At 42.1% G+C, this 144,179-nt stretch overlaps 4 protein-coding genes across 6 annotated transcripts; 2 read left to right on the forward strand and 2 right to left on the reverse strand.

Moving 5' to 3' along the window:
• Nucleotides 1-5,532: 5,532 nt before the first annotated feature.
• Nucleotides 5,533-10,651, reverse strand: si:dkeyp-97a10.2 (uncharacterized). 2 transcript variants are annotated; one of them, XM_054622012.1, is made up of 6 exons: nucleotides 10,302-10,651; nucleotides 9,732-9,788; nucleotides 8,822-9,187; nucleotides 7,188-7,427; nucleotides 6,212-6,308; nucleotides 5,533-5,935 (listed from the first exon to the last, which is right to left on the reverse strand). In XM_054622012.1, exons 2-6 carry the CDS (start codon nucleotides 9,781-9,783, stop codon nucleotides 5,875-5,877), a joined length of 816 nt encoding a protein of 271 aa, XP_054477987.1. In that variant the 5' UTR covers nucleotides 9,784-9,788; nucleotides 10,302-10,651; the 3' UTR covers nucleotides 5,533-5,874. The 2 variants fall into 2 exon arrangements, with proteins under 2 accessions (XP_054477987.1, XP_054477986.1); XM_054622011.1 differs by having other exon boundaries at nucleotides 9,732-9,791; nucleotides 10,302-10,650.
• A 1,451-nt stretch (nucleotides 10,652-12,102) lies between these two features.
• On the forward strand, nucleotides 12,103-23,701 carry si:dkeyp-97a10.3 (uncharacterized). Of its 2 annotated transcripts, XM_054621837.1 has the most exons (9): nucleotides 12,103-12,186; nucleotides 12,360-12,417; nucleotides 15,894-16,244; nucleotides 17,425-17,691; nucleotides 19,195-19,482; nucleotides 19,834-19,947; nucleotides 20,064-20,128; nucleotides 20,292-22,229; nucleotides 22,639-23,701. In XM_054621837.1, the coding sequence occupies exons 2-9, from the start codon at nucleotides 12,378-12,380 to the stop codon at nucleotides 22,666-22,668; spliced, it is 3,093 nt and encodes a 1,030-aa protein (XP_054477812.1). In that variant the 5' UTR covers nucleotides 12,103-12,186; nucleotides 12,360-12,377; the 3' UTR covers nucleotides 22,669-23,701. The 2 variants fall into 2 exon arrangements, with proteins under 2 accessions (XP_054477812.1, XP_054477813.1); XM_054621838.1 differs by lacking the exon at nucleotides 19,834-19,947.
• Nucleotides 23,702-40,771: 17,070 nt separating this feature from the next.
• LOC129109471 (free fatty acid receptor 2) lies at nucleotides 40,772-43,780 on the forward strand. Its single transcript, XM_054621542.1, has 2 exons — nucleotides 40,772-40,859; nucleotides 41,478-43,780. The coding sequence occupies exon 2, from the start codon at nucleotides 41,721-41,723 to the stop codon at nucleotides 42,723-42,725; it is 1,005 nt and encodes a 334-aa protein (XP_054477517.1). The 5' UTR covers nucleotides 40,772-40,859; nucleotides 41,478-41,720; the 3' UTR covers nucleotides 42,726-43,780.
• A 15,266-nt stretch (nucleotides 43,781-59,046) lies between these two features.
• On the reverse strand, nucleotides 59,047-79,025 carry iglon5 (IgLON family member 5). Its single transcript, XM_054621366.1, has 9 exons — nucleotides 78,997-79,025; nucleotides 78,569-78,756; nucleotides 74,750-74,828; nucleotides 71,825-72,057; nucleotides 70,047-70,166; nucleotides 63,114-63,245; nucleotides 62,755-62,875; nucleotides 61,533-61,684; nucleotides 59,047-59,150 (listed from the first exon to the last, which is right to left on the reverse strand). Exons 1-9 carry the CDS (start codon nucleotides 79,023-79,025, stop codon nucleotides 59,047-59,049), a joined length of 1,158 nt encoding a protein of 385 aa, XP_054477341.1.
• Nucleotides 79,026-144,179: the final 65,154 nt, after the last annotated feature.

Genomic DNA, 144,179 nt, shown 5'->3' on the forward strand with positions numbered 1-144,179 from the left:
CCTTGACCTGGTAGCTATAAGAGGAAGAATTTGGGGAAAAGGAGTGTGAGCTCCCTGCTCAAGGCTGTCGCTGTCTCAGTGGCTTGTGGTGCACACAAAATATCCGTTACATGGTGTTTAGTGTGAAAGGAGAAACATATGGGGGCTGGTGCTCTGTTACCGAACTTCTGACACGTTTAGCTGCGACAAAGACCACGTCCAGCTAAAGCGCAACTTGCACAGTTTTAAAATACAGCTGTGTGCTGAACCACAGTTAAAGTGCAGCGCCTTTTTATATTCCTCAACATGCTGCAGGAAGCCACGCGTCTGAGTGACAGGTTGTGGCTTCACAATCAAATCAGAACTTGGGTTTAAAATTCAGTGAAGAGGCTTTATCATGAGGGTGGCTCTGAGAGGACCCAGTAAACACTGCTTTTTTTTTGGAGAGCACAATCTTTCTCACTAAAAAATGAGAGAACATTTTGCATTTTCTACACAGCAAAATGAATCAATCATACAAAATAACCCATCACACAGAATTTTTAACAAGCAAAAATAAAAATTGACATAAAATATCAGCAACATCTCTTAAAGGAATAACTATCTCCAACCTAAATTTGTTTTGCAATTCATTCTTGTAGTATTGTGCATAGTACTGCTCTACATTCATCAATAAGAGGAACCTGAGTCTTCACTATAGAAGGATAAGGATAATCATTTACTGAATATGAGTTCTGTCTGTCATGTTGGTTTATACAACCTGGATTAACAAGACCCCCTGCAGTTTCACTTCTCACCAGGAGTGGGAGCACTTCACCAAGAGAAAGTCTGGTCTGCTAAGGAAGGAGTGAGGTGCTGTGTCCTCTGTAGGGGTTCACAGATACTGTGTGAAATAGGATGTAAAGGGTGTGTCTTTGTTATGGGAGGTGATGCCGGAGAGAAGTCACAATGAGTACAATTGGAGAAGGCACATGTTTGGACGTGGAGATGGAGGCTTAAGGAAAAGCTAAGGCTTGAGGACACGATTCCCAAACCTCACCGGATGTTGACGTCTTTATTTCAGCGTCCGTATCTTGTGTGTGTGACGTTTTTATTTTACCTCCACCGTTGCTGCTGTGAGGAGGGTGGGTGTTATAGAGGGGGGAAACAACTTGACTCTCAGGCTGCACACCCGTATCTCCTCCATCCCATAGATGACAAATGACTCGGTAGCGCGGAGAATTATCACAGATGTCGACCTGGAAAAGACACCCAGAAGGCCTTTGAAGCACAGGACTTTGTGTTTGCTGGGCACAGTCAGCAACAAATAGTGAATTACTGATGCCACAATCTTTGTGTATGTAAGCATAGTTTGTGATTCACTGTCTGCTGAGTTGATATTTGGCACTTTTTTTTAGAGGTTTCTGTAAAGTGAGGAAGTAACCTGGATTTTGATGCACCTTGAGCTTTGTGAAGTTTTTTAAAATTTGAGCCAAAATGACAATCACTTAGCATTTTTGGAAATGGGTTTATTGGCTTTCTTGCTGAGAGAAGATGAATACAGACTCTCATGTCAGTCAAGTTATAACAGATGGTAGTGCTAAAAAGATTTATGCTCAATGGGGAAGCTTTTTTTTGTCTTTTTATTTTTTGTAATTTAGTGGTTTACAGTTTTTACTGCTTTTTATACAATCTACTGCTTTTTCGACCTACAGAGAGTTAGGCTGCATTCCAATAAATCCACCCCCTCCTGCACTGACTGATGACTGATGACTGTCAAAATCCAATCATTTCATACTCTTCCATTAGGTTGAACCTTATTTCACTGTCGGAATTATTATTCAGTCATAGATCTGTGAAGTGAAGACTTTTAATGTTTTAATAATGGTGATATTTGAGGCTCATATTCAATGCTGGGTGCATGAATGAATGGATGGATGGATGGATTAAACCCTCTCCCTAATGAAAATTAAAAATTGGACTATTTTTCTCTTTTTGTCAGTCACATCTGGAAACTCTTGCGACTGATTAGCTTAGCTTACTTTAGCTTAGCTCAAAAGACTGCAAATCGGGGGAAACGGCTTGCCTGGCTCTCTTCGGAGATAACGCAATCTATCTCTATTACCAGCACCTCTAAAACACGCTAATTAACACAATGTAGCCTCTTTGTTTAGTCCCTAAAAAAAAAAAAAAGTGTTGAAAATATTAATGTAAAGTTCGAGGTTTTACAAGGGGTTATTCGCAGAGTGGCTGTTAACCCCTGTTTCCAGCCATAATGCTAAGCTAATCGTATCCTTGCGGTAGCTTCATATTTACTGTACAAATATGAGAGTGGTATTGATCTTCTTATCTGACTCTCAGAAAGAGGGCTAATCCCAAAATGTTGAGTTATTACTTAAAGAGCTAAGAAGCTCATAAAAATATGCTTACTTTCAGAAATTCCAAACTCTGAGTCTCCATAACAGCTGGTCACATTTTTCTCTAATCACACCAGACCACCCATTCTCCTTTTTGTTAGCCCTTCACTGCTCCCTATCTCTATAAACATGAATATGTATAGTTCTGGCAAGGAAATGCAGCTGCGATAAGAGTTGCATGGCTGGAATGCACAAAGACATCGAATAATCGGGGGTCAAAGGAGGGAAGACTGGTCGCTGATGTTTCTCATGGATGCGCCATGAATCAGTGCAGTGCTCTTTACAACCCCAGAGAACAATAAACCCCACAAACAGGAATCTGAATCTATGAATCAGCTATTGTGTGTGTGTGTGTGTGTGTGTGTGTGTGTGTGTGTGTGTGTGTGTGTGTGTGTGTGTGTGTGTGTGTGTGTGTGTGTGTGTGTGTGTGTGTGTGTGTGTGTGTGTGTGTGTGTGACTTGAGAGCAGAGATGGTGATAAGATATTATTGAGCTGTCAGGAATCAGCAGACAGTCTTTTCTATTTTATGGACTGTGTGAATTATGACGGACCATTCTAATGGTTAGTCCTTCCCAGCCATTTCTCGGTTATTGTCAGTCCTCAGAGTCCGTCAATGTCTCTATAATCGAGATTATTTACAGATCATTCTGAAGGAGATCTTATGTCAAATTAATAAAGCACCCACTCCAGTCTTTTTCTCAACCAAGACAGTTGGCTAATATCACTTTATTATTGCTGCGGCCCATCTCTTTGGTCCAGGCTGAACTATTAATTTATCTACCATTATAATTTGCACAGACATTCATGATGCCTAGAGGATGAATCTCCCTTGACATTTTTTAATAATCATAAGTGACAGTTTTGTATGACTCTTGTTTATGACCCAATATTAATGACATTCCTATCGGCCCCAGCTGTACTTGATAATTTTTTTAATAAAACTGCTGCCATACTAAACTTAGATGTTAATCAATGCCTGTTAGACTTCAGCATGTTAGTTTTGTTTTGTGAGCATGTTAGCATGGTGTTGCTAGTGTTTAGCACAAAGCACCACTGTGCCTAAGTGCAGCATCACAAAGCTGCTAGTAGACTAATGTTATGACACCGGTTTAGTGGAGTAAAATCTTGCATGATATTTTTGACCTTTTTCTCTGCAGACAGCGGGTCTAGGCAGCTATACTCCAATCTGGCATGGAGTAAAGATAATTCAGCTACTTTTTGGGAAATACTGACACAACTTTATTGAGAAAGAGTTGTAGTTAAGTTGTAGACTTGAAGTTTCTGTTAACAAAGCCCATGAAAAGACAAAAAACAACAATGAGTTCCCCTCGATACTTCATACACTCCCTGAGCCCCTAGCCAATTTTGTTGTTATTTTAAAATCTATAAACAAAAATGGTCATAAACATATTTAACAGTTTGTCAGCTAGTCTCAGTAACAGCTTTTGTGCTGTTCAGCAGCAGGGAAGTGTATGATGGACTGACTTAAAATAACAATGGCAATGTAGTGGGCCAGTGTTTTGTTTTGTAGCTTTTGGGCAACAATGGAGCTCTCTGTACATCCGGTTTCATAAGGAGGCTCCACGGCTTGCAGGTTCAGCTCCACATGATGGATGTGACTCTCCAGGACCTCCGTCTCTTCTGCAGTCTGGTGGGAGGCACAAGAACTCTAGAGGGAACGGTATACTAACAATACATTGGGAGCAGTGCTAATGGGCTCATGACGAGGGGATTTTTTGGCACAAATCTGGGAGAGGAAGCCACTGGAGAAGTGTTCTGCTCTTCTTTAATGCTTGTACTGTCAAAAGTGCTCTTTAGAGGTATATTCTGCACACAGTGTGTTTTTATATTTCTCACAGTTATACACCCATGCACATTTTGACACCATAATAATATAATATAGTTGTTTTAACATACTCTTATATATACTCTTTATTTGTTAACCATATTTTCTTTTTCTTTTTAAATGATGTCTTTATTATTGCACTGTGTTAGTTATTAACAGTTATGCACCAATTAATCACCTAGACAAATTCCTTGTATGTGCAATAAGCAGCTTCTGATTATGATATTTTCTGCAGTTGCAGCTTTACAGACCCACATGAAGCTGTGTTTCATGTATAAGTGCATTTAGAAGTTGCACATAAGCTTAAACTGCGTGTCTTCGGTAATGAGTGATCTGTATTCCACACCTATGACTCTGCAGTTTTCATTCCATTTTCATAATATTTCATCATTGTCTTTCTCACCTTGGGATATAGCCTCAGGGAGATATAAGTTGTATCTGCTATTCTTGCATACTGGCAAAATTGAAGACTTTCGTAGCTGAAAATAGAGCGTCTTCTCTTATGATATTTTTCAAATTACCATCATAGAAGACAGAAACGATCTTTGGTTAAAACTCTGAGGCACACCTAAACTTTCATGGCAGATGTTCAATTGCTTTTTTTCCGCCCACGCCCTGTATAACGTGTCCTGGACCTCTGGCTCCTCTGGTCCCGTTTCCTCCACATGGTCCAATACAGATCCACGCAGCGCAGCCATAACACTGCTGGAGGTTAGAGGGTTCATCTCTTCTCTGCACTGGGAAAGTTAACACTGCCAGTGTAGATGATAGTTTATTCAGAGTGTTATCTTTCACACACAACTTGCAGTTTCTGGATGCACCAAGAACACTTGAACAAAACATAATTGAACGGTCACCCCAGAAGACAAATCGACAGTGAGTCGGGAACATTTTGAGCTGATAGGAGCTGTATTTTAAGACTAAATAAGCAACGACTGATCAATGTCAATTATTTCAGTTTGATGCATTTTACAGATTCAACAAAAAAGTACTGGAAAGATTATCACCCAAAAAGCAAGAAATTATCATATTTCAGTTTTATATTCCCATTCTTTTGTATACCTACTCTTGCCTACATCCCATAATTTTCAGATTTTTAATCCCTATCATTGGAATTGTTATCAAATACTGTTTTTGCAGTTTCACAATTGCCAACGTCAACCTTTTGTTGAAAGAGTGTTTCATAGATGAGTGCTTCAAACAAATCCAACATCTAATAGTAGTTCAGACAAAAAGATCATAGGAACACCATTTTGTCTGTCTTTCAAAACCTTTTTTTTTTTTAAAAGATAGATTTAAACAACCAGAAAATCACTGACATTTGTCACATTCCTTAAAGGGATTTTATTATGAAGGCATCATTTGAAGGTAATTTTCATTACAATGTACATGTGATTAAAGATAACAAACCTGGTCACATTATTAAATACACAGTGTCAGGCTCAGCCGAGGAGGCAGTGTGAAGACATTGCTGGCACTTCAAGCTGAATATCCATTTTTAGATATGTTTCACTTGCCAGCAAGCAGTTCGCTTGTCACATTGTTCCAATGCAGTCTAAGGTCATACTGCTCACAGGACAGGAAGTTCCAACCTCACAATCCAGTTCATTTAGCTGTTTTCCTCTTTTGTATCCCGGGCCTTTTTTTTATATTTCAGATGGTGTCATCCAAATGTTCGTGCAGCCTCTCTCCCCTGTTTCTGTGCCTGTGTCGCCTGAAAAGAAACAAAGTGTCCAATTCGGATCAAACAGCAGTGACAAACCGAGCGCTGGCTCGAGTAAACAGGCAATGGTTGTGTCAGCAGACACAGTCTGGCCTGTCATGCTTTGTGCCTGTCACTTAGGATGCTATAGCTGTGTAGCATTTTGGTGTTTTTATTTTGTATCTTCAGTTAAAAAAAAGTATTTTTTAAAGCAGCGCCTACTGTTGTGTTATTTTCTCCAAGCGTATGGCCTGAAAATGAGATTTGTGTCTGTGTGCATTACTGTACCTCCACAGCAGAAACGCCAGAACTCCTCCAAACATCAGCAGGAGGACAGAACACAATACAGCGGCTGTTGTCCCTTTGCCCTCTGTCTCACAAGATGCTGTCAGCCAGGAAAAAGACAACCAATAAGGGGGAGGAAAAAAACCCATCATCTGACATGGCTGGCCCAAAAAGGCCAAAAAAAGGTCCTTTGCAACAAGCCTGTAAAGACACTAAACTGACTGGAACAGCAACAGCTAACAGGAGGTATCCTAAAATACCCCGACTGTCTTTGGATCATCACGCCTCTTAGCAGATACGAAGAATTGCATTTTCCGCTTGTTTAGCAACAGTGGTAGCAGCGGTAGCAGGAGAAGTGGCGGAAGTGATTTATTGATCGCACTGTGGAAAATCCTTTATCACTGAAACACTACCAGTGATACGATACACGGATCAAAGTGCAATGAGCAAGAGTTTCAGAGCTTCTTTGCTGATAGAGAATTAACCAAAACAGTTGTGGGCTGTAAAACCAAAAGAATGTGCTGAAAAATACTCTCGGGATTTGCCACTAAGTGAGCCCTTTCTTATTAAAGATAATTTAATTTGTTGATAATTTAATTTGTTGCCACTTCTCCTTTTTTTAAAATTTATTTATTTATCTTGTCTTTCTTACTATGTCTCTTGTGTGCACTTTACTCTATGCTGCTGTAAGCCTGCAAATTTCCCCGCTGCGGGACTAATAAAGGATTATCTTATCTTATCTTATCTTTATATACAAATATTGATCTGTGCAGCTTTATATGAGGCGTATGCTCATTTTCAGTTTGAAACATATTTTGAGTTCATAATAGAACATGTTTGGAAAAACTGTTTTCTTTTTCTTTTTCTAATTCTGTCTGTTTTAGCGCCTGACTCGTTAAGTCTAGACATTACATTTCTAAGAACAGCATAATTCCTTTGTTATAGAAGAACAAATACACACTATGGTCTCAACTCATACCTGCAGTGTATGTGGCAGAACTGTGGCCCATCTTGTTGCTGACCATGCAGGTGAAGTGGCCGCAGATGGGAGTCTTGGTCACAAACAATGTCGTTCCATCTCCGGAGACTCTCCCCACAGTCTTGGTGATGGCGACTCTCTCATGGAACCAGCTGAAGTGGGGCTCCGTCCCCCAGGCTTCGCCACAAACCAGCGTGGAGTGGGACACGTTGACACTGACCGAGACGTGGTGCACCGCCTCTGTGAAGACAGATGAGAGACGGCAGGGATTAGAATGAAAAGAGGTGATAGGAAGCGGAGGTAAAAACTCTCTCTAAAAAAGAATAATGGACACATGGCTGTCCAAGCGGGTCGCAGACAAAGAATCATTAGAGACGTTTAACGCTGTCGGGAGAAAACTGTCTCAGCTTCACGGACAATAATGAGATGGGAGAGTGCGGCATAATGTCTGAGAATGAGATGATGGAAAGCCCTGGAAGCTGAGCGAGCAGATGTGGAGAGGAGCTGATGAATTGATACTGTTAGAGCAGACAGATGAGAGTTAAGGCAATGGAAGGTTTGACAAAAAACTCTGAAGCTACGACGCCACCAGACTCGTCTAGAAGCACAGACACAAAAGGAAGACCCAGTGAGCAGAGCCTATAGGCAAATTTCATTTCAAGTGTTTCATTATTAAATGAGACATCCACAATCAGAAAGAAACCATGCCTGCTGGGGTGAAAAATAAACACATTCATTATACAGTTGGTAATTGTTTGAGTCAACACTAGAAAGGCCGGGACATCGTAAGCTGATGAGCATTTAAATTATTCCTGCTTTCATATCATTACTTATATAAAAGGCGACCTCTTACAACCCCAACATCCACTGATCCTTTCTGTCCATAGGACCTTTTTCTTGCCTATAGATTGTGGAGGCCGCAATTATTCATCCATCAGCTCATTTTTGCAATCGATCAATGGTTCAGCTAAGTCATAAAATATCAAAAAAGCCCATGTTTCTGCTTTCAATTACTTATTTTCTCTGAAAAACTGTCAAAAAAGCCAAAGGGATTCAACAGGGATTGTTGCCAAAAATGTCAAAAAAATAACTTTGAACCTCAATTTCTAATCCAATACAGAAAAAGAAAATGTATTATGATTGAATGCTACTAAATGGACCTTGAGGTGAGAAGGCTTTGTCGAAAAAAAGGCTGTTAAAATGAGAACACCTGCAAATCCTCTTATTGGAGAAGCCGTAACCTTCAAATGTTGGTCAGTTTCATTTGATGGATAAATCAAAGGGCAACATCACACACATTTGAGTTTGATCGCCACTTTCACCACTAAATAAAAATACATTCAAGGTGAGGTTATTATGGTATGTTGTCTAGACTCTAGAGGACAGAATTACTAGAGAGAGGAACTTATGTGAAGTCAACACTACAGAGTGGGGCCATGATCAAGTCTAATAAAGTGACTGCATGCATACTTCTCAAACTCAAGTTGCTCTTTAAAAATGGTATTTTATAATAAAATAAGTTTTTTCATTTTCGTCAATTGCCTGATTGATGAATCTAATAGTTTCAGCAATATCTCTGATGTTGACTCAGTACTTGGCCATGATTACACTCATAAGCTGAGTATCATACATACCATAGTTCCTGACGATGCAGTGTGCAGTTGTCTTGGCCCCTTTGTGATCCGTCACAGTCACAGCGTACACGCCGCCTTCCGCTCCGCTGTATCCATTAATCTGAAGTGTCGTCTCCTGCTGCTCCACGTTCACATGGACATTTGGCCTCGTACCAGCACACTCGGGGCCTCTGCCGGGGCAGGTGGCCAGCGTCACTCTATCGGGGGAGATTCCAGTTTCAGGCTCCCATTCCCAGGATACCGCGGAGACCTCTTCAAGGGGCCCATGCTCGATCCGAGCTTTCAAAACCAGACTGGAGTCTGGCACTACATGCACAGGCTCCTCATTGAGAATGCGCACCGACATACATTGGAGCCCACATGGCACTGAGGAGAGAGATTGAGACCATTTGTTATTGCATCGAAATGGAGCTTACATGCATCATACAGTTTGTTTCTATTCAGATGACCAGTGTGAGTCACAGTAGTTCATATTCATCAGTCCTGACCTTTTGGTTTACTGTTGGGGGAGAATATATAGCTTATAAAACAAACGATGACATAATACTTCATCTCTGTCCCCAGCATACACTTTATGAATATGTATGGCTGCTTTCTGTCAAACAATGTCAGGCGATGATTTATGGCGCATGACAGCCATGCCTAATGTGATATCCATCAAACCACATCAATATCTTAAAAATCTGTGTCAAGACTGCAGTGGACCTGTTAAGCCTCTGTGCATTCACTACAAGGAGTATTAATCACATGTCTTAACTTGATAGGTAAGGGATGAAAGACATGTAAATAATGCAGGTGTGGGCACTAATGTCAGGATGCAATGCTGAAAAATACTGTTTTCTTCCTGTAGTTTTGTGACAGTTTTTTAAACAGGAATCTTTCGGCCGGTGGTTCCAACAAAAAGCCTTACACAAGAGGAGCATCAGGGCAGCTCTCCAGCTCAGGAAATACTGTAGGTCCATAACACCTGCTGATGTAGACAGAGAACAGAGAGAGGAATTTGTCCATGACCTCAGCAACAGCATACCGTTTCCTCTTTAATTGTGCAGCAGGGTTGCCACCACAGCAAGAATAATAACATCACCTCCAGAGAAAATGTAAAATTAAAATGAGAGCAAAAAAAAAATAAAAAAGCAATTAAAGCAGCATGTCCCCCTGTTGGAAAATGTAATACAAATGTTAAGGGTATTCTTTTTCTCTTAATTTATTTGTGAGGCACCCGGAGAACAGCAGTATTGGCATTGCAGACAGAACTTGGAACCAAAATTGGGGACGGGACTACAGCCAAAACTGAAATGAACCCCCTCAAGCACAGCGTCTACAACTAAAACACAGAGAGAGAGAGCGAGAGAGGAAGCAGGGCTAGCAGAGCAGCAACACAACCCTAACCTGCATGCGTTAAATATACCCTGAAATTCCCTTTTGCTGTTTACCTCGAAGTCATCCACATCAAAAAGGCCCCAGAGTGGGATTCACCTACCTCTCCAAAAAAAATTGAGACAAACAACACAGTCGATTGCCAGAGCTCTTCCACTTCACTTTCTCAGAGGGTTAAGGTGCACTGCAATTCACTCGGCGAGTAGATTTATGGCACAAAATAAAACAATATCTTCAAAGCAGTTGCCATCGCATTGCGAGATATAATCTAGTTAAAGGTGTCAGTTTCTAGATCTACCGCTGTTGCTGCACACAACTTCAAAAACAGGAGTAAAGCTAAATGTTGCAGGACTGTCTTCTCCTCTCTGCTCGGCTGTTTCTCAGCCTGTCAGGTCCAGTCAGTGAGTCACGTAGGCGCCACCTTGTTTTCAAGCAGTTTCCTCCCCTCCCTGACTCCCCCCTCTTTCCTGTACAGTAAAGGCCTCTTTCTTCTTTGTGCCTCGTTGCTTTAAATAAGTCAACTTTCCATTGTAACAGCCCACCCACACCCACACCCTCCCCCACCTTCCTCATTCCAAACCTGCCCGGGTCCTCCTCTGACCTATGTCCAAACACATGCTCCCACAACAATACGACATGTTCGGTTCGGGTTTTCACACCACTGTGGGTTGAGCTGTTTGTAAACAGAGATAAATGCAATGGTATTCTTCTGAAGGGGAAACCAGTGACAATGTTGGAACTCATTATGAAATAGGCTTTGTACTGCAGGTTTCTTATCCAGCACGAACACTATTTGCCCCGCAGACACAACACATTGCCTTGGCTTTGGATGTAAAGAGGAAGTAATACATGAATTACCCTATTCTCTTTTTTTTTCTCTTTTAAATAATTGTCTCTCATGCAAAGGGGGGATTTCGATGATTTTATTCTTCTTCCACAGGGATTATTCAGAAGAAAAACCCTTTAAATACAACGGTTTAATAAATTAGATGCTGATTTAGTGGAGTCACATTCAAATTATGTTCATATTCTTTTATAAATCTGAATTTATACCTCAGCTTCTTGCATGAAAAACATCTGTCGAGCAAGATTATGTAATATGATTGAAAGCTCTAAAACAGCTTCTAAATAGACTTTGAGATGAGTTTGTTTCCTCAGCTACGAGCCTCTTTTACACAACGAGAGCAGTGAAACTTAATGACATCAGTTATTCAGGGGTGAGCTCTGCAGTTTCTCACTTCATGAAACGCATCCTGGGGCAATGATGTAACGAGTGATTTGAAACTGATTATAAATCCATTTGTATTTGTAGAGAGGTTATGAATAATCATGGGAATCACAGCTGTGGCTCCCACTGAGTTCTTTGTTGACAGGAGTGCTGTTAGCTGGGATTAACCAGTGGGTGGCACTAATACATCAGCTGAAAATATCAACACTTAGCCTATCACATTAGCCTCTTTTTCTTCAAACATGCTCCTGTTTCCATGTGAAAAATAAGTCTGGAAATGAACTTGAAATGAAGTAGTGCAACATCAACTCTAAAATTGCATATAGTGGAATATTTTCCTTTGACAGTACCAGTTTGGACACACCTTCCCATTCTATGGTTTTTCTTTATTTTTATTTTTTTCTACATTGTAGATTAATATTGAAGACATCCAAACTATGAAGGAACACATATGGAATTATGTGGTAAACAAACAAATGCTCAACAAACCAGAATATGTTTTATATTTTAGATTGCACAAAGTAGTTGAATGAGAAGGTGTGTCCAAACTTTTGACTGGTACTGTACCTCAGAATTGTACCTGAGCACTTCCCACCACCTGTTACTCTGCTGCAGCGCTCTCGCAGGCTGCTGGCCCTTTAAGAGGACAGGTGAGTCTGTTACAGGTAGTGGTTGAGAAACAGGAAGTTGACTCATAAGTTCTGGAGCACAAACCCACACGGAGTATCAATAAACATGAAGGCAGAGGGAAAATACTTTGGTAAGTTTCACACAGCTTACTCCTCTTATTGCTGTGTTGTTTTAGTCAGGTATAATGGAAATGTAATAACATATGGCACAGTTATTATCTGTACAGGCTGCAGAACTGCTTACATTGATCATAACATTTTTTTTTCTTGATTTTGCATCTGAAATACTCTCATCTCTCTGCAGACCGGCCTGACTGAAGACATGAGACAACCTTTGCTCCTTCTCAGTCTGTCGCTGGCAGGTAAAACAATTTCCACTGACAGCTTTTTTTTCTTCTTCTGCTCAGACAGTAACGTTGAAATGGTTCAAACAGGCTCACAGAAGTCTCCAAAGGGAAGAGGATCGGTTGTCTCTTCTGTGGGAAGTAAAAAAGAAAAATTTTGGAAAAAAAACCAGGCCAGGGAGGGGACGATGTGGTATTCCAAGCACGAGTATAAAACAATTTTCAAACACAAAGCTCGTCTTAAAACCAGCGCGGCTGCATTCCCGTCTGTGCACTGACTGCTGAGTGACGTGATGCCTTCAGGGCCTCCTCACAGGCTGCTAGATCTGAACTGTTGTGATGATTCAGAGTGACTGGGAGGTCACTGTTTCTAAATCTGTATGCCATTTAGTTATTTGTTGATAGGGATGGGCAGTACTGCAGCTTTTGGCTACAGACAGTATTGATACGTAGTTGTTGCTCATGCATGAACAATGGGACAAACGTCCAATGCCGATACTTGGTTTTTGGTTATGAAATAATGACTTTGCATGTGTTAAGATTGTTCAGTCCGGGTCAGACTGCTTTAAATGACATAAATCACAGAGTTAGCAAAATAACAAATGCATAAATTTGACAAGCTGTCTTGTTATTCGCCTAACATGCACAATTTAAGGAATAAAGCTGGTGATAATCTATTTCATTATTGTCAACAAATGAAAAGAGACCAAAACCAATAATGGTATAATCCTACTAACATGTAGTGTTTGTGTATCTACGGACTGATATGTCATTATCAATGTCCACACACTATACAAAACACATGTGAGCAACTAATTGTGAATTAATCCGTCATATGCTGTCATTCTGCTGTAAATAAAACAAGAGCACCAAATGTTACTCCGCAGATGAAACTAGTCCTCAACAGATGCACTATTTATTCCTGTTTGAGCAACATTTGTTTAAGCCACAGTGCCCAGCTGTTGGAAATTACCCCTGAAGAAATGTATTTGAGCAGTTTTTAGAGGTTTGCAACTTCAGTAAGAAAAAAGGGGGGTTGGTTCTACAAACAGAAGTATTTAGAAACACATTGATACATTGCTGGTTTTGGTCTTTTAATAGGATTTATTCACAATAACAAAAATAAGAGAATAATTCCCGCCGGCATTGTATGTCTGCAAAGAGCTTGCATAATGTGTACCAAATGAGTAAACTCCCTACTCTGGTATAAAACAGTGTTGGAAGCATAAAAATGATCAACTTTAGGTATTTGGGAGGCAAAATGAGAACAGAAAATTATTACAAGGAATGTAAATGATATTTTAATTGTTGATTAACTAAGGGTAGTTGTTCATGCATGAAAGATAATTAAAGTAGCGATCGGCAACATCAGCAAGTTAAATATTAATTGGGCTGTTTTCTATCTCAGTTCAAAATAAGGATTTAACCTACACCGTTCATAAAGGCATTTCTTTTCTTCTTCTATTCTAAACGCCTGAGCTAAACGTCTTTGGGATTTATTTTACGTTTTCAGGAGCAGCAGTAAGTTTGGAATAAATGTAGGACAAATTTAGAGTGAAAAGGTAGACTCGCCACCTTCCAGTTAATCTCAGTGGTTTATCATCAGTTCAACACAGTTGTCGTCATGACTCCTGGGCTCTCTGCCATTGTTCATTTAAGGTACATATCTGGAGCTAAATCACTTTAATAGTTACATATTAATGTTGACTCTTACATTCGTACTTACAACTTATTTGAATTGCTCTTGTGTCCTTGTAAAAAACAATCCAACAGCACATGAAGGCAACAACGCTGTCACTCATTGGAGTTTTGTCCTTTCTGACTCATGTATGTTTATTTTTCAGTCTCTATTGATAAAGCAACAAGGCTCTTGATATTTTTAATCGGGCACCAAAACATTTTTGGATGTATTTAAACAACACTGTGTGGGAACCTGAACGCAATCCATCTCGCTGTTGGCTCTTGTCGTTTTATACTCTGCTCCCCTGTGAAAACTGTAAGGAGCAGTCCAGCCAAACTGATCAGGACCATATTGATTTCATTCGCTATAATTTATTGGCCAGAGCTTTCTTGCCTGGTAGCTTTTATATGCCAGTAAAACGGCAATGAGAATTTAGCCTGAGTCTCCCAGCCGGAATTTGGAAAACCAACACAAACAAGGAGGACTGGCAGTCAAATACAAAAACACTGATTTTCCTCTCATCTTCACTCACAAACAGACTACAGATGGACAAACAGCATACAATAGTCGTATGCCTGTTAAATCAGTGGTTTCTTTACAACACTGTTTTTGAAAAATTGCCTATGCACCGCTGATTCTTGAGAAGAGAGACGGCAAATATGATTTCGACACGGCTTACGTTAAGTCTGCCCAACAAAAACACAAAATGGATGTTTACCTTGGGATCACTTACAATCCAAAAAACATGGTGTGAAATCTTCCAGGGAGAATAGAGTGTGTACCTTACTAATAGGTTTTTGCCCCATGAGCCCACTCCTTGTGTATCTATAGATTTTGCCCTCTGTAGTGGAGAAAGAAGCATCCACATCCTTTGCTTAAGTAAAAGTACCAATGCATCAATTTGAAAAAACTCTATTCCAAGTGAAAGCACTGCCTTGAAATTCCCAGTAAAAGTGCAGAAAAGTATCATTATCATTTTCTCAAAGTATAACGTAAAGTTTTGCAGAAAAATGGCTCCTCTAACAGAGTATTTTATTATTAAATTGCAAATACTGATGAGTCAGTGTGTTGGCTGCATTTCACTGTTGTAGCTGCTCAATGTGGAGCAAATGTTACAGTAACTACATTCCTCCAGAAGGTCACAAGATAAATCTCAGGGGTGGTAATCATGAATGTATTTGTTTTGATTTGATTAATGTTTTTCTTTTTCTGTATCTTTTCGATAATTTTACCTCTTTGGACCATGAACATTTATTTGAATGAAACAATTTTATAGGGGAAAATGTCTTTATGGTCTTTATGGAACTGCTAACAACTCTGAAGCTGTAAAAAGGGCCCCCAACTTGTCACTGCCTTTTTTTTGTGGAAAATGTTTGGAACCACTGGTGTGAACTTTAACAATACATTACATTTCAAAAGCTTTTCTTCGGGATAGCAACGTCTGTCCGTTCTGTTGGTTGGTTTGTCAGCCATATGTTTCCCTCAGGATGACTTGTAATCACTTTGGTGATCCTTTAACATTCTCTCTAGCGCCCCCATCTGGTAGAATCTATGTTTTGTCCAATACTTTGGTTTATGACCAAAATACCTGCAAAGTGAATGACCGTTCCGTCAGCCTCGGATGTACTTTGTGTTTACAGCTAATTCTCAAATGTTAGAATACAATGTCGTCCATCTTCTTACAGTCTATGGTATAAAATATGATGACATTTAAATACTCAAGTAAAGTACAAGAAGCTCAATATTGTACTTGAGTAAATGCACTTAGTAACATTCCACCACTGGTTCTCTCTACTTTTTATTTTCGGTTTAGTCCTCCTCTCTGCCAATGTGCTGGCTCAGAACCAGATAGCGTTCCAGTTCCAGACGAACCCGGTGCTCGTTCAAACTGGTGCCGAGATCAAGTTCACGGTGCTGACAGTGTCCCAGGTGTTTTCCATGACATGGCAGTACCAAGGAGGAGTCACTGTGGGTTCGTGGTCCGGAGTATCTTCGTCGATTAACCCTGGGACCCAGTTCGAGGGCAGGATCACCATCACTGCGACCCAGCTCCGAATCCTAGGCGCCCGGCTCCGAGATGCGGGGAACTTCACGGTGGAGGTGACCCCAACTGGTACAACAGGCCTGGTCCCCGGCTCCAGATCGGTACAGCTGAGGGTGTTTGGTAAGAGATAAAGAAGTGTGAGTGAAAATAAGAAAGAAGAAGAGGAGGAGGAGGAGGAGGAGGAGGAGGAGGGAAGGGACGTTGGGAGGGGTGGTGAAGTGTGCGGTAGAGGATGGTTTCGAGGGAAGCGATAATGTTAAGGAGGAACAGAAGGGAGTAAAAAGAGAAGAGGGAGGATTTGGGAGTAAGAGAATTAGTCTGGGAGGTATAATGAAATTAGTGACCCATAGAAGGCGAGGTAAAATTAATGAAAGAGGAGTAGGAGGGGATGAAGCCAGTGGCTCAGGGCTTTATGCTAATAAAACCCATTTGATATGCAGCTCTCATGCTCTTAGATGTTTGATATTGTAGCCATCTAAATATGTAGCGTCCCATTTGCACACAGTAGTAGTATTTGCATTCATTTGCATTCAGTACTGTAATAAAGCCTGAGCGGCAGAGGGTCTCTCTTTATTTTCAGCCATCAGCCCACACTGGAGGGATGACGATGTTACAGTCTTTCTCATTCCTCCTACCAGCAGCGCTAAGAGGGTGTCGGGGTGAACAAATTGTTAGAAGCACCAGTCCATTATAGCCGAAAAGGTCACATTCCCCAGACTCTCAGCAGCTAGTTCATGTCATGGCACATCCGCGTACTTGAGCACGCCTCCCAACCTCCTACTCGCTCAGAATAACGTACTCTGGAAATGAGTAAAATCCTAAAATATAAAAATGATTCTGCTGAGTCACAGATGGGCAGAAAGTGAGTGATTAGAGCTTTTTTTGGTAGCTGCTCGAGTGTTTTTGTTTGTTTGCTGTTGCCACTGCGGTTCTCTCTTAGTCACAGCCTTCTCCCGTCTGCACGCCCCCCTCTTCTCCCTCTCCAATTATTTAACTTAGGCTGCCCGCCAAGAGGCATCTCGGCTACCACTCACACCGTCTGCCCCCTTTATGCGCCATCTGTGCCTCTATCGGAATCCTGTCCCCTTCTCAGCTCTCACTTTCTTTAAATTACAACAAATTACCCTCAACAGAAACATAAAAGTGCCCTCTATTGTTCTGTCACTCCAACTTTTGAATCGAGCTCTCTCATATTCTCATGTCTCTATACAGTAATGGTGCCTTTGAAGAAATCTTAACGGTGTAATTAAGCTTTTGCAACTCTTTGGTAAAACATCTTTTTTTTTTACTCTCCCTGTAGATACAGTGGCTGGGGTGAGTCTGTTGGTTCCCTCGCTGGCGGTAGAGGGAAGAAATGTGAGTCTGAGGTGTACGTGGACTGCCGGGACAGATATCACGGTTCAGTGGGGCAAAGGAGGCGCAAACATCCCCGTCGACGCCAGGATCACCATCTCAGCCGGCTCTCTGGTCATCAACCCGGCCCGGCGGAGTGATGCCGGGGAGTACACGTGCACCGTCAGCAACCTTGTCAGCGCCCAAACTGCCACAAAGAGCCTCACTGTTTACTGTGAGTTTGCACCGATCAAGACAAGTGGCAGCTAATCTGCTGCAGCCACTGCAAACAACAGTAGCTTATCTACTCTATCTACATTGGACTGCTCGCACTGTCCTGGATTGCACTCGGATTGCATAGGACGTTCTCCCATAAGCTTGTTGTGCTGCTGCTAGCTTTGTCTTGATCACATCTTTAGCGTCTGATGTGACAGACTCAAAGTAATATCCCAAAGCACTCAATCACCCAAACAGCATACTTGAGTGGCTCCCAGCAACCGCTGTGTCTGAAAAGTAAAGCCAATAAGGAAGGGCCTTTAACTTTCATTCTTCATCCGATTGAGTCTATGAGAAAATGACCCTACTTCTCACTTGATTTATAACCTCAGTAAACATTGTTAATATGATTTTATGGTCTATATTACTAGTTTAAAATCTTCAATGATGCATGATGTTCATTATTGAAATGATGGTGCCATTTACAGTAAAATAGACAAAAGAAAGCAGGACAGGGTAACAAAATTATTTTCATCCTTTGATTTCTTAATTTCTCACTCTATGAATAGAACAATCAAGAAATAGTGAAAAAAAAAAGCCCCTCACACTTTCCCAGAAGCTGAGGCGGCATCTTAAAAGATGATTTACAATAATATGAAACACATCCTCACATTTGAGACGCAAAATGGTGCAAATATTTGGCCTTTTTAAAATAAATTACATGAAATATTAAGTGCTGATGATCTTATTCGGTGTCTTGCCGAGAATTGGACGAGATGATTGATACCACTCTCATATTTGTCAGTTTTACATGAAGCTGGAACCAGCAGCCAGTGAGGTTAGCTTAGCATTCAGACAAGAAGCAGGTGCAAACAGTTAGCATAGCTCTGTCCAAAGATAACTAAATTCGCCTGCCTGTTTGTCTTTATCTGAGCAAAATTTAGTTAAAACCTAAAAGTTAAAAACCTTTTGAGTTGCATAATGGCCAAATTGTCAAATTATTCCCTGTAGTAAAACTCTTTTCACTGCTTCGGATGGCTTGAAATTCAAGTGATCTTACAAAAACAGACTGCATTGTTTGTCATCGTCATCATTGTTGACTCACTAACACTAAACAGAGTTGAACAGCAGGCTGCAGTTTTCTACCTGGGGTGTGTCTCCTCACTCTCCAAGCCCGCCACTCAGGTTCTACAGTAAATAAGACTTTTTTGAGCCACATTTTTATTCAAGAGTTTGCAGCCATTGGGATTTCAGATTTAAACATCCTACAAGAAAGTGCACGGCTCCTTCATTAGCTCAGTAATACTTTGACCGGGTCCAGAAGGGGTCATCAAAATTACTTTACCCAGACGAGGTGACTTAAACCCATAATTGAATAACTGATGAACCCTTAAGCTGAATAAATCATCTGTGCATTAGAGTCAGATTTTTTGGGGGAACTTAGATTTTCTTGATTTTACTTTTGAACCAAATATTTCTTAATGCTGATAAAGATGTCCTCTGATCCACAACATTTAAACAGATGGCCCTGACATCCCAGTGCTGACCATGGATACCCCCAAAGAGTGTGTCGGTGGAGGGGACGTGTTGGTGGGACAGACTGTGCGTCTCACCTGCATGTCTGACTCTCTGCCACCTGCCCTCTTCGCATGGCAACGTGAAGGGCAGGTGGTCGCGTCGGGCCAGCCGGACAGCGGGGTGCTCAGCCTCCAGACTTTCTCTACGTCTGAGAGCGGCCTCTATGTCTGCACGGCCAGAAACGGCCTCACCGGTGGCACGTCGGAGCAGGGGATAGACTTGGCAGTCGTAGGTGAGTTATGGCGGGGCGCTGACCTCTCTGTGACTGATAATAATGACGGTTGGTTTTGGACTCTGTTCCTGTACCTGTCTTCACGACAGGAGAGGGACAGAAAGTATCCTGGGAGATTGATCTGGTGAGAGTGTGGTCAAAGTCATTCGGTGACTTTCACACATACGCTCTCCTCCGTTTATTTTCATTTCTTTGTCTCTCTCGCTGTTTTTCCTTCATCATCTTTTTTTTTTAGAATCTTCCCCTCCTCTCCTCAATTGTTTTTTTTCTTTTTGTCCTTTTCTCTGTCTGGGCTCCAGACTCATTATCTTTATTAATTCTCCCCCTTTGACACCATTCTTTCTGTTCCAGCCACATGTCTGAATGTAGGGGAAGTGGTGGGGATTGTGATTGGCTGTTTGCTGCTGATCTTAATCATCGTGCTCCTCATCGTGCTCATTGTCTTCCTCGCACGACGGAGGAGGGGTGAGTTTGTGTGCGACCATGGACATTTTGTTTGTCCACTATTTTATATATCATGCCGAATCATCCATGTTTTATTGCACCACAGTGATTTATTTTTGTTATTTATTTTATTACAGCACAACAAAGACAAAATGATACTGCGGTGCTTGTGCAGAAGACCAACCCAAATCCCGGGCCTATAGTAAGCCACAGTAAAGTTTACATATGATTCAGCCATTGATTTTGACTTTAGCACCATCACATTGACAAGATAAAGGGCTTTTCACAAATTAACCTTCTCATTCCATCTTTCTTGTGCTGTCTCTGCTCTCCCCTCCCGTCATTTTTCATCTGCTCCCATTAAGCCTCCAGATCCACAAACTAATGGTGCAAGAGATTCGGGCCAAGGTCCCCACCCCCCACTCTATCACCTGAACACACACACACATCAGCCTGACCGCTTATACACAGGCCCGCGTGAAAGCCGCGGCAACCCACAGACGCTGCCGCTGAACGGGCTGCACCACTCCGACACACACCAACACAATGGTGGTACCCGCACAAATGGACTCCTACACAATGCCTCTCAGAACGCCAATTCATACCCACACAATGGCATTGACAACCGGGCTTTCATACAAACTGATGCTCAAAATGCAAACACACTCCCGAACCCACAGCAGCAAAATCCCAACATTCTCATACAGACCGGTGCTGCCCAGGGCGGCGCCCAGCCGCAGGCGGTCCATGTCAGCCTTAACACGCTGCCACAAACTGCCCAGCAAAACAACAATGCACAAGTACCCACCATTCATGTTAATCTTACCTCATACCCAAACACTAGTCAACAGACCCAGGGAGACAACTCATTTCCACTTACCAATACAACAAATTATAACGCTTTACAAAACCAACAAAACTTGATGCATACAGGGCAATTAAATCCCAGAATGCAAAGTGGGCAGTCCTATCCTAGTGACCCCCAGCTGAATGGTCACGTAGAAGCAGGTCAGCCTGGACTAGTCCCGACTGGATACACACACTATAACGGTAATAACACTCCTCAGCGAAACGCCAACACGCAGACCTACCAGGAGCCAGAGTCTCATCGCCGATCCGATAGAAACTCTTGGGATCTCCTTAGAGTGACCCCGGCGTACACTCCTCAGCGAAACGCCAACACAGAGACCTACCAGGAGGAGCCAGAGCCTCGTCGCCGGTCCAGTAGAGACCCATTGGATCTCCTCAGAGGGACACCAGCGTATCCAACCGGCACACCTCCAAGAGGACACGCATCACCTGAGTACACCTCTGACTATACAGACTACACTATCCATCCTCCCATACGAGAGGTAAGGACGCCAAACAGATCCCAGCCTCGACCTCGGAGCCAAACCCCTTCCCGGGGCAGAACGCCACCCAGACAAGATGCACCGTCGGCGGACAGACGGACACGGAGCCGTTCGGCTGATCTTCATGGCCCAATCACTCGCAGTGTAACACAGCTCGAGGCTGAGCGCCACACACAGAGAAGTGGCCACACACAAAGGCAGGGCGCTCAGCGAGACATCAGAGGATCATCTGGTAGCCAGACTGCCCCCAGGCAGGAAGCCATGCACAACAATAACCCTCAGGCACTGCCTCTCATGAGCCAGCAGGCCTCTGTGGGCCGCTCTGCTCCGCCACAAGGGCCGACGACCCAACAGGGACCAACCTCACCGCGGGGTGCAGATTCAAGAGCTTTGGCTGATCCTAATCACCTTCCACAGGCACACATGGCCCAGCAACACAGAGCAGCGCCGATCCAAACACCACCACAAGGCTGGGGCCAACAGACACATCCTGTCACAAATGGTGCCAATCAGCCTCGCCAAGGAGGCACTGCTCCAGTCCCACACTCCTCTGCCCAGCATCATCCCAGTAACCTAACCCAGGCTGCACTTACAGTGCACACTGAGAGGAGTAAAACATTTCAGAATAGGAAACAACAAACCCAGGCTACTCTGCTTCACCCGGGAACACAGGCACGTCTTCCCGCTGCTGCTGCGGCGGCTCCCCACGCACCGATTCCTCCACCCGTTATCCCCCTTGCACAGTTCCAGGCGCTCCCCAAAAAGCAGCACAGATCCCCAGCTAGAGGTCCTCATCCCCCCAGACCTCCTGTTAACGTACCGTTGGCTCAACGACCCCAACAAGGGCAACAGCGGCCCGCCAACCATCATCACCATCCAGAAAACGGCGCACACAGGCATGCCCAGGCCCGCGGCCACAGACACCCCTCCCACTTCACCCACCCACAGCAGGTGAGTGAGACACAGCATGGTGTTTTGGAACTGCAGCCCAGAGTAGCCATATGTTTATTGATATTACAGATTTCCAGCACACGTTTTTTCCTCAGATGTGCACTTACGTCTGTCATATCATGTCATGCTTCATGTGTATCATTGTGCGTGAGTGCAGGCCAGTCTTCACCTGCAATGTTACCTCGACAGTTTGTGCTTTTGTCAGCAGTGTGAGCTTCTTGAGGGATGCTTGACAGCACTTGTAAATGGATGTAGCATTTTTGGTCTTTTTGGTGCCATAAAAATGTATTTAGTCTTGAGTGTTTGACACTGTGGCATTTTGTTTTAAAAAGTAGCATGGTGTTTCGGAGGTTCTGCCTCTTCTTCTGCATGACATGTTGGCAATGAAGGGCTTGTTGTGTCTTTCCAGCATCAGGCTCCCAGAGGGAGACCAAGATGATGACAGATGTCAGCAGACTACACTCTACGACTTTCTCGCATGCATCTACTGACACAAACAAACAGCTGACAGACGTGATCCAATATACCACCAAGCAAGAGTGACTGCACACGGTTCCGCTCTCAGAAACGCTGCCATACTCTGGTATCTCAGTCATAGTCATTTTTTAAAAAAAAATTTATGAAAGAAATCTCCTGTGGGGATGATAAAAATGTAACCTTTTGGAATAGAGTCTTGTCAAATTAAGCTTAATCTACATAATTAAATAAGCTATATGATGATACTGGAGGATGTTTAGATACAATTTTCTTCCCACATCAACAACCCTCCTCTCCAAACACACACTAAACCCTCATGTATTGTACTATTTTGACTTCCTAAGCCCTGGTCATGCATCAAACTTTGCCGACAGCCTGCGCAGAGTAGACAAGTTCAGTGATCCATAGCTCTTGACCGAGCTCGCCTCCTTTCATCCATTCATCATCAAAGCTAAACAACACTACCTTGACAAAAGGTAGTGTTGGTGCTGCCATGAATATGTGTGATTCATCTGTTAGTTACAGGCGGTAAATGAGAAGATTATTGGCCCCTGGGTGACGGTGACAATTATAGAGGATGAGATCGGCCATAGGGGTGGTCTTTAATGTACATGGAACTATTTATTTTGCGCCTTCTGTTTACAGATGCCTCCTGTGACACTTCTCAATTAAGCAGATTTGCCTCGGTGGCGCTCAGAAGGAATGCTCAGCTAACTATGAAGGGGATCCCATAAATGGATGGGCGCTTTATTAATTAAATGCTTTAAATGACTTGGGAAAATAATCACACCCGTGCATGAATGAGGTCAGCACAAAGAGTCGAGCTGCCACGCTTTCCGCTGAAAAAGCACATTGTAACCATTTGCTGTCTGCCCTGGGTCATGAGCAGCAGATTTTAATCAATGGGATGCTGTTATTACTTTAACAGATTATGTATTTATTGATTTATTATGTTTGTGCTTTATTTTAAATTTGTAATAATGTATTTTTTTAAGTTGCACCAATTGATGTCAATTCCATTATTATTGAATAAATGTCAATTTCATATGGAATTTCATGGATCAGACTGGTTAATTCTATATGTTTATTATGGTGAACAAATCCCGAATGAACTGATCCTACAAACAAGTGACGTATCTCATTCCTCCATTGTTGTCTAATAAAAAATAAAAACACATCGGTGAGCTACACATTTGCTCTGGGGGACATGGTCCATTATAACCATAAACATGAGCTCTGTAGTTTATTGGAGTCGATGGCCCATTCGCTATCCTGCTGTTGTAAATTCACCCTTGCACCAAATGTGTATTAATCCCCACTAGAAAATAGCACGATTTACTGCTGTGAGAGTCACATTTTACGAAAAGCTACAGCATCCAGCTGTTGAGGGAAATTACTTAGCCTTTTATGAAAACAAAATAGTGCTTTTTTTTTTTTCTTCAGACATGAATCTTAGCAATAAATTGTCAAAGAGCCACAAGCATGGAAGGGATGTCAAACGTATGCATAGTTGTTTTAAAAAAAAAAAGTTTTTGTGGAACTTGACAATGATGCCTCATTCTTCAACATCAAAAGATATAAACTGAACATCCAAGTTTGAAAACTGACATGAACAAATACACAGCACATCTGGCCGATCCAACCAAACATCTGGAGCGTGAGATAGCCTCTATTGCCTTGAAAGATTGTGCTGTTTTTTCAGAAAATGAATGCTTGTATATAGTTAATACAAATGTTGAATATCCATTTGAGATGCTGCAAGCACAGTATTCCATTATCTTTGCTCCTCAGGAAGAATTTGTACATTTATTGAGTTTAAGAATTGTTCCAAAATTGTATTTTCGAAACAATAATAAAGAAGTTTTATTAAGATGTGTGCTTTCGTATTACTTGGGTGAAGTCAACTGTTCAAATTCGGAACATTATTATATTTCCAGGATAGTGGAAGTCACTTATGTAGACTATTCACAGCACTATGCACAATCATTACTTTATTTCGCCTCTACTTTCAAAATGAGTGCATTCTCCCAAACATGAGGGTCTTTTGATTTTCAGTACAAAAAACCTCCTTCTGCATGTTGACGGTAAGTCAGACCAACAAATAAAACCCTATTTATTCTGGTACTCCTCTGAATCACAGAGCTGTTTGCAGTCTGGGCATATTTCTGCTCACTGTGTCTATAGTGCTAATTATGCATGGTGCCTGTGTACACCGAGCGCTGCTGTTGATTCTCCTCAGATGAATCTGTTCCTTCGGCTTGTTGTGGCGGTGCAGAGCGTGTGTTTGGATCACAGCTTCATCACTCTCCCAATCCCCTGCTCCCACTTGTACGTCACCTCTGATGAACAGTCCTGCTGCTCACTATTGGAAACACTTCACAGAAGTCTAGCACTGTAATGAGTGGAGATGGAGTGCATTTGAGTACCTGGTGCTAGAAAAGGTTGCGACATTGCCTGCACCGGCTCCAGGTGAAAGCTTGGATTTATGAAAAGTTTGGATCAGTTTTACAAATACTGTTCCTGCTGCCTTTGGAGTGAAGTGGGTTGTTTATGGTCTAAACAACTGGAATTACAAGACCCTGTGTCGTCTTGAAACACACTTCACAGTGAATCACAAACGCTGATGTGGCCTCCTTCCCTGGGCCAATTTGGATGCAAATCTACTGGTGTTGTTTTATTATACTGATTTGCCGTGATTTACTGTGACTGCCGCAAGTAATTGTAATTGTTTACGCATCCCTTTGGAAGCATAAATTAAAGGCAAACATTACTCAAGTGCACTGTGTGTAAATAGGGCATATTTTAAGTATTGATGAATGCTCGTTTTTGGTGTGTGTCAAAACTGCAGCAGCAGAGAGCTTACCTGCCTCAAGTGTGTGTGTTCATTTTACTCTGGAGACTATTTGCAGAGGAAAACTTAATACAACAAGATGGCCAATATAATCTGAATCCAATTTTAATTCAAATTCTGTTCGGCTCAGCAGGGACACATATTTTCTGTAGATTTGATTGCATTTTGTAGTTTAAAATAACAAAGGAGGTGCTATAAGGCCAAGGCAGAATTTTGTCGAATTACCTAGTGAATCCCCTCATGTGAACAAAAAGTCATGATGCTACTTTTCTTTTGTTCATAGCAGTGATGGTGATTACTCTCTAGCACCAGGGAAAATAAAGAGGTCAGGAACGATAGTCCTCAGATGTCAATGATTGAAGTGAACTAGGTTATTCTTTTGAAATCCACGTGCCCATCTCTGTCAAAGTGTCCTTGAACAAGACACTGAACGGCTGCCTCTGTGCACTGACCCCCCCTTTAGTGAAAAGCCACATGAGTCTCAAAGGAATATGAAATGAAACAAATATATGATTAAACGTTACACACAAAAAAACCTCAACATTTTCGAGCTTGACAGTATGACCCTGAGTTTATAGCTTCCGTCTGTGCCACAGCCAATCTATCCAGTCAAGATGTCCTTGAACAGGACAGTGAATCCCCAACAGTTCACTGACTGTAAATGGCTCTGGATGGGAGTGTAAAAAAAAATGTAAATCACATCCCCAAACTGCACCATGGCAGCCAGGGACTCCATGCATCGTCATCCCACAAGGGGGAGCCATGAGAGAGGACTTTTGAGGTTATCTGTTGATCATTTCCCACCCCCTCCCCCCCTCTCCTCAAGGCCTTCACCATCTGTGCAACTTTGATGCTGACTGCTGAAATTAAAATACAAGCCATAGGCAAAGTTATTCCTGTCTTTAGTCCGGCACAAGAGAAAAAGAAATACAGTCGTGTGCAACAACAAGGAAATCCTCAGTTGTCATTTGGCTTGTTATGCTTAAAGGTGAACTGTTGCCTTCAGGGATGCATATCAAACACGAGGAACTTCAAAGAGTTCTGTGTCTTATCGTAATCTTTTGTCGAGCGTATCATGTCGCTTTTCATATTGTCACCATACTCTCTCTTTGGAAAAAAGCTTATTTACTGATACTTCTAAGTAACACAAACTGAGGACTTTAAAGACTTTGTAATAGATCTTTGATATCCTCTGCGGCTTTGAAATACAAATCCATTTGTCCTAGATAGTATTGTAGTGTAGATACACATCCATATTTACAGATGTTTTCCCTTGTTATAATCCGATGTTAAAAGGAATGATAATGCGTGCTGAAAATATAACCAACCACAGAAAACACCCATGACACCAAACCACTAAACACAATGTAAACGGAAAACATAGGTTCACCTTTTAGACTGAAACCACAGGCGAAAAGCGGGAGGAAGATGCAAAGTGCACAAACGTTATCTGTTAGAAAGTTCTAAGAAACAGCACTTTCTTCGAACTGCAACGCAGATAGTTCTTCTCATAATTAAGCCATGTGTTGCAGCAAAAAAAAATCCAAAGTCAGCAAAAAGAAAAGAAGAAAGATGATCGTACAAAACAGAGCAGATGCACGAGTAACTATATGTGAGGCAAGAACATTTAAAGGAAAGCATCAACGTTACTTGCAGTTAGAGAAGGGATGATTTACAACATGGGGGTTTTGTGTCTCTCTGTGCAGTTAATATATTCCATTACTTAATGCATTTTGGTCCACTTTCTGTGTGAAGCTACATTCTTACATTGGAGAAATTAGTGTTGATCATAGCAGACCAAGTGAGACATGAGCAGCAAAACAAGTGTATTGATTTGAGCAAGAGTGTTTTCTATTTCTGACATTTCTTTTCATTTGTAAGAAGAAGAACGTGTTATTTCTTCTGTCAGAAGTGACATAGCTCTGTGTGCAATGCTAGCACAACACGCTCCAGCATATTGCAGAGCCTTGTTCAGATTCTGCATTACACCCAAACAATTGCTGCAGGCCATGTTACCAACCCAGACACCTACAAGTAGACAAGAAGTTCAAATACCCCAACAAACCAAAGTGAGGTGACAGAGATCAGTGCATGAATCCAGAAGGAAAACTTCAGCGAGTGGACAGAACGAACAACTCAGCTGAGTGTGTTTTGTGTCCACTGTAAATTGTGCAGATTAATACGAGAGATGAAGAGGATTTAGAAAAAGAGAGAAGTCAGCTTTATCTATCCATCCCACTCCTGTCATGCTGAGTAATTGTGCTGTATGTGGCAATAGGAGCAAAATCAAACAAGTATTTCTGCCATGCCTGCAGTGTAGACCATATACTTTTTTTTATCATAAGTCAGTGGAACTTTAAAAACCCTGCAGGATTGAAGCTAAACTCTGCTTTAAGCTTGACTTATGTTTGCACGACACTGGCTGGTTGGATTCCAGTTCCTGGACCTCCACTGGTTTATTACACTGGCCTACTTTCTTGAGACCGTAAAGCCGAGCACACACAATCAAAAATACTCACCACAAAGGTACTGCGTATGTGTGTATGTGTGTGTGTGTGTGTCTGTGTGTGTGTGTGTGTGTGTGTGTGTGTGTGTGTGTGTGTGTGTCTGTGTGTGTGTGTGTGTGTGTACTGAAGGCAGGTTTTTTACAGCCGAACCATTGTGTAACTGCACTAATGTCTGCACAGCTGCTCTGCAAGCTCACATGCTACAGAGTAGCCTCCCATAACTATAGAGTCCGCTTAGCAGTAATGATGTGCTCAAGTGCTCTTCCTGCCCTGTGGACTGTATGCACTTTCAGCCATCACTCATGCCAATACAAACACACCAGTAACCTTATTATGAGGTAATATCATTGGTCAGGCTCTTGTTGACATCCCTGCATCCTCAAGCATATATGTGAAAGTATGTTATTTGATTTGGATGTGTTGCCCTACTTATTTGGGTTCAGCAACTCAGCCTGACTACGTTTTAAAAATCTAAATATAGCTTTTTACACCCACAGGAAGAAATGAGAATGGATTTGAGTGACAGATTTGCCAACGGTAATTAATTTATCTGCGTTTTAGCGACTCATTTAACATTTCTGTTTTGCAGTATCTCGTCAACTCAAATTTATTTGCATTGGTCTCAGTCACAGATAATACTCTAAAAAGAACATTAGGGGTTTAAAACCGTGAAAGTACACATACACACACACACACACACACTCACATACACACACACATTTATATTACTGATAAAAATCCGCTAAATTCAAAATAACAAAACATAAAGGTAGCACTTTATTTCATCCCTCTTATTTGACATTTATAGGCAATACATCAAAGCTTAAGTATACCATCATGAATGAAAGGGTGTGTTGAATGTTTGTTCAGAATAATATGCTGTGCCACAGGAAATGTGATTACAGCTGTGTCATACTGCGTAGTCAATCATTCATTCACTGTCTATACACCATTACAGATGCTTCGAAGGAGAAGTTATAGTTCTCCATTAATAAACACTTAAATGTCCTTGTGACTGCTTACATCTACATTATAGTGTTTTAAACCATTTATATGGTGCTTATGAATACTACATAAAGATGTTATGTAGCAACAAAAATCAAATGGAAATATATATCCTTGGGAGGACCCAAAGCTGCCAGCTTTATTCTTCAGAACTGCTTGTTGGATGGTTGAACAGTATACTGAAACCCCTGATGATAATGATAATTAGGAAATGGAACAGAAACTAAACGGAAATGATGTGAATCAGTGAGCTGTCGTTTCAGGATTGTTGACGTTGCTTGTCGACATAAAGGTCATCATGAGGACATCTGATACACCACTGCTACTTGCCCCCAAAAATACAATAAGAAGATTCTGAGTTCAAGCCTTGATGGAAGGGGGAACCAGCTGATATGCAACTTTGCCAAAATGATCAGTTACTCATCGAAAAGCTGAAAAAGTTTTGTTTTGAGAATCTATTCTTTGCTTTAGTCCTACATAAAAACTACCATCCTTTGTTGTTTTTTTATTCAATTTGTAACAATATTAATTAGTTTATTTCCAGAATAAGTCATTTACTAACATCACTTTAGGCTCTGTTAAATTGTGATGGGCTTTTGTCATTATCTCTGGCATTAAAAAACAAATGATGAATCCTAAAAATAGAATTAATAATGAAAACAAACATTGGTTGCAGACCTGTGTGTCCCAACGTGTTCCTGCAAATTTTGTTTTTTCTTGACCTTATGTTACAAACTGTGGCCCAGAAAGCCTTGGAATATCTCTGCCCTTCAAAATGCCACTGTGGTGCCACGTGACCTCGTGTTCAGCAAAGCCTCTGGGGGAGTTAACGGTGACATTTACAAAATGTTTTGGCTTCACTTATATAGAATTGCTCACTATATATATTTTCGAACAGCTTTTGATAAGGAAAATATTTTCTTAGGGACGTTGAAGGTCTTTAGGAAATGACATTTTTGCTGACCTTAAAAAAGTGCTTCTATCAGCCTGACTAAACAGAAGCACTTCAAAGGAACACTGTAATGTACATTATTTTTTATTAATCTTTCCATTCTGCAGTGGTAAAGATTTAAAAGCTGATTTATAGAGCCCTAAACACCAGAATCTTTATGAGACACTATTCCTTATTAGATTCAATTATTAATGCTTTTTGCATTTTTAATCTCCATGCAGATACTTAAGTAGTCATCAGTACATTTATTAAAAGCTGCTATGATCAATACTTTGATATAAGAGGCTCTGAAAAAACATTTCACATCTGAATCAGCTTTGAGCAATGGGGTCCTACAAGGACACACCATTCTCTGTTAGTCAGAACAGTTTCTGTACAAAAACAACCAACAAAAGAATTTCTGCTTTTGTGATTTTGTCAGTGCTCTTCTCGCTGAGGTGGGTCGACCTCAGTTGGGGGCCTGATGTCAAATTATACGTGCACCAGTCAGAGTTTAGAAACATGTTGTTAGAGGTCAGTGAGGTCCAACGTGCAGTAACAGACACTGGTGAACTGTCTCAGGAGTTTTGTTTTCTAGCAAAACAAAATCCAGGACAGTCAACAGGTTTCTAACTAAATCACTTTTGACTGTTAAACTACAGTGTGAAAAAAACAACAAACAGAACTTAAGGTTAACTCCTAGAAATGTCTAGTACTTAGTAAATTGACTTGTACTTGTATTGAGCTTTTCTAGTCTTATGACCACTCAAAGCGCTTTTACACTACATGTCATTCACCCATTCATACACTGATGACAGGGGCTACTATGCAAGGTGCCTCCTGTCCATCAGGACTCTAACTAATCAACCAATCATACCCATTCACACACCGATGGTACAGCCTTCAGGAGCAACTTGGGGTTAAGAGTCTTTCCCAAGGACACATCCACATGGACTACTGGAGGCGGGGATCGAACCGCTGATCCTCTGATCCTCTGATCCTCTGATTGGAGGACGACCCTTCCTTAAATAAGCAGAACATATTTAAGGAAAGTATATAAAGTATATAGTTTATATATATATATATATATATATATATATATATATATATATATATAGAGAGAGAGAGAGAGAGATAATGAAAATGAATGCTTGCACAGCTCAATCAGAACATCAAGTTTAATATTGAAGCAAAGTACACAGTCTATACAACCATTTGGTTTGAAGCTATCATCAGTAAGACACACTTTAAACTACAGCACTTTTTCCCCCCTTTGACCTTTTGAATGTATTTTATGTCTAAATGTGCATCCCAATAAACAGATAATAAGAAAGGAATATGTAATGAAAGTAATTTCTTGTAAGAAGGGGAATCAGGATGAGCAGTTATTGGTATAAGAGACACGTATTTCTTTTAGAAGAGTGTTGCCGTGAAGTCCTTAGCTGCTGACTTCTAAATGCTCTCAAACGTTACCAAATGTTCCCCATGGGGTTCATTAAAATTTCATCACACCTCAATACGGCAGCACAGCGACTTCCCTCGTTTCTTTTTACGCTGCAAAGATGTTAAAGAGGTGTATTTTGTACGTCTATTGAGAAATTTCACACTCTAGTCAGAGGAGCAGAGACTTTCAAGTTTCATCGCCTTCGTCTCCGGTCCAATCGGGGCTTCCTTTTATCTCGCCAATCACCCACTGTTTGACAAAACCATTCATTCAACTCTCTTTTACTCCCATAATGAGATGCATTTTAAGAGCTATTCTTTTTGCTCTTTCAAGATATTATCATCTAAGCTTCTGGTCTGAGGATCAGCAGCTTCAGCTCAGTTCTGTATATTTATCGCTCTCTGCAGTTGTTCAATGAACTAAATTCTTTTTGGCTCTGAACTGACTACAAGCAAGACCTTGAATCATCAATGATTAATTCAGACAACTTTTGTGTGAAAGTCAGAGCTAAAATATTAGTAATCAAGGATGTTTGTATTGTAAATAAAAAGAGGACTCATAATGGAGGCTGCTTTTCAAATAAAGGCGACATAATAGATGGTCGGCGCAGAGAACAGCTCAACAAGCCCTGTAAACAATCAACAATATGTTTCCCGTTGTGCATATTCGTCATTTTCAGGCTCATAATGAAGGGCTTGATGACGATGGAGCATTATTGCTTAGGAACCTCAAACATTAATGCTTTCAAAGCCCGTCCATACATCCATCAGCCTCTATCAGCTTTGCTTTTTTACAACCTCTCTGTGACTTCCCAGCAACACCAGCTAACCCAATAAAGGCCCGTGACTTGGATTCATTGTACAGGTGTGTGACTTGGCCTTGTTCCCAGAAGGGGGAGAAGTTTGAAAAATCTTCAAGTTGATCATGAGCTTTGGCCTAAAAAAACAAATCTTGGTTTCCGTGTTTACAGGACTCACACAAAAGCCGGGGAATCACAACATGCTGTTGGTTGAAATAATAATTGCACATGTTGGCAGTGAGAGTAGACTTCACAGCACTTTGAAATGAGACTACACAATAGTCTTTCTTTTGATATTTCTCTTTAAAAGGAATTGATGTGATGATTATAAAACTGATTAGTTGTTATGGGCGAGGAGCCAGGGGCTGGAAATCCATTTTGCCTCCATGGCTTTTCACACTGTCATCTCTTTTTCTCTCAGATTTCCGTCCTAAAACATTTATTCCTTGGACTCAGGTCAGACTTGATAAGGCTGCCAGCCAAATGTACAAGATTATCTTTTCAACATAGCAAGCTTTATTTTATGAATGTGTCACTGGGAATAAAATGAGTCCAGCTACTGTATATTGGAAGCAAAGTCACTCTTCAAATAGCAATATGGTGGCTTAGCAGCCAGTGAACTCTTCTGTCGGGATGGGAGTATTATATTGTTCTTTTTTTTCTTTTTCTCTTCCACAAATATAAGGAAGCTTATAGGTTCATGCTCTGGGTATTAACAGAGGGATTAGCAAGGAGGCTCAAGTCCGTGAAGCACACAGCCACAATCTCTTCATTGTTGAGATATCTTCTTGAGGTAACACAATTAACTATTTATTTCAAATGCAGTGGCAGCCATGTGATGCATCTGACCTGTTGTGACTGAGCACGCAGTCCTGTGAGAGGCAACGGTTGATGATGTAGACCAAACAAATTTCCTGAAAAGAGGCAGCTGTAAGATCCTCTTTTTCAGAAATTTGACAAATCAGCTGTGTGAGGTGACAAGCCTTGCTGTTTCTACTGTGTCCAACTAAGTGGAAATGGTGCAACGTATGACAGTTGATTATCACCAACATACCGTAGCAGATACAGCCGATTAGACCTCAGATCAGAGGAAGCATCTGTAAGCCAACAAGTTAAATGTTCTGTAGAACCAGTGATGGAGAACCTAAATGTAATTGTACTCCCTCTTCTTGAGTATTACCATTGTATTCTGCTTTAAATTTCTTCTCCACAACAATTTAGCAGGACTTGAAACTTCTCAGATTAATATTCAACATATAAACATATGACAATCTTACAAATTACAGCGCACTGTTAAACTTCAACTCTCCAATTCTCTCAAAATGTTGTTGTTGTTGTTGTTGTTATTCCTTTCCCATTAATCATCTTTTGATCCCTCAGATTTATCTTGTGGCCAGTAAAATAGTGCTTATACATTGATGATCAGCATTACAACTCAATAATGTAATAAATAACAATATATCAGACACTCAAGAGTCAAAGCAAGTACTTTCGAAATTATTCTTTGAACAACAAACAGAGAGGCGCGGATAACAACAACCACAGAGGGAGAACAACTTCCTCGTTCTCTGCTGAGATCGCCATTACTTATATTCATGCTCTGTATCCTGTATATAGAACCACACCTCTCTGCGCTTCCTTTGGAGCAGTTACCCACCCAGTTACCCACCCAAAACCCTATAGAGACTGTGTCTGCCCCACGGCCACTTCAATTATTTAAAGTCAACAGAAGAGGAGTTATACAAAATAACTTAATAAAAGTTAAGGCAACCAATGCAACAGTGCATCAAAACAGGACAGTTAAATGTGGACTCTTAAATATTAGATCTCTGTCATCTAAGGGTGTACTTGTAAATGATTTAATATCAGATAATCACATTGATTTATTTTGTCTTACTGAAACCTGGCTGTGTCATGAAGAGGTCGTTAGCCTTAATGAATCAACTCCTCCAAGTTATATTAATACTCATATTCCTCGAGGCACAGGCCGAGGAGGTGGAGTAGCAGCTATCTTTGACTCAAGCCTATTAATAAACCCTAAACCTAAATTAAATTACAACTCATTTGAAAGCCTTGTTCTTAGTCTTTCAAACCCGAGCGGGAAAGCATTAAAGTCAATTTTATTTGTTATAGTGTACCGTGCACCAAGTGCGTATTCTGAATTCCTATCTGAATTCTCAGAGTTTTTTATCAAGTTTAGTCCTCAAAACAGATAAAGTTATTATTGTAGGGGATTTTAATATTCATGTGGATGTGTATAATGATAGCCTTAGTACTGCGTTTAGTTCATTATTAGATTCTATTGGCTTCTGTCAGTGTGTACATAAACCGACTCACTGTTTTAACCATACCCTCGACCTTGTTCTGGTATATGGTATTGAAATAGAAAATGTAATTGTCTCTCAACAGAACTCTCTTTTATCGGACCATTATCTAATAACCTTTGAATTTTTTCTACCAGAGTGTACGCCATTAGGCAAAAGTTTCTACACTAGATGTCTATCTGATAATGCTGTAGCTAAATTTAAAGAAGCGATTTCTTCAGGGTTTTATTCAGTACCATTGCTCAATATAACAGAGGACTCCTACGCTAACTTTAGTCCGTCTCAGATTGACCATCTTGTTGATAGTGCTGCATGCTCACTGCGAATGACACTAGACTCTATAGCTCCTCTAAAAAAGAAGCTAATAAAAGAAAGGAGGTTTGCTCCATGGTATAATCCTCAAACCCGCGATTTAAAGCAAATATCGCGAAAACTTGAAAGGATATGGCGTTCCACCAATGTGGATGAAGCGCGGTTAGTCTGGCGAGACAGTCTTAAAATATATAAGAAGGCACTCCGTAATGCTAGAGCAGCCTATTATTCAGCATTAATAGAGAAAAATAAGAACAACCCTAGGGTTCTCTTCAGCACTGTAGCCAGGCTGACAGAGAGTCACAGCTCTGTTGAGCCGTGTATTCCTATAAACCTCAGTAGTAGTGACTTCATGAACTTCTTTAATGATAAGATTCTAACTATTAGAGAAAAAAATTATAATCTACTGCCCTCAACCAGTACCGATCGATCCACAGCTGTAGAACCTGAAATATATTTAGATGGCTTTTCGCCCATCGACCTTCAACAATTGACTTTAACTATTTCTAAGTCTAAACCTTCCACCTGTCTCTTAGACCCGATTCCGACTAGGCTGCTTAAGGAAGTTTTACCTTTAATTAGCAATTCTTTATTAGAAATTATCAATCTGTCTTTACTAATGGGCCATGTACCACAGGCCTTCAAACTAGCTGTAATTAAACCTCTTCTTAAGAAACCTACTCTTGATCCAGAGGTGTTGGCTAACTATAGACCTATATCTAACCTTCCGTTCCTCTCTAAGATCCTTGAGAAAGCAGTAGCAACAATATAGTTTCTCTTGCTCTAGCATCCAGCACTACCGTTAAGAACCTTGGAGTTATCTTTGATCAGGATCTGTCTTTTAACTCTTATATAAAACAGATCTCAAGGACAGCCATTTTTAATTTACGTAACATTGCGAAAATCAGGCAAATCCTGTCTCAAAGCGATGCAGAAAAACTAGTTCATGCATTTGTTACCTCTAGACTAGATTACTGTAACTCCTTATTATCAGGCTGCTCTAATAGGTCTCTTAGATCTTTACAGTTGATCCAGAATGCTGCAGCACGTGTTCTAACAAAAACCCAAGAAAAGAGATCATATTACTCCAGTATTAGCTTCTCTGCACTGGCTCCCTGTTAAATCAAGAATAGAATTTAAAATTATTTTACTTACCTACAAAGCTCTAACTGGCCAGGCACCGTCTTATCTTAAGGAACTTATAGTTCCATATTACCCAACTACAAAGCTGCGCTCAATCAATGCAGGGTTACTTGTGGTTCCTAGAGTATATAAAAGTAGGATGGGAGCCAGAGCCTTCAGTTATCAGGCTCCTCTTCTGTGGAACCAGGTTCCAGTTTCAGTCCGGGGGCAGACACACTCACCACTTTTAAGAGCAGGCTTAAGACCTTCCTTTTTGATAGCGCTTATAGTTAGGGCTGGCTCAGGTTCGCCTTGGTCCAGCCCCTAGATATGCTGCTATATGCCTAGACAGCCGGGGGACTACCTAGGATACACTGAGCTCCTCTTCTCTCACTCCCTCTTTATGTATTAATCTCCTATTTATGCACATTACTGATTTTACTTCTTCCCCGGAGTTCTTGTGCTTTCTCGCCTGGCAGGTTCCCAGGAATCGGGGTTATATTTGGACTGTCATCGTGCCACCTGCTGAGGCCCTGCTGACACCCACTACTACTACCACTATCATTATTAGTCACATTACTATTATTATTGCCTGTACTATTACGCTTATTGACTTGCTTCTACCCTGGAGTCTTTGTGCTTTCTCGCTTCGCAGGCTTCTATAAATCGTGGCTGTACCTGGACCGTGGTCGTGCATCCTGCTACGGCCCTGCTGACACTGACTGCTACCACCATTATTATTATTAGTCACATTACTATTACTATTACCTGTACCATTAAGCATTTTAGCTTTACTTCCACCCTGAAGCCCTTTTTGCTTTCTCGCTCTGCAGGTTTCCATGAATCGTTGTGGTACCTGGACCGTAGTCGTGCGGTGGACACCCACTGCTACTTCGATTATTATTATTAATCACATTACTATCCCTATTTTCATAATTATAATTCTATTATAATAATTGCTGCTGTTATTATAAGTAGTCTTATTATATGAATCATTTATGTCATATACATTGAATGTGTTGTATCTCTGTTATGCTGCTCATTCTGTACACATGACATCTATTGCATTCTGTCCATCCTGGGAGAAGGATCCCTCCTCTGTCGTTCTCCCATAGGTTTCTTCCTTTTTTCTCCCTGTTAAAGGTTTTTTTTTTTTAAAGCCCTCTGAGGCAAATTTGTAATTTGTGATTCTGGGCTATACAAAATAAACTGAATTGAATTGAATTGAATTAAGTATACTTGACCATTGATATTTCTGTTCTGGGATTTTAAATACAGAGTTTTACTTGTAATGGAGCATTTTTACTCAGGCTGCATAATTTATTGTAACATAGCAACAGACTACGATAGTTAGTTGAAGGTATAAAACTGCACTTTAGAATCTAACTATCATTCTTTTTTTTTTTTTTTTTTGGTGACTTTTGTATTCAGGTCAATTAGTTCAATAAAAGAATGTCTGAAATAATTTAATAGTAGCAGTTGATGAAAAACTGTTAACTTTGGTGTTTTCGTCATATGCAGTTGCATTTGGTGTCGATTACCTCATCAGAAACCTTTTTTTTGGTTTGTTTAATTCCTTCCCCTTTCTCATAAGACATATATTTTTTTGTATGTTCTCCATTTACAGTAAATCAAGCAGGGGGAAAGCACACAACCATGTCCGCTTCATCTGCCGCTCAATCATCTCCTTCCTCTTCTTTCTCCTCTATCTCGCTTCAAAGCTCTTCAAAAAGCCTGTTGATGACATGCAGAGCATCTCTCGCTGCCCATGTTTGGGCTCTTTAACAACACAAGCACTCTGACACTTTGCTCATAACAGCCGTGTCAATTGAACTTCAAAGTGGCCTTTCCCAGTGAGCACAAAGCAGAGGGATGCAGAGAGTGATGGACTGTTTATTTTCTGGTTAATATCATGGTCCAGTATGGCGGCTCGCATTAAGGTCCAAACAGGTTTTTATTCTTCTATTTTTCAGTTAATAATTTCGACTGATGTTAATTAACACAAAAACAATTAGCTGTTTCAGCCACATTTTTATTCCTTAATGAAATATTCAGAGGCTCCACGGGACACTAAAACACCTCTTTAAAATACTCACTAATGCAATTCATCTATAGTTTCTCTCTATTTAACCTCTAGGAGACTAGAGAAGAGGAAAAAAAGTGGGGGCAATAAAGTACATCTATTATGGCAAAATAGAATAAAAAATAGGAGAAGAAAAAAATCTGTTATGGATTGCTCCGATGTGCAGAGATTGTTTCCGATATTTGGGACCTGATACCTTGGCACCTAATAAATCTTTCTCCTCCTGGAGTTTCACAATGTATGATTCTATTCCTGCTGCTTCAGTAACCACAGACTCCTGTTCTGCAGGCTTTTCTTTGTACCTCAACACTGTGCGTCTGAGCCGTGTCCTTGTTCTATTCTGTGCGCTCCTTCACAAATATCGCTCTGTTGCATCAGCTTTGTCTAACTTCATCTCCAGTTTCTCAACCTCTGAAAAGCACCTAAAGGTTGTGGTTCTTCTGCTGCCATTCACAAACTGTTCTCACAACAATCAACCTGTCCGACCTGTCGCTGCTGGGGAAAGTCCGTTATTTCCCCTTTACACACGCAAACATCCACACACCTGCAACACCTGCCTGGAACCTCCTTCTTTGTTTATTTTGTGCTTTCATAAACACACATAACAACTTGGGAAGAATGAATCAGCCATTTTTTTTGCCATAATGCTCGTCAGTGCTCCCTGTGGTGCCCTACTGCTGCTGTTGCTGCTATACTGCAAGTGCTATCTCTGCTAGACAGTATGCATCACTATTATCCAACAAGTCCTCCAAATGAAACCATAAAAGACATTGTCTGTCCATCCCCTCTATAGAACGACACATAAATCCCAATTTTGATTTAATTTACATTTGACTACCCTAGGCAAGCACAAAATAAGTAAAATGTCCCAGCAGTGTGGATTTAAAACTGCATTCAGACCTTCATGTTGGGAAATACAATATAAAATAAAATATAACAGTCATATTTTCATGTAACGTAAATCTGAATTTGGTCTAGGTTTGGAGCGTTGGGGGATTTCAGTATTTCTACGACCTCTGCTACACCTCCTGCTTATACTCTGATAATAAAAATGCTATGAATAATAAATGATAATAATTCTTGCAGTTATAGCCATTAGCTAAATGAGGAAATTTACTGTACGTGCTGACATTCAGCCCTATGTACAGTGTGTCATCTTCCTTTGGCCACATCTTCTTGTGAAAAAGGAGATTCTTTCAGAAAAAGTCAAATATGGGAAGTGAAACTGCAAAATGGGAACATGACTACAGATTTCCTTGTGTGTCTCTTGCCAGGAGGGTAAATAGTATCTTTGCTACTTGCCGAAGAAGGTTGTCCTGAAGTGATGAAATATCACCAAGCGCTACAGGAAAGTTTGAGTTCAAACAGCATCCTCCCCCCGCCTCCCCCCGCTGTCACTCTCTAAAAAACAGCTCTTACAGTGGAACACACCAGCTTGCATAATACAATGTGATCGTCCAAACAATGTATGTGTGGAATACAAATGTGATGATTTCAGACAGGAGCACATTGCCTCAAACTCAAATATTGTCTTACTTGATCGCTCATCTGGGGCTGCAGAGGCATGCAAGAAGTTGAAAGAAGGTCTCTGAATTAGATCAATAGCATGGGGCAGGAAGTGACTGACACGGTAAAGGGGACAAATACCGAATAAGGACTTGTGTCAGACAGGTAACAAAATATCAAAAACTCACACATGGGAATCAAGTGTTTAAAGACTTAGCTCAAGCGAAGGTGCCTCAGAGTGATTTACATACATTAGCCAACATCAAAAAGACTCTTTGTACACCTCATTATTACTTCAAAAGCTCGTTTCTCTCACGTTTATCTGTGTTTTCACCTGTTTCAACTATTAAATACAAAACTCGACCCTGCTGTGATATTAGGAGGTAAATATAAAAAGTCCACTGATCTCTTACAACACTGGGTGTTTTTTCTGCCGCATACAGCATGATCTCACAATGGGAAGTCTCATCGGTGTTCTCTAGATAAACCACAAGTCATTTTTTTTTACTTATTATTGTGTACAGTATATGGCTGATCAAACAACTGGCCTCTGTTTGAATAACCATATAGCTGGCACCTGCTGCCCTCACCACATGTTGTGAAGGGAGCGACAGCCCTGACAGCAGGTCATTGCTTTTGTGTCAAATGTCTTTTTCTTTCCTTCTTATAATAAAGACGCATCCATGGAAGCAGTGGGCACGGATAACTGAATATGATTTAATAACCTATGATCAGGCAGGCTGGCAGAGACTGTCTGCGCCACTCATATTGCAAAAAGGGGCAAGTTGTAACCACAGTAACCATGTTTGGCGAGCGTGGGAGATAAATTGCAGCAGTATCTCCCTAATAATAATTTCTATTATCTGCGCTGGTTGTTTAGATTATCATGCAAATAAGGGGACGTGCCGACAGCAGGTAGGAGCTGGAGGCTGGTGAATAGAGGAGATCAAATAAAACAGTTGAGCAATCACCACATGTGGGTGTGCCAAGAAACACGCAGTGGAATAAGGTAAGCAACCATTTCTTCTTTTTTCTTGACGTGGTTTATCTTCAAAAGGGCTAAAATAGGAAGCTTGGAGAGTTTTTTTGAGAAATGTGTGAACTGAAAAACCACCAACGCAGATGAGGAAGTTGCTTAAATAGGTGGCACTTCTTCAGTTTCTTCACATTTTTCTGTGAAGCTCTTAAAAAACTCCCCTCTGGTCTATAAAAGTTCAGTGTCTGCCTAACACTGTTCACTTCTATGTGATGCTGCTCATGGCATGAATGGTAAGAAACTAGCTTTTCTTAAAATTATTTTTAAATTATTTATTTTCTTTCAATCTTACAATTGTCCTTCAGTCTTTATTATGTATTTCCTTTTATAAAAAAAGATGCAGGAAATAGACACAGATGATGACAAAAGTGTGTTGCGATGCTCGGCCAGCTAAAGCGTTGAGCTCATTTCTCCTGTGTAGTTAAGTCATTATGTTTATGAGGGTCATAATTTTCTCAACATGTCTAGTAAATGTGCATATATTGAAAACAGGGGCTGGAAGTTAATGATAAAAGCATCATTGTACGGTATTTACGACACGGAGGAAGCAATAACACAGCATTATGGTTCGCATACAAACCCATGAGCCAGACCAAAACACTGGCTCCTCATTAAGAGATAATTGAGCTTCACAATAAACTCTGAAGTAGGGTTATAGGAGGAAATTAAGAGGGAATATAGAAAAAAAAAGAATTAGAGTTTATCTCTCTTCTTCCTGTGGTCTTTCAGCTTGTAGGCTAAAAATGTAATAGTGTAGCAGTGCACTCTTAAACCAAGTGTCAAATGGACGGTCGGTGGAAATACCCTGCTGTGTGGTTTTGTAATCTCCTTCCATTCTCTCTTATCTGCAGAGCTCAAAACCCTCGAGGAAACGATGAGCGTTGGTTTATCGGTTGGGACAGGAAAACCACGCTGTCTCGCCGGGTTTGTTCCAGGCCACTGACCCAATAAGAAGCCTTCGTCTCCTGCGGTTCTAACTGTTCGACAGATCAAACATTCCCGGTGCCGCAGTGTATTCATTCCCCTCCCCAAGAGTCAAGGACATAATGTGGCACGTCTCCATCCTTGGCTGACTGACTTACATCGAGGCCACCATGCAGGAGTGTCACACTGGACTATGTCTGTCTGTCTACATCATCACCTTTGTGCTGGGCTTCCCGGCCAATGTCCTCGCCTTCTACACCTTCTGCAAAAAAGTGAGGCAGAAACCCACGCCGATCGACATCCTGCTCCTCAACCTGACCATCTCCGACCTCCTCTTCCTCATCTTCCTGCCCTTCAAGATGCAGGAAGTGATGAACAACATGATGTGGAACATGCCCTACCCCCTCTGCCCGCTGTCCGCCTTCGTCTTCTACATGACCATTTACAACAGCACCTTCTTCCTCACTGCGGTCAGCGTTGAGCGCTACCTGGGCGTGGCGTTCCCCATCCAGCACACGCTGAAGAGGCGACCAGTGTACGCCGTCGCCGCCAGCATCTTCTTCTGGATTTTCACCTTCATCCACCTCAGCATTGTGTTCATCGTGCCCTTCATCGGCTCACACAACTCCCCGAATGCCACCTCAAGCCTCAATGTCTCTTCCATTGGTAACAAGAAGAAGGAAGTGTGTTATGAGAATTTCACACAGGCTCAGCTGAGGGTCCTGCTGCCTGTGCGCCTCGAGCTCTGCGTGGTACTATTCTGCATCCCCTTCCTGATTAGCAGTTTCTGCTACATCAACTTCATCAGGATTCTGTCCAAGCTGCAGCACATTGGCCGGCGCCGGCGCCTCCGGGCCATTGGCATGGCTTTGGGAACACTGTTGGTGTTCGCTTTATGTTTTGGCCCCTATAACGTCTCGCACATTGTCGGTTATATTACATGGAGAAGTCCCGACTGGCGAGACAAGGCTCTGCTGTGCAGCACCTTTAACGCTTGTCTAGACCCTCTTATTTTCTACTTCTCCTCCTCTGCTGTGAGAAAGACTGTGGGTAGTGTGATGGAAGGGGTTAAGACTCGATGCATGTCCTGTCACATGCTCCGGGCCTTGTGTGGGGGCACTAACAAGACTGCAAAAGATAAGGAACACAAACAAGAGGAGATCAATGCTATCTGAGTGGACTGAAAGAAAGCCGTGAGCAGCTGCCTGCACGAATTAGTTATTTCTTCATACCTGGAAGCATGAAATGAATGTCATGTTTATGTTTTTTTTACATGTGAGAAAAAGACTTACTGTTTACAGTATACTGTTAGACTTTCTGATGAACTTCCTATCAGAAAACAAGACAAATGAGGAAACCTGAATGACTGAGCAGGCCACAGCAGCTTTTATGCATTGTAATGAGCAAGCCACAGAGACAGGCCACTTTGAACAGTCATATTCAAATGAAAAATACTTCTTACATAACAGCAAGATTTGATGGGATCTCAAGGCAGACAGGTGTGGTGGAGTGCTGCATCAACAAAATGAATATCTAAGCAACAGCTACGGACGTCACCTCTAAGCAATAAGAGACAAAGCTTTCCTAACACCTTTGACCATGAACAGGATATGTCGTCTGTTTGTAGAAACATGCTCATTAGGTGTCGGCTGTACTGGGACAACTGAAGTGTTGAAAATGAAAGGGCTTTGTACGACCTTACAAACACGCATGCAGCTAATATGCAGTTTGCTTATATTTGTGTATTTTGTATTTTTCTCTTGCAGATTTGAGTTTATATTATTTTTAATCATATAAGGATTTTATAATATCGAAACTATATATGGCAATGAAGTAGCAAAAATGTTTGAATGTATGTTTGAATGCATAAAATATATGTCTGAAAGATGTATAACAGATTTTGTAATTACATGAGACAAAACACAGAAGTACTATTTTCATACACAAATCATATAAAAATATATTTTGCATAATGTAGCAGTCATATAATACATGTTTGAGCGTACACGAGCCGAAGAATAGAAAGTGACAACATCAAGACAAACCGCTATTTTCATAAACAAATCATGTAATAGTCATAAAATAATTTGTTTTTGAAAGAGTGACGAATGTGAACATTGCATGTAAATATCCATTGCATGACCTGAATGTAGATGTGATCGTATATAACATTTATACCTTTTTAAAAAAACATTTATATGATGACATTCATAAAAATAAAATAAGAAAATAAGCAATAATTGTGAGCAATATTAAGTTTATTGAGCATATTATTATTTTGTTTTTGTTTTGACATAATTCATCTGGTTATACTGTGGATACATCATCTTGCTTTAAATGTAAAGGCCATTATTACTGGCAGTTTGTGGTGCTATTGGTAACGTGGGCAGTCCTAAATTAGAAAATGAACTTCCCCCGACAAATGATTCAAGATCTCACCCCACACACCGCACACGTTAACAATGCTATCACACAAGCGAGCGCTGGCATCGGCTGTAATCCATTTTTTACGAGGATTAGGCCTGCGCGGAGGTTGAGCTGATTGCTGTATCTGTTTGACAGGTGGATCATGCATGAGGCATTCATTCTGACACACAGACCCCGAGTGAATGACTAAGATGTGTGAACTACCAGCCAGTGGCACGATTAAGCAGATCCAAAAACACGCTAGTCAGCATGCCGCGGCGATAAGGAGTCACGGAGAAAAAAACTGCTTTGATGTGCAGAAAGAAATCAGCACGGCATCAATGTTTACAGGATATAGAGCCCACCAGAATATACAGCAGGGGTTTACAAAATGGGAGAAGCTTTCAAATATTATATATGAGAGAGAGAGGGGGGATTATGAACAGTAGTGCAGAATTAACTGTTCAGTCAGTTAATTCTCATTTCTGAGCAATGACTCTGGACTCGATTCGTGTGATGTTGTTTGTCAAAGGTTGGCCGGCTGAGATGAGTCCACCTGAACACCAAGCGGCCCTTTCTTGTTTTCTCTCTCACTTCATTTTGTATTTCCAGGAAGACAATAATTGGTCATTGCGTCAGTGTTGACATTTTCCAAACAATGTGCGATAGGTTACAGGGATAAGGCATAAGAAAAAACAGCCCTGTGTGTATGCATTTGTGTGTGGGTGTACATGACTTGTTTGCCAAAGGCAGAATAGAAAATTGTACTCACCTGGCAGATACAATTTCCCCTGCCCACAGAAATGTTTGACGGCTGTTGAGAGCAAGATCACATACATCAAATATAGTCTTTTAACCGCTTCCTGTAATTCTTGCTGAGAGGGTGACTCATATTTACCTTCCAATAAAAGACAACGGTCATTGCAGAGAGGAGGCACATCTTCAGAATGTTCAAGTGTCTAATCAGCTCGTCAGGGGAGGCATCTGGAAAGTAGAAAAAAAAAAAAAAAAAAAAGGCAAACACTGATTAGCACTGACTTATCATGTTATTGAGCACGACAGAATTAAATCAGGAAGGTTGAATTGGCTTCGGTTGATGGACATTTGCCTCCTCGCTGGGAGGAGAGAGGTGTTTAAACATTGATTGGGTAAATCATTAATTTGTTCAAGTATGCAGTATTTCAGGCAATCTGTTGCCTTGGAATGATCGATGTCTGACCCACATTAACAGTCGAGTAGGGCAAACACTGAACAAGCGACTTGTGGTATGTGAGGCTCTGGCGTCCCTGAACTCTGTGTCAGTACAGACTGTGTTATTAGGAAGTGGAAAAGGTTGTGAACATCTCACATCTCATCATTACAAGAGGTTACATAAGTCAGAGTTATAAGCCTGTGTTACTAAAAACTTAAAGTTGCTCTTACCAATATTTTAATAAGACTAAAGGATGAAATGACTATTAGAAATGTGAAAGGAGTCGCATGCAGTGATAAACCCTACCAGAATTTTGAAAAATGTTAGTTTCCTTCAGCTCAACCAAGCTTTTTTTTTGTCTTTCAGCTATTTAATTTTCAGTATTCTAGTCCGCTACTTCACTGTTTTGGTTCATTCCAATCGCTCTGATCACATTTTTGTTTCTTTTAATGTTGCAAAGGGTTAGGTTAAACTTAGATAAATCAACTGTACCGGTCCGGCACCAAACGGTTAAAGAATCAGATATTTCCCTAAGGAGTTGGTGGAGACCAAATCAGAGCTAAATTGACTTACATTTACTCTAAAAACATGACCCCAAATAATGATAATGTCCATTACATGAAAGCTTTATCATCTTTGGAAAGTGTAATATTAATGTTGTATTGACAGATTACTTTAGGCTGACGCTAAAGGTTATACTTTGTATAAACCTGATTATTACTTCAGCAGTTTAAATCAGTTTTTTTTTCAGATTCTGGGTAAATAGGTGCAGTGTTTTCTTTCCCCTCAAATTGCAAAAACATGTGCTCCTCATTTGCCAAAGCAGTGATTTATAATATAACTCACAGAAGAAAAAACATGATTTAGTAAAATAGTTAAAAAATGTAAAACTTGTGGGCATTATATAGTAACATATTTTTGTCAATTTTTTATGTTGCAGAACATTTAGGATATTAAAAGAAAACTTCCAAATGGGAATTTAAACTAGTAAAAAAGAAATCACACAACCAGTGGCTCTTTGCACTTCGTAACTAATGCCTCCAGGACAAATTTCAAACTGTGATCGTATTTGGGAAATGGATCGATTCTCCTTTTTTATTTACCCCACATGAAGGATGCAGACAGAACCATGGTCATGGCAGGGTGGTCCTGCACCCCATAAGAGAAGATGATCCCTGTTTCCAAAGACCAAACACACTGAAGAGATTCACTTCCCGGCTGTGGTTGTCCATCACCTGAAAACACGTTGAGTGGCTTGTAGGCATGGAGTTCACCAACCTGAGGTCAGCGGGGCTCGGGGGTTCAGACAGGTTAACATGAGGGTTGAACGCAGGAAGGGTGCATTTGGTGACTGACAGGTGATCGATATTGGCTGCTGAGCTCTGGTAGGTCCAGGTGAGGGTGAGCTCGCTGGGGTGGAACCCCCCAGTGAGACAAAAGAGAGTCCACTAACCCCCACTAATCTGGAGGTAAAGCTTGGGAGCAGAAGGTAGTGCTAGCAGAAGAAAAGGGGATAAGAAACAAAGTGGGAAAATAGCCGTCAGCAGTCAATTAAATGTGTTTAATGATACACAGCAGCAAAAGTAGATGGCCGTGTTTCAGCCCTAGCCTTTCCTTAGTGTTTATGAGACATTTGTGTGTGTGACTCTCTTAAAAAAAGCAGCGAGGAACCAGCTGTTGATTAACACCCAGCTGATACACATCATCAAAAAGCACCCACACTAGTCAGAAAAATAGTAACAAAGAATGTAATTTATAAGAAAAGTTATAGAAGAAGTTCTAAAAATAATGTAACATTCTGATCTTGCAGCAAATCAATAAATTACATTGAAATTTACACGCTAACATTATAAAATGAAGGTATGAACTCACCACTCATCCCTGTTTCTTATGCTATACTCTTATATTCATAATCTCTAATCATAAAATGTCTTCATGTTTTGCCCACATAGCAATAAAAGGAAAACGAACAAGGATTTTTTTTGCGGGAAAAAGAGTGAATAAATGTGTTGACCCCAACATAGAGATCTGGTCATCCCTCAAATGACTTGATCATTTTGTCGTGAATAGGGAGGGCTAACCATCTTGGCCAACAATGGGGTCCTCAGACAGAGTATGCTAATGTTTTCTGATGACCCTTTTAACCGGCTGAGGTAACAAGTGAAAATGGTGGTAGTCAGGACAACAGAATATTGTTATCAAGGAGGGGGATTGAGTGATTAAAAGACAAACATGCATTTAAAATATAGGTCATAAACCTTTTCTCGGTACGGTCACATCAAACAAATGTCTCAGAAACTCTGACGGAAGCATAGAGCTGAACTGCGTCAGTTTCCTTTTGATGCTGCACAACAAAGTATAAACCTTTTAATTGTGAGTGCTGACAACTACATTTGCCCATTTTGGGGTAATCTAAGGATGATTGAGTTGAGCACGCCAGTTCTTTTGTTTGGGAAACAAATTAAAAACATCAGATGAGATCAATTCAGACTGTAAAATTGGGTTCCATAATAATCTGAAGCAAGGCAAAATACAACAGAAATATAAAAAGTATACAGTGTAGTGGTAGTCATAATGCTGCCATTTATTTAAAAACAAGGACAAATTTAGAGCCAATGTAGTAAAAAGTAAAAGAACACATAAATTAAAGTATGTATGCATAGTACATAATATGCACAATTGTAAAGCTTTCTGAGATCGAGACATAAAGAAAATGGATGTAAATTAGAAGGCTACATACATAACAAATGTTGAAACATATACTATATGATAAATTAGTGTTACAAATTACTATGATTGCCATTTGCACACATTTCACTCAGCATTTGGCATGACATATAAAGTATCCATTCATGTCAAATAAATATAAAAAAATATTTAAATGGTATAAAATGGTCTAGATCTGTATTAAAATAATTAAACAAGAATTAAACAGGTATAAACATGGAAAATGGATTGGTATTTGGGGGAGGCAATAATGCATCCAGAGAAACTCAAAGGAAGCTTTTCTTCTGCATGAATGATTTCCACATAATAATTTGACCATCCCTCCATGCCTTGTTTTCTGGTGAGTTTCAATTCCCTGGGCAAGATCGATACAAGGCACTGCGCATGGTGCCGGGGTGATTATTTCTAGATCTGTCATGAAACTGCTCAGGCAAAAAGATGAACTCGGTGGGAATTTCACATGGCTTGATTTTTTCATAGATTGAGCCTGGCCGTTCCTGTTACGGTGAATCATAGTCCTCCGTGGTGCTTGTATCGAGCTGCCTCACACTAAACACTGTGGCTCTCTACAAATGAGACATAATTACCAGCAACATGGCAACATCACCCAAGCAAAGCCACACTAATGAATTTCTGAAACGAGCAATTTGTCTCTCACCCAAGACGACCAGCTCGGTCCCGTTGCCACACTCTGGGTCTCTCTGCAGGACGTTCACCTCGCAGTAACGCCACCCAGAATCCTCCAGTGCTACCTCGGAGAAGAAGTTTGATTCTTCTCCACAATGGACTTCCTGGGCTTCTTCTCCGACCCCATACTTGAGGGACTCAACTTTGAAATGACAGGACAGGGTGGCCGTTTGACCCTGCATCACGCCGAGAGTGAGGGGGGGGGGTTACTGTCTAACCCTCAGTCCCTCTGGAGTTGCTGTCAGGGCTAAAGACAGACCCATTAATAAAACATGTCATACAAAGAACTTTTAAAAAGTCTAGAGCGGACCTGCAGGTCAACTACAGATACTATAAATGTGTGTTTAGTATTCCTGGGTGACAGAAAACTCAGAGAACAAAATTGGAAGTCGATTTAGTACAATTGTATCTTGAATGGCTCCCAACGTGATAAACTTCACCTAACAACAAAAAATTTTTTTTTTTTTTTTTTCAAAAACAAAAACGAATGCACTTTTAAGTAAAAAAAAGATTTCAACAGCTTTGGAGTATCTGTTTGATTGTGGCGATGGCTTGTCTTGCTAAGTGTGATGAAGTGATTATTAAGTGCGATGATGAAATACTGCAGATAAGATAAGAAAAACACTCAGACACACACACAATTGGAGTGCAGATGAAAAAGAAGACCAGCAAACATAAAACTGGTTCAAAAAGGTTTATCTACCTTGTACTTGTCTTTCTGCACTAATTTAATCATTTTTATAATGAAAATATATCTGTTATTTAATTCAACATGTCATGTCAAATTTTTTAAATGGATATTCAAAATAACTAAGGAAAAGGCAATCCTAACCTGACAGTTTATACAAAGCCAACTCATTTTGTAACATGACTGACTTGGTTTCTCACTGACCTGGTGCTTGGCCTGCCAGCAATAGAAGCAAACACAGGTGAGGCACTACTGACATGCTGCTGGTGTTCCCCACTCCAATCTTGAGTGGTGAAATAATTCCTAAGGCACTCTGAAGTCTGAAGCTTGCAGTGCTTTCAAACGTGAAGTTGTCAGCTGTTTTGTTTGTTGCCCTCTCTGGTTAGAGGTGATGGTTCATTAATAGGTCACTCTTCAAAAGAAACATAAATCTGGGTTAAAAAACGAGAAAATGTCAGTATATTGCAAAAGATATAAACTCTCTGCATACTGAAAGAAACCACAGTGCAATAGTAAGCAAGTTCTGCTGCCATTATTAAAAGGATTCTGTTTCCCTCTATAGTAGTGCAGACACCCTGTTAATCATCCAAACTATTTGATTTGTAGAATATATTTAGATTTTAAGTAATTCCAGTTATTTGTAATACATGTAATGTTTTCCCAAAAAAGCCTTAAGTCACTGAAGGTTGGTTTTTACAGCCAGTTACATGTGAAACAACTGTTTATTACTAAAAAGTTTACCCATAACACAAAGAACCCTTGATGTTGGAAGAAGTAATGATTTAGTATTTCTAGTTTAGAGCAAAAAGTAATAACAAATTCTGTCTTCTCGTTTATAGGATTTGCGGCACATAACTGAATGTGTTGATGTATTCCAAAACTCTTGTTTTGATTTTGGCTTTTGGAGTTTTTCCTGTGCAAAAGCTGTAAATATGAATTTCCTGAGTGGCCTAATGAGCTACAGTATAATGAGTTCAGATCTGCGTCCCCCAGGGGGAAGACTTGTGGTACTAGGTGCAATCATCATCAAAGCAAGACACGCAAGTTTAAAAATATGAGTTCAACTTCAGGAAAAAACAGTCACTCTAAATTGAAAACGATTGATGATCCATTCGGTAAAAACACTGAAAATGCAGCCACTTGAAGGGGCATTACGTTATGCAAAACTTTGCTTTTTGTAAGTCAAGGGGCTTTAAAAAGTGTGATCCAACTTCAACGATAAAGTCATATTCCTTTCAACAGAGAATTATTCCAAATAAGAGAGCAGCGGTGAAGTAAACATTTCATTACTTTACAGTTTCACATTGTTCTTTAAAATGCCAATATCACTTATGGTCAGACTATTGGTAAAAGTCAATGTCACCTTTTCAAGTATATCCAATGAATACAACCCCAACTTAATGTACTTACCGAATAACACATTCAACGTACCTATAATGCAAAGTGTTATTGAATACTCAGACAATATAACTCTGTCCTTACTAAGTATAAACTTATATAAAGATCGAATACTGTCATTTCACATGTACTTATATTTCTTGGGGAGGGTCTTCCAACGTGATTTAAACTTTTTTCAATATACAGAGAGGATTGTTTTTAGTATGTTGTTTTGTTTCACACAGATTACAATAGGAAAAAAACTGTAGCGGCTCAGTCTTAAAGCTAGAGTTAAAATCCTGGTATCATATGAAACCAGACCTGATGAATCCATTGGTACCAACCTTGTCATCTTAGCTTGTTTGGCAGGGGGATGGATAATGCTCCAAAGTTAGGCAACATTTTGGCAAAGGAAAACTCTCATGCTGATTTTTATAGGTGTTCCTTGAGCTCTCACCTCAAGATATAGATTATTTACTTCCGCTTATTCTAAATATTAGGTATTTGAATATTTCTGCATGCTGGGGTCCCTTAAAAGTCTTGGACAAAACAGAAGAATTCATGTGTGATGATGTTAGTCCCCATGATGTCACTGTTTAAAAGGAATATTCATTAAGCTCTTTCTTAATGTGGTATTTTTCAAGAATTTTTGATTATTTTTCATGAATTAATCAAAGAATTGTAAAATGAAGCACAAAATCTGTGTATTGAATGGAATGAACCCCAAAATTGCTGCAACAACTTATGAGACACAAGTGAGCATGGGAATGGCCATCATTTACTTACATCACGTTTTTCTAACCCCTTATACACTTTCACATTTCATTTTAATTAACTAATCAATAATTTCATGTTAGTTTCTGATACATTGATACACACAGCTGAGCAATCTCAAATTAATCTTCAGGTTCCCAGCTTTCAGATGATGTACACCACTTCTATGTGGCATATACTGTTGACCTGCTGTCCCCCTTAAAGATCCCCCGCCCCCCTAAATGGTCTTAAAGGGTTGAAGAAACAGAATATTGTTTCTATATTGAAATGAATTAGAGCAGATTTGCTTCTGAAAATTATTATCGATTTGATTGACAATAAATTACTAAGAGGAGTGTTTCCTCCTGCATGTAAGAAATGAACATCAACCGAATTACAACAGCCAGTGTTAATCAAAATGGACATACTAGTTAACATTTTCACATTAATGATTGATAATTACTACAGATCAATTCTATTATGAAGTTATCACCCACTCATAGAATTTAAATCATTTGTTGTCAAGTGGTTTGGTATGAGCCATTTATTCTGACAGAGTCTCATCAAACTGAACATTCAGACATTTTGATAAAAAACAAAACAAAACTCTGAGATGAACCTGCAAACACATCAAAAGCTGAGGCTCTTTACTCAGCAGGAAGCAAAAAGCAAGCCGAAACAACTCGCCTGACCTCATCTCCTTTCCAACCACAGGGGCCGACAGAGAGCCTCGCTTCCAGCAACAAACCACACACAGCGAGTTCTCTTAAAAACAAAACAGATTTTTTTATTTTTTTGTCTCCCTCCACTTGATATGATTATTAACTCCACTTCATGGATTTTGAAAAAAAAAAAGAAAAGACACTGCAAATTAAAAGTCGAAGAAGACACGTTCAGCAAATAAACGGATCAAAAAGAAGTACAATCATCGCTTCACAGCACTGAAAACCTGTCACGGTGGAAGGCAAATGTTTTGTTCCTTTCATTGTTCTTTTTTTTCATTTTTCTTTGTCTTGTGTGTTTACATTGATGAGATCTTGAGAAATGGAATACCTTCTGTAATTCAGGTCTGTGTTATGAATGAACCAAACATGCCTGTGCAGCTCAGTGAATACACACACACACACACACACACACACACACACACACACACACACACACACACACACACACACACACACACACACACACACACACACACACACACACACACACGTTTCAGTGCTTCTACACTGTTCGACTTGTTAGGACATGTCCTTTGTCCTCACAAGTCCATGATGTCCTCACAGAGTAAGCACACATAGAAACGTCCTCATAATCCAGCAAAACCAACACACACACACACACACACACGCACACAAATACTAACACATCATTTATATCATAAACGGCAGAGTGGGCAAACCTGGAGTACTGAGAGGTGGGAGAGCAGGACTTATCACAGGTTATCTCCACACAAAAAGAAATACAGGACAGGAAGAGTGAAGAAAATATGTGTGTGTGTGTGTGTGTGTGTGTGTGTGTGTGTGTGTGTGTGTGTGTGTGTGTGGAGAGTGAGAGAAGAAGACGAGAGAGAGGGAGATGGGCTCCACATTCAACACTAACCCAAGACAACTCATTCCCTCAATTATACACGGTTGGTTCTCTTCTGGTAAAATTTGTTATTAGTTTCCAAATGAGACATTTTCCATTACTCTGCAGTGAGGATTCCTGCAGTCTGTTCACTGTTATTGCCCCTTTGAGGCACAAAGCACGTGGCCAGCCCCCTATCATACATCCTGTCATGTATCCCAGCCTCCAGCGCACCTAACACGGTAATAAGACACTTGTAGCCTGCATCGGTGACTTCACCACAGCCCCGCCGCCACAGAGCTGCAATATGAATCAGCACAAAAACACCAGTTGGTGCTGTCACTTGTGAAAGAAATCCAAGTTTTCCCCTGTCAGCTCTCAGCACCACAACCAATATTTACCCTGCGATTGATTGACAAGCAAAATGCCAGGCGTGGGCTGGTGATTCATAGAGGCCAAGCAATGGGACTCTTCCTGTGCTGGAGATGTGAGGTGGGCGACTTAATGACTAGGGGAGACGTGGTGGGCGAGATGCCTCCATTGTGTTGTGCCTGGTCCACGCGAGCGTTGCTGTTGCTCAACTTGCGGCTTGCAGCCCGCTGTTAATGAGCCAGACGCTCCTGTTCTTAGAGCTGTGAGTGACTGACAAGACGCCATCTGTAGTCGCGGGCGAGGAAGAGGGCGGGGCTGCCGTTTCTGTCACCCAGCATCTTTGCTGCAAGCTGAGGTTTTTAAATATATACAGAACACCTATTTAGCTACTGTCAGCTAACAACTGATACTAAACACTGCTTTAAAACATCTATCTATCTATCTATCTATCTATCTATCTATCTATCTATCTATCTATCTATCTATCTATCTATCTATCTATCTATCTATCTATCTATCCATCCATCCATCCATCCATCCATCCATCCATCCATCCATCCATCCATCCATCCATCGAATTTAACAAACTCGAATCCTGATCTCCACCTTCATCTTGCAACTGTCATAGGACTCTTTAATTAACAAATCCGATGCCATTTCAAACACCTGAAGTGTGCTCATGCTCACTGAGACTTTCCGTCGTCACGATCGCGTCCAGCATGCTGTATACTAATGCACTCATTAGCTGCGGTAATGGAAAAGTACTGGGCCTTAATAGACTTGCAGCATGGACTTTGCCCATGAGAACTGAATGAGCCTGTAGATGGTTGGTAAACAATGGATAATTAGGATAATATATGGGAATTAGGCGTGCTTTGCTGTAAAAGGACGTGAGCAAGGGATTTAGAGCAACTATGATCATTCAAATATAATTGTCACTCTGCGTATATAGCCTTTTGGTATACTGACTCTGGTGCAGCAATGTTAGCAATTTCTCACATTATTAAATTATGATCTGCTACGTCTAAATTCTCACAATTGTATTGCATGCTGACATCCTAAATGTGTGTGTTTTACATCCAGAAATAAGCCTATGGTTACACAGTTTCAATAGCTGCTGACATTGGCAACCGCAAAATGATCCAGGTTGCATACTCTGTCATTATTAATAAAATGTAATGTAACATTACAGCACCCACTAAATTACGCCTTTAGTATAAATGCCCAGTGAGCGCGTACGATCGTAGCGAAACAAATACCAGCCTGGATTGACTTCAAAAACAAATGATTAATTCTTCATTCCTTGGATCCCAACCGTAGCTTTGAACACATAGTTTACTGAGCTGACATTACAGCTTGCCAAAATAGTTTCAGAGAGGGGGATTTAAAATCAATGCACAATTAGGGGTGTCTTGTATCAGGCATGATGAATTATGCTCTCTGTTCTAAGGCCGGTCCATAGACACTTGATCAATTCAGCCTGTGAGGACCTGGTGAGGCCGGCCGGGGAGAAATTGCTCTATTCCAAAGCCATTGGGTCGAATGTATTGATTAACCATTGCATTCTGAATTGAAAGTCGGTCCGGGATCTGTTCTAAGTCGGGAGGGTGTTGTAGGAAAAGCTACAGCACGAGCCTGCCACATACAAAATGAAGACAGCAGTGCATTTAAACCTTCTCCGGTCTTGCACTTCTTTTGCCATTCTACGGTTTTAAACCTTCTCCGGTCTTGACTTTAAAGCAACATAATTATTTTACTGCAACAGTTCAGGGATGATGTTCGGTATCTGTCCTTACACTCTTAAAGAGCTTAATTACCAGACTCCTCTCAGCAAAGGCACAGTGCTCTGAAACTGTTAAAGGTATTTAACTAGCACTATTCCAAAGTCCTTGTCTAAACACTGTGCTGATATGTTAACAAAAGCAAAAAAAAAGGGCCATTAATTTACAGCTATATACATTCACCTCTTTTTCCGCCAGTGTATACCCATTACTCAAATCTGACCTTAAACACAATTAAAGCTATTAAAGTGCAACAAAATGCTATACACTGCAAACTGCTGCTACGCGCTCGAAATAAAAGCTTTGTGCCATCTTATCAACAAATACATTCTGTAAACAGATCATAACCTTCAGCTGCAGGAGCCAATCAACACTTTCTCATCAGAGTGCGCCGAATGTAATTAGAGGCCGAGCAAACGTCTTGTTTATATCACTATAAACTCATTGAACCATAGTTGGGGTGTTATTTATACACTTCAAGTAGGCCAGTCCATGTTTGCGATCAAGGCTATGTTAATGCTGTTCATATTACATTGTGCAACCATAAATAGTGTGTGGTACACCTTCCCCTGGGAAAGACCACAGCTCTCAAGTTTGGGAATGCAATATGAGGGCCTGTCTGTCTGTCCCCCCCCCCTAACTGAAAGGGTTCACAGTCTGGTTAGTGTCATCCCATCTCCCTCTGGCTCTCAGCTTTTTGGATTTGCATTGTCAGGGTATCCTCCCAGAGGTCCGACGGACCGGGTGATCTCTCCACAGCATCCTCTCTTTGCCTCAAATCTCAGCACCCGGGGGATCTGCTGCCTCCTTCCCTACATCCTCTCCAGTCCTCCTCACTCTCACCAGAAGTGTGATTCATTTACATACATCATGACTCATGCTTCTTTTGCTGCTTGTTTGTACAAATGCCCACATTCTGTTTATGATCACTCCATGATTTCAAGTCATATTGACTGAATTCTACCCCCATCTGGACCCTTTCCCCATAAACCTGAACACAAGATACAATGTTTGCTTGTTTCTTTTTTCTTTTTTTTTCAAAATCCACCCATACACGAACATTGACGTGCTTTTTTCAAACCCACATTGAGAAACATGACATAATGTTATTTTTTTTTGTCCATGTTATTTTTTTTTGGGGATGTTTTTTCTTCTATTTTATGTTCTTTTTTCTTCATCAAGGACAGATTATGTACATACAAATGTTATATGCCACTGACAAACCCAGTGGTACGCTGACATGGAAGTGTACAGTATTTGAGTTGGAAACAGAAAAAAAAAACAGCATGAAAGACTGGGAGGATGAAAAAGAGACTGAGACAGAAAAAAAGAAGCACTGACCAAACAACCTGCTCTTGTGCTTGAAATGGAATCCGTCATTATTTGTGGAGCAACAAGATGCATGCACAAACAGTGTGTTCTGTCACAGAGACAACCCGACTACATCGCAGAGGGCAAGACTTTCAGAGTACAACATGTAGTGTTTTAGATTAAGGGCCATTTAAACAGAGCTTCACAATCATTTCAGAGTACTTTAAACAGTAAAAGCACAACAACAGACTTATTTGATATACCTTGTTAATGTCATCTCTTCAGATATAACACCACAGCTTTAACCATATCTGACACCTCTCGCACAGTAGAGTTAGGGGTTATTGCTGGTTTGAAACAAAATCAAACTAAACACATTCAGACAATTGATTCAATACTGAGTAATTCCCCTTTAAGGTCGCCGTAGTCAGGGTTCAGCGGGGGTAAACTCATCTCTCCGTGCAGGCTCGTTATGGCAAATTTGCATATAGTCGCTGCGTGTGAGTGGAAACAGTGTATCAGCAGAGAAACGAGTGCCACCATATTGAAATATGGGCTTACCTCCCACTGTTTGTGCTGTGCGGGGGTAGTGGATGGATAATTGTGCCACAGGGGGTTTTATAGTGCCCATGCCTGCCATTCACAGGTACACATTGGAGGGAGGACTGCTGCACCAAGGCGATGTTGTCCTTGAAGAGGATTCCTGTCAGCGGCAGGTATGAGCTTGATTTATGAGGGCCATCACTGGCTGGCAGGGGGGACAGGTGGAGCCCCGACTCCTTCACTTAGCCAGCCACAGGTAATGGCTAATTACATCTTTATCTCCCTGTGGTCTGGCCGAACAAGAACCGACTTACAGCCACAATCAGAGACTGACATGGATCCAAATCATTTATCTAGTTGGTTGAAGAGGGACACACTATGATAACTGGACAAATATGCTGTAAATGTGTGAAGCAGTTAAAATCATGGCAAAGGAATATTCCAATACATAAACTGTTACAAATTATAAATTACATTATCATTCACTGCTTCTGGACTTGGATGAAATAATCCCTCAGATTGTTTCAAATGCGTTTTTAAAAAGCTTGTCATGGCAAAATAGAGCACATCACTTCGAAAACTTTACATGTCTCTTTTTTTTTTTTCATTGTGGTCGTTCAATATGTGTGACTTCTCAGAGTTAAGTACAAAAAAATTATTTTTTTTCCCACGCATGGCTCATTACCATCAGATTTTGTTCATTTTTTTTTCTCACATGGAATTACTATTCATAGTTATTCAAATACTTATTAACATCATCATCATCATCTGTACTATTATTAACACCAAAAAAGTAAAAGCAGGTAACCTTGCAGAGTAAAACAGACACAGTGCAGGGAGGGAGGGGAAGGGGGGGTGAAGAGAGCGTGGACTCACAACAGGAACATCTCTAACCGGTACATGCTATCAACAAGCGACAAAGAGGATGGAGTCCCAGCTTCGAAACAGAAGATATAGTTGTCACTTGACAGTCTCTTGCTGCTTCAGAAAACTTTAGCGTAGCTGAGGCTGATGGGAGATGTCGTTCGGCGCCGGGCAACTCGAAAGTCGCCGGCGTGGCCTCTCAACTGCATATATTTACACTGGGGAGGAAGACGGAGGGAGGAGGGGGGGGGGGTGACACGGAGCAGAGAACACTAAAGCGATGCAAAGGGCGACTAGACAGAGCACGTTGAACAGAAGGGCGGAGGGAAGGGGCTAAAAAGGTTTGGGTAGTGATGGGGTCTACATGCGAAACCTTGGTATAAACCCCCAAAATGACATAAAGGGGTAGTTTAGACTGACGCCGTCACCACCCACCCTTTTTTTTTAATACATTTTGACATCATTCAGAGCAGCTTCACTGCTACACAGTTAAAATCAAAAAGCCATACGTCTGTGTGTGTGTGTGTGTGTGTGTGTGTGTGTGTAGGTGTGTGTGATCAGAAGGTGACACTCCACATGGCCACCAATTGAACAATTTTTCAAAAGGTCACATGACCGTCTGTAACACATTATTACCATAATTTCTATAAATATCCACCATGATATTGAGATTTGATGTATCATTTCCATAAGGCAAACATTGTAGGTCAGTCATTAGTCTATGTATATTACATAAATGATCGTCCAGTTGTTAGATTATCTACTTTCTCATTGATCACGGACACAATAATTGTTAATATACACTCTCTATCAACATCAGCCAAGTGGTAATAATGAGGGGAAAGTTGAGGAGGGAAGTACCGAGTCAGACAAATCTGCAAGGCATGCTTGGACACAAAAAGAGAGAGACACACCGCGTGTGAGAGAGAGAGGGAGGAAGAGATGATGACAATGGTTTGACCTCGAAATTGAATCAAGGCGGCGGAGGGTTTTCGGGGGAACGGTGGGAGGGATAATGTGGTCGTGTGTTTGATGCAATGATTCAATGGCTCCTGGAATAATGCATATTCTTTTTTTGTTCACAGTGATGGGTTCGTAATTAAAGAATTTCATTTCCTTCTTCCTTCCGTCGAGGGGGAGAGAGGCAGGAAGAGGGGGTCGAGGGGTGGGTGGGTGGGGGTGGGGGTGCGCGTTTAGGGACAATTCCAAGTGGAGCTCGATGTTTACACCTTCAGCAGAAGAATCGCGGAGAGGGAAACCCAAACGCTCACGCCGACACTCATCCCTGCATGTAGACCGGTTCCTCGGCTCTGTATGGCGCCCGGTCCTGGATGAAAACAGACGGAATCAAACGAGAGAGGAGGGAGGGGGAAAGGAGAAATGTGTTTAGTTGAATATACACAGAAATAAATCATTATTATTACTTTTCTAATACCTGATATCCAAGCATTCCTGGTGCACAATTAGTTTACATAGTTTACAAGTGAGAACACCAACTCCGAGTGGCGTCCCATTGTACTTTTTCTAGTGTACAAGGTTGTTTGGAACACAGCATTAGCCTGCGTTTTTCCAAGTTAGAACAAAATTTCCCATAATCCAACAGTTTCACACTCATTGCACCCTCTGAAGATGTTTCGTTAAAGCTTTTCTTTTTATGTGAGAGAACGAAGGAGCATCTGGATCCCATTTAAGATCATTCTAAATCATTCATGGAAGGCTGTGGCATGAGGGCTGACATTTTGAGTGAACATGATGGCTCTGATTCTTTAAGTTGTGCCATGAAACGGCGCTACTGAACCCTATAAATTCCCAATACACGCATACTGGAACTGCCATGTTAGTGATGACACCTATTTGACACGTCTAAATGGCCACCGTGAGAGAGTTCTATTGAATTTCTCAATTTAGTAAGATGTTCACCTTCTAAATCTCAAGTTTACAAAGCCATGTCATGCTAGAGATTATATGTTCTAGGCATTCATGGCTGACATTTTGACCTGTCCAACACAGGTGAAACTATTAATTAATTATGGCTCTGTTCCATAAACGTGTGTCAGGAAGGCATGCCGCTGATTCTGCACGCACAGAACAAGAACGCAGCCATTATTAAATTTATTAGTTCTACATATTTGATACGTCTAAATGACCACCGTAAAAAAAAGGTCCATTGAATTTCATAATTTAGAAACATGTATTTGGTTCAGGGCTTACATTCGGACTCGTCTAACAGGTGAAACTAATAACATTTATAATGGCTCTGCCCCAATTTGGTGTGGAAGAAATCTGAACCAGACAGCCAGCAAACACAATACAAGCACCGTGGCACTGGGGCACCTCAATGAAATGCAAATGAAATGCAACCCTTATTAATGTGGTTAGTTACACATGAGTCTGACAAGTAAAATGTCCCCAGTGACAAAAGTCTATTGAATTATGAAATTAATTTAATTGCTGGAGAAATAATAAAGAATGGTTCTTTAACAAGCAAAGCAAAAGTTGATATAATTAAATTCTAAACCATCAAGAATATCATATTTGGAAGATAAAATCACATCAAGATTTAAAGGACCATTACAAAAAACTTTAATTATATTCTCTCTTTCTGTTTTGTGCCATTTTGTCGATTGCCAAAATGCAACATGTTGTCTTGTAATTGAGCAATGTAGAGTGAAGGCTAGTACAGGCTGCCAATGGCCTCAGTGTAATGGCTCATTACATCCATTTTGATGTGATGGTGGGTTGCTAATATTAAAATGCTACATGTTGCACCTAAAAATGGTGAGGTATAGAAAAAACGGGACAAAATCATGAAAACAAAGATGGCAGGGAAGGCAATGACAGTGAGGAGCAGCGTATCAATAGAAATACCACCAAAGCATTCGACTATGGTCCGATTTTCCGGGCACGGTCCAGAACAGAAAGGGATATGTTGTGTTCTAACGATGGCAAGGGGAGATTAGGAAGGAAAGAGGAGGCAAAAGTACAGATGACGGAGAGATAGGCTGACAGAAGTGGCAGCGGCGGTGGAAACGGGGAGCAGGGAGATGTATGGGTCTGACGAGGGAGTGAGTCATTGAAGGGAGACTGGCCGAGATAATGGGTAAAGCAATGAAAGAAGAAAGGGGATAGATGAAGGACTCACTTAAGATGGTAATGCTGAATGCACTAAAGGGGTGGGGTGGGGGGGGGTAGGGGGTTGGAAGGGTAGGAAATCGCTCATTGGGGACGGCTAATGTGAATTGGGCACGGAGAGAAATGACAACTTCTTGGGTAACGGGAGAAAGCAGAGCGGCTGTGTGTGTGTGTGCATGCAGCAATGTGTATGGGCGAGAGATGCAGGGTGAGAGCGTGAACCAACGAGAGAGAGAATGAGAGAGAGAGAGAGAGAGAGAGAGAGAGAGAGACGGTAATATAGGCAAGCAAAGCTTTAATGGGGCGGAGAATAACGAAAATGGGAAGGAAGGAGGGAGGAGAGGGCTGAGGAAATGCTGTGCTGTGTGCAGAGCAAAAAATGAGACGGGGCCAAGAGGGAAAAAGAGTGTGTCATTGCATTTGTATTGTTTTTTTAATATGTCACGTCTGTTTGATAGTCACGTCAGATAAATGCCTGTGCACTTCTGTTCTTGTGGAAGGTTTGGGCTTGCACACAGGTGTACACTGTGTCTTTGTGTGCATGCACCTGCGTGCTCCTCTTTATGTGATAACTTACGAAACAGCAGCATGCTGGCGTTGGAAGCCCCCAGACGGTTCGAGGCAAAGCAGGTGTAGTTGCCAAAGTGTTTTTCCGTCACGTTGGTGAAAAGCAACAGCGAGCGCGTCTTCTCGTTTTTGATCCTCAGGGTGTTGTCACTCTCTACCGGCCTGGGTGGTAGTGGTTGGGGAGCGAAAGCGAAGGAAGGAAGCGGGGAAAAAAAGGAGAAAAAGAGTGTGTCAGAAAAAGTGAGATAACACAACATAACATTACACATTACACCGAGAGACTCAGCCCGCATAAGAGGCTTTTTGTTTCTCCGGCTCTCCAGAGACGACCATGCAACAAAGTCCCCCTCCACACACCGGCTCTGTCTCACCTTGTACTAATAGTGAAATCTAACAGTCCATAAATAACAGGCACCTCCTGCTGGGGCCCATTATACTCTATTAACAGCTCTCTCTGTCTGGCAAAGGCTCATCTAAGTACTTCTGCGTCTTATTTTGGCTGATGCCAAATCATTCTAAAGCTCCCACTCTCTCTGGGACCTTTTGCAAACTTGGAAGTACAGATTGTGTGCAAATAGGTTTCAAACAAGCTAATATTTCCCCAGAGAGGGAAAAAAACATTTAACATTATCTCAGACCTTTACTAGTGTCAAAGGTTAGGTGAATGGACAGCAGCCAAGACTACATATGTCCGCAGTGCACTGGCTAAATGTGAAAATGTAATTCACGTGGGAGAATGAATAGCTTTTTCAGATTGTTTTTTGTAAATTGCAGCCCAATTTAATCTCTGTTCTGTTCCCTCATCAGCTGCTGTATCTGTTTCTTAATATAGCTGAACTCACAGTTCAAAACTTCTCATTAACGTACGTTCTGTTTGTGTTTTCAGTTAAATGATTGGTATAATAATTTGATGTCATTGTGGCTGCACTGAGACGTTGACCAATAAATGTCACAATTTAAAACCTCTACAGCTCCCAAACCGTGTCTAAGCTGGCCTGTACGACATTGTTTCAGAAGCTCAGTTATATACATCAATACTGAAATGCAAGGCCGGTGTTTATTGATTCTTTTGCTCTGAAGTGCATTTTGTCAAAAAGCTTAATTTTGTGTGTGAAATGCATCTGCTTAGTGAGGACCAAAGGCCATGGAGGGAACAAAACATGTATTTTAGATGTAGCTGGCTTAAAGTGTGGACCAGATGAAATGAGCACTGAACTCTCTGGTGGTCTCACCTGTGGTCATCTTTGTACCACTCGAAGGAGGCTGGCGGGACTGCCATGGCTTCGCAACGCAAGATGGCGGTCTTACCCAAATGGGCTGGCATGTTTTTCATATCTGTGATCATTGGAGGGTCTGCCAGAGAGAAAGAGAGGGAGGAGAGGGAATTCAGTAATTAGTATACATGTGCGTTCACCGAGAAGTCCAGTCAGGTCAGCAAGGGGTTGCAAACCCCCCGGAGAGAGCTAAATTAAGATTTATGAATTCATACATAATGATGCATTTATACATCATTGTGCTATAACAGTGGAGGTCCAGTGTGATTTAAATTATCACCGCTGGGCTGTTGTGTAGCGCAGAGAGGAATACTTACAGTTGACCGTGACCCTGACCTTGCGCTGATCGGGTGGAGCTACTCCGTTGTTGGTGATGCATTCATAGTCCTCGGCCTGCTGCCTCTTGATCTCTGTGATGTCTAGGAACTCGCCGTCACTCACCAACCCGTCTATTGACATAAGGCAGGTGTCAAGGGTCACTATATATCAAATGCATGGTGACTCAGGCTACGGATTTAAGGGGTTAACACTTGAGATACTGCGGCAGGTGGACTGACAATCAACCTATAGATAAGACGATTTAGGAGAATGGATGAATGCGCCGTGCATACATCAGATATCATGATATTCATGGGAAATTGATTTATGTATCAAAAAGAAAGATTACAGATATGCGCATCAGCGTTTAATGCAATGAACTGTGTTTAATTTCTCAAAACGTTCTCACTTTGTTTACATTTGCGTCTTGGAATCATTATTCATCATTTGTATAACAGAAAACAACATGAAATCAATAACGAATAATGCTACAATTGTTTTTAAATAAATATGATGACACTGATTTCTCAACAAACCCTGATGAAATATATGTAATCAAGAAGAATGTATTACTTTCTTTTCATTTTTGTCCCATGACGGAAGCTTAGTGCCTCAAACTGTTTTGTTCATTAAAAGAATCGGTCAGTTGGTGAATTTTTTGTATAGATGCAAACATGACTTGACAGCAGTGACACCATTAGTTTTAATGTGTCAGGGGGAATTGTACACTTTTCTTCCAGGCAGTAGACACACCAGAGTGACGGCCTGCTCTCTACATCAAGAAATATTCGGCTCTTATTTGATGTTGACAAACTCCCAGGTGCACCCAAACCAAATTAGTTAGTCTCGCACTCTTTTTTTCCTCGGAGCGACAAACAACCACAGAATGTCTTCAGAGGGGAGAGTCGAGGATGCTAAAAGTTATTGCTCCTTCATGTGAGGGAATGGATGTAGGGAGTGTTATTGGATCGACAGCGGCCGAGAGAGAAGAAGAATGAGAGTGAGAGTGAACCCCCCTCCTCCCTCTAAGTCTTAGCAGCCAGCTGTCTCACAGCCTCCGAAACCATTAGGCCCTTTTTTTCCTCCCCTTTACCCCATTAAAGAAGTCAGACTGTGGAACACGACATAATATATAATCTCACCACTAACAAGGAAATCCAGCTCTTAAATTGCCGCTCACTTTTCCCTTTCAAAGCCCTCCTAAACATACACACAACCACTGTCAATCAGTGGACCTTTACTTGCCCTCGCAAACACACAAATGGCGCCTCAGTGAGCGCCGTTTGTAAGCAACACCGACTCAAAAACACACACACACACACACAAAAAAAGACTCTAAACGCCACGATTATTCCTGTCAGAGATTAGCGTGGTGGTTCTAATTGAAGATTATACTGGAGGATTATTAGTGTGGCTACTGAGCTGGAGACGATTATTTGCAGCTGCTGCGGCAGCGGCTGAGCAGCTAGCGACAACCGCGGTGATGGCTGCTTGTGCCACCCGAGCAAGTGCGGGCGGGGCACTGGCTGACGGGCTGAGGTTGTTAAGGGGATGTTATTCACTCATTCCATTAGTTTAATAAATATAGCTCTCTTGTGACATCTCTGTCAAGCAAAGCAGAGCACCCAACTTTGCCAGAGGGGGGAAGAGCTGAGGCAGTGTTTGTGGGGTAGGGGGGGGGGGGGGGGGGGAGCGGAGAAAAAGATATAATCAGACAACTAGCACGGGAGAAATTACACACAAGGCTGTTACAGATGACTTCCAAGAAATAAAAAAGAACAGAGAAAATAAAGAACGAGAGCAGTTGAAGCGCTAGAGAGCGCGTTACAGACACGGAGAGAGAGAGAGAGAGAGAGAGAGAGAGCAGTGATTCGCAAGAGATACCAAGCTAAACACTGAAAGAGATACACAGATATAAAGATAGAGCAAAATAGTGAGAAACAGCAACATAAACGTTGAGATGTCAAGTTGAGTATTTGATGTGGTTGGTTCTTTCATGGACCTTTCATCCTCAGCACCTATGTGTGATGTAATATCTCTCGCTTCTTTCCCTCCCTCTCCATCCCCCCCGAGATATCTGGACGGGCATTGCACACCTCTCTACACTTTGGTGGGAGATCATATCTGACCAGAGCCGGCCCCTGGCACTCCTACAATGGCCTGTAAAATACATCTCCATCAACCACTTATGGCTTTTGAAGGAGCCTGACTCCTGACCACCAGAGATAGTTGGATTGCACCTGAGAGAGAGAGGGGGGTGGTGTGTTTGAATGAGAGGAAGGGGGAAAGGATCAGGGTTTTGGCCTCCCCTACAGTGAAACTGTGCTCTATTTCCCCGGCAGCACTTTGGGCCTGTCTAGATCATCGGGGCACTTGATTTCTCTGCTCCTCTAATCCATTTCCATTACAAAAACTACCGTCCAGGCAGAAAGGTCTGATGTTGGGTTAAAACAGGGCAGGATGGACAGCCTGACAGACAATAAAACCTGTCCTTTTGTAAGAATAAAGAGCTGAAAGGTGTGTTAGTTGAGGTAAATGAAGCAACAGCTGAATTTAAACCAGGAAGGCCAATTTGTCCCAGTGCTCCTATAACACACACACACCTAAAATGAATCCATAGTCTTCCATCCACGTAGATAACTACACATTCTTTCCAAAGCTACATTTCTCTTTTTGTAGCCCGACACCAGTATTTTTTATTATATTACATATGGTCAACAAATCCCATGAAAAGACCAAAACTGACAATGAATCAATCCTGCATAGCTAAACCTGAGACATCTTATTAATCTGTGTTATAGACAGAGGTGGGACCAAGTCATTGTTTAGTATCAAGTGTCACAAGTCAAGTCCCAAGACAGGCAAGTGCTGAAGTAAAAATGTGCTTTTCACCAAATGTAAATGCATTTGCATCTCCGTCTTTAATTTTCAACCCAGAAGATAAGCTGCAATAATACTGCAATTCATTTTTTTGTTGACCACCGCATAGTTTTTGTACAAGGACGAAACCATATTTGTCATGCTCACCACTAAAGTGCCTGACTGTTATAGGAAATATTTAGTGTTTAGCTGTAGATTTCAAACCAGTCAGTAAGAACAAATGGGCCTTAAGGCTGAGGATACCCAGAGGGAAGAAAAGTTTCATACACGCATTAACGCACTATTGGTTTTGTTCTTTTAATGGGATTGTAAACAATATCAACAAATATAGAAATTGCCAGCCTTTAACTTTAACATAAAGGGCATAAACTTTTTTATTAGGACCCAATACATTTGTTAATTTAAGTAATTGTGACCAAGATATGTACTGAGCTGGATGTTTTACAGTTCAAACTTGTGTTTGCTCTCTGGCAACACTTCCTTGCCTTTACCAATTATCTGACTTCCACACACCTGCACATCTGCGATTCATTCTCTCATCAACTCCACTTAGTATATATACTCACTAACGAGCACTTTTCCTCTTTCACATCAGCCTGGCTGCCATAGCTGAAGCACAGCATTCAAGTCTCTATCAATTTCTGTTTCTACGCGTGTCCTTGGGTTTATTTTGCTCTGCTCTTTTCTAGTCTCTACCTTATTTCTACTTTCCCTTTTCAATCCTACCTGATCTGTTGTTGTCAAGCATTTGGATCAACACAACATCCAAAACCTTTAAAAAGTCTCAAAACTCAAACTCCCTGACGAATGCATTCACCCTTTACGCTTATCATATTCCTTACTTCTAAGTGAAAAGTGCACGCCTCCTCCTCCTCCTCGTCCCCAACGAGCAACCACGCATTCATTCATTCAAGCTAAGCCCACGGGTGCTTTAACGGATGGGATGTCAAATGATAAGGCCCTGATGCGTTGGTGCATTTAACTGAATGAGACAGCGTGCCTGTATGTCTCTTTGAGTGGGTCAACTGATGGATAACAGGGAGAGTGAATGTGTGCGACAGATTGTATCTCTGCTTTGGTGAAGATGAAGGAGGCGGTGCCTACAAACTGTGCAGATTAGTGCAACTATCTGTTTATGGGAAACTGTGGTTGAGTTGACTACTAAGAAGGTCTCTGTCTCAACCCTAAGGTGTTGCACTTCCTCATATTCAGCGGCTGACGCACAAACACATTTTCCACTCAACCTCAACGTATACTGCTCGCCACAACCCCCCCCCCTGCAGTTCCCCAATGCAGCCTCTGAGTAATGGGGGACAGATGGCTGGCAGCTTCTTGCTGTTTCCTTGGGCTAGTCCACCCCCACCCCTTTTCTCCAACGCCCCTGGTCTCTTGCAACTGATGGCTTGGTTGCACAGACTCCCGCGGAATAGCAATGCGGCCCCTATCTCTTCCTCCTGCAAGCTGAGGGGTTATTGGGGGAGGGGGGCGTTGTGAGATGGTGGGGGCGGCGGCTAGAGAGGGAGGATTACTGCTGACAGAGGAGAAATGCTGTAGGCTTGCAAGTGAGGACAACCACCCAGTTTTTGATGTGAGGTTGTGTGTGTGTGTGTGTGTGTGTGTGTGTGTGTGTGTGTGTGTGTGTGTGTGTGTGTGTGTGTGTGTGTGTGTGTGTGTGTGTGTGTGTGTGTGTTTGCTGCAGGTGTGCGTTCTTGCATGCTTTACTTGTCTCCTCTATTTTTAGGTGTCTATGATCACTATGGGCTCGTCCCCTTCTTAGGGACAGTGTAGGTCGAACACTGCAGGCTAACCAAGGGACAAACGAGGGGGGAGAGACCTCTGAGCAAGCCCAAAGCTGTCTGTAAGTACAGCAGTACAGTATAGGCTGTACATTTATTTGCAGAATACAGTATAATTACAGCGGGTTGAGTAGTTGTTTACACTGACCTATTTATCATTGCTGTCTCTGTGCTGCAGTTAATGTGCGTTTCTGCTGCTGTCTTCAAGCTACCACTCAGCCAATACTGCTGTTTGATGAGAATGCTTTTACCAAGACTTTAATCGACATGGATGCAATGCCAGCCACACAAAAAAAAAGTCCATAACTTCACTTTTCAAAACACAGAAACTTCTAGAATGATAATCCTCTTTCTGTGATATCTCCCTTCAACTGTCAAAGTTGAAGTTCAAAAGTTAAATCTGGGCTATTTTGCAACTTTTTAGAATACACCACACGCAACAAAGAAAATTCAACGTGCATATTCCACCAAAGAGGCCATGGAGTTCATATATGCAATTTATTTTAGACAAACTGATAGGAACAACAAATAATAAAATAGTTCACAAGTCAAAAGAGACAAACGGCTTAAATGCTGACAACTATTCTAGTAAAATACTTTAGGAATATTAAGTCATAGCACAATGATATTCAGTACATAGCAATTTTCTTTATGTACCAAACGATGATACAGCACTGCCTTTATAGTTTTAACAATAAAGGCGGTCTCAGCAGGGTTGCATGGTGGTGTGTGCTAGCACTGTTGACTTTGAATACCCTTCTATGTGCTGGTTGAGGGTTCTCCTGTTCCCCCCATAGTCCACAGACATGCGACTTAGGTAAATTGATGACAAAAAATTGCCCGTAGGTTTGAATGTGAGCGTGAGCGGTTGTCTCACTCTATGTGTCACTCTACAATAGTCTGGTGACCTGTCCTTCGCCCAATGTCACCCGGGTAGGCCGCAGCCCCCCCGTGACCCTGAGAAGGATAAGCGATTACGGATAATTGATGGATGGATGGCGCACTCAGTAGAGTGAAGATCTCAACCAGGTGTATCTGCGACGACCGCTGCTGTTGTCAATCAATGTTTGATTGAATTAATACAACCCACTGCTCACTAAACCCCCTTTGAGACTGCTGATGTATCAGACGGCTCGCACTTCAGATCCGCTCTCATTTTAATATATGCAGATGTCTGAATTGGCTCTGTGCAGGCGTGTGTCTCAGCTCCGTCTCACGGGGCGTAGTCGGGACTTTAAGCAATTATTTAGGCTTCAAGTTTATTTTTAAAAAAATCGCAAGTAAAGCGTGAGGTCGATGCCCAATGAATATAATAGCACGGGATAGCCGTCTGTGGCGGTGCAGTCAGCTGTGTGTGTGTATTACAGTGAGCTGTTAGCAAAACACAGTAACACATAGGGCAGTCCAGATGGCCAGCAGCAGAAGTGGCAGTATCAATACTGTCCTGGTAGTATTAAATAGGCAGTATAAAAGGTGTTTCGAGAGCGTGTGAGTCGCTGCAACCATGAGAAGTCCTTGAGCATCAATCCATAAATGAGCACCTACAATATTATGCACTTTGCTGTAGCATTTTGCAAAATCAGCTGTGGACAGACACAGAGATATGAAACACACTCACTCACAATGACCAATCTCTTTATCTCCTAGCTGAGATACAAATACTAAAACCTTACAATCTCTAAAGGCCATGTTTTGGTTATTTGCCATTTGTGGAGACAAAGGTATGAACAGATAGAAAGGGAATAAATGCAGTGCTGATCACAAATCTAATTTGACTTCAACTGTAAAGTCGTGCATCCTGACCACTCTAGACCAGTTCTGATTCCAAACAATGATGGATGCTAAAAATAGCTGACTTAAGTGGCTGTTAGCGTAGGTTGGCTTCGTGATGCTGGTTGACAGGGTGGATGAAGACAGATGCTGATGATTCCAGGTGGCGCGCTGGGGATAATTATGTATAATGTGTGGTTATTTGGGAGAAAAACATTGGGACATAGGGAGAATACGGAGAGTATGAATTTAAGATGGGGACAGACTTAACAGCTGGGTTTAAGAGTGATGACACACAGGTATGTGGGATAAAGACTTGGACATGAGCTGAATGCTGATAAGCCTTCAGGAAGGAAATGGGTGGGGAAAAAATAAAAAGACTTTAAAAGAGGTAAGGGATGAATATGAAGTCGGGGAGATAAAGGTGAAGCTGTGAACAAGAGATCTCCCGATCTGGTGACAAGCAAGCAAGAAGGGGTAGCTTACATTTCTGGTCTTTCCAGGTGACGGTGGGCTCAGGGCGACCCACTGCCAGGCAGTAGAGGTTTACATTCTCGCCTTCGTTCACCGACACGTTTTTCGAGATGTTGACAATTCTGGCCGGCACTGAAAAACAAGATCATGCCATTAAAATATGACCTCAAAATCTCCTTTTTATTTCATAAATTATTGATGAGGTAAGGCCCTCAGCCTATTAAGGTGCTTAAGGTATGATGCAAATCTGTGCACCTAAGACAGAGAGGCAATCAGCTGATTAATGATCTGTGCCTACTGAACTGTGCAACAATATGCTTGTCTATCTGCTTAAAATTCACTGAATTCTAAAGTGCTGCAAATGGGAATTCATTCTCCTTCTCTTACATTTAATCCATTTGATCCTTAAAGAAATAAGTGAAATTTGGTTGAAGTGGTTGTCAGAATCTTTTACTTCTTCGGTGAATGTTTCACTCCTGGGTATCATTTTTGCCCCAAACTCACAAAGGGTTGGAGCGCTATGCATGTATTTAGTTTGATAACAAGATGGCCCCTTGAATTTAAATGGCCCATTATCATTGCTTTTAATGAGCTTGGCCCTGAGATTGCTTCTTTTTTTTTTTTGCAACACATCTAGCGACGATCCCATTTTTCTCTATCTTACTGGAGTTGAATACCTGCAGTGATAAAGCACAAATTGGAGTGGCCGGTGAAGCCGCTCCCGCTTCATGCACTGACTTGAGGGTGTAATTATTTTGTGTGATATCAAGCTAGGGCTGGAATTGCAGGCGACTTTGGAATTAGGTATATATGGTCATCTGTGCCAAGCTTTGCACCCTGCAGATAAGAGTTGTTTGTTTGGCTGCAGTGCGAAGTGAAAACTCTGTTAGTAAGCAGCTGACATTGTCTCCGCCACCCGTGAGCTGTGAGCCAGACCTAAGGGTTTTTCATTCCAGCCTAATATATATCTTGTTACAAATTGGAATCTGCACAATGCACGGTCCAAAAATATGCATACAAAATTGACACATGGATGGGGAAAAGGTCTGAGATCCATCCTCTGGGCAGTTCTGTGCCAATACATCATGTCACTCAGGATCAGTCAGACTCTCACTCACTTAGCTGCTGACTTGATGACTGAGCCCCAGTCGTGGTCCTGCACTGTCAGTTATTAAGTCAGGCACTTGGACAGCCCAGCCCCCCCCCTGCCCTGTGTACCACACATTCTCATCCATCTCATCTGCCTAACTCTCTGCTTTATGAAGACAAGCAACCCTACCTGGCCAAATGGAAATAACATACGGGCTTGGACTTGGCTTTCTTATTGAAACTGACTTTTGTGGTTATCCGTCACCTGCACTAGGCTTGCTTTACTGAAGCCACACACATACATAAGCCAAGTAAGCTTTCAAAACATAAGCAAGTAATTGCAGTTTGATATGAGCATAAATAACAACCTTGTATACTCAAACATCATAAACATTATCTACCTCGTTTTCCATCATAAATTTAACCTTGATTTAACAGAAAAAGGAAGATTGAAATGTAACCATAGAAAACTTTAATTGCTTCCCCTGATGTCAAACCTCAATCACACCCAGTAGGCTTGGATGAATGACGAAATGCATAATTAAGCTATTTAGTTTTTTTTTTACAAGGCTGCTTACAGTAACATCAATGCACACATGTTTTTGCATCACATTGCAGACTCTGGATATGTCAGTAAAATGAGCCAGCACTCTAAAGTGACTCATAACAGATCCTTGTTCAGTCTCGAGTCATCTGTTCACCTTGGACAATGAGGTAGACGTGGGCAATGCGGGGCTTGTTATTGGCCTGGAAGCTGCAGGTGTAGGGCCCCTCGTCGGTTACTTGCACCTGGTCGATGTGGATGGAGAAGTCACTGTTGTTGCTGTTGGCCAGCGTCACACGCTTGTCCAGCGACCACTTGTCTGTCCCCGTGAACAGGATGTTGGAGCGGTTCAGCCAGGCCTTGTGGGTCACCTCCTCGTCGATCCGACACCTAAGAGGACGGGAAGTGAGAGACACGAGTAGGGTTGATGCTAAATATCGCTGAGAGGTGTTTTTATCATTACATAGAGAGAAAATTAAAGTGTTTTTGTTACAGTGTTACACAAAGCTGAAGAACTTCAATGCACCTCAAAATAGATTAGACAAGTCTGGGACACTATTCTCCCAAAAGTATACTCCCTCTTTTGTTTTTTTTATAGTGTAAAACAGCCCAAAATCTCCCATTGGTGTTCAAATAGATGGAAATACAGTGACTGCAAAGGTCATAGCACATGAATCACTTCCTTTTCTACTAATCAAACCATTCAGGGTCCCATCATGCGTGCCCTATTCTAAGCATCTTGCCTTCATTATGTCTCTCCACTCATTTATTCTAATTTCTCCTTTTATTTGTCACCTCGTCATTAGTGCAGTTTTACAAAGAGGTCACAGCCAAAGCTCTGTGGTAACATTGCACTAATGATTACCCATCACTCCTGTTACAAAGATGGAGAAAAATGGGTCAAATCATAAAAAATATAAAGGTCAGTTACTGGAAATCCAAGAGGTTGTTGTGAAGTGTTGCATTAGAAGTGGTTGTAAATCATTATTCTCTCGGTCGGTTTTGCCCCTTAAGATAACATTAAACACTAATGAAGTCAAAGATAACATGTGTGGAAATAAGGAAGGATATGAGTGTGTGTGTTGATTAAAGTGCAGTAAATCCCTGACGTTGTTCCAAAGAGGATGTGGCACGCTTCAAAACAGGAACCATGGTCCAAAAGTGTGATTTCAGTTCTTGGCTTGGCCACTAGATGTCCTTAACCAGCTTCAACTAGCTGGGAGGCTGGTCCTCTTTTGTCCTGATGTTTAATTGATGTGACCTGGATAGATATGAAGGTTGAGGTAGATCTTAGATCACCTGCCAAGTCAGAGGCAGTGACACCACAATGCATAACAGCCACAGTGCAGGTAAGCCTGGAAGTCTTTAACAAATAGGCTACAAGGTGCCGGGCTGATGTTCAGGTGGACACGTGACCTGAGGTCCAAAAAGGTTTAGAATAAGAGGAAAAGAGGAAGAAAATACTTTATTTTGATTAAGTTTTGTGGCTGGTTAATTTAGATAAAGAGACGATACAGTAAGAAATTAAAAAAAATAATCATTATCTTTGTACAAACAATCTGTTAATCTATTTTTAAAATTAATCACTTCTGCACTGATGATGTTGCTACAGGACTGCAGACCCAGAGGAAATGAGCACCACAATAGCATCAAATGTGCCTCGTCTTAATGGGCCGCATCAAAGCCAACACAACAGCATTGTCTCAAGCATAACACAAGTATTTGTGCCACTTGGGCAAAAGGGATTTTTACATGAAAATGAATATTATTTAAGAAGCTGTTTAGTCTGCTGTTTTTCCATCTACCGTCCAGAGCAGACTAAATTTACATACATCTGATTACAAAATGTGCCATCACCCCAGTACTGATGAGGCTATAAAGACAGTTTTGTACCGGGAAATCAAACTTCCACAATAATATCTGGAGTACTGCAGGTACAGTTTTAAAGCAGTGGTTTGACAAAGGGGAACCCAAGAAACACAAGCCTCATACAACAAGGAAACTCAGGAAAACATTTCTGGCAGAAAATAATATTGTGTTTTTACTTGTGAGTTAGTGCATAATGTCACTTCTTTAAAAGTATTCAAATAAAACACATGCTGAAGGAATAATCAGTCTTTGCTTGAAGTGGTCAAGTGTAGACTAAAGCAACATTCATAAAGGAGCCAGAAGTAGTGGCACAGCTTTTGTTTTCACAGTGAAAAGTCTAAAAGGTTGGGAACGGCTGGTTTAAAGAACTGAAGTGGACAACCAATAGCTATTAAAAAGGTTTTTAATTTGCTACTGCACAACTTCCATAGTGTAAAGGAATAAATGGTGACATTGAAAGCACATTTTTCAAAATCTAGGTGGTTTAAAATTGGTGTTTAATCACTCAAATAAAGTTTATAGATTTGACTTCTCCTCTGTATCAATAGAAGAGCTTCAGGCTTCACGTCTTGATGCGGTACATTTCAGCCTTCATGGTTGTTTGATTCTCAACTTCGAGAGAGAATTTTTGATGTTGACAAATATTTACAGACCTGTAACATGTTTGACTTTTCTTTTCTTGCAAGAGAAAGACTAAACTAAAAGAAGAATTTGTTCAGAGAAATGAATGTGTGTAGGCTTATATGTGATGAAAGTAGTGTTGACTTGGATTTCTTTTTTTTTTCCACTGCTGAATGCACTGCCAAGCCTGGGAACATCCACACGACAGGGGGAAAAAAGGCAAGTTGGCTGTTTTTCTGCTTGGTTGGGAGCCGGGGGAAAGCTGTGATTTCTACTTTATCACTCACAGTTAGTCAGGTGTGGTCGGACGCAGAGGAGGTCCTCCCACCGAGCTGACCTGTGCATCAATATCATTACATCTAAGTTAAAGGTGATTGCAGACAGACGGGATGACTCCGGCGACATCTGACAGGTATTATCATTCAATTAGCTTTAGGACAGAGTTGGAAAATATGGCACAATTTGGGAACGCCTAATTGAAGTTATGTGACAAAGAATTGGCAATTAAAATCGGCATGACAGGTGGGGGGGTAGAAACACAAACATGTTTTTCATGTAATTAGTAGGTGCAGGTGTAGGATTCAGGAGTTACCTCAAAGTGACTCTTTCTCCTTCCAACACTGTAATGTTGTCCGGCAGGTGTCCGAACTCTCCTCCATGCACACTGGAAGCTGCCAAGAAAAAAAACGAGAGAAGAGACCAATGAGCATCCATTAATGGCACCCGGACGCTGGCGTTCATCAAATCTCAGGTCAGGTGCTTGAGAATCGACAACCTCAGCCAATCAGGTTGGGCTTGGGGCGGGGGGATGTGCTCTGTGTCTTGAAGGGAAAGTAATAAATATACTAAACAAAAGAGTCACAACGTCTGCACTGACCCCCATACTTGAATAATGATTTGGTTTTAGCCTGCATTCTGGTGGGATGTGCGCTCATTGAACAGCGCTGATAATGAGCCAAGGGAAGAGGATTCACGCGGAACTGCCGGAGCGTGAAATGAAGGGACAGCAACGGTAACAGAAGGGATGCTCATCCTGCCTACCAATACACACACACACACACACACACACACACACACACACACACACACACACACACACACACACACACACACACACACACACACACACACACACACACACACACACACACACACACACACACACACTCGGAGAACAGAGGCACATGCTTACAAAAGCACAAACACATACACACACACACACTTACTGAGTGCCATTAGTTGAAGAGGAGATTCAAACTTGGCATCTGTGAGATGTGTTTCAGACACTCTCACTGGGAAAAAAAACACTTTAAAGTAGTTTGAAGTCATTTTTTTTTGTGAACTTGCTTGGACTGCAAACCAAGATAACCAAAGACCTTATATGCTGGCAGTGATATTGCCTACTGCGAAGAGACGCTCCCCGGTAACACACCTGGCTCCGTACATCTCGACTCTGCCAAATAACAGCATGACACCACATACCGTCCATCTCCGACAATCTCTTTCTCCCTCTGCCTGCGAAAATGACCTCAATATCTCCAATAGGCCTTTGCTGTGTTCTAGCCTTGAGGTTTAATAAATGGAGAATTTATGAAATGAAGCCAGTGCAGTGAGGACATCTTAGATGCACCTCAAGGTTTGTTAAATAACCGCACAAGGACATGTTAAGCATGCCGATTAGGAAGCCCGCGAAGAGATGCGACCCCAAAATGAAGGCAATGCCGCACTACAGGAACGTGGGTCTTGAAATTAAAGGAGGGTCTTTGTTGAATCATGGCTTGATTACAAAGAATAATGAGAGAGGTTTCAGAATCATGATGCACTTCGTGGATTCTTAATCAAAAGGTTTTTCAAACTGCATAGCCGAAAGTCCTGAGATCTGCCAACTTCCCTAAATAATTATTAATCATCTTTTTAAATAAACAACACTCGAATTTCCCCCATGGGGATCAATAAAGGAATATAATAATAATAATAATAAAGACTCATGTCTCTGCGTGTTTGGGAATGCAGAGCGGTTTGGCATATCTGCCTGGATATGTCACAGTAAATATAGGCTACATTGTGTATTCATATATTCATGTGTGCATGGTTGTGTGTGCGTGTGTGCGCACCGGTGCATGCCGTTGCTCAGCAGTTACTGTAGCTGTCTGCTGCTCGTTTGTGAGAATATGTACATTTTTGTTTGCTGACATACCGGTGGAGAAACAAGAAAGGAGGACAAACTAATGACGCCTCAAAAGAAAACTGGCCCTGAAAATCTCCCGCTAAAAGCTGTAATCGCATTAATGGGTGCTGCTGCTGCCACGTTATCTAGGCCGGCCGAGAATCCCAGAACTGGCTGCATCTCTCTCTCTCTCTCTCTCTCTCTCTGAAAGCCTTGGGGGAGGGGTGTAGCGCATTAGCCATTGTGTCCAATGTTGAGAAAACTGTCACAAGCTTTCGTTCATCTGTGGCTTTTATTACAGAGCAACGTTGCATCGCTGTGCTCATGCTCCCTGTCTTAGACTCAGACAGTCCTCAGCTCAAGCAGCTCAGCTGTTCCCTTTCAAGTGCTCTGTACTCTACACACTAGACTTTATTTAGGTTAATTCAATTCAGTTCCAGGGCTTGGGGCTTGGAAAACGGGTGTGACATGCTGTCATAAACACACACACAACCCCACAGTCGCAACCGCAGACACACACGTAGAGAAAAAAGGCACTCTCTCTGTCACATAATGTAACCAGTGGGACACACACACATGCGCAACACACACATTTTGATTGAATGAATGATGAATGCATATGCTGAATGCTCCAAACAACACTGCGAAGGTTACAAACCAGCGGGGAGCAATTCCCATTTCCCTACTCAATTGCCATTTTCACAGCTCGATTGGCACCTCGCATTCTAAAACCTGTATCACCCCGCCTCCACTTCCAGACGCTGCACAACAAGATAACCAGATTCAACACATTCAGCCCATGTTTCCTCTCACACACTGCATCACAGGACCAATCGCAGACGTGTTAACTTAAGCACACATTCCGCAAACACACACTCATCGACGCGACAGATAAGCGGCGGAGGTCTAAGTTCATTGTGACAACGATCTAAGCAAAGATCCGGGAGACAAACAAACACACACACACACACACACACACACACACACACACACACACACACACACACACACACACACACACACACACACACACACACACACACACACACACATCTAGAATTCACTCTTCCTGATTTATGCACACCGTAACCTTTTTTTGACCCCTCACTCACTCTGAATGCTCAGCGTGCAGTGAAAGCTTTGACCTTGGCAAGGGAATAAGAATAATTGTTATGGATATCAACATTTTGTGTAGAACAAATAATCAGGACCAGAATCTGTATTTGAGAGATGGGAGACCACCTCAGTCTGGAGACAAAAGCTGGTATTCATCCTCCTTTTTTTCCACCTTGCTAGCAAAGCATTGCGAGATGTATCAACATTTGCTTGACAGCTAAACTACTTTTTTTTTGGCACCTATAGAAAATCTAAAGCAGACCACAATGTGTACGATGCAAAAAGAATGTGGACTGGCTAAAAACTGGCTGCAGATCATAGTAAGCTTGATGAACATAAATTGAAACAATCATGAAAACATCTACATATATGGGAAAAGAAAAACCCCATATGGTATTTTTTTTTTTTTTATTGCTGTGGCTCCACTCGGGAATTTCTCTTCAGAGCCAAAAAGACTTCCAAAATACTTAGAACCGCCAAAAAGTATGTGCAAAAGTGCAAAACAATGAATCACTTGGGTTTAACTAGACTTAAAGCTAGCGGCACTGCCAGACTGTACTTTGGCATGGAGATGATTTGAGCAAAATACCAAAGTATGTTCTCTACTCTTTTGACAAAACAATGTGTTATTGTTTGACAGCATCATCTCAGACTTGCTTTGTTAAAAAGTAATTGTGAACATACGCTGCATTCCCTAATCTGATACACCTGTTTTCAATCTCCATGCTTTTCACTCCAAATTTGTGCAGGATTTTGTGTGAAGAGTATTGCACATTGTAAATGTCTGCTGTTCAAAATTGGCCACAGCAATGGCATCAAATCAAATACTATAATGGTTATTGCTTCTACAGATAAATGAATATAAAGTATGCATCTGCGGCGCCTCATTAATAGGAGAGTGGGAGTGTTGGGTGTAAACATCATCTGGCCGAATGACAGCATGTGTCGCAAACCCTTTGATGTTATCCACATGATTTATCTCTTTTCAGGAAATAAATTCAAATGTTGCCGTCCAAACACAGCGGACATGATCAAACGGAACAATAATGAGTCCAGAGTGCATCCAGCAATGCACTGTAGCACGGCCAAAACAGAATCGTCAGACATCACTACCAATTCCTGGGCTACCTTTGGCTTTATTGATCCCTATCTCAAATTCAGCCTTTTTTTTTGTCTCTGCTCCCTCCTTGGGCTCAGCATGCAGACTGATGAACTGCACCCACCAGGAGGATTCAGGAGTCTCGCCCGTTGACACTCTAGAAACCAGGGTGTGCTTGCCAACGGGGAAGCTTAAACCGCCGACTACCCTGCAGACTCTAAATGTGGAAACACAAACACAATGTGAATTCCAAAAGAAAGCTTTTTGTCTTCAAAGCTTTAACACCCTACTAAAACAAAAATGGATTTGTTTAGGAGAGAGAGACAAATCCTGAGCCTAGACAAAAGTATGAATGGAGAAATGATAAATAGCCATGTAAGAACAGTATTGATAGGCTATACTGCAGGGGCCCCCTGGTGTTGGGGAGATCTCAGGCATATTAAATTTCCCCGCTCACTGTTGTCTGCAGCAGATACAGTCGGCCATGGCTACCCGTATCTCTTGTCCTTGCTATGACCTGCCGTTTTGGCACAAAAAAGGAAGCCCCGTCTCCATACCATACATGCAGGCGCACACACACACACAGACACACACTTGTATTCTGTCCAAATGACCCCCTGCAGCCTTTGTCTGCACACAGCATTGAGCCTCAGGGCTAGATTTGTCTGGCATTTTTAAGAGAATAAAACTTTATGGACATGCCAGAGGGATTTCACACAGAAAAACACTGTGCAAGCACACCATTATTTTACTGGTACAGGAGCTGCTTTGTCAATCAGTTCAGCTGTTTTTACTGCAAAAGCAGTAATCAGTTTTACTCATCTGTGGATAACACTTTATCTTTTGCTGGCCCATAGGTAGTATTCATATTACTCTCTCCGCTTGTGGTTCAGTGTTTTAGTCTCCGTGATATCCTGCATTGTGTCTTTTGCTGCATTGCAAGGCTGCGTGCTCAGTACCCACGAGACACCTATTATGTGATTTGTATTCTCTTGACTTTTACATGTGCCTGTTTGTAATTGCACTTGCTTCTGGCATTTATGAGTAGAGCTCTATTGAGCTGTACAACTTTAGCCTGCGTAGTCCTTGCAAGGCGGTCTTTGTACTGTTCATCTATTTTGCGTTGCCCTTGACGATAAAATACACACAGAGAGGAGGCAAAGCGACTTCTGAAAGCATGATTGGCGCCAAGACGGATAACAGCAAAGGCTATAATGACGGCCGTAACAATAATCCGTTTTAACGGAGGCTGCCGTGGTTTTGAAATTGAAAGGAGAAGGAGAGAGGTGCAGCACAAGGTTGGACGGGAGAGGTGAAAATAGATAGCCAAGGTGAGGTGCGGTCCTGAAAAGAAAAGGCATCGAGAACGAGGCAAAGCTGTAGAGTGGGATATGGAACTTCGGGGAGTTGCGCAGCAGCAACAGTAAGAGGTAGTTACACAGTTGTAGCAGCAGCAGTGTGAAGTGATAATAGCAGTATTGGCGTTGATAGTAGCAGAGAGAGGGAGCAATGAAGTGGCATCAATATTAAGAGGGGAGGTAAGTGCAAGGACACAGTCAGTGATGCTGGGGCATAGAGCAAAGCAAAGGGAAGACACACCCGCATAATTAACACCGGCATGCTGCAGCCAATTAAATATTTACAGAGGCACTTTCCTTCGACACCTTGATGATGAACAGAGGCAGACCGAGGATTATCAGATGCTAGGAGCCTCAGGCGGGAGACAAGGGGTTGGGGGTGGGGGATTAAACATTAACCGGCACAGATATCCCTTTCTCTTCCTCGTCTGATCCCATTAACTCCGGACGGCCCAAATCCAACCTCATGCCCACCTCTCTGGAGCCTCATCTTCCTGCTCTCCCCCTTCTCTCCAATACTCATTCAGCCCCTCTACTCTGGCGATGAAAATCCACGACTCCTCCCCTCCTCCTGGCTCACTCTCTCTCTTCCACCCTCAGCACCACCTGTCAGGGACAGAGCAACGGAAGAGCGAGGAGTGAGAAACCGCCTGGGCGCCAAGCTCTCAAAACCCGGCACCAACAAGATGGATATACAGGTCGTCTGCTTTCCACAACTGCTGGTGAAGCAAAATGGATGTCAGCAGGATCCCACTTGACAGGAAATCTAAGAAATGTCTGAGAAGTCACGGTGAATGAATTGTTTTGAATCTTGTTTGATAAAGTAATTTCTCCAGCCTTTCAGACCACAGAAGTTTTTTTTATTTCCCTGTTGGAGGAATGTGGTGGATTGACTAAAAGAAGTGTTTACTTGATCTGAGGCTGTCCTTCTGACGTGCCAAGTGGATCGATTGCACATTTTGCTGCTTGTCACTCAAGGTCATACATATACCTAGCTGGTCTTATTGACCCCCATTTACCAGCCATTCTCACACACACAACTGCTAACACAGCTTGATCTCGGAAGCATGTCAAACGCATCAGCATTTACAGAAAAGCATCACCCTCGGGTGTCTGACTTGGCCTATACCAAAGATGTGACATCTGCCCCTGGTTTTTTTTTTTGCATTGTGCACATGCAGAATCCACATTTCTGCCTCTGGTCGCTCTGCCTATCCCTCCCTCCCACCCAGCATCTCCTCCGCTACCTCCCTCCCTCCCTCCCTCCCTCCCACTCACTAATCCCTCTTCACACATCAATCAATAGAGCACTGCAGAGTGCACAGAGCCATACAGTACTCAATGCAGCAGTTGTACAACTTCAATGGGCAGCCACAGATCTTTACCACTGAATCAAGCGTGGCTGGGGAGAAAAGCCGAGCGTGCTAAAACCAGGGACGAGCCCCACTCCGCTTTCTTTTACCCCCCATTTTCCTTGGACTGACGCCTAAACCCCTTAGCACTCTTGAAATCAATACAGTATTAAACTGTTACTTCCTTTCCCAGTGAGTACCCACACACGCCAGCCTTACACAAGGCCCTGCAGACCCCCCTAAATACACCCTGTGCACTGGTAATTTGACAGATTTGCGGGCAAGTGCTGTCACTGTTTTTAAAAGAGAAGCTTTAAATACTGATTCAGCCCCAAGTAGCTCTGCATCCAGCATCCTCGGGCAATAACACACATTTTAGGCAACAAAAGAAACAGAATGTAACTTAACAGCAGCATGGGGCCTTCACTTCAATGATGCTGATTAAATCTGAGCTCACATATTAATATCTACATTTCATTGTTAGGTTATAGTAAAAGCAGTGGGCGAAATATGGAGGGTCGCCCTTGAATGACACTTGTGCTTCAGTTAAACCCTCAACAACAAAATGTTGGGGGGTCTCAGTATGGAAAAATCTTTAAAAAATAATTTGTCACTTGCAAGTGCCTCTTAAAGTTTATTTCAAAATATGACTCTGTCCAGTTGAATTTTTCACAAACGTAAATACTGTGCTGTTTGTGCTTTCTCCCATGTGTGGCGCTGGTGCAAATGGTCCACAATTCAAATGTTTTGTAGTTTGGAAAACAGTATCTCATATAAATAGAAAAGGCTGTGGATTTCTTTTCCTGCTTCAACTTTATTTTCTGTCACACTTAAAATTGTGACAGACTCCATGAGGTGAAAAGTTGTACATTGACACAAAAGTGTGTTTGAGTTGTGTTAGAGAGAGAGACATGAGTGTGCTGTGTGGGCTCTGTTGCAGGGTTTAGTTGTTGTGTAGTTGTGAGTGACCTTATCGTGAATGATATTAGCCTTGTTGATGTGTGTGTGAAAGCGTGTATAGCCAAGTTGATTGCCTTGGCTTGCATCCATGGAATCCTGTAGGCCTATTTTTCTTATTGAGTCTTTGAAAGAGTTCAGTAATACTGGAGCACTAGGTAGGATGATTTCTGCACACTGAGTAAAAACATACAGTTAAGTTACAGGAATGGAAAGGCTGAAATATTAGCAAAACATTAGGGTCTCATTTTTTAGTTTCACCCTCATATTCATGTCTATTGTACTGGTTATTAAGTTTTATATTAAAGGTACTCTTGGGGGTTCTTGGGGGAAAAAAGTGTTATATACAATATTATGATTATATGCAGTGTCTCCTCCCAAATGCATTTTATAAATCCTTGAGGTCTGACAAACGTGTTAATGTAATATCCTTCCACAGAGGACTTTTGCAGAGATGTTTTGAAACTTGCATTGTTGACACATGTCTGCTTCCTTTTATGTAAGCATTGTGCATTCAGCAGTTTTATCCATCCAAAGAACAGAAAATAAGTCAAGTAATATTGGTCCATGAAGTGGACGTCACAGTGTGGCCATCTGATCACAAACAAATTAAATGTCAATCAAATGTTGTTATTAAAAAGAAAAAAAACAAGAAGCATGCATTTGATCAATACCACTTTTCTAGAGAGGGTCTGACTGAACTATTCACTGTAAAGGAAACGTCACCATCTGGCTGTCCATCTCATAACCGCGTTGCAGTTTTTGGCGACTGACCAGGAACAATTTTGGCCACGGACACGATAAACATGACATATGGCATTATGCAAAATGAATAATTCAAAAAAAGTGTTTGATCTGAAATGCTGGACAACATTATTCATCAGTGTCTTTAAAATCGTTTTTGCACAAATTAAACAGTTTTCTGGCGTTTGTCATTTTCTAAATAAATAAATAAAACTGTAATTAAACTGTGAATACATTCTGGTGTTCCATATTTTCACTGTTCAGCTCAGTCAGATGCTGTGGGACTGAACAAATATTTCCAGCCATGCGGTTAAGCTTCCAGCACAGTGGCCAAGGCTTACCCTATAGTTTACACTCGAGCCTCTAAGAGGCTACAATAAAAACAGCAATTACTGGGCGATAGTGACAGGAGACAAAGGAGTGTAATAGCATGGGAGCAGTTATTTCGATAGGACCATTGGCTCTAAAGTGGAGTCAAAAAGAATGAGGCATCAAAAAGTCAGTTGAGTGTTGTGTGTGAAATGGATGAACAGGCAACGCAAGCTGCCAATGGCCATTTATGACACACTTGAAATGTAGGACTAATGAGAAAAAAAAAAAAATTGATAGGAGCTTGAGATTTACTGCTGCAGTTGTTAATCTGGACGTTCATTCACGACGAAAAAACTGAAATCATGCAATTTCCATCAGAGACGAAACACGATGTGCTGAAGAAGCATTCAGTGAATTTTGAACGAAATCACGAATCAATGTGGGGCTGAATAAAAGATCTCATTTAGCTTTTGTTTGGATGGTTTTTTTTTTTGCCATGCATAAGCCTTTACGACACCACCACTGACTTAGCTTGTTAATGGCCCCCCAACAATTATTTTCATACTGATAATGCCATATTTCTGTGGAAATATGCAGATTGTGTAATATACTCAAACAGAGCAATGAGACCAGTTAATTGTGATGACTGAATGAGGGGCAATTTGCCGCTGTCTGAAGCCGCCGTGGTAATGAGCAATCTAAAATAAGTTGTTCTTTGTCTGTGCCTTTTGTAAACAGCAAAACAAAAGGGAACAACATTTGGGCTACAGGGGAGCAACAACATTTTCGAATCAACACACTGGATCTCAATGAATGCAGATGGAGTATTGCTGGTACGTGGCAGGTTTTCAACTGCACCTGGGTTACATCTCAACATGTGTGCGTCCATGTGTGTTTATTTAGTGGCATACGTGTGCGTGAACAATTTTTAAGATAAGATAAGATAAGATAATCCTTTATTAGTCCCGCAGCGGGGAAATTTGCAACGAGTGTGTGTATGTGTGTGTGTGTGTGTGTTTGTGTGTTTTGGACCATCTCAGCATGCATGTGTTTTTGCTTGTGCATGCGGGTGGGCTGATGTGTTGTTCAGCACCGCTGGGCAGCTCGTCCAGGGGTCTCGCTACCTGCACCACAGGGGGTTGGTAAGAGAGTAAGGATGAAAGGAGGAGATCCAGGCCGGGAGGGAAGGGTGGGGGTGCAGGCAAAGAGAGGGAACAAAGTTGGGTGCAGAAGAGAGGAGGTGAGGGCCAGAGCCCAGGAGAAAGGTGCTGTCAGGATAATTCACGGCAGCAGTACTTGCTGCGAAGAACAAAACCGAATTACCTGAGGGAACAGAAATCCGCTAACACCTGCTTAGGAGGCAGCTCCTGAGGGACGGAATGGGAGAAAGAGGGGGAATAAAGGGGGGGGGGGGCATGGTGCAGTGCACTGAGATGCTGGCAAGTATGGATGAAGTAAACATCAGTGTGTATGTGTGTGTGTGTGAGAGAGAGAGAGAGAGAGAGAGAGAAAAGAATGAATGTGCATTTGTATATTTGCAAAATTGTGTTAAATCCGTTTGCTGCATGCGTGTTTGTGAATCTGTGTGTGTGTGTGTGTGTGTGTGTGTTTAGGTGCGTTTTGCGTGCACCTGTTTGCATACTTCCGTCTGTTTGTGTGCGGTTGGATTCCGCCTGGCTGTGCCCACAACCATCCTTACAGCTGTGGCTTCATTTGCATTTTCAGAACCGCGAGCGACTCATTGCCATTGTTGCTCCACTGCTGTGACTCGGCACCGCTAGCTCCTGCACACACATAACCGCTGTGCCAGTTATGTTTGGCTGCAGCTGGACTGGAGAGCTTGTGGCAGACATTCAAAGCATCGCCACCACCATTACTACCAAGCTCGGGCCTTCTTGGACTGTATGTTGGAGGGAGTTTTGAAAGGGGGGGTTTTGTTCCTTTTGTGGGCCGCCTGGTTCGCTAGGAGTGCACTCTTCTCCGACATGCCTCCTTTCTCTGTCTCTCTGCGTCCCTGTCTCACACCAGATGGAGGGCAGATGACACCCCGGCTAGCTTTTGGCGCCACCGGTGTGCTGTCACTGCTCAATTGCAGGTAAGCCCTTACCCATTCCCTCGACAGCGCGATAGTCTTGCTCACATGCTCCCTGGTTGCTCTCTACGCCTTGTTGAGTTAAAAATATACCCTCCCGACTTTGAACACCAGTCCCCCCTCCCTTTTTTACCCTCCAACCCCTTCTTTCCGCCTGGATGATGACATGCTTTCGGTATTGCTTTGGAGAGAGGCTGGTGCATTAAAGAGCAATCGATAGAAAGCCCATTTAATCTTTGCAGCTGAGCAGACGTGAGAGGGGTCTCGTGTATGACATGCAGAAGAAAAAAATAGTGAGAATCAAGAAAACAGAGATGAGAAGAATGTATAAAGGTGAATTAAAGTGTCATAGTGTGTTTTAGGAGGAAACAAGCATGCAGGCAGTAACTTGGGCCGAAGCTAAGCTGTGTGTTTATGTCAGCCCTGGTGGACTGAACCACTGATGAATCTGCTGGCTCATCTTACTGATAAAGATGTTTTACCAAAGCCTGAGGCCATCGAGGAAATCAGGGGCATAACTAAAGCTGTGATAGGAGTAATGTGTAATTAAATACAATGCCACTGGCTAATTTGCTTTCCATTTATCGCTACACATCAGTTTCTCTGCTGTTTTCCTTTTGTGTTTTCTTACAGAACGGGTTGTATAACTCATATTGCTGGGGTTATTAATCTTTCAGTGCACTGTTACAAACATAAACACATTTCTAAGTCACCATAAGTTATTAGAGGTCCGTCTCCTCGGAGCTGTTTGAGTTGAATTAATGCTCCTTCATGTGGAGCAGTGAAAATGATCTCTGGCTCCACTCTCCCTCCTGCGACAATGAGCTGCGAAAAATGTGACTACTGTGCCACAAGCATGTGCAGGCTGCAGACTTTATGCATATGCAAATGCCCACATCAAAATATAAAATCAGTCATTCTATATACATATACACATACATTCTCCCTTAAGAAAACTGGAGAGTCTTTTGAATTTCAAGCTTCTTACACTTTACAGCAAGGGAAACCAAACTTTTTTTGATTGTGGGCCATAAACAGAAAAATATAGGAAGTCACGGGCCAAACAATATTAAATGCGTGGTTTTCAACCAATTACACTGCAAGAAATGTGGGACTGATGTTTAGTTTCATCCCATTGACTTCTGTAATGAAGTCCATATTTTACAAACGTTTCTGAAATTATGAGCACTCACTAGCTATTTTTCATCTTTTCTGTTGGGCCATGTTTACCCAATCCACTGAGGTAAATGTTTTACTCACTAGTATTCAATTAAGGTCAAGTAGTTTTACATAATTGCAGCAATATCTATTGTTCAAACTAAGGAGTGCAATGAACAAACATCAATATGCTCAAGTCATATTGTAGTTTACGCCTAAAACTTAACTTGAAATAGAAGGCCGCACCCAAACTACATGCTTTACAGCATACAATACACTACGGAACAAATGGGCATCAAGATGTAGCCATCTTCCTGAGACATAAATTGAAATATTAATAATAAAACAAACACAACTGCCAAGATGTATTGCAAATGTCACAGAATGAGAAAATATGAATGTGTATGGCAATGAATCTTGCTCAAGTGAAAGGTTATTTTACCCCCCAAAATATGACAAAATTAACAAAGTTTGTGAAATGTAAATAGCTGCATGTAGCAAAGCGTTTGTCACATAGCCTCAGTTTACAATGATGTAGAACACACTGATAAGACCATCAGACAGCTTCCTTAATTTACATGTCATTCATTATTACCATTCAGCAAGTGAGCAAGTGCATGTGTCGTAGCGAGATTGCTTTTTAGCGCATCATTTCTAACGTTTTTACGAGCTGTCTCATTATCTTTACTCACGCCGTACTGCATTGGCTCCGACTTCCTCTGCAAATGACCCGACAAAACATTAGCCAGATGTTTATTCCTTACATTTACTACATCCTACATTTGTACAAGAGTCTGGTGTAAAAGATTGAAATCAACACCCTGAGACATAAGTTAACCTCCAGCAAGACATTATTGTGCCCAAACTCAGTACATTCAGAGCCTGATTGAAAAAAGCTTTTTTGAACATAGAGAAGATGATGGAGAGGAAGATTGGGTGAATACTTTTAAGGAAAAATCCTGCCTCAGATTCTTTTAAACTGTTGCGTAACTTATCATCGATCTGTGAGGTTCAATGTGTTCCAGGAGTTATTTTGTGGTTTCTGGTGATTAACATTTTTTTTGGTGTACCCACTTTGCCTCCATCTGCCTCATTCACTTTTATTAAAGCTTGAGATTTCATGTGGTTACTGGAATTGTACCGATAAAGCAAGAGCGTGAGATGTCAGACTGAGAAATTATTACTCAAAATATGTCCTTGAGACTTAACATTTTTTAAACCTGCTTTGCATAAAGTTCTACTGAGGCTACTGTCAGCTCAGAAATTGGAATCTTAGTCTAGGCCACACTGAATTTCTCCCTTAAAATTTGTTTGGCCTTAGTGCATACTGGTGGGTCTTGGATATTAAATGTCTCTGATGAAGTAAAATTTTTAACTCAACTAAAACCAAAACTGCTGCTTAATGCTGGTTCACCAATTGACCATATAAAAAACCTTGAATAAATATAATATATATTAATAATATATGTATTTTGACATATCTTAGTAAAGTGCTGCAACATGAGAATAGACTATTTTGTAGGCTTTTTTCCTGTAGCCTTTTTATTTTTATGTTGACACCATATTGTGATATTGCATTTTGATGATTTTCTATTAAATATTTAAGATAATAAAAAAGTGTTTTGGCACGTCTGATCTAGTGGTGCTAAAAATGTTCCTGGAAGGGGATTTGAATTCTGGCAAGCAAAATAAGCATTTAACATTTTGTTTTCTAAGATCACATCCCCTATGTGTCTGCATGAGGAGAAGACAAGGCAAAAGAGTGAAAATATCACTATATATAATGGATTAAAATATTCCTATAAAGGTTCCAAAATGTTTGCTGTTATTGTAGATGTTATTTTAACAGCTGCAGGTATTAGACTTACATGGTATATAGTCTATATAGGCCCACTCTGGTTTATTACCCCCCTTCTGATTTTCTCACAAACCGCACCCTGTTTAACAGCATTCCTTGAGGAGGAAGATGATATAAGAAGCTTACAGGAAGATGAAGCAATCACAAATGGAGAACACTCTTAAGTGGCAGCTCATTGGTGTTTTTTTTATACATTTTCTGACCTCTTACTCTAGACTAACGCTTTACCTCCTGCTGTTGTTTTCATCAGGAGGACTTGTATTCAGTTTGAATCCTTTATGCACTGAGCTAGACACATTGTCAGAATCAGATTTGATGTTTTCCTCACTATGCTTTATCCTTATTTCTCTCGATAGCTGTAATAGTTTGCACAATTATTTTACATTGTGTGCGTGGCTGTCATTCTATATGTTGTTGCCATAGGGTACACAGTTTATCTTTGCTTTCAACGTTGTGAGCTTGCATACAAAATAAATCTGAGGACTGACAATACAGATAAAGCTAAACCTCTCCCCCCCGAACATGTTTGTCCAATTGCAGCCTAGCAACTGCATTTCTCCAAATGTTTATGCAGTGTGCATGTGGATTTTTTCGGATATTGGCGGACCGTTAGCAGCTCTGTCCCGCTCTTTGTGCCATGCATGTCGGTTAGTTCTCATCTTAAAAGCCTTTTCTCTTGTTTCATTAAATGCAAAAAAACATATATAAATACGTATATATAAAATGCAAACAAAAGTATGTAAGTTCAGCAGCCAAACTGGCTTTTATTAGAATTAAATAACCATCCAATTGTTCTTTTGGTTGTCCTTTTCTTTGTAGCTTAGCCGCAGTCTTTTAGCACCATTGGAGGGAAATTGAGTGCGCAGTTAAGAACCTGTTAACAAGATCGGTCGGCCAAACACAGCATTTGAAACCAATTGGAGTAATTAAACCTTAGCTTAATTATCATTTCAGATTCAAGCCTGAAAAGTCAGCAAACTCTGGCTAAAAACTGAGCGGCTTGCTTTTGTTTACCTCAGCCGAATTTCAAAAATGTTGAGAAGAATCTGCCAGTGTTATCGGAGAGCACACCCTCAGCTCCATACTCTTTGCAAATACTTTGCTCATCTTAACCTAACCACCTTTCGCCATCTTCGTTCAACCCCTTCTTCCTCCTCTCCTCTATACATCTCCCTGCTTTCTTATCTTCTCACCTGCTCGCTCATCTCCTCTCCCCAGCAACGCCACAGCTGATCGTCCCCATTCTCTAATTCAGGAGCTTATCTGGGCATGCGAGTTCCACAGAGCTCCATGATCCCTGTCACCTCGCTGCTGTCATGGGAATCATGAGTCAGTGCTGCAGATAGATGACGGTGTAAGAGCCGGTTGGGGTGGGGGGGATGAAGAAAGGTGGGAAGATGAGACGGTGACAGAAAAAAAAGAGGAGGAGGAGGAGGAAGAGCAGCTCGGGGAATGCTGAAGAAGTCATGGAACGAGGTGGAGCAAGGGAAATGCAATGAAGTGCAGAAAGGAGGGTAAAGAAAATAAAAAATATGAGAAATATGAAACTAAATAATGGAAATAAAAGCAAGAAAATAGCATCCTATAGAATGGGCAGCAATAACTACACGCTTGGGCTTCCTGTCAACAATCACCACCGCAGATATCTGCCAAATAAAGCAGATATGCCACAGAGTTAATTCCGAACAGAAGCAGATGTGGATAATGGTTATACATTAAATAAAACATGTAGAGAAAGAGAGGAGAGAGAGAGAGTGAGTGAAGCAGCTCCCCAGATAAAGACAGAGACAGACGTTGTTAGAGATTTAGTACAGATGTGTCACACAAATCCTGATCTTTAGTCTGACAGGCACAAAGAACATCTCGCTGCCACACAGAGGCCCCCCCCGTTAGTCTTCCTCCTCTTCCTCATCTTCACCTCCATCTTTTCGGCTCCCTTCTCCACAAGCTTCTCTCTCTGTTGTCACTTCCTCTCATTTCTCGCCTCATTTCTCCATTTGCTTCACTCCATTCCTCTCTCTCCTTTGCTCTGGATCATCTCTCCCTTCTCTCGTTTGCTCAGTTCACCTCAACCTTCTCGACTCAATTTCCATGCTCTGGAGTCCGTCTCTTTCCATCCGACTCTCTCCCTCTCTCGTTTGTTTGGCTCTGCTTTCTTTTGAGAGCGATGTTTCATTAAAAAGCTTCAAAAGTCAGTTTCTGCTGCCCTCTCGGTCGCCGCCTCTCTTGCCTCTCTCTTGCCTCTCTCTTGTGTCTCCAGGTGTGTGTCACTCTCTTGGTGGATTCTCCCTTTGCCCATCTCCACTAATGAATTTTGGGCACTTTGCAGCCACAGATGGTGCAGCAGGCGGCCGCTGGCTGAAGGGCCCTGGCTTAACAAAGAGGGAAAGCGAGAGAGAAAGGAAGACAGAGTGCTGCAGCGATAGACCGTCTGCCGTTACCTCTTTTAAAGAGGATGATAGAAACCAACACATCGCTGCATACACTATGCCCACAACAAAAAACCCCACTTCCTCCCAGTTGCAAGTAGATTCTGAAATAAGCACTGTGAGCGCAAAGACCACTTGCTCTTTCTTAATGTACTTTCTCTTTTTGCCCTTTTCTCCATCATCCATCCTGTTTTTCAGTGGATTTCTGGTTAATTTTAAAACCTTGTTTCTTTCTGGCAAGCTTGTAACCTCTTTCCCTGCAAGGAAGCCTTCAGGCAAGGAAAACAACCCTGAAGTCGTGCTTCTTTCCCCATCTTTTCACCCAGCAGCACCACACCCCTTTCCTTTTTTTATAATGCTTTTTTTTATTCCACTCACACAACTTGCTAGATTCAATGCTTATTTAATTCTGCCCTTGGTCTCACTGTAAGATAACGGAGGGAGCGGGGTTTGGAACAATTACTTTCTCAGTAAAAAAATCATCCAAGGTCTCCATGAAAATCTTTATTATTCTCATTATTCTTGTTTATTGCAGCGTGGATCTCGTTTTTTCTTTATGCTATTATGATTTCAATCCACTATAATAACATTTATTTTACCAAGGTAATTGCTGACAACTGCAAACATGTCAACACGTAACATACCATACATACGTGTGTATGTGTATGTATTTGTGTATGTGTATATATATATATACGCCTCTAAAAAGTAGTATATACTATATAAGGGTACACAATTGAAAGACTATAAGTCGACATTGCTTCATTTTAAAGTATCATGTGAAAACGTTAGGAGCTACTTAGGATCTAAAGCACATTATTTGGAGGCAAAACTAATTGTGAGCATAACTTCATTTACATTTTGGGTGAGCTCACTCAGTGCTTAACTTGAGTTGAGTATAATTTAACTGACAGGACAGAGGGGCACAAAACTAAACAGAAATAAGCCCAGTAAACCTAAATTATCCTTAAAGACGTATCCCCTGCAGCCTGCTGATGCCCTGATAGCTGTCAACGCCGTTTGGTTCCCGTAGCCCAAACCTCAGCTCTAACATTATACTGAGAATACTGTAGATACAAGGACATCAGAGAGTTGTACAATCAGTGAATCATGTGTGGGCGTCCATATATGGTCAGTACATCCTGAGGTAACACTGAATGATTTATGAATTCTGAAAGATTTAACAAGCTCAAATGGTCCCCATCTACTCTATTCTATGGCAACCTCTATAGGGAGCTATGTATAGCACCGATGGGTGTATAGGTTAATTGTGCTAACTCAAGGGCGTCCCAGCTGTGGCGTACTTCAGAGTTCTACGATGATATATTTTAAGGCCAAGCAATCCTTCCCCCCAAAGCTTTCCTCCCCCTTTTTCTCCCCTCTTCTCTCTCTTACCCTCCCTTTTTCTCTAGCTCTCTCCCCACTGCAAACAAACCGCCTAGTCATCATCATTGTCCCTTGACAATGATGGTTTCTTTCGGTGCCCCAGGTGAAAGCTGTTCTCCCACGCAGAGGTCAGAAGTTCAAGTCCTCTGTCTACTGAAACTTTTTGGGAGAGTGGGCAGCATCACCTTGCTGCGCTTTTGTACTCTTGACATATAAGACGAAGCACATGGGATAAAAAAAGAGGGCGAAAAAAAATGCTGGACTCAGGATGTTCAGGGACTCAACACACAGAGTGTTGAGGTAGAATTGAAGTTATATCTGTTCCCCCTGGTGTTACATGATTTTCTGCGTGGCACTTCCACCTAAAAATCTCACAGCTTTCTGGAGGTGTAATGGCTGTGTTAAACACTGACAAACATGTTACATAAAAATGTATTTAATTTCTTTTTTAATAATTGTCTCACCTGTTTTTGCACTTCTTTTAAGAAGGCAGAGCATTTATTGTGCTGCTCGCTTTTAATCCCCAATAACCTTGACAAACTGAGTAGTGGGCGATGTGAATACAATCATTTTTCTCACAGAATATATAATTTTATATCATGGTAGTGATAAATGATGTGTTAAAGTACATTATCTGAAACTGTTCAGTTTAAGATAATAAACTAGCAAACAAAATGCATTAAACCTTCTCAAAAGATAAGACGGGAAATGTCAGGAAATTAGAAAAAAGAGAGTATGATCTACAAAATAAAAGAAAATCAGGAGGACAGGCAAAGAAAACTGATGGGCTTTATGATGTTTTTAAAAGACGTGCACCTATTAGGCTCTCCAAGACTTGATAACAGAAATAACAGATGGGAATGTCTGTGTTTCGCAAAATGACAAGAAATCATAGCAATCGAATTAATCTAATTATTTTCCTTTTTGATTCATCTTTTTTCAGTCAATAAATAAATAATTTAGCTTATAAATGTAAGAAAATAAAGGAAAATGGCCTTCACAATTTCCCCCCTGCCCACAGTTTTTAAACCAGTCCATAAACCCAAAAATAATGCATATACAGGATGCGAAGAAGTAACAAATGGAATAACTAAATGTTAAAACCTTCAATTGCCCCTTCGCTAACCTCGCCCCCCGCTGCTTCTCCGTAGAGCTATCAGAGTTACCATGGAGCCCAACCTGTCACTAACTGCACTCACGGAATAAATATTACGTAACTTTTGGAAAAACAGAAAAGCTATTTCTGAGAGAAGCAGAGAGAAACTCACTCAGCAGCAACATGAGGTTAAAAAGATAAAGATAAAAGCCTAATGATCACAATATAAAAGTGAACCGCCACAGCACCTTCCTGTTTAGTCGGCAGACAAGGAAATTAAGGAACACTGTTCCTGAAAGCGGCGTAGGTTGTTATTCACTGTTACAATCATTAAAAAGCAAAAGCAACATATGTACACATTCAGCAGCTTAGCATAGATAGTTAATGATGTACTAACGTACTCTGCTAATGTTAGCGCCACAGCTTTTTACGTTGAAACCTAACATTTTAGAAACGTATATCTCCTAGCAACCTCTCCGTGTACAAGGATCACAATGTTTAACCATGACTAGCTCGAAATCCACAAAACCAGCCTGAAAATAAAGAAAATCTAAAACAATTGCACGAGAACCCTGAACCCTGGCCGGACCTGGCCGAAGCTTTGCTATGATTGGTCCGTCTGAGTTTGAGAGGGGAACTTAGGGGAGGGTCATTTTTAAAATGAACAGAACACACTGGTTTGAAACAAAGCTCCAAATGGACTAGCATTAGTTTTAAAGACATAGCATCTCTAACCGGTTGACAAAACGCCTCAGGATATCTGTCTTCATATCTCCCAACTCTAAACTGATCTTAATTACTACTTCATCCACTCATGAGATCAGATGATGACTCTTATCATCTCTTCACTTTCTTCATACAGACCTTGTCCCTCCTTCTATCTCACTCCCAGAGGAATAAACAAACCACAAAACAAGTTTGCTCCAACTTTTTATTATTATTATTTCCCCCCACCCCCCCAATTCATCTCTCATCATTGCTCTTCCCCTCTCTTCTTCTCCCTCTGTCGTTTTCTCATTCTCCGTCATTCCCTGAGGTAGGTGGCGGTGCGGGGGAAACTGACAGCCATCATTGCATCGTTTGTCGGCTCGGCTGCTAATCTGCATGGCGTTAATAATTGATTGAAGCCTGCAACCACAGATCTATGATGGACTCTCTCTCCCTCTCCATCTCTCTCTCTCTCCCTCTCTCATTCGTTCCATCTTTTCTCCTCCGCCTCTAAATATACTCCCACTTCACTTCCCCCCCATGCTATCAAAAAGCATTTTTCTAGCATTTTTCTTCATTCTGTCTCTTGATGAATCTACTGAAGCATCCTAATTCTTTTTCTCTCTCCCTCAAACATACACAAACACTCTGTGCCCTCCTCTCTCTCTCTCGCCGTGAAACCTCTACACCTCTGTTTCAGCTTTTCATCCACCTGTTCAGGTTTTCAGATGAGCCTTTTCAAGTCGTTCAGCTGTCTCCTTCTTGTGAGGTGGCTTTATGTATCCCTTCTTCAACAAACAGCAACTGAACAATGCTGTGTCAATGCCTCGCCACCTGTCCTACCTTAGCCAGCAGCACTTGGGACACACAAACACACACACACACACACACACACACACACACACACACACACACACACACACACACACACACACACACACACACACACACACACACACACACATATATCACTTTTTTTTTTTACTTGACAACATAATCCTGCCATGCTGCTGTCTGTGATTTATGAGACCCAGTTAAAAGGATGTGAGGGTTCTCTCTTCACTTCACCTCTCTCTTTTCCTATATCCTCAAGGTGTGTGTGTGTGTGTGTGTGTGTGTGTGTGTGTTGTGAAGGAGGAGCATCTATATGAGGCGCAGGGCGAATCAAGTCACTTGTGTCCCCCTGTGATTTCTAACCACAAGCTCTTGCACCAAAGCACTGCAGTGCTCATCCTTCACCTGTCCAGCGTGCGTACAGACGCAAATACTGTACGCACCAACATAAATGCATGTGCACCGAAAAAAAACATACACACGCACCTATACACAAACAGAACATGCATTAATACACATATTACATTACAGTCATTTAGCAGAAACAGCCAAACTGTTGTGATACCTGAGTGTGATACCTTAGTGATATTTGATACTTGTTTGTATACAAACAGTGTTTTAATGGAAGTACTTTTACTTCAAGTACAAGTAGCAATACCGAAGTGTAGAAATACTCTGGTACAAGTAGAAGCCATGCATTCAAGATATTACAAAAGTAAAAAATGTAAATAACCAAAATGGTCCAATTCTGAATAATGTATTGTTTTATATCATTATATTAAATGTATTGATGCAATCTTGATTGACATCATTTTATTGATGCAGCTGGATTATGATTACTTTATATACTGCGTCATATCTTGTATATTTCTTCCCGGGGCTCTATGAATGGTTATCTTATCTTAACCTATAACAGTACACCATCATTTATTTGTTGATTACACTTTGTTTTATTGATCTGAATCTGCAAAGTAACAAAAAAAGAATGTTCTAAAATAAATGCAGTGGAGCAAAAATAACAATATTTGCCTCTGAGTCATCGTGTAGTAGAGGAAATATAAATGTTTAGTAAAGTAAAAGCACCTCAAAATTGTTCTTCAGTACATAACAGACTAAGAGTAAATGTACTAACACTATCATATCTAACACTCAATGGCCCTGAAGGCTCAGTCTCATTGTGTGGCAACTAGTTTGTGGATGAATTGCATATTAAGTTGATTGTGAATATGCACAATTTAAGTATAATATCATCAGAGATGACAGGGGCCTTGGGGTAGGCTGATCACATTTTCAAACAGCCAAACTGGGACACTACGACATCCAGACCAATGTTTTCAATTCATACTTATTTATGTCTTTATATTGGGTTAGATAATAATAAGTGGGACAGATCATGATACATGTCTAAGCCCTTAAAACCTATATTAAATAGTAAATATTCTCATTATTATTTCAATTCTGTTTAAAATTGGGTCAATTTAGTAGTGAACACGTTTTACAGATATTTGTCCTCAGGACACTATCTGACTAACCAGGATGTCTGGTCGCCGTACCTTAAAGGAACTGTAGAGCTGCCAAATTTCAAAATCTAATTTCTTATTTCTAAGCCTGGGTATTGGACCCCCATATATTTTGGATATAAACTGTAATGTGTCCATAATATAACTGTGAAGTAGCTAAAGCTGGTATCAAATGGTCGGTCAGTTACCTTGTGTACTTTTTCATATTCAAAGGAAAGTAACTCAGTACATTTACTCTTAGTCTGTTATGTACTGAAGAACAATTTTGAGGTGCTTTTACTTTACTAAACATTTCTATTTCCTCTACTACACGATGACTCAGAGGCAAATATTGTTCTTTTTGCTCCACTGCATTTATTTTAGAACGTTCTTTTTTTGTTACTTTGCAGATTCAGATCAATAAAACAAAGTGTAATCAACAAATAAATGATGGTGTACTGTTATAGGTTAAGATAAGATAACCATTCATAGAGCCCCGGGAAGAAATATACAAGATATGACGCAGTATATAAAGTAATCATAATTAATCCAGCTGCATCAATAAAATTATGTCAATCAAGATCGCATCAATACATTTAATATAATGATATAAAACAATACATTATTCAGAATTGGACCATTTTGGTTATTTACATTTTTTACTTTTATAATATCTTGAATGCATGGCTTCTACTTGTACCAGAGTATTTCTACACTTCGGTATTGCTACTTGTACTTGAAGTAAAAGTACTTATGTAAGTATCAAATATCACTAAGGTATCACACTCAGGTATCACAACAGCACTACCTTCAGAGAATGTTAAGCCATAGCCAGAACGGCACGCAAATATTTGTGTTTTTGTCAAATTACAAACTAACTGACACAAAACAAACCTGAGGCAATATAATATTCTATCAGAGCATGGTACCGTGTTTCAGCATCTCTAGTCTGCCATGTTCACTGTACCTGGTGGATATTTAAAAGGCAACAGGATGCATATTTAACGGTGGGTCATAATGGGGCCTGAATACCTAATTTCTGTCCTTGGGGCCCCCCTGCAGGTTAATACAGCCCTAGTTTCGCATTTTCCTTTATGCAAAACACATACATGTTTTTTGCCGCTGCTATATTTAACAGCTGGAAAATCAATCCCACCCTTTCATATAGATACATTCAACTCATATGTTTGCTGCACTCGCACACACATCTCTACACTGCAGACACATACATTCATAATAATGTCTTAAGGCGGCCATCCACAGCAACATAAACCCATTTAGAGAAATCTAAGCAGCAGGAGACGCTGTGATGTGTGTGTGTGTGTGTGTGTGTGTGTGTGTGTGTGTGTGTGTGTGTGTGTGTGTGTGTGTGTGTGTGTGTGTGTGTGTGTGTGGATTGTGCATGGGGGCTTGGCTGGGGCCGGGGCTTTGGCAGCAGCCAATCTGCCCAAGCTGTTAGTCACGACGCTGTGACACCCCCAGCTCCCAGGCACTGCACGGGCCATTAAGGAGCAGCAGCACAGCCGGCGGATGACCTCACGCACACACGCACACATGAGCACACCGGCACACATCAGCACACAAACACAAATATATTGTGTTTGTTGTATCTATCTCTCTGTCCCCTTTAACCACATGAGCTACCTTCCACAGGGGGAGCAGGCGTGGCATGAGCCAGCCAAATGGGAATCATCTATTCAATTACTAAATTAAATCCAGAGCCCCCCGAGGGCCCGGGAGATTCAGGAGGAGGCTAATTAAGAGGATGGGATCCTCGCAGGAACTCCAGTGTTTATCTGAATCCTGACCCCTTGCCACTGCATGTTACTGAGGCTATTTAGGACAGCACGGGCCCAAGATATGATCTCCAGAGTCAAAGCGAGAAGGGTCAGAGCTGTATGAATCAATGAGATAAGTGGATTACAGTTGATTTCTGCTTCCGTGGACCTAACTTTGAACCTAAGGTGGGGTAGCAACAGGATAGACAATCGTGAATAGTTGATTCGGGCCATATATCTCCATTTAGAGCCCCAGAGAGTGGTTGTTTACTATGGCAAGGGGAAAAAGGCTTTTTATGACCCCCTTTTTTGGACTTTAATTGCGCTGATCTATAGGTGCAATAAAAGAACCTGTAAAATAATCAGTGTTCCAGGGAGTGTTGAGTGGTTTCTGGGCCACCAAAGTGAGACGCTCCCCACCCGGAGGGGAAAGTTGTTTCTGTTAAGGACGGTGAAGGAGTAGGGGAAAAAGTTAAAGGGCTTTTAATTAAATTGCAATCAAGAGATAATAACCCCTTCCCCAAACCGGTTAAGAGGAAGAGATGGATAGCCTAGAGTAGAAGGTGAAAAAGGGAGCCCCATCACCATGATGGATTGGATGTTTAAACCAGGAAGAAAGCCCATCACTTGTTAAAATTGAATTGTTGAGTTGATCCTTGATGAAGCTGCCTGATCTTAAAAAAAGATGAAGCCGCTTATTAAGGTGAACTTCTTCCATCCGGCTTGCCCCCACTCATCTGAAGGGCAAACCTGTTGTCATTATTGTTGCTTTAACAACAGGTCAGAGTGGGACAGATCTGTGCTCTGAAAATGAATCCAATTAGTGTTTTAGTCCTTTTTGGAACTCCGACGTTATTGTTGATAATGCCACCACCTTCTGCACAGCCAACAACTTCACTTGGCAACCATAACTGACCCGACCTTTAAGAAAAAGCCCGTTGCTCAATACGACTTTATTACTTTATTGACTTGACTGGCCTAGCAGTACCAGTGCTGCACAGTAGATATTTCATCCTGAATGTCAGACTGCCGATGTCATAGTTGCTGGACCCATCTTCATGAAACCATAGAGCCATGTAATCATCTGAACCCTTCAACCCCCCCCCCCCCCCCCCCCCGCTTTGCTCCACCCCCTGCCTCTTTATGAGTAGGTTGGACGGGCAGGCCGCGTTCTGGCCTAGAGCCTGACCACATTACATTTCTCCTCACTGATGTGCTGCGCTATAAGTAATCACCACCAGTAATCACATTATTACATTGACGCAGCATCTGTGTGACTTTAAGAGGAGTGGGGTGACTAGCTGCAAGCTGCATGTTGCATTGGATTACATTTCAGATGAGTGTTTCCTGTCGTTATGGGTTAGCTATTACTATTATCACCTTCTTTGCCGGGCAGGATAAGAGCGCAGTGGCACAGAAAGTGAAAATGTCACGGGGGTTTTAGAGGGTAGGGAAGAGGTTTGGAGGGGGGCTGGGAGTGTGGTAAGAGGCTCCGGTGCACAGGGCAGAGTGTGTTTCTGACATGGTGTGTGACGAGGGGCAACGCGGCGACCCCTGCTCATGAATAAGACATGGGCTGAGAGGTCTGCCGGGGTGCCCGCTGTCCATTTGCCATTTGCACGCTTGGTCAAAGCCATGGAGGACGACTGGTGAGGGAGTGCTGTATGGAGTCACTCTAGGAATACAGCGTGGAGATACAGAGTACACAGAGGAGACTGCTGCATGCAGCTGTGCCGTTTGTGGATTGAGGTTTTGAGGTCTACTACACTACCATAATTAATGAGTGGATTGCCTGATTACATGGGCTTGAACAGCATGTAAAAGGGAAAGCATCTGGGATTCTGATTTGTATGGCTCCGGGTCTCCACATCACACTCCTACTGTATATATGAATAAAAACAATATGCAATATGAAAACAACACAATGCTCTGCATTTTTGTTTGTCAGGTATTTGACACCAGTCTAACTTAGAGAAATAGCTGCAGGTGAAGATTTAGTAATGCATTGCCGAATATCTCCAGTGCCTTCTTTGATACGGCTATTTGCCTTTATCATTTCTTATTTGGCCTTGAGCTCACAAATTGATTGAGGTAACTTTTGGAATTAAAATAACAAGCCAAAACATTACCGTTATTTTGCTCCTTAAGCTCAGGCCGGCAAACCATAAATGGTTAATGACTTTCATCCGAAACGCATCCGACCCATCGCCCCATGGGAGGTCAAGCGAATATCGATCCACTACCCTCCTTTCCCGTCTTTCTTCATTTTCTCTTTTTCTTCTTCTTCTTCTTCACCGAACCAAGGCAGATGGAAATCAATAGAAAATCAAGGAAACAGCCGGAAAATAAGTTGATCGTGAAATGTTCCAGACTGAACTTTTACTTCAAAAGGAACTTCTGAAACGGGGGAAGAAAGACTGACAAACCAGTCACAAAGACTTTGAAGCCTAGGCCTTGTGGATGTGAAGCGGCAAATTGAGGTGAAGAGACAGATGGGAGGATGCTGGCTGCTCAGATAGAGGATAAGAGGTCAAAAACACTACAGATGAATGGGAAAAATAAGTGCTGTGCTTTTAACACAACCTGACACCTGTGCAGAAAGGCTAACCTTTGCTCAACATGGCTGTTTTGTAATTCTCTGGACAAAGGTTTGTCAAAAGTGTTTGAGCGTTTCCACCTCAAACAGGAGTATAATGACCAATGTTGGGGGTAAAACGCTACAGTAAAATATTACTTTTAGCAGTCACTAAGAATTATCGTGCATCACTAATAGGATTCTGGTATTATAATTTTTTAATTATGTCAAAAAACGTATTAACCATAATGTGTTTTTTGAGTCCTTTTTTTTCCATTTGTTTCACTCATCTGAGCTCTGCGTCACCAGAAAAAAAACACACTATAAGAGAAAAGCAATTTGGTTACAAAGTGGTAACCACTGCATGTAAATGCATGGATGGGCCTTGATTCAGGATCTATTTAACCGGAGCTCTCGGACGAGGCGAGGATATTCACTGTTTTGTTGTCTCCGACAGATCGTGTTATTCCCCCACGTCCTCCTTCTTGCTCTATACGGCTGTCAGATTGAGTGGTGACGAGCTCATCGGCACGAAGTACGAGGGCCACGTCCTTTCGGTTGGTGCTCATTGTGAAAAGACAATGTCAGTCAAAAAGATATTAGCCACACTGATAATGACCGAAAACACAGCACCAGTTCTGCCTTCTCTGTTTTTCTTTTTGGAGTTCTGAACAGAGTCTGTGCAATCCTCCCGTACATCAGCGTGAAACCTGCCTGCTATCCTGAAGGCTTGCTCAAATGTAAACAACTCCAACTGGTTGACACAGCCTTAACCTCCAAGCCCATGAGTCTCCTCAAGCTTTTAATACACCTTTCAACTGAAAAATGTGTACTTCAGGAGGCAGCAGGATAGTTCGCAGGAGCTGTTAACCACTGACCTTGTGGCTCACAGTGCCTGTTAGCAGATTGACACGTCCAACCCAACTACACTAGGCCAAACAAATTAGGCAATAAACCAGGCAAAGGACTGGAGGCACCCAGCTGGAAGCCTCAGCCACTACAGCTTTAGTTGGGTCCAGTGGAGAAACTAAACAAACAGCTGCAGCCCAATACTTAAATATCTCTCAATAATGAAGTGTTGAAGTGAAAGGGAAGACTAGGAGTAGGAAAAACCCCAAATTGATTGGGTCAGTCTAGACAAACCTGCAGAAAAACAAAGTCTGAAGTACCACAGTCTGCAACTCAAACAGCCCACAGTTTTCCAAAGCACCCAGCTTTTTAACCCATACGTACAAAAAGGAAACAAAAGTTTGGCAGTGTTTGTTGAGCTGGTCTGGGAAATATTGTTCCAATGTTGTACATCATTAAAAGACATAAGACTAAATTACAGAGATACCCGTCAGCAAGCAGTAGGGGCTCATTATGTAACAGATACGTATTTAATTAGATCACACTACATGGCTGCTACACGCTCAAAGATGAGGACGGAGTAGTAGAAATGGGTGTTCATATCAGAGAGCCTTTAATTCAAGCTGAGTGGGAAACATCTACAAAACCAGGAAGCCTGCTCAGCGGGGAATTTGCTTGCACGGTAGCAGAGGAAAGAGATGAAAAATATCAAGAGACAATTGGATACAGAAAAGAAGAAGTAAAGAACTTGGGTGATAATTGCGAACAAGTTGGAGAAAGGTAAACTGCAGCTGGAGGATTGACGGAGTTGTTGGAGGTGTAAGACAACAAAGTGTCCTCGCCCTGAGGGAATGAGAACTTTGGTACAGTGGGTAATTAAAGGTGATAAAAGCAGACTTTTCTGAGTGAGGGGTGTAACGGAAGAAGGAAGTGGTTGGAAATAGATTGAGGCGCGGAGGCACACAGGTTGGTGGCGGGGACAGGTGGCAGGGTTGGCGATGTGCTGTGGTAATTGGTTGGCAGGCAGCTAGGCTGAGCCGAATATCTGCACACTGTGGCAGTTTGGGTTGGGTTGTTGAGTGTGTGTTGCAAGAAAGAGAAAGAGAACTGATCATCAGATTTGTTCAATCCTGTGGAAAGGCTGGAGGCCGGACAGGGTACCAAGGGGTCAGAAGAATTGGGCTTGTCTTAGTTCCGATCAAGGGAGAACAAAGGTAAACAAGGGAGACATGGAGCACGAGAGAGAGAGAGAGAGAAAATGTAGTAGAGGGAGTGCACTGATGAAACATAGGGAGGGGAACAAGCCACAACACAGAGAGAGAGAGAGAGAGAGAGAGAAAGAGCGAGAAACAGTGACTCATGGGAGGATTGGGAGCCGAATGCAGTGGGAAAAAAAATAAGAAAAACTCATTTACAGAAGCTGGTCAGAGGCATCTTCAAAGTTTTGGAGTCTATCTAAGAATTTCAAGCTAGCGACCCAGATTTCAGCTAACTCAGTCTGAATGCTGGTCCACTGAGAGAAAGACAGCTCTTGCCATTTAGGTTGCTCAGACAGCAGAGGCGCATTATATGTAGTCACGAAAATTGTATGTCCAAGTCCAATCTTTCCTCACTCTAAATAGTGCAGCACTGCTTTGACATTTTTTTTAACAGGAAAGGCAAGGAGGTTGTTGAGGTTTTCGCCTTTTCCTCAGAAGGGCAAGAAGGGAATTGTAGTGCTGTAGCAGAGCTTACTGCGTGATGAAGATTGAGGTATAACTTCATGATGAAAAAAAGCTTATTTCGCTCCATAACCCTTGCCACATGCCTCAGCAGTCCTTTCTCAATCTGCAATGCTTACGTGAACTGTCAGCGAGCAGCATTATCAAGTATCCCAAATGTCTACCTTTGTGCACTGTTCGAGTTCAACCTTCGCAAATACTATCGGCACACACCTACACACTCTACACTTCACCTTGTGAGCCGGCTGATAAGTGTGCAAACCTGTAAATCCATCGGGATCAAGTGGAGGAGAAAGGCTGTGAATGAAATGTCTTCAAACCTGTGTGTGTGTGTCTGGCTTTAATGTACAAAACTTCATTTTTTAAAAGTCAGTGTGCTGTGGGATTGCTTTTGGATATGTCAATCACAATCATTTTGAAGTGTAGCTGGAGAAAGAAAACCACTGTGATAGAAGGAAGGGTGAAGGGACGCCAATGAGCGGGAACAGGGAAAAAAAAAACCGGGAAGGTGAAAGAGAGAGACACTGCTAGTGTAAGCAAAAGCAACCAAGAGCAACGGGACGATATAGAAGGGAAAGCTCAGATGTTTGTCGCAGTCGCATTGCAAATCTCTCAGGGGGGGAAGTGAGGTGAAGGGAGAGGAGGGATGGCGATGAGAGAGACATTAATATTGCACTAAGTCAAGCAAGACTTAGGTGTGAAAATGGCCTCCAGTCTGTTTCGCCCGTACAACTGCCAAGTTATCAGCCCATCTCCTTCAGGCGAAAATTCTCCACAACACAAACAGACACTGATATTGAGGGAATTCTTTTTTTTTTTTTTTCCTTGCAGAAGATAATCAAGCTGCAGTTGGATGGTGCTGCATTTGTGATGTGTTTTTCTATGCTTAGGGGTTATAATTCAGGACTGGAGGATTTCAAACAGCCTTGGTCACTCCGCTGTCAAGATTGTACTGTAGGTAAGACATTGATAAATATTCCATGAAACCAACTCAAAAGTGAGCAGAATAATTATATATGCCCAGAGACAGGATGGGGGAGAAAGGACTTCAAGGAATTGCAATGGGAGCGAGAGATGGAAAACAGACCCACTGGAAGAAATGAAGCAAGCTGTCTTTCTCCAAGCACCCTTGACCTACATGACAGGCCTTGAGGCTGAGCCATAAAGCCCACCCCTCATTTGCATGGCAATACATTTTGGCAGCAGATGCTTTGATGTCAATCGGGCGTCCTTGATACATTTAAACAAACTGGTTTATCTGAATGTGGAGCGCAAGCCAGGAAGACGGATAAAGAGAATGCACCAGAGAGGTGTAATTTAAGGCTTGAAGGAAAGGAAGAGAGAATAATTGGTCACTATTGAGATTGTACTTTAAACTAGCGTGCATCACCCTTCCCTAAAGTCTGCCCCCACCCTGCCATCCATCCTCCGGAACCCCAACTCTTTCACTCCAGCTCCCCCAAACCATCCCCCTGCGCGCCCCCTGGAGGCCGCTCATACTTCCTGTAAGTTTCCTCTTTTCAGTGCCAGAAACTGGAGCTTGTTGCCATAGAAACAGCCTTGTATTGGAGGGGAAGGGGGGGGAATCTCTGCCGCATTGCTCGACTTGGATGAGTGTTTTGTATGTGTGCGTGCATGTGTGTGTGTGTGTGTGTGTGTGCATGTGTGTGTTTGTCTGATAGAGACCTTATGAATGAGTGTGCAATCAGGCACTTGTGGAGACGGGATGCTGTGTTTTTTTTGTACAGATTTTTTGAGAGAGACAGACAGACAGACCGCGGGAGGGAGAAACACTATTATGAGCTTATTAATTATGTTTCAAAGTACATCGTAAAGTAAAGTCAAACCTTCAACTGTCCATCAACCTACTTTGCATGCTGCGTGTGTGTGTGTGTGTGTGTGGTCGTGTGCATCCATAAAACGTGTGAATGTGTGTTACTGATCCTATTTCCAGCCCATTAATGTATATCATTAATGTAAATGAGACAGGTTGTTTGAGCGGTGACATCACTTACATTTTGCTGCATGCATGCCAGGCTCATTAAGCACCATGGCCCGTTTACAGCCCGTTTATCAGCCAATCCAAGAACTGCTGTGGTGGAATTGAATCTGTTCAATTTGCTTCTGGATCCCAAAGACCTTAACAGCCTTTACTGTTGATAGGCAGTAAAGGCTGCCCCCCCCCCCCCCCTTCTTTGGCTCAGCCCCTCTGGTGACTGAGGTGACATATTGTATTAGACCATCGCAGGAAGGTTACGGAGTCTTGGTTTGCAGCCCCCCCATTCCATTCTCATTCAGGCCCAGCCTCGACCTCCTTCGCCTTTGCTTTTCTCGCTCAGTAGCCTGGCAGCCCCCCCCCCCCGTCCTCTATTGATCCCCACAATCTCATCAAGCACGTTTCCTTGAAGATGCAATTTCCAGCACATCAACACACAGGGCCGTAGCACTTTGTTCTAGCCGCGCCCGCCGTGTCATTGATCTCGCTCGCCGGCTCCTCGTTCTCGTCCTCCCCTCCACATTCCACGCCTTCGTCGCACTGTTGTCCAGCGTCACGCAAAAACCAGACACCCCCCGCCCTCCGACGCCCCCTGTCAAAACACACCTCTCCACCCTACCATCCACCTCGGCGAAAAAAAAAAAAAAAAAAAACGTCCACCCGCTGTTCACTTTCCATCGCTGCCCCGCGCTTTTTGACTGAATGGGGTTCAGAGGAGCGGTGAACCATAGTGGTCCCGCAGGCACACGCGCACACACACACACACACACACACACACACACACACACACACTGCATATAAACACACACAGAATGCACATGCAAACACACACCGCACACAAAGACACAGAAGCGCAGGCATGTGCCCCCCATCACAGCTGTGGCAGCAAATGCCACGAGGGACTCAATGGGGAGCTATCCTCATTCTGAAAAAAAATAAAAATAAATCCTCTGCAGAAAACTGTGTCACACTCAATCAAACCTTTACAGATACACACAAACAGCAGCGCTCAAACACTAGCTATTTATATTCTACAATAGACAAATCTGCCAACATAGTCATTCTCTGTATATTTGCTTTTTGTCTCCCCTTTATTCCCTTTCATCTCTCTTTGTTTCACACACATACGCACATTCTTTAGTACACCCACAGAAATTCATATGCACAAATACACACACACAACCCTCATCTGCTCGGCTTCAGCGGTGAGGTCATGGCGGTCTAAGTCTACACCTCAGGGCCCCCGAGACCTCATACAATTCCTGCCTCCTCCTACTCCTTCTCCCATTTCTCCTCCTCCCCTCTCGGCCCTCTCTAATCCGCTTCCATTTCTCTTTATTTAATCGTGTCGCAAACTCGTTTCAGATATGACTAACACATCCTCCCATCCATTCCCCTTTGTTCCACTCCTTCCTCGCCTTCTTTCTTTAATTACCAAGGCAATCATATTTACCAATTCCCCCCACTTGTTTATCCCTCCCCGCAACTGTTTGAATATTGAAATTGCAATATTTATTTGTCTTCTCTACTCTACATTCTTGGAGAAAAGAGAAATCGTGTGGGATTTAATTGAGTGGGTCAGTGGCTTTAGGATGAATTATTAAATAAGCAACAAACATCGCTGACATGCAGGCGGCCGCACTGGTAAATTTGTGATTAAAGACGCCCCACAGTCGTTCTGCATCCTCACTCTGCTCCTCGCCTCCCCTCCCACTCCTTCTCACCTCAGCCCCCATATTGGATGTCAAAACTGTCAGTCACAGTTCTTTTTAGCAGGCAGACAAGACACAGACTTCTCTGCAAGTGGCCTTTGAGGCACTAATGTCAGTGTTTATTTCCCTGTGCCCGCAATTACGCTGCACGATATTTGATAACAGTGTCACCTTGAGTTACTCCATGAAAACGGGGTGGGACGAACATGAAAGCCAGTCAGAACTCAAACAAATGCTGAATATTTTTAGGCACACGCAAGACATTTGGGTGCATGCATGTCTTCCTGATTTACCTGCTGTCGTTGGATGCCTCCTAACTGATAGCGCAAAACTCCGAACTAGACAACAGTGTTCCTGCTTTTCTAACGCTCACACGTCTGCAGCTTTTATAGCCTTTGACATTGGTTTTTCTTGCAGAATAAAATTTGATGGGACCAATTATCACATCACTGTTCATGGAGAAACGGCACACCTGCTCTGGTTTGAAAGACTGCGTACAGTCGTAACTACTTGCACTAAATGATCCATTTGAAAGGATAAATAACATGACTGTTGCTTCGATGAGTCACAGAGCATCAAGCCGCGTCCGCTATCTAAATTGAGAATCATCGTCCATGGCGCACGCGTGACCGGACCCCTCATCAAAGACTGTCACTGTTGACACATTTGGCAATCAGCACAGAACTCCTCTGGAGGCCCGGCCTGATTACCCCGTAGGGGGTAATGACATTTCTGAGTGTAATTAATCACGTGTCGAACGCCACGTTACTTGGCAGATGTGAATCATGCGAGACATACATTCTGAGACCATTTAAAAAAAAAAAAAAAAATGACACCTAGTGCATACTTTTCACAGCTTGTGTTCCATTTACATCCAATTACCTGGTGGTGGGAGAGACACACACATAAGTGGGCTTTTTTTCTAACGATACATTGACCTTGTTTCTCCTTGCCTATGAAACCGAAATTAAAAAGTCTCCACTGTCCGTCCAATCCCTCCAAGTGTCTCGTTGCTGTGCTCTTGGTTTTAATCAGGAAAAGGATGGGACTTGCTGGCCTGTCTGAGGTAATCAACATCAGGGGCCATAAAGCGATGCTAATTGAATGGTCTCCTCATTGTCATGCACAGGAGAAGTCGCTCCTCGCTCCCTTTCCCTCCCATTCCTTCTCTTTCCAATCTGACTCTCCCATCCCCTTTTTCCTCTTGTATGCCTCTCATACAAGTCCCTTGGAGACCCTCCATTACTGGCACTGGCTTTTCCCACCGACAGCTCTAAGAAAACAGGCCTTGTTTGAAGTGGATGGAGGAGCTGCTGAGAGAGTTTAGCCCCTGTTCGGATCCAAATTTAAGGGGTGGAAGGGGGGGGACACGGACTGAGGAGTGGAGGAATTGGAAGAAATGGTACAAACATTTTAAGGAGATCGACAGAGCAAGTGATTTGAACATGAACGAGTGGGTGTCAGTCGGTTTGTGTCAGAAATACAGTATGTGTGTTAAGTTTTCCATGTGGTAGGGAGAAAAAAGACGCTGCCTACACAAGAGTTCGTATTGAATTTCACTTTTATTTGAAAGATTTATGATTTTATCGATTGCAAAAGTTGGTCATGTGAGGAATTCTACTTAGGCTTTGCTGAAACCTGCTAAAATGTATTGACTGTTTTAAGTGCATTCTTCCCTTGCAACGGCCCCTCACTCAGACCCACACTGTGAATACCCATACCATACAGACATGCCAGAGCCGTGACCGTGCACATTGGCTAGAACAAAAGGCTACTGATTTCATACCCAGCTTTGCAGATGAAAGGAATTTGGGTTACATCACGTACCGGGGTATAATGGCACATCGGTGACTCACATCGCAGCAGATATTGTGGGAGGATATGTCTTTTTGTTTGCGGACGTTGTTTGACAAATCCATGTTGTTGCGTAACAAGTCAGCTTAACCTGAAAAAATGCCGTTGCTCACACTTAGCTCACTGCCTCTCCTGCATACGGAGGCGATTCCCCATCGAGGCTTTCCTCCAGGCTACCACTGCATAGGGATGTCATATGGGAAGGCACGCTCGCCACTTCCAGAACCAGGGGCGGCGTTCTCCAGCGACGTCTACAAAGCCGAATCACCGTCACAGCACCTCCGGCGACAGAGCGGAAACAACGCGGCAGAGATGCTGCTTGTGTATGTGTGTGTGTGTGTGTGTGTGTGTGTGTCATACAGCGGCTCAGCAGGCAGACCACAGCTAGCTGCCGACAATTGATTTTATTTTCTGTGTGCCCATTTTCACCTGGAAATGCAACAAAACTGTAATCATCCCCACGCTCCCCCCATCTTCCTACCCGACAACCCTCCACCCCATCACCACCCACACTCTCCCACACCCCCCAGGCAGCTGCTGCTCAGGCTGCCATCTGGAGAGAGGCTGACCACCGCTTATCAGCCCCTGGCTCATCACACAGCTGGCACAGAGAGAGAGAGAGAGAGAGAGAGAGAGAGGGAGAGGGAGAGAGAGGGAGGGGGAGAGAGAGTAGGGAGGGAGATAGAGATATAGACGAAGGAGGAGAGGAGGAGTTAATGAAAGAGGGGAGGATGACGACAGAGATGTTGCTGTGGAGAGATAAATGTGGGTCTTTGGAAGATGAAGAGTGACAGGAAAAAAAAATGACAAGAAGATGGAGGAGTAGTTGGACAACGTGAGGAGATAAGCAAAGATATCGCAAACCAAACGACAATGAGGGGAAATCAGAGGTGAAGGTGTGAGGAAAGGGTAAATAAAAAAAAAGAAATGGAAGAGAATCAGACCGATCCATCTCAGGGGCAGGGGGTGGGCAGCTGGAGATGAACCAATGTGTCCGTCCTTTATGCCTCATAAATTGTCTTTCATGCATCATTGTAGGGACTATTGATCTGAAAAAGACAAACACACCCCCTCTGGTCCGGGGACACAGCCGCTTGTTGCCTCCATTGATGATGTCGCCGTCCCCCCCCACTCTTTCATTACGATCCACTCATCTCTCGACCAGATACGGGCGATCTTTACACGCAACACTCTCGTTGGACTCTTAGCATCCTGGCCTACGCCTCCAGAAGTGTGGGGGAGAGTAGGTGGCCCCAGGAATAGCCTCCTGGGTCTCTCCTCTCCTCCCCCCTACCTGTAATGAGACTTTGTGTTGCTGTGAGTCACTGTGTCAGTCAGCTCACTCGGTTAGAGGCAGTGTGTCTGTCAGACAGCCAGCGTGAATCAGGGAGTGTGTCATGTGGGTTAAATGGTACACAGTCCACTGTATATCTCTCCCATCAGCTGTCACAAAGTGCCTGACATTGACGCAGCAGATTAAATCAAAGCCCCCAGCTTTCTGTGCCCGCCTAAATACCCCGGGCCTTGTTTATGAATTTGAGGGCTTCTCTCTGCTGTCGGCTGGCGGGACGCTGCATGCTCGGAGCTGCGATTTCCCCCCGGCGGCCACAAAACCAGCCTCCTGTTTGGCTCTGTTGTGTTCCTCCTCCTTGTTACCCAACACGCATTTACATCAAGACGCTGCTGGAGTGCTTGCATAGCACATGTAGACCCAGTTTCACTCCTGCAGGATTTCATGATGAGATCAGTGAGCAGGACTGGCGAGAAATGATGTGTTTCATATGCTCAGCCAGTGTTATTATTCCTATGATTCAATCAGCCAACTTGGCTCTAAATTGGTCCTCTAGTGCCGGGATCTCCTACTGGGCCTGCAGCTGTGGGAGCATGTTGAGGCTCCGTGGGCTAGGGCATCGCAGAGGTTAGCCATCACCAGGTGTGGTCCGACCGCCTCCTGAGAGTCCAACTGGCTCGCTCATTTCCTCTCCACTGCCGTCCTTAATTATCAAATTCAACCGGTCATTTGGGTAATAACTCACACTGGCTGTTTTATTCAGTTTTTAGAGTCTTGCAGACATGCCCTAATGAGCTGATAATTAAACAGTACCTGAACTTGCGTGCCCCCCAGAGGAGTGACATTATCTCTTCCCCTTGGTTACACTAGATCAGTGAGATGCTGGTTGTCGTTGCCAGAGCTCCCTCCTGTCTTGGAGGCCGGGAGTAAACCCTCTTGGTGAGAGACAGCCAGAGCAACCTGATTAAATCAGCAGATTTATATTTCTGTGTTGGTCCCTGTTGTCTCTTTGTTCCAGTTTGCTTCCTCTCCAGAATGCCTCTGATGGGGAAGAGGGGGAACAAAAGGAGAGGAGGCAGTAGCTTTCTTCTTCTTCCCTCTAAAGACATTATAAGTGCTTGTGAAATGACTTCAAGGAAAACCGCGTGGAATTGTCTTTTATTTTCACTTTCGTATCAGCCCGCAACTATGAGCATGAGATGGCTTCCGGGGAGACAAAGTGGCTTCAGACTTCTTGCCACACGCAGAGTTGCATGCACACAATGGAGCAGTCTTGTTTTAGGCCCGTTCCCACAGCCCCAGCAACCATCTGGATGGTCTAATAGCTTGTTAGCCTGAATCCAGTGGAGCAGTCAGCGGGCTTGCGTAGTGAGTAGAGTTGGCTGGCTAAAGGGTAAAGGTCAGAGTGTTGGGCGGGGGTCGTCCGCTCCGCATCCACAGAGATGATTTACAGTGATCCCTTTAATTAGTCCGTTCAAGCGCGTTACTGCTCCTGCCATGCAGACCAGAACTGACTTATTACATATGCGCTGGACGGGCAAAACAGATGAACTGCAGGTTTGGATTTACAACATGTGTAAGGGTGCTGCTGAGCTTCATTGGGATTCCTTCCTTTAACGCTGACCACACTTTCTCTATGCAGCTGAATATGGCCCAGGACAGCCGGCGCCGCTTTGCCAGGAGTTAGCATTACCGCGGCTTCTACAGCTCATCCATCAAAGCTGGTGTTTTGCGATGCTCCCTGCCTCTGATGCTACCTGTTTCCCACCTGATCAGTCAGCTAAGCCTACACCACCAGCCTAACGCTCTCCCTTGTGAATTGCTCCTCCAATCCAAAGTGACTGATCCAATTCCACATTTGATAAAAAAAATAATAATTCTGGTTCTGTGTGGATGTGTGGGCTCAAATCGTTGAAAGTCAATTGTATCGCCAACTCCCCCGTTCCCCTCAATCCTGTGACACTCATTTCTGCTTGGTGGAAGTTCTAATGAGTTTTTGGCACGGCTTGGGCTGATTCACGAGGCGCCGATATTGGAGAAGACTTTCTTGCCAGGTGGTGCATTGCTCCGTCGAAAAAAAACACTTGGATTTGGTTGTCCTAGGAAGAATCCTATCCAGCTGTATTGACCAATTAGATTTAATGACTTACTGTTTATTTTAGAGTTTGAATTTAATCAGGCTCTGAGGTAGTTCAAATGTATGGTTGTGTGCAACACTTAAAGAGTAATATTTGAATGGTATCCTGGTGGTTTCTTTAGTCTGATGACAAGAAAATAATTTCTAAATATTTTATCAGTTCTCTGCTCTCAAAACCCTTTTCATTGTATTCATTATTTGTGGCATGAACAAACAATTACAATCTAGACATGTGTTTCATGAAGTCAGTAAACATGAATCAAAGCTATTGATGCTATGATATTCGCAACTATTACAGTGGTTAATTACCATTTCTGTGTAATTATTAGCCAACTGTAAGAAAATAAATGGATACAGTGTTGCCCTCATAAGCACCACCATAGTTTCATTGATAATGGGGATTTCCTACACTGCAAAGAAATACATTAGCTCAGACATAAATCTTGACACAACAATCCTTTCTGTATGCAGATGAACTCTCGTCAGAGTGAAGGAAAAGGGGATATTGCTAATTATAGTTATTAAATGCATGCCTGTCAGTATCAGCTTGCTAGGAGGCAAACATGATGAGCTTACTGACTGATATAAAGAAACCACTTCATTTGCTAATTATCTGAACAGCCGGGGCCACTTATACAGGCTTCCTGAAAACATGAACGATGAACGAAGAGGTTATGTCCGTCACTGTCAGAAGCGGTTCTGAGCTGCCTTTTAGTGCATCTACCCTGCTGGGTCAGGACACTTTTTAAAGTCATTCAGAAGGCTAATGCAACGTTCATTTCCATTTGACGGAGACATAAAAATGCATAGCGGCCCGCCGCTTAGCATGAGCACATGAAAAAAATGACAAAAAAACCCAACTGTCAACGTGAGTGACAGCCGGCAAGCCAGAGCCGACGCATGATTGCACTCCACAAGCCACCTTCTCGGGGGAAGGGGTCAAATGAGACTGAAATCCTGACGGGAGTCTTAAAGTCGGCGGGCTCATAACTCATAACTAAGTATAATTTAAGGGAGACAACAAGCGCTGCAGCTCAAAATAGCAGCTAATGAAACAGCCCCCGGAGTTGTGTTGCGGATGGAGTGACAAAGTGATGATAATGTGATGGGACATCTGATGAGGAGAGAGTTAAAACAGAGAGCAAATAGGAGGAAAACACCACATACTTTCTGTCTCTCTCGGTCTTACTGTCTTTCTCTCACACACACACACACACACACACATACACACACGGGTTCACACACACCACGAGCACATATTGACCGAGTCAACTAAAGCAGTCCCCAGTGTTGCCCTGGGTGCTGCCCATCAGGGACAATTAAACCCAGTGAACTGTGACCTCCTTGCCACTCCATGTCACTGTTTGCCTTTATAGAGATATACAGAGACTCTTCATTTCCTTGAGATTCACTCGTGGGCTTTATTCAAATCAAGGATATCGTAATTATCTGCAGTGACTCATACGTTGTTTTCTTTCTTTTGCTCACTCAATCTTCGTCTCCTCACCTTCCACTCAGAGTCTTTCGAATTAATTTCCATGTCACGAGTGTTCGTCTCTTTTAGTGCAAGTGCATAAATCCAAAATGCAACAGGGTTGAAAGAAGAAAAGCATGTTTTGTTCTGTAATTAGAATTGTTGAGCATGAGAGCAGGATATGGAGAAGAGGAGCGGAAAAACTCCCCACGATGAGCCCTGGTGACAGTGAGGCAGAAACGATGATGTCATTAGATCATTTCACAGTTGTGGTTGTTTTTCTGTTGCTCTTTTTCTGCTGTCTATCAAGTCCATCATCCCACCGTCGCCCCTAAATGCAGCACGCTGGAACGCATGCGAAGTGGCTGATTTGTTGCCTGCCCTTATTTTCCCTGCAGACTCATTTGTAAGGCCGGGCGTCTGCCGAAACACGAGCTGGATGCACACCAGCAGGTTCACAGTCAATTAAACAAAACGCAATGCTACAGTGATGAATAGAACGCAAGTGGATTTGATGATAATTTTTGCCCTTGTAACGCCATTTGTGAAACTTTGCTTCAGAAGCGAGCTATGATGCCATTATCACGACAGAGAGAAAGAAGCAGAGACAGAAAGAAAATGACAGATCCCATGGAGCTGCTAGCATCAGCATTCCACTTGTATAACAGCCAGCTAGTTATGAAAAGCCCGGGCGCGTGTGGGTGTTCTGCTTTTAGTCAAGTGCAAACATTTTAGCCTTAAGAGGGAAATCTGCCGGAGTCCACTGCCAATCTGAATGCAGCATCAACGCCCACGCCATTCCCAGCAACTCAGATACACACCTCATACATATGAGGAGCGCACAAACACACGCTTCAAACGAGCTCTCCGCTTTTACTCATGTGTAAATACTTTTATGCTCTCATGTGAATTCCCACATTGTACGAACAGGCAAACATACGCACTACGAGGTAATTAACGTGTTAAATCACAGCATAGATGTAAATAGTGGACTTAAATATGGATTTTTTTTAACCATGAACCAAAGCCGAACAAAACCTGCATCAAACTTTACCATTGATTACCTAATAAAACTCCTTGACTTCATACTTTTTAATGAGTTCTTTCTTCCTAAAGAGATTTCTTAGTTAATTAGAAAACCAAATGACCTCTCCAAAAAAACACTCACTTTCTAAGCATTTTGCGATATGCCGGCTCTATTATTGAGCTAGGGTTATGTGTAGCTAATAAGGATACATGGTTAAGGTTGGGAGAAGATCCCCTTATTGGTTAAAAGAAACCACTTTTCCACAAAATATTTTTATATATGTTATGCTTATAGCTGGGCGATAAATCGTTTATTAGTTAATTTGAATTCATGCTTTAGAACGTAATTAAAATGAAAACCATTTTTACGGTACGGAACCCCGAGCTTTTTTTAGTTCATAGTAAACGTGCAAACTCTCTTCAGACACAAAAACATAACATGGCAGCATGCCCTCATAAAAGAAAAGAGTTTGTTCGCAATAAGGCACATTTTCACTGCCAACTCTTCATATACTGACGCTCGGTCAGTGGCGCCACTCTCCCATTCTAGCGTTAGTTTTGGACGTGTCATGGACAGCGTGTCCATGGCGAGTTTCCGCTCCTTACATCCATAGTGTCTTTTCAAAATAAACTTTTGTCTTCAAATGAAGATGGGTTTAGCGAACAAACACGGATTAGGAAAAGAGCGTGGTTAACTTGACTGACAAACAATTCACATCAGTAGCAACTCATGTGACTAACATGACGAACGATACTAACAACTCACGTGACGAAATATCAATGTTTATTTTTAGTAGAAAGACACAGTGGTCTACTCAGACCGGGTTGTTTCTCAACGTACTCGAGGAAAAACACTGTGAAACACCTGCTAAAAGGCAAGCAACCTTAGCAGACATATTTTTTCTTAATATCCCATATGAGAAGAAAGCGAGTGCAAATGAAAAAACACTGGAAGACCGACCTGCTGGCTCCCCGTCAGCTACAACGGAGACTTGTTGTTAGGGGATATGGCTTGTAAGCAAAACGTAAACATTGGATGCCATTTCAATTAACAACCAGTGCATTTGTTTTTCAGACCTTGGTGGACCTTGGGTCTTTTTTTTTTTTCCTTTGGATTATGATGAAAAAAGAAATGTTGGGTTTAACCTGAGATATTACCTCCAAGATTTTTTTTTAATAAACTCTCCTGCTCCAAGAGTCGTCTTGAGTCCTTCCAAGCCAGAAGACGCTCCTGAAGGCTTCCTCAATCAACATAAATCTCCTTCAATCAGAAATGTTTGCAGCTCCCTGCTGGACCAGTTATACGAAGGAAACGTCAACAAGGAAAATATTCTGCACCCTGCACCTAGACTTGTTAAGTCATGTTTTTTATTTGGAGTATTTGGAGAGCCACGAGTATGTTACATTTTTCGTGCTAAACTACCATGTGATTATTCTGATCCACTAATTTAAACGTGATGGAAATGATCGTTCATGCTCTAAAACTTGTAGCCGACAGCGGCATCATGCACGGGTCACTTGCAATATGTGCGACACCAAAATAAATTTTGACCATATTGCCGGATAATGAGGGTGATGGTGATTCTGGGCTGTCATGTGTGCACTCTGTGGGTCCCCCATCTGTAGCGGTGAAGGTTACAGCGACACGGCGACAGAAGCAGCAAAAACCTCTCACCCCCGTCACAGTGACGGGCAGGCGATGCTGCTGGTTCCCATTACAGATCACCTCCTCGCTGATTAATTAGGCTCATTCGGCTAATTGAAAGTCACCCCTCACCCGCTGTTCCGCTGCGAGACTGAGGGCAGACTGAGAGATTGCGACCGTCCCACTCTGGAATGGCGAGCCGCTGAACTGCCACACTTTATTAAATCAACCCGCGAATGCCACATTTATTCTCATGGCATTTTCTCCTCCCTCCCTCCCTTTCATGTCTCTCATTGGTCCGGGCGACTCCCCCCCCCCCTTTTCCTGTTTGTGGAAGCCTCCGATGAATGACAGCCAAACCACACCGGCTGCCCTGGGAGCAATCGGCGTAATAAGCCAATTAACTAATTAAGACCTCGTTTGGAGGCCTAACGAGGAACACGGACACTCATTTGTGTAAATAAACAGGGATTTGATTTTTGTTTTTTTTGACAGCATTTGGAGAGCTCAAGTGTGTGTGTTCTTGCTCAGAGGTCAATAAATGCAAAAACAAAATAACAGAGCGCGTACACGGATTTCTGCCAATAGACGCCTCCTCCTGTATGCACGCCGCGAAGAAGCAGAGACGGTGCAATATGGTGATTCATTTATTCTAATGATACTGCTGACATCAGCCATGCGAAGGAGTGGATCAGATCTGTCTTATCGCAGTTGGGAGAAGGGAAGCTCTTAGCCTTCTGACTGTCAACTCATTGGCAGCCTTTGTATCATAATAGCATGGCTGCATACCAAATTGTAAACAGACGCAAGCTGAATTGTTACTGATTCTCCTGCCGTCCAGTATCAAGCCACATCAGGAGACATGACGCCCATTAATCTCACAGCTTGGCGCAGGCTTTGATGAGAACGTTCTATAAATTAGGACTGTATGATGGAAAACTGAATGTGTAATGTGCTTCCCGCCTTGCTTATTGGAGAGTGAATATGCATTGAATCACAGAGCCTCAGAAGTAATGCTCAAAGGCGTCTGAGGAAAAAAAAACACGTGTCAGCCGTCGTCAGGAGTTACAAAATTGAGAAAGCTCTTACAACTCCAATAGAATTCTTGATTGCTGATTGATTTGGAAAAATGGAGCCCTCAATTGGGGAAATTAGTAAGTCCTTTCAAAAAAGTGTATATCACAGCTTTCCTTCTAGCAGAAAGATCAAATGTTACATATTCTAGGGCACATGGCCCCACAATGCGCAGCAGTGGGTTGGCTCTTGTAGAATTTATACACTTTCTCTGTTCCTCCATCTGTTTATATTTCAATCGTTCTACTCCAAAGTGCTATCCATTTTGAATAAGCAAATAATGATCTGAAATTTATGATTAAATACAGTATTTCCAAAACACAAAGGGTAGTGTAATAATCTTCAAAAATACCTTAATTTGTTTTCATTTCTATCATATTATGTTAAGGCAGGTGTCTCTTATATCTCTATTTCAGTGAGCTTGTTCACTGATTTTATAAGCTTGAGTTATCTACTGACTGGAATAATGTGACACCTGGAGGGCCCCAGGTAATGGAAGATGATGGGATCCGATAATTGGCACATGACAAAACCTCTTCAGGTTGAAATGTCTTTACTGGTGATGCAGAAATAATTTGTGATGTGCTGGTTTCTCATCACTGAAAGGGCTTCAAAAGAAGGACATGTATACAGCAAGAGCAGCCCTGCCTGCCCTATAAAGCTGAAATACAGACATCAGGCCTAAGACCCCAACATGTGTATTATTAAGTGTCTTGTGTAAATCTTCATGCCACGGATTTAACCTTGGCAACCGCAGAGACTCTGATCAAGTCTGTGGCTAATCCCCTATGACTGAGCCTCCAATGTGGGCTACAAACAGCAGGTGGGAAGAAAGTGAGAAATGTGTGCATGTGTGTGTGTCTATCTGATTACCCCAGGCGGGCTCTTTTATTCATATATTTCATTCAATTCAGGGGAAAAAAAATCATGAAGTTAATTTAATTTTGTGATGTAATTCTGTTTTTATCATGATCCTTATGCAAGATTCACAATATCTTTTAAATACAGTGATCTTCTTAGTCACTGCATGCCGTGGATTTGTAATATTGCCAATCATGGAAAACACCTCCCACCCCATACATAGTATGACAGCCAAGCTAAAGAGCAGCAGACTTATTGGTTAAAAGTTGCATTTGAGCTACATTTTATTCATGCTGACTGAATCTGGTCCAAACCATCTTGCCACAACAGATCAATAAGGCTATAGACAAAACAGGACAATACAAAATATGACAGAAAACCATGTAAAGCTTGAGCTGCTCTCAACAGTTAAAACAAAAGATATTGCGCATGACAGGGTTTTGGAGAGGTCGGGTGTTATTTGACAGAAAAAAAGCAGCTGTGTCTGTGTGGAGTCTCCTCAGGACCAGCTGCTCTTAGGTGCATGGCGCATCAATCAACAGTGGCCAGAGAACACCACCCTTAATATTACAATGAATTTTCATACATCACAGTGGATGCAGCATTTTTTTTAAATCAGTCTTATTGTTTTTTTAACTTGAAAGTAAATGTTGGGAGGTTGATGGGTGCGTAAATTTGGGGCATGCATTGCATCCTAATGCCCCGCCTTGGGCTCAGTGTATGTGTTTGATCGTCTGTGTCGGTGTACACGGGCCAATAGTTGTGCAGAGCGAAGCAGAAAGTAGCAGATGCAAAGAGGACAGGGTGAAAGATAGATGGACGGGAGGTAGAAATATGAGAGATAGGAAAGGAAATTGGAAAATTGGATCTCGGGACGAAGAAAAAAAAAATGCTGAACAGGGGAGCAAACACCGGAGACGGTCACATCTGATATTGCGCAAGTGTCGTCGAGAGAGAAACGTGTGTAATGGAAAATGGCAGGTATGATCACGTGGAAGGAAAAGGGACCAAAGAGAGGAGGAGTGACCTGTATGGTTGATGGTTGTGATAACATATGGGGGGGAAGAAAAGAGCTGAGGGGTTCACTTTTTTTTGTCTTTCTTTATTTTCTGCCAGGAGTCAGCAGGTTTGGGTGTGGACCGCGGGTCGAGCGGATCGATGTGAGTTTCAATAGCCAGAATACTCTCCTCAATCTCTGACAAACATCATGACAGCCAATGGGATGGAGGAGAAGGATGGAGGCAGCAAAAAAACAAGTGAATGAGTGAAAGGGAGAAGGAAAAGGGAGCACAAAAGAGTGATAGGAGTGTAAGACCGCTAAATCCTTGGCAACAACGACCTATAAATACTACGGCTATCAAGGTTAACTCTTTAATAGCGCTTTAACACAAACTTGAAGAATAATTGAACTGCACATATGAATTGCCTTTGAGGGCCACCGGAATGAAAACGGCCACACATTAAACTGAAACACCTGTTGCTTTGAAACGGTCCAGATACTAATTATTATTTTAATCAATTGCCAGCCCTAATACAATATTTTTTTTTTATGTGTTAATAATTAAAAAAGGCTGGCTAACATCAGCTTCCTGTTCCATGTCCTGTCCCTAATAGATTGACCTCACCTGGGCTGCTTAATCCCCCTCAAAGTGCCATCAGCAAAGCAAAGCTATTAAGTCCTGCATATAGAATGTAAAGTAGGGTCTGGCCTTGGACTGCCACCCCAGAAGTTAACAAGCTGTATTAAGTGAGCAAGGGGAGGGTCTCTGTACAAGGTTGAACATGCTCATCGGGGCTGAACATGCTCTTTGAAGATACACAAATAAGGACACACACGTACACACACACATAAACCCCTCACAATTCATAATCTCCGCTCTGCCAGATACTGTATATATGATGTAAATGTTAAGCCACAACTGTGTCATTTACTAGATAGCATTATGCTTCGGCTTAGGGGAGTCACTGAGAGATTCATGTTTGTCTTTATTTCCAGTACCATCTCACTCTGGGCCTTTCCCCCTCACGCAGTGTGATATACTGTCCAGTCAATAACAAGGGAAAAAAGTCATGAAAACAAAAGGCTGTGCTCTGGAGTAGAACCAGGCCATTCAAGCCTGCAAATGAGTTTTGAGCCAACTATTGAGGAGCCCCAGCGTGAAGTAGCCCTTACATCCACCCCGCACTGGGGATGGAAAGAGAGAGTAAAAAGTGTATAAGACAGCGGATAAGTCCCAAGATGAGGGAGTGTCTAACAGTGACATTGCCCTTCAGGAAGGTCCTTAACCTGGCCCACTCAGGCAGTACTAACTCGCTAATGTGCACTGTATGAAAAATGTAAGTGGCTTGAATTGCATTAGATCAGGGCAGCCATGAAGCGAATAACTGACAGAATAAAACAATAAGTCTCAATGGGAGTAGCACCAGCAGGGTAAAAAAAAAAAGCATGTGGCATGCCGCTTTAGTCCCCAGGCCTGCTGCTGCTGCGGGCTGCACGCTGCCGACAGCCAGTTGGACACGCGCCACAGCCAGGTGTAGGGGATTTTATGCTTGTTACCTTGTCCTCTGTGTGAATATTGAGTTAGATTACAATCCTATAACTCTCAAATTTGCTCTAGCGACTTTGTTTTTTCATTTATTTACTGTACCTCTACGGCAATTTATATCACAGAGGCGCCATGTGGCCGCGACACACCTGAAAATGGATCAAAGTGCCGCATTGCAATTTTTTTTTTTTTTCTTCACCCGACCGCTTTTAGTTTTCTGCAGAGCCAGGTAGAACAGTGCTCGGTATGTATATAACACAGCAAATCACGGCCAACTCAGTTTTTTTCTTCGTCCCCAGCTGTGTCCCTCGGTCCCAAACTGCTATGCACCAAGTCTGACAGTGAGGAACCTTGACGGGAAAGCGCATTATTTGCTTCTAGACACATTTGAGACCAATTGATCCTATAACTCTACAGAAAGTAGTTCTTTCAGGTTATTAGTTCAAATTAAAATCACTTTACATCAATCCTCTTTCAAAGCAGTGCTAGAATTCCCATTGACACTTGTTTAAAGTAACAAATACTGTTTGTGCATGCCAGCGACCGCTCTTTGTCATTGCACATGTTCTACTGAACAAAGACAACAGTGCAAGGAAAAGCTGCAGGACAAACTCCACTCTATCGTCTCAGCTGCAGATGGGCTACAATGAGACTTCATTAGTGCAGTGCAGCATGAGGGAGTTTTAAATAAGATCAAACAAATCAAATGTGCTAAGAGGATTTTAGAGCAATGATGTGAATACTGAGGTTGCGTATATCACGCTGACATAATGTGTGCACACATTTTTGCTAATGAACAACAACTTTGAATATCTGCGACTGCATATTTCACAACTTGAAATGTAGCGATCTGTTACCATCCACACAGGTGTTTCCAGTTACTCTGGCTGATTAGACCTCTTCTAAGGTCTGTGTGGGCGTGTGCAGACCATAATTGAGTGACGTCTTCCTGGCTCTTCTGTTAGCTTTGTTGCACCTGTTGGGGCGGGACAAATTACACCTTCATCATTCTTATTGGTAGATGGAGATTTGTTACCTCATAAAAGCTCCGGCCAACTCTTAACCTGAGTAGAGGTCTAATCAGGCAGAATAACTGAAGACACCTGTGTGGGTGTAATGCATTTACCTCACAGACACTAAGGAGATTTCAAATATACAACAACAACAATATGTTTCTGTCACGGCTTTAAGTGGCCTAAAACTGACAAAAATAATGAAGTTAATTCTCAAAATAGAGGCTAGTGGGTACACTCATTAGAGCAGAGCCCCCAAAGTATCATTTACTCAACAGATAATATATCACTAATTGCCATTTCTTAATTTGGATCAAGAATTAGGATCCTTTGCTTCATAGCTTAAAATGTGTCCACATCCATCTTGAGAGACTGAAAATGAAAGTAGTTCAGAAAGTCTGGAATCTCAGAGAATGATAAAGTGATATTTCAGTCTTAAGCTGCAAGAAAAAAACCAGCTACCCACTAGTTCTGATCAAAATAATTGTTAACACATCTTAAAAATTAAAGACTTGGAAGAATTCATGAGCATAAAATTCTGACGTTGAGGGAAGAGGAATGTTGGCGAGAGCAGCACCGAACAAGGACGGTTCAGTAAAGTAGGCCAAGCATGGATGCTCCCGCTCACCTTGGGGCTCTGTGTGCATCTGCCAAAGATCCCGTATCTTCAGAACCAGGAACAAAGCTCTGCAATCATATCGCCAATGTGACATTTAAATAGCAACGTAGCGGGGTAATGAGTGACAACCTTCAAATATAAAATACACTGTGCAAAAAAGGAGACAGTGATTTTTAATTCTGAATAATATGTTGAGTCATTTAAAGAGAACAATTCAATTACCATAACCATATTCCCATTTGGATGCTGCTGCAGTGGTTGTTATTATCCGGTTTTATCCTAACGTTTGCTTAGTGATAACGTTCTCTAAATATGTTATTACCGGGTGAAAATAATGGAATCTAATGAGTCAATATTAGGACAAAAAGTGGTTCATCAAATAGATTTGGAGTTGCAAATCTTCCCATCTATCTAACACAAAGGTCCTGCTTGTAGTCTACGACAACACAATCAGCTGATTAGACAGAATACAATGAACCAGAGTTGAGTATAATCATTAATTTATTCCCAAGTGGAACGGCTTTAGCTTGGTTCATTGGCCAGTTTGCCCTGATGATCTGAAATGATCCTTTCCTAATGATCCCCTCATAATGATCTAAAAAGCAAAGCTAGTTATATATTGTCTCCTCTAGTTGGAAAAACGGTACAGGGGTTTCTGTGTTCAGGACGCCACCAGCTCAATGCTGAACTTTGTCATATAAAAAAAGTTAAGAATAATTCAGACGCTTTCCAGGAGAGGATATTTTTAGACTCTTTTGTCAGGATGACAAGTTGTCTGTGGCCCAATACAAATATCAAACGTGATCTCATGGAAAGATATTAAGGAAATTCTGCATGTCATTATACACATATTAAGCTTTTCGCGTGTCATTTCACTCCGCATTGTTAACATGACAAGGTCGCAGTTATGTTTAGGCAACAACACTGCCTTAATGTTTTAGGAAAAACATTTAGTCTCTATCCTAACTAAAAATGAGTCAATAACATTTTTCGTTTCCCGAGGGACTCTCAAACATCGGTGTCCTGGGTGAAAGTCCCAACCACCTATGAGTGGACTCTCTAACCTTTTATATTGCCTCACCTGCTGTCTCTTTTTTATTCTTAGTCGCTAGCTCTGAGCATTTCAGTGGACTTCAAGAAAGTTTACTTGGGATGCAGAGATTGCCCTGAAAATAACCCTTACGTCACCATGGTTATTTTTGAAGACATTTGCTTTTTTTTGTTGTTGTAAAATGTTGTAAGTTTATTGATGAGAAGTTTGAAAATGCACACAAGGAGGGCATTGGCTGAATCATTCAGATTTGTTTGTTAAAGCCTGATCAGATGTGCTCATTTTGATTTTGATCCATCAATAGTGTTCCTCAGTTGAGGGTTTAATGTGAATAATATTAGCAATTAATGTAAATTGGGAGAATTTGACTGTGCGTTGAGAACTGTGCGTTGTGACCACATGGACATTTGGATTCAGCCTCTCTTTCCCTCCCTTCAGCTTCAGACCTCAAGCTTCTTCAAGACCTTTTATTGAGCTTTTCAGCCCTGCTCTCAGATCCACCCAAAATGTCTCAGATCTCCCCAGTCACCTGATCTCAACCCCAATCAGTATAAATACCTGCCCACACCTTCCACATTGTTATTTGCCTTCATCCTTTGTTGAACTTGTTTTCCCCTCACTGACTAGACCCCCGTTGCTGATCTGTTTTCTGTACATTTACTGAGTAAAACTCTGTGTAATGCTACTGAATCATCCTCTGCTTTTGAATCTACACAGAAAATCCAGTTTTAAAAGTTAGCATCCATTTTTTGGGCCAGATTCTCAGTGTTATTTACTTAAAAAATAATTCTGATGTGTATCAAAAATGATGCTGAAATTATAATTGAATATTTAGGCAAAGCTCTTGTGTTATAAAGATGACATCAAACACTGATGCTTTGGAAAAGCTGGCTTATTTTTTGAGATCAACAAAAGGCCTTTGTAGTACCTTAAAATTAATTTCAAGTATTGTTTAAGTATTGGCTCCAAAACTCCGGTATTGTTTGCACTGACATATCAAAATTTCCAAAAATTAGCCAACCCCATTTTTCAGGCAGAACAGCCCTGGCAACAAGCATCAAAGTAGAAAAAAAAACAGCCAACAAATAAGTCAAATATTTCCTATTAATACAATATTCCTGTGAGATTAGAACAGCTGTGTTGAGTCAACTCAAGGTACAATGTTACCTATCAGAGTAACCCTGTGTATCACAACCTTTTAAACCATGTATAAATAAACACTTTCACATCAGCACTGCCACTATCTGAGCACATCTCTCAGCACTCATCTAATTATGGGGGTCAGTCAGCACTGCACAAGGAAGAGGAAAACTTGACAGATTTGCATTCATGTCATGAGTGGAGTTCAGATCATTTGCAAAGCCATCAACTGGATGTCCTTTCATATCCTAAGTCTCTGCTGTCCTATCACTCTTACACGCTGGGGATCTTAATGATGGCTCTCTTATTTGCAGTTATTTCAGGAAATTCAATGCCTTGCTTGCCAGGGTCATGAGCAAAATGAACACGACAAGCATCTTTGAAGATTATGATAATGGAAACGGAGGGCAAAATTGGAATTGTTTTAAAATTCACCCGCACGTTCCACATCTTATTATCCTTCCACTTGGCAGCTGCCCGTTTTCAAAGGCGTGATAAAAATACACATTAGATACATTCACTGCTGCTGCTGCGGAGCAGAGCATTTTATGGCCTGTAAAGTTTGGCATTTCAGAATGAGGAAAATAAACACTCTTCACAGCAAAAACTAAAAGACAGGAATCAGAGATCTACAGGGAAGACGGATGTTAGTCCATCAACAAAATAGTCATTAGGATTTACTCAGCACAGCAGATTAAATACAGTCTTGCATCATATAATTTACCCCGGTTTTTGACGCTCATTGCTACAGATGCACATAGTGAGAACAAAATTGAAACCTTCCGTTCTTGGTTTGAAGAAAGGCTATTCAGTGCTTTATACGGTCCTGAACTGAGGACCAGATGGTGCAGACTAAAACATACTTTAAGAGGGAGGATGTTGTTTCAAAAGGCAAACTCATGCAAATCAGTTCCACAGTGAGGCTGTTGACTCATGCAATTTCACAGTGTTTACCAATAACAAATTGGAATGGAACATTATTAGTGCTTTCTGAGCAAAACTCCGGATAAAGCGAAATGTTCAGTGGAATGTGTTATTACAGCTGACCTCAGAACTGCAGAGCTACATTAGCAAATTATAAAAGGTTTAGTAGGTGCCCTGCATAAAATGACTGGAGAGAAAACGGAAGCATTGACCTCAGAGAAATACACACACATTAAAGTTACCATGGGGAACTTTAAACTGGTTATGAAATGGTCTCAATTAAATACAGATTGCTCTATATGAACTACATGAGTAAACAAGACCATCAATGAGGACATAATTCTATATAGTCAGATGGATTAATGCAGGTTTGACAGAAACTCTTTGAGCTCAGACTCCTGGGGGACTTAGACAAGCTCCATCATAAGGAGGAGAGCCAACACTGACACCACACTGCTGGAGGCACAGACCATATTGCTGGACCGGCTGAAGGGATGGGAGGCAAGGGAGAACCAGAACCAGTGCTACGCAGATCATACTGTCAGACCCCTGCTATAGTAAAATGAGAGGTTTTCTAAATGTCCACAGGGACCACACATCAACAAAAAATGAAAGTTCCTTGCAGTATCTCTAAGAAGCTGTCTGTTATGGCGTTTGATCTTCAGGAGTTTAACAGGAAGTGACTTAAACATCTGAAATTACATCAGCTGGGTAGCCTCTGAAGCCAGATATTCAACAGTGCCAAAGGCAGTCTGCAAATATATTCATCTCATTGAGAACCTGCAGCTTCTGTGGTTCATTCTTCCAGCCACTTATTAGAAATATACCATATACTGTATATAAGTAGTAGACGCAGTCACCCATTGGTTAGCTGACTGCAATTTTGAAGCCTCAAATTCAGCATTATTGCCGTCGCCATCTTGATTTTTTGCAACCAGAAGTGACACAAGAGGGTGAAGCTCACTACAATCGAACACTGAAAAATACATTTTAAGGTGGCTAAATTGTTAAAATCAACTAATCATGAAAATACACTCACAAGTTTGAAGTTCTGAGACAAAGGTAGATTCATGTTTACAATGTTTACTGAGGTAGTGAATCAAGTGAGAAGTAGAGTCATTTTCTCATAAACTAGTGAACAATCATACCTAATTTTGCAACCAAAGAGTCGCCCCCTGCTGGCAATTAGAAAGAATGCAAATTTAAAGCACTTCTGCCTTGGCGGAACCAGAAACAGAATGCAAGGTTTGCGTAGTTTTCATGTAGTTTTTGGAAGGACACAGAGGTTTTTATGTAAGTGGGAATAATTTGAAACACATACAAGCCTCTTGCGGGCTGTGTATTAGTGTTGAATATAGTCGAACGTTTACTTGTCTGACCAGACTGCTTTTTTTCAACATTTCCACAACCACCTCCCTCCTCCATCCTGTGTTCCATCTGGAGTGCAGCAGTAGCTAAAGGAGTTTGGAAGGACACGGCAGACTGCAGGGGGAGACGGGTAGGTGTACAGTATGCGGAGGCGGGAGGAAACCAGGTGCTGTGAAGTGTGAGGCTCTGCCCTCCCGGCTGATGATCAAAGACAGCCATAACTGCCTCTGATGGCCATGGCTGCTGGCCAGACCAAACCCACAACGTGGACTGTGATGATGCAGACACGAGCTGAATCGAGGCAACACCAGCTAGAAAAATACTATTACAGCTGGCACCACAACAACACAGTAGATCCACACAGAAACAAAAGCTGAATAATGTCTCATCCGTTACATCCTTTTTGTCTGCTTTTACTAACCTTGAGTTCCCTCATTTAGCCGGTAATGACCGCTCTTTGGTAGCACATTTTAAAGAGGGTTTCATGGCTGGGGATTACTCGGGACGTTGCTGTGGAATTAGAGAGAGAATATGTCCCTCCAGCCAGTCGGCCAAGATAATGTTAATGATGTCTTGTGGGATCCTCCACTAGAAGGACTCTTGATGTAGATCCGGGGGGATCCACTATGACTTCTAGCTCCACTCTGGAGCTCCCGATAACCCCTTATATTAATTCCCCTTTAACACAATTAAACTCTTGTAAAAAAAACCAAAAAAAACAAAAACCTTTTCATAGTGCGATTATCTCTTATGTCAATTTATGTGAGCAGAGGGAGATCCTTTCTGTTACTGAAAGAGCTCTGTCAGAGGGATCCTATAGAAAAAGAAGAAAACAGTTTGACTTGACTGAATGGGAGATAGATGCATAAGGATCCATGTGAACCACATAAGAAAAGACCATTCATTGAATCAAAGGCCCCGGGCATGATCTGCCGTCCTAAATGCCTAAACATAAAGGAAGATTATATCACATAACACTGAATCAGAACTGCCTTATTGGGTAAGGTCAAGAGTATTTCAAATGCAATGCATTCCAATTGCAAAGTGCCTTCCAGTACGCTGGAAAAAAGAAGGAGGACAATGAAATACAGCAATAAGGTTTTTAAAGCAGAAATTCAAAGGATGGAAGCACGCTTATTATAATAATGAAACAAATTATGTATCATAGAGTAAAGCAAGTCAGAGTATTTATTTTACTCCGAAACCAATTGGTGTGTTTGCAAAAAGTCCTGTCATCCTGGAATCCAGTGAAGAGACCCGGGAATTGCGTCAATGCACTCAGTGAGGGAAAAGTGGGCTTTAAACCATTAAATTCCATTAGTAAAGTCAGCATTTCATGCAGTACTCATTCGACATAAAGATGTATTGACAGCAATGGCGTACACTCTGCACGCAGCCTCTGCTGTGTGGTTATAGTGCACCATGTCTTTAAGCCTTGTCTGGGTGTATTCCATTGTCACAGATGACATTCTCTATAGTAAAAGCACTGAGAGATCAATGCATGCAGGGGCACCACCTGTGCTGCCTGGAGCCCCACTAAAAGCCTCTGTGTCTCGTCTGAAGATGGAGGTGGCATCCCCGGGGACTCACCTTACGGCAGACAGAGGGAACTCCCCCCCCCCACCCCCCTGTGGAGAGCTCTTACAGTCATCCACTGCTGGGAAAACAACACAGCTCCTAGTAGCTACCCTGTCTTCTCCTTTTTTTTGCTTGTGTGGTTCGAGCGGGCCTAATTAACTTTCTGTAACAAAGGGCTTTACCACCGACGCTCCGCAGCCCGATTGGGTGAGCTTGCGGCGCGATACGAGCTGAATGTCACGCTCTCCTTGGGCCGATCAATTCAGGCGATCAGATATCAGACACCTGAGGGATGGCTCCAGCCGCAGATCGCTCGCGCGCACTGCAGGCACGCACACAATCGAAACACATTTTCGGGCACGCACGCGGACAATGTCATCAACACAAGCGAGCGCCAAACCATCGCCGGGGCCAAGGGCGAGAGCTCGAAGGAAGACAGACGAGGTGAACCGAGAGCTTTCCCCTCAAGCATTTTGTCTTTCTCCTGTTTTCAGTCATATTATTATCTGCATGTCAGCTTGATGAGATGACTCCCGTCTCGATAAGGCCGCCACGTTCAACGCAATTGCTGCACTTGTCACACGCTTACTGACGGAAAATTGCGCACCTTGCTCAAGGTCACAGACAGTGGGTTTCCCCCCCCCGAGGGGAGACGGAGCCAGACGTGCAACTCCCTCTGTTTCTCACGTCTACGCCTTTGCTCGATTTCTAATTGCCTCTGCGAGACGTTATGGCCTGTTGGGGGAGGGGAGGGGAGGGGGTGGGGGGACTGGTACCGACATCAACAACTAGTTTGTATTTGCCTGTATTAGTCATTCAAAAAAACAATCAGCGATGGTAAACATGCAGTTTGCCCTCCCTGGGAGTGTTGATGACAATCATTCTGTTTGTAGATCATCTGCCTCTAACCTAGAGGGATAACAACGACTCCCTTATGTGAGCCCAATGAAGGGATGTCGTCTACAAAGTTAGGATGAACTAAACACACTGCTCAGAATACTCACTGGGCTCTGGGATGTTGTTCGCTGTGGAGAATGAACGCTTCATTCGTCTAAATAACGCTGTTGTCCTCCCATCCGTTGCTCCAATCCATCAGTTTCAAGACAGTCAGTGTTTCTCTTTTTTTTTTTTCTCTCTGCCTCTCGGCTCAATCAATATGGTCAGCAATAATACATGAGTGGAGCTTGCCTCTGTATCTGTAGCTCACCCTTTTTCTCCGTCTCCCTCTCTGATTTTTTCTCATCCTCGCAGTACAATGTGCGGCTGTCTTTTCAACCCTGACCAGCTCATTATCCCCCTCCACCAACCCTCCCATCCACCACCACAACCACCACCGCATAACTCTCATTTGCACTACTCTCCACCAAGGCTAACAATACTCTTCAGTGTTTCCGTCATCAGCAAAGTGTTTTCCCCCTCCGACACTGGCATGACTTCTCGTCTCAATTAGAACAAATGCTCTTGTTTTCTCTGTCTCCACATTCTCCTCCTCTGTATTTCCTCCATTTCCTCCCACTCGTTTTTTGTTGAAATGTAGGGGAGTTGACGGGACCCCAGCAATTCTCTGTGGCGCGTCCACGACCCCTCTTAGCATCAAAAGGAAGGCTACGGTGGCTGCAGCTCCGGTCTCCCACTGAGCTGCAGCGCTAATCTGCCTGGGGAATCACATCAAATAGAATTGCTCTCATGTGTCATTTGTGTGAAAAAAACCCCCAAAGAAGCATAGCTAATAATCCTCGCAGATGTACTTCCTGTCTAATATACACTGTCATTAAATGGCGTAGTCGACTGCAACTACAATTCCTTTGAGAATTCCACCACGAGACACCGTAGATGACGCGTTTGTTGGACGGTGCTGCAGAAACACACTCAGGCGAGCTCTAAAGACGTATTAGGGTACATTTGCTTGGGTTTCCAGGATAATTTGGCGGCCAGGGAAACACTGGTCAGTAACAAGCGCTCCAGTGACGCGTGCTGCTAAATCAATCCCAATCTGAGCATGTCCACTTACTCTCCTCTCACTGCACTGCCAACATATCGAGCAAGCTTCTTCCTGGACACTGGGGTAATCCAATCAAAATGCATCATGGGTATACCATTATGTGCTCATTTGTAGAGCGGCAGAGGATTCTCTTCGAGGAAATATGCAGAAATCAATAACTCAAAAGCCTTCCCTCTCTCAGCTTGGCCCTTTTTTTTTTTAGAGGTTCAAATTAGGTTTGCAGAGGAAATCAAATGAAAGTTTTGTTTTTACCCTCACAGCTGAAAAAAAGGGCTCCTGCTGATTTCAAGTGAAACAGCAGAGTGAATAAAATGGGTCGTATCGCTCAATCTGAGTTTTGGGATTTGGTTACACAGTTAAACTGCTCGGAGAATGAAAAGGTAGAAGATAGTCTTGGAGCGCTCATGAGATGCATCATTTTTTTTTTGCTTTCACTCGTTCCCTTTCTGAAGGGAAGTGGGCTTAGGAATTCAATCAGCTTTGGAGAGCCAAAGCTGCGTGTGATCCAGCTCCGCCTTGGTGTCTGTGTCCTGCGTACACGAGTGAAAAGAAAAACAAACAAACAAACAAACAAACACAAAGATCAAACAGAGAAAAAAAAAAAAAAGACATTCAACCAAACCGCAGCAGAGCGTAAAAATAATGCTGTTTCAAAAAAAAGCCCCAAACATCCTGGCTGCATGCACCTTAAATTACTCTTTCAGGAAATGGAGACCAAATTAAACCTACAACACTTTTCTTTTCAAAAGACCATGTCTTCTTGCCACCTGGCTCAATCGTTTCAATCTCTGTTACACCTTTATGCTGTTGGCTGAACACAAGCGAGTGCTGTGGTATTGATCCAGTCGTATACCCCTTTTTATTATCTCTTCTCCCATCCAAAGGCAGCTTTACGCTTTGATAGCGCCACTGTCGTAGAAAAAGCATAAATTCTCAAGCCCATTTGCTGTGAGGGGGCGGATAAATGGATGTGAAATCAAGCCATGAAAAGCCAACATGGCATGGTGGGGAATTTTTATCCTGAGCTCATTAGGAAAAGCATGTTTCCTTATTTGTGCACCGTAATGTTGCACAATATGCTGATAGAATAATTTTTTTTCTCTCTGCCTCCCACATTTTCATGAATGCTTTTTTAATTGGGAATGTTTGTTTGGTTTTTATTTTGTTCTGCAGATACTCTTTGGTACACAGGCCTTGGGTGAAATCAAGCCTGGCTTTGACTTGTCAAACCAATAGTGGGCCATAGAGGAGTTGGGGAAGAGGGTCCTGAAGCCTCTTCCGTGCTTTGTTGTGACAAAAGGGCAGCTGTGAGTCAGTGAGGCCACATTAAAAAGGGCTGTGTGGAGTCACAAAGACGCCCTGATCAAAGGCGTCTCTCTCTGTTTGCTGTCAGTTTCTAGTGTCCTCTCTGTTGCATCTCTGCCCAGTCTGCCTGGCTGACTAATGTGAACAGAGGATGGCCCCAAAAGAAAATGTGAAGGCATCGCCTGCAACACACTATCATATGTTAACAGTTTGTGTGTGAGGTTGGAGGTGCAGGTTTTTGCTACCCACACTGCTTTTATGAGCCACCTTGATCTTTTTAAAAGCTTAAAGAAACAGGTAACAGATGGTCCAGCAGGCAAATATCTTTGGACGAATCTAGAGAAAAATTCATGGAGTGGCAAGAAGGTTGGCATGGAGATTATAAGTGTTGGCGCTCACAGAAACATCACATATGTCAATAACCCAAACGAAGATGATTCAACTCAAAAGCATTATATTAGTGTGGCACATAAGTGAAGCATTGAATAGAAATACCAAAAAGTGGCATTAGAAATGAAAATGTTCCAAAACTCAAACAAATACAAGGACAAGGACTGAAAAACTAAAACTTTGAGCTTTGAATGAGCTGTCTCTGCATTGCTGACGTGTTGTTGTTGTTTTTTTGCTTCGGTCATGGAGCAAGTTTTTTTGTGTGCCTCTTTTAAACTAAGTGCTTTTGTATGTTGCACTTGCATGACTAATCTAATATGTAGACATATTTGTCTGCAGAATTAGAAATTTCCGAGATGTCAGTAGCTGCAGGCAATCACGAGACATTCGTAAGCGCCAGTGAATATTTGGATTTAGTCAGGCTTAGTCCGTCCCTCGCACACAAAATGGGCTACTATTACAAAACAAAACACGCTCAACAAAACAACCCACCACTATCCATCTGCGGCCGTTCTGTTTTTCTACTAGTGGAAGTTGGCAACCCTACACACACATTTAGAAGGAAAGAAAACCATCGGCAGTTGTGCGCTGCGTGGATTGGGAGAGGCATCAGAGAAAGCTGCCGGGGCCTGGAGGAAAAACGAACTGCTGCCAGTTTAGTCCAGGAGCGGGGAGCGTCATCTCCTTCTGAAATCACTTGCACTCTTACATCAGCGTTTGGCTGTTGTAAAGGTCTGACCATCCACCATTTCATATCCCATCATAAGGCCTTTTTTCTACGCCAACCTGGTGGATCCTTCCTCGCAAACAGCGCCTGTTGATCTCTTTCAATGTCATTACACCATGCTTGCCCACCTCTATCTCCTTCTCCCTCTATGTCTTGGAGTAAAGCATATGTTAAAAAAAAAAGGCCCTGGGGTTCCTGGTTCCAACAGGTATGCTAATACGATTCACTAGGAGGAGGAATTTCTCTCTTAGCTTTCTTTCCTCATGGTTGTGCCACGCCTCAGGGGGACTGCTACGCATATATTACATCGCTCCACATGGTGGAGTTTGTTGAATAATATGTATGTGTATGTGCTTTTGCATCCGTACATTTATGCAGAAAATCTATGTTGCATACCCTCAAAGAAAAACACACCTGCCAAAGATGCTCTGAGGGCTTGATGTCTTACCTGCACGTGTTTCAACCCCTCCTTCTTTTCCTTATATATTTACAAGAGCTGCAGGCCATCTCCAATTAGGAGAGCTACACAGCCCAGTGTGCATATCTCCCCCCTCTTTCCCACATGGTGGGATCGCAGTGAGGTGATGCGTGACTGCTCATGATTGAGCCCTCCTTAGCTAACAGGTGCTATCATCTCTGCAAACGTCCGCCGGCGGCGCCTCACACGCATTGTCCCCACAAGAGGTGTTATAGGGAGAACAAATGTATGAATTATCAGATCACAAAGAGAGGCACAGCGTGAAATCCCAGACTGAATAATCATGGAAAATGGGCTCTTGGACTTCAGTAAAAGAGCAAAGAAAAAAAAAAGGACTGAATATTAGAGGCAAAGGTGGTTTCTTGGATTTGTGCAGACAAACCCTGGTGATTTCAATAACTGTTGGCACATAACGATTTGTCTGAAGAAATGAAATCAACGCTGTTATGATAAATGAAGTATCCCAGTTTTGAAATACTTCTGCCCTTGAGTTAGGACTTGTGTTACGAGTGTTTGCTCCCGACGGGCTCCTTTTTTAAACGCCTAGAAATAACCCAGAACCCGTTTTGTTTATCTCTATTGGCTTATATTCGAGAGGAGTGGGTGCTCAAGGAATTTTACAAGATGGCTGGTGAGAGCCTCGCTCTGTAACCTGGACAAGGTTTAAGAGCTCCCTCTCTCCATGTCCTCCTCCTTATCGCTCTCTCCACTTCTCGACAACACCCTCCTCCAGGTTTTGCCTTCGCTTCCCTCCCTCCAAATCACAGTCTTTGTACCTGTAACCCCTTGGGTGAGAGATGATTACACCTTTCCAAAGCAGAAATTGAACTGAGAGGTCGGCTCTGACCTCATATGCACACCTCCACCTCCACCCCCCACCCACCCTGACTTGGAAACGTCAAAACAAGAACCCCTTAAACATAAGTGTACACCTGCAGAAATGGAGAACAGTAAATAGGATTTACATTTGCTGCATGAAGAACGTATAAATTGAGCACCATTTCGGTTCATCTTCTCAGACATACACCTGCCCTTTGGCCGTTGATAAGCACCTCACTCCACGACCACCAACACCCAAAGCTGTTTGGAGAGAGCAAGACAGTGGACCAACATGGCAATTTGTAATTCACTTATCCCGGAGGCCAAATGACGGGTAGCAAATGTCCTGTTTCTCTGAATGCCAAATCTTCCACGGAGTCAGCAACAAACTAATTTTCTTCCCTAGAAATAATCAAAGACTTTGTTGGCAAACTGAGAGAGTGGAGCCAGAGAAAGAGAGAAGTATGTATATATAACAGCAAGGGGAAATTGAGGTTGAGGGCAAGAAGAAGAAGAAGAAGAAGAAGAAGAAAGAAAAATAACCGGAGGAAAGATGTGATGGATTGAAAAGAAGAGGAAGGGCGGTTTGAAGTGAGACGAGATAGCGTCAAGGTAAGGGGGAGGGAAGGAGAAAGAGAAGGAAGGGGGGAGGGGGGGGGGACACTGAGAAAGCGACACACTTTCCGGGCTTATTTACACGTAGCTGCCAGTATGACAGGTAATTTGGGCAAATTCTCCACAGAGCCTGCAGCAGACGGCGGGGGATAAAGACGAAAGGAGAGAGCAATAAGAGAGAAAAAAGGGAAGGAAGAAGAGAGGGGGGGGGGGGGGGGGTGAGGGGAGACACACTGAGGGGGACGTGCACAGACTACCTGACACGGCCTGAGTTGGGTCTGAGAGCGAGACACCAAATGGGTTTCCAGATTCCAATCAGAGGGGAGGGGTTGGATGGGAGATGGGGGCAAAGAGAGGGAAGAAGGAGGGGGGGGGGTGTGTGAAACAGGGGTGGAAGTCATCCTTTTGACAGAGTTTGATCATTTTATATATCTGCAGCAAGGAAGAGATATCAAAAGCACTTTTTAATTCAATTTCTCTTTTCCTGTTGGGACTGAAAGATCAAGCAGAAGGCAGGAACGGATGAGGCAAAATAAAAGGGAGGAGGGAAAAAAAATAGATATCCAGATCCCTCGATTTATTCAGGCTCTGATTTATTCACTTGTTTGTCTAAGTCGTGCTCGGCGTGTGCGCATACGTGCGTCTGTGTGAAGGCAGGAGTGCATTACTCTCGCTACACTTCACGATGGGGCGAAGCAAGCCTGTTAAGACTGTATTTATAGAAAGCTCTTGTTCTTGTGCGGTGCGCGGCTGTCTGTCAGTGCTCAGAGCCAATTAGAAAACACTTGTTAATGGCCCGCTTTGTGTGTGTGTGTGTGTGTGAGTGTGATGACTTCATCCTCCCTCGCACTGATGGCAACGGAGGTGAGGACGACAGTAACAGAGATAAGGATGAAGGGGATAACGAGGCGTTTGTCCCTGTGGGTGGAGGTCCCCTCAGGGTTTTCTGAGGGTGCACACAGCACTGGACCCTCCGCTGGCTTCCTCTTCCTGGGGTGAGTCATGCTTTACAGGGGGGAGGAACGCTTACCCTGTGTCGACCTTTTTCGACCCTGCCTCCTTCTGCGCTCAAAGCCTCGGGCATCACAGACGTGACCCTTCCTTTTTCTCTAGTCACACACATACACGTGCCACGCGGCCATGACCGCATGCTGCCCACACATACATGAATACTTCAGCGTGAATGCACAACCATAGCACCTCCCGACGGTCCTTCTTCCAGGCATTTAAGCCGCTTTCTCATATGAACTCTGGAGAATCGGGTCCGCACGTTGTCCAGAGTTTCACATATGAAGCACACAACAGGAAAGCGTCCGTGTCAGACCCATCCTCACCTGCTGGAAATACCCTGTTTGGTTTTGAAGAGGGATGGGGTCTGGGTGGAGCGTGCAGGAGGCACAACATGACGTTGGCCCCGTACTCGGTTTGTTTTTCTTTTGGTCACAACAAGTGTCTTTCATTTCCTTGAATTCTTCGGACTATTTCTCACCGACAGATGTTCCTGAATCTTGTCGTCTTTCCAGTAAGACATCTTCAGTGGCATCATTGTGTAAACTGTCTTTCTTCTTCACCCTTGGATGTTTATTTTCTTCCAGTTACATGCCAGTTGTGATAGAAACATCATCAAAACGCCCACTTGCTCGCCATGAATTCTCCACGCAATGAGAGGCTGTATTCACACCTGGGTTCAGTCGTACATTACACAGAGTTCAAACTATGTCGCTGGCAGTGTAAAGTCTGTTTAATGCCCGGTCTGAATGATTGTGACATATGCATTCTCACATATAGCTCCTCCGGGTAATGTCTAGATAATTTCAGGCTTGCAGTGTATGTGTGAAAGAAGCTTTAGATACGCACTGAGAATAGGCCTATGTACATGTACACGTAGATAACAGCAAAATACACACATTACCCATCCATTTTAAATACCAGTACCCCTGTTACACAAGTGCTTTTTTTTTTTGGTTTTCTTTTTAAACTTTTATGTTGCCCTTGCATGACTAATCTAAAAAAAATCTCGACATGTTTTTCTGCAAAATGTGAAATTTCAGAAATGTTTGTAGCTGCAGGCAATCACGAGACCCTCGTAAGCGCCAGTGAATATTTGGATTTAGTCAAGTTTATTCCATCTCTCACACAAAAATGGGCTACTATTACAAAACAAAACAAGTATTAAAAAAACAATCTGCCACTATCCATCTACGGCCGTTCTGTATTTCTACTAGTGGCAGTTGGCAAAAAATAGGAAAATAGGAACTTCCAGGAACTGAAAGATATTTGGTTGTTTATGACCAAAAAATAAATAAACCAAGGATGGGACCCACATGATCTGCATGCCAAACAGCGTCCAGTAAACACAGCAAACTCACAGTTAATGACACACTGTAAGGGGTGAAGAGCAACTAAAGTCCAGCACGTAAAAAAGACAAGAGGCGATTTGGATGAAAAAAAAATGGGGAGCAGATGGGTTGACAGAGGAACACTCAAATGCAAAGAAAGAGACTTCATGAGAGAAAGAACAAGGAAACGGGTTTTAAAGAAGACATACACTGACGTACATGAAGTAATTACAAGGGGGACCTAGAATCAACAACAACCCAAATAAAAGAGGTCAGAACAGATGTCCATATCTGGAGGCTGCACAGAGGAAGCATGAGCAGGGTGGAGGGGTGAGGTTGGGTTGAAGAATGACACAATGATATATAATCAAAGACAGTGAGAGAAGGGATTACCTCCTTTGCTTCAGTGGAGTATGTAATTGTGGTTAAAAACACAGTGACTCGCTGTGACAACAAAACACAATTGTGCTGCAGAGAGCCGAGTGTGATGCTGGGAGTTAGCAGCAGCGATTAAAGATGGCGATAACAGTGAGAAGATGGGGAGGAAAGATTCGGCTGATTATCAGTGTTGATGATAACAGTGTTGGTGGTTATCATAATGAAGGTGGCGAGGATCAATCGTGGCATAATGTCTTGATGATATGAGCAAAAAAAAAAAAAAAAAAAGAAGATTACTTGATTAAAATTGCTAGTGATGCCAGCGATGATAGTGGTGTTTTGTTGGGCACAATTTTAATCACAGAGATTCCAGATTTTACACATTCTCCCATAGTTCAGCGGGCTATAGCGGAAGGCTGTTTTGCATCACATAATTCCCTTTAGTTTTTCTGTAGAACACATTCCTCCATATGACTTCATGAATATTCAACCACCAATACTGCCCTCGGGTATCAACACTGGTGTCACTCATTTGCTTTTATTTTAAATCTAGTATGACAAATTAACCCTACAAATTAAATTAGGGCCATTTTTTTAATATAATTAACTAATATTTTGAGCTTGTCCAACTTCTTTCCGCTCAGTGGGTGAGGGTCTCACCCCAACTCTTGTCAGTCATACTGATGAGCTGTCCACTATCTAGCCTGAGGCTGAGGTAACCAGGCCTGCACAGCTGTGGACGGACATCATGAGGTGGAAATTTGCAACATCGATAAATAATTTCACATGTTTGGGGTTCGGTTCTGCCTGGGAATGTTTAGCCCAAGGGCAAAAAAACTGGTTGATTTTTTTTAAGCTAATGCCATCTAGTAGAACATCTATCCAGAACTACTCCAGTGCTAGAGATGTATTACAGGCTGATTAGAGGAAGGATCTTTACTTGGGTCCCTTGGTAGTACAGGAGAATTATTCCATTGTGCTATTTGGATTGGGGATATCAAGTGATGTAAGTGGGCGGGAACACGTCTGAGTCATGTTGTATCATTATCTGATCCTCATGCATGCAGGAAATCAAACTCTACTGCGTCTGTTTTCACAAATTGGAGCTACACCAGTGAAGGGTGGGGGTGTGCTGACGCAGACATGTAAAAGTCTGTTTGTCTTTAGACCAAATAAAAGGTTTATTTGGGTGGACACATTTCTAAACATTAGAAACTAAAGACCATCTTGCAATGAGATCATACCAGCCTTGATGCCAAATCAAGCCTAACAACCCTTTTTTGGACCACAATCATCTTCAAGTGTTTTTGTGATGCCAAAATCTGGCCAGGGGCGTACAATCGAGACTGAAAGTGCATATGTGTGTTTGTTTGAAATGTTCTCTGTGAAAATATTGTATTACTTTATTATTATTATTGATTAACCAGCACATCCAGGATTTTTTAAATTGTACACAATTGAACGTGGAAACAAGCACAAACAGAATCACAGACAGATTGATTTGGTATGACAATCATTTTGTGTTATTTTAATGTCAACATTTACATACCGTCGGTACCCGTGTACCAATGTGATTATGTCGTCCTGCTACCTCTAACTGGGAACACAACTTTGATTAAGTGGTCTTTACTCTGACCCCAATCTTAGAAAAGCCCAGATATGGCCTAACACTGCGTTGTTTTTACACAGGTAATGTACAGCAAGGTCATCTGTCAACCCTGTGTAATTAACTGACTGGCCTGAAAATGCGCCTTTAGGATACCATTAACCCGTGCTAGCCTAACAAGGCTGTGCAAACACAGACTGAATACACCAGCATACACACAACTGTGAATAGAGTGAGTGGGAGAGCAGAGAGAGGAAAATCCATTTCATGAATATTGGATTTCATTATGAGGGTGAAGAAACAGCTTTGCTGTGGATCATTCTTTAATGACCCAAAGTCCACATGCATGAATCTTTTAGTAGTGGCTGTCTGTTTGATATGGGGGAAGGAATAGGAGGAAAAAAAGAGGGGAGAGTTTTTTTTCCCCAGTGGGTTTTGACTGACCATGAGACGAGACTGAGGTTTGAGCACCTGGATCATGGACTCAGACATTTGGACAGGTCGGTCATCCGGTGGGGATACAGTTCACCGACACACTTGTTGCAGTTTCTCATATTTATGGGAACCTGCAATGGACAAAAACAACTGATTTCCAGTCCAGATTTAATGTTTGTGTGAAATCTAACGACGTGCCTTATTGTTGGATGCAGAGAAAGCTGACCGCTGAGAGCCTCTCCTTTCCCTCCTCACTTATTGCTGAAGAGGTCAGACTCCTCACTTTACTCCACTAAACTCCACCGCCCTTCAGTTTGGTTTGTTGCTGGCAATTTACCCCAAAAAACCTCACCTTTCTGGCCGGGACAGATTTTGACCTGACCCAGTTTTCAGAGAATGTGACACATGTGTGAGTGTTTTCAACTCAAATTCAACATCCTGATATTCTATTCGTGTTTTATTTTGGAAAGTTATTCAATACATTTAGTCCTAACATATTTCTATTTTCAGTCTTGGAAATCTTCCTTCAATGAATCAGTGACTCAGAGGTGATGGTTGATGAGTAACTTGAGGAAAAGCTGGTGAGAAATAAAGCTAACATGCCAGGGAACATAATATAAAATTATATCAGTCTGCTGTTGAGTTGATATGTCACCTTTAGTTATGTCGTCATAAATTAAGATTTTGTGGTTCTATCAAAGCTAATCTGTTTTCAACGGTACAATGCAGAATATCTGAATATCTTATGTGTGCAAAAGATCAAAAGCTTGAAGCCAATACGGAAAAAATTCATGATATTATAAGTCACTTGAAAATTCCTTAAATGCCACATCGGCATTGCTTTATTCATTTTTTTCTGGCAGTTTGAGGGAAAGCAAGTGTTCCCCCATTATGGAGCTACTTGAAATCCGCAGCTTCAACCGAAGACGCAGGTGGAGTAACACAGGCATGAAATGAATATGGCAACCAACCTGGCAGAGCTAATAAATAAAACAACCAACCACAGCCAGACAAAGCCCTCCATATGGTGTGCTTCTTAGTCAACCAACTCTATCTGCTCATCCATCCTTTCAGGAGCAGCCTTACACATTCCAGACGTTGCCAATTCTTACCTCCTGTAATGCAGCATTCTTCATGCCTTCCATTTCCTTACATGCAGGAGCCATTACAGGTTCAGCCTCATCCTGAACCTTCTTTCAAATAGGATTAATCAGTTACCAAGAATCCATTGAATGACACCCTAGCATCAGCGGTTTGTAACCAGGGGCCCCTGTGGGGTCTATTGAATTATTGAGACATGTGAAATGATTTTTTTTTTTTTTTTTTATCCATGCAGTTTTTGGAATTCAATAATTGTCCTTTTTCTATCAGTCATTGCAACTGCAAACTCGTTTTTTCTGTGTGTCTCCTCCAAAACACCCAGATCCCTCACTGGCTTCCCATCAGCAACATTAAAATCTGTTCAAATTAGCGCCAAGCTAGAATCACTGCAATCAGGGATCAAGTCTGTTTTTTTTGTGTGTTTTATAGAATAACAATACATTTATAACCATAAAACCATTTTAAATGCCAATTCTGTTTTCACATACTTTTGCACAGGAATATAAACATGTAACCAGTCGTTAGCAAAATGTTTCAAGTGTTATCAAAGTGTGACTTCCAAATATAGTGTATGGCTACTTATTGGTTCTAATGAGTGAGGTAACAATCGAACCATTGCTGTTTATTTTTTTATATAGATGGAAGGCTGGGCAATAATTCAGCATTACTGTATCTCAACTTTTGGTGTACTTGGACTTTGACAGTATATTCATATTGTGTTTTTTATTTTACACAATGTTAAATAAGGCAACTTAATTTAGAAATAAACTAAATGAAATGGCAAAGTTTTTGTTTTAGTGAAACATTTTGTCAGATGGTTTACATCGAAGGGGAATACAATATGATATTAGTTAACAGAACAGCTTCCAGTCATTTGCCATATTAAAAAAGTATTCCTAGTAATATTGTGATATTGATTACAGACACGTTGTCCGCCCTAGAGCGACCTCATCGTCGTGTAGTTCCTCCAACAAAAACCTGCTGTGACATAGCATTTATATGACAGACTATTAGATGGTGTCGACTTTTAACGAGCAAGGCATGAATCAAATTATTCCTTATCGTTCCCTTTAAACTTGCTGCAAAGGGAGTACGTTACAGCGGGCACCGCAGCAGGGGAGGCACAGCTTTCATTACTTTATAAGTTGTGAAGACGAGGTGTTCCCCGGGAAATCAGGGCAGACTCAGAAGGTTGACGACTCTGATGGTACTTTTTTTTTTATCACATATGTCCATCTCCCTGTAGGCATCCAGTTGCCCCAGAAAAAGCAAACAGATGGCCTGAGGTTGCACGCTCGTGTCTTTAAGTGTGAGCTGAGAGCAGGAAGTTGCGACGGGTGAGTGGGCACAGTCAGAGGATGTGGGGGGGGGGGGGTCCCCGAGGCTGAGCACCAAAGCGTAACTTATACAACACAAGTTGGCTGGGTTTTTTTACATTATAATATATGTGGCGCTACTGTAATGCAATTCTATCCACTTCCATGTTTGACTGTGTAATTGCTGTCCTCTGAATTGAGATGTTGCAGTTTCAAAGAGTCCCTATTTCAAAGCCATTCAGTCTATATATGGCTTGACAACTTGTGTCGCGCCGTCTTTGTGTTGGGCTTGTGCAGCACACTTCTATAGAAGAGAATCTCTGCTCATTTAGAAGTCCCCCGCTATAAGAAAAGAAAAAAAAAATCACTACACTACATCAAACTGCACTGTCAAAATGCTGACAACGGACATCTATATACTTGAGAATAAAACCCCCTCTGTGATGAAGGGAGTAGAAATGAGGCATTAAATGACACAGATTGGCTAAAGCGTTTCTTATTCAGTACATGATATCAAACATATTTGCTCAAGTGCATCACATTCAGCACGATATCAAATTTAAGAGGCAAAACAGCCTTTAATCAAGTGCAATCCATTACACATATGATGCCATTGCTTTAACAGTCTGAAGTAATTGAACCTTAAGGCAACTCTCCTCCTGCCATCATAACTCCTCTCATTAATTCACCACACAAAAACCAGTCCAGAGAAAAAAAAACTAATTAAAGGAAAATCAATCGCACCAGCAGAAGTCCTTCCAACATTCTTTGATTTATAAATGCTCTGTAGAGCCGAAATTGAAACGCAATTCTTTGCGCTGTAGTCGATCAGCTGCTATCTTTCTTTTCTGTCTCCCGACCAAAAAAAAAAAAATAAAAAATAAACTTAATAGAAGCCCAATGTCAATAAGGTTTGATCATGATGGATTCAAGAGAGGATCAATCACGTCGGCCTGATTGAGAAAACACCTGCACTGTCTGGCCCACATTTGTCATGTCTGATTTAGCTGCCTCCCTGCAGTATACAGATCAATTCTGATTACAGCTGTCAAACCCTAAATAACAAACAAAGGTAACTGCAGGTTTGATAAAGCAGATATTTACAATAAATAGGCCAACATGGAGCTTAATGGCGAGTGTTGAAATGGGTTGTTTATCTTCTATGCTTCAGATATCATCTGATTCAAATCTTCAATAAAGTGAGTTTTGCTCTGACAGCAACGTGATTTTATTTTTCAGCAGTCGTTTTACTTTTTTTCAAATCTTGAACCTTCTCATATTTTATTTGGTTTTGGTGGCCTCTCATCACATCATCACTCAGTCTATGTCTAGATTTCTTTATTGTATAGTACCATTTAAAGGCACCGCTTTCACTGATTTACTTTCATCAAGTCGGTCGCAGCAGAAATGCATAACTGTTCTGTTTTTAACGGGCTAGTGAAACCGGTTCAGCGGGACATAAATCAACAAATCCATTTCTATAATGTCAACAATTCCAATAACTCCTCCTGTGTCTGAAAGCACAGCGGTTTCTGTCAGGTATGGATATTGACTTGTCAGCACAAATATGTTATATATGTTATGATATGTTGTATTAGACTACTGTTGCCCAACATTAAGCAACTAATTGCCCTTTTCGGACCCCGTCATTATTCCCTAATGGAACTGGAGGTCTGCTAGCCAGATAAAGGTCACATTGACACAGTCAGTACCCCCTTGATGGGGATAGAGTGTGAGGTTTTGCTGCTACGACAAAATGATTAAAGGAAGGAAGGTCTGAAGGGAGGTCTGAAGGGAGATTTTCAAAAACTTTTTTTGTGATAACCCCTTTGAGAACTTCCAGCATTATATTTGAATAGTATATCAATCATTAGCCAAGGAAACTTTTGAATATTTTTGGGTTCTGGCAATGATTTTCATTATTATATATTTACATATGCTTTAGTATTGAAATAACTGCTGCAACTAGGAGTAAATAGCAGCTCAGTAAGATGAAGAATTTTAACTGGAAAGCTGAATGGAATCTCTGGTATGATATTGTACATTTTAATGAGTCTGGTTTGGCCACATTTCTTAAATTTTTTTGCTGCTCTAACACGAGGAGAGAAAATAAT

This window comes from Anoplopoma fimbria, chromosome 20 (genome assembly GCF_027596085.1).
Source record: "Anoplopoma fimbria isolate UVic2021 breed Golden Eagle Sablefish chromosome 20, Afim_UVic_2022, whole genome shotgun sequence".
NCBI lineage: Eukaryota > Metazoa > Chordata > Actinopteri > Perciformes > Anoplopomatidae > Anoplopoma > Anoplopoma fimbria.

Excerpts from the sequence above, each read along its gene's own strand:
- si:dkeyp-97a10.2 (XM_054622012.1), bottom strand. The coding sequence starts at position 9,783 with ATGGACCTACAGTATTTCCTGAGCTGGAGAGCTGCCCTGATGCTCCTC. Across the intron at positions 7,428-8,821 it reads CTGCATCGTCAGGAACTATG|AGGCGGTGCACCACGTCTCG; the intron begins GTATGTATGATA and ends CTGTCTTCACAG. Across the intron at positions 5,936-6,211 it reads CTGGCGTTTCTGCTGTGGAG|GCGACACAGGCACAGAAACA; the intron begins GTACAGTAATGC and ends GTTTCTTTTCAG.
- si:dkeyp-97a10.3 (XM_054621837.1), top strand. The coding sequence starts at position 12,378 with ATGAGACAACCTTTGCTCCTTCTCAGTCTGTCGCTGGCAG. Across the intron at positions 17,692-19,194 it reads AAAGAGCCTCACTGTTTACT|ATGGCCCTGACATCCCAGTG; the intron begins GTGAGTTTGCAC and ends ACATTTAAACAG. Across the intron at positions 19,483-19,833 it reads GATAGACTTGGCAGTCGTAG|CCACATGTCTGAATGTAGGG; the intron begins GTGAGTTATGGC and ends TTTCTGTTCCAG.
- LOC129109471 (XM_054621542.1), top strand. The coding sequence starts at position 41,721 with ATGCAGGAGTGTCACACTGGACTATGTCTGTCTGTCTACATCATCACC.
- iglon5 (XM_054621366.1), bottom strand. The coding sequence starts at position 79,025 with ATGGCCGACTGTATCTGCTGCAGACAACA. Across the intron at positions 74,829-78,568 it reads AGGGATCAATAAAGCCAAAG|CTTCCAGTGTGCATGGAGGA; the intron begins GTAGCCCAGGAA and ends TTTTCTTGGCAG. Across the intron at positions 62,876-63,113 it reads GGTCAGGGTCACGGTCAACT|ACCCTCCAATGATCACAGAT; the intron begins GTAAGTATTCCT and ends TCTCTCTGGCAG.